Raw genomic sequence first — 144,179 nt, 5'->3', positions numbered from 1 at the left:
ACATGATGCCCACTTAAAGCCCCTATGTTGAAATCAGGGCTATTGATCACTGGCTATCAAAGCCAATTTTGAATAATGTTACAAATATTCATAATTCCTTATAACTCATGGTTTCAGTTTGTGCATACTCTCAGGGATACCTGCATTGCTGACATGCTTCCATTAATTATTCATGCACTGCCTAATTTATTCATCGATGACCTTATCGAGGTTGGTTGGGAGAAGATGGTGGATTAGCCAATCTCAGGGGACACACATCTGTTCCACCCTTTTTTTTTTTACGTGAAAACAAGGCAGAGAGAAAGCAACAAAGTGAGAGGAATGATGTTAGGGTTTGTCACTGATATAACATATTTATATTGTGTCACTAAGAGCTACCACATCAAACATCCTGAAAGTTAAGCAAAAAAAGGAGCTGGTGAGCAATTATTAAAGTCTGAGGAAGTCAGATTGTGTTCCTTAATATTGTAAGTGATCTTCTTTAATATTTCATTTATGTTATGAAACAGAATAATAGAAACTCTGACAGAATGTCAGGGGAGTGTTGGCCTAGTGGTTAGAGCAGTAAGCTTGGGCTCTGAGAAGGTTGCAAGCACCCGGTTTGATCCCCACAGCCTGCACTTAACCCCTCACTGCTCACTGGGTGCTGCATAGTGGCAGCCTACTGCTCCCCAAGGGGATGGGATAAATGCACAGGTAGATTTCTCCAGTGTGAGATCAATGAAGTTAAATGTATTATTTCTCTAATTCCTAGCAATTATTATTTATATATCCTAGCAAAATTTTTAGATCATTATGTAACTCTTTACCTATTCCCAATCCAAAAGAATGATTGATCACTCTTGGGGTTTTCTATAGGGCCTTTTCTATAATTAATCAATATTATCTTTTTTTGTGCAGATTTAAGTTTGTTAGATGATTAAGCACCATTTGTCAATACAAGTTGAAATTTCATTTAACACTAATATTGATATAGATTAGAGAGCATTGATTTTAAAGCATTCCTTACTTGTGGAATCAAACTCATTTAAAATGTGAAATATATCAAACAGTTCAGGAAACTATATCACCTTAACATTTTGACTTAAATTATTAACTGTTATATCATAATAATATAAGTATGATTTAACTTCTCAACATGATCAACTGAGAGAAAATCCTACACCAATTACTGTATATCCATGTATCTAAAATCCTTACATTTCCACAATTTTTTATTCCCTCATGTTCCAGGGGGAATAAAAACCCTCCGCTTATATATTTGACATTGGTAATATAAACAAGACAGCTGACATAATGACAGTACCGTGTTTCCTATTAGAGTAATAGCATCATTATCCTGCAAGCTAAATGAATAATCTCATTATCTAAAATTGTTTTCATTCTATCCTTTAGTAATTATCAGAAATAATCAAACATATTCTTGCAGAGTGAAAAAAACTGGCAACAAGATGATGTTACTGACATATCAAAGCAATCGTAACCACATAGATTATTATTTTTTTAATCCTTAGAAGAAAACAAAATCTAAGGTAGTAGATGAGCCTACATTTCTGGTTCTCTCCAGAAGAGGGCCCTTTAAAGCCTTTTTACAAAATGTAGTGCTGCAATGCATAGAGTTTGATTCTTGTTTACTGCAAAGGAAGAAATTGTTTTATACACACGCAAAAAACAAACAAAAAAACATGTGATTCATTTCATCAACTGACACATTTCAAGTGGAAATATCCTTTTGGATGGTTCTTGTTTTAATAAGACGCCTGGTTAGTTCGAAGTGCATTTTTAAAATACAAATAAAAACAAACTCAGATATAAAATTGATTCATGGAGAAAATTACAGATTCACCTGCTAAAGGGTCTTTTTTTTTCCTTCTCTGAGTAATTTGAAAAATGATGTTCTCCATTTGTCAGAGCCTGCGGAGCAGAAGAGCTAAAGCACACCCACCGTGCAGAGGATCATTGACATTCAGGAGCTGTAGCCATGTGCCCCACTTTCAAGATAAACCACTGACATGTTAAATGAGTTAGACGTTAAAGTAATGTTTCTCCGTTGTCGCACAGTAAAAAGACATGCTGACTCACATACAGGGAGATTTTAGAGACTGGTGTCTGTATCCAAACCCCTTCCTTGTCCTTTACGAGAGTCTGGGCCATCTATCTAACTTGGCTAAGTAGGTAAATGTGATTGAATATTGATCCGAGCATAGAGGGTTAGTTTCCATCCATTGCTTTACGGAACATGAGAAAAGAAGTCCTTGAGAAGAACCGTCTGTTATTCTGAGGACTACTATTTACTATGTAATCTAAAAATATGGCCTAAGACACACTTTGCATACTCAATTACATTTTTAGAGGGGAAGAGCACAATTTATTGAAAAGAGCAAACTATGACACCGGCCTATTAATCTATTAATACCTCTTAAATATTTCCTAGATTATTTTGTCGGGATTTCATGTGATCAGCCAACACAGAAAACATTATTAATAAAATTTAAAAAGTGTGGCATATATTTATATGCAGCGCCACTTATTCACTTCTTAGCAGAACAATCATATGTAGTAAGTGTCTTGTCTTCATGTGTATTGTCAATTGACTGCTAAATAGAGCATTAATAGAGGTGAAATGCAAATACAGTTATGTTTATTTTGCTTCAGCCATGACTTTTCTACTTTTCCTTCCTCCTTAGTGCCCAGATTTGTTAAGTAAATAAAAAGTCATCTTGCTGATGGATTATCCTACTTAAGTTGTGGATCTAAGCAGCTCCGTCGGAGAAAACTTGGGGTATCTTTGATGTCCCGTGTTTAGCTCAGCCCATCTCCTATTTAACTCATAAGGCTGAAAGAGAACTCAAATGTAAAACATGGTTTATCCAAAAATAATGCTCATTAATGAAAATAATAAATTAATATGAGTAGAAACTATGGGGTAAAAAGAATAAAAGGAAAAGGAAATATAACAGAAAATCTAAACATGACAAAGCATGAGAAGAAACCAAGAAATGAAGCTTAAGCGTAAATTCAATCTAGAAGAAGCTTCACCGGAACCACCTGTGATGTGGCTTGTTCAGCTCAGGCCAATCACCTCGAGGGCCGCACCTTCTCCGAAGCCAGTCATCTTTCAAGAACTCCTTCATTTAGCTACTGACCCAGCTTCTCTCTCCTGCATGCAGGCAAACTTTCACCCACCTCCACCCCATCTCCTCCCTCATTCTCAGTCCCACTCATCCTCTGGCTTATTCCACCACCAGTGTCCGGGCCCTGGGGGAACTACTTTAGTCCTTTTCTAGGTTACTCATCCAAGCGTATGTTGATTCACAACATCTAAGTCTTCTGTCGGGCCAAAGAACTTATTTCGTGTATGTCTTCATATGCTTCTGTCTCCTTGAACCCCAGTCAACCTTGGTAGATAGCCGCTCAAACTGCGCCTGGTTCTGCTGGAGGTTTCTTCCTGTTAAAAGGGAGTTTTCCTCTCCACTGTCGCTATATGTATGCTTGGTGTGAGGGATTGCTGAGAGTCAATGAGTCCTTGCAATGAGTTTGTTTTCCTTAGAAATATTATGAATATGATTGTTCTACCTGTATAAAACATATTTTCTAATTGTAACTTTTCTCTGTGTGAGTCTATCTAGGTTGAAATGAGTAAACAATGGGAGGAACTAAAAGGCAAACTAAAGAAAATTACCAACAAAGAAATAATAGAATAGAAAATCCATTTATTGTCCCACAGTGGGGAAATTGTGGTGTTAAAGCAGCAGAAGGTTATAGTAGAACTGGTCAAAACAGATAGATCTACAGAAGAACACTTAGGAATCCTTAAACTATCACATGGAAAATGTTCCTACCTCTGGTATGGCTCTTTGCATTTCCTTTCGAGTCCTCCAGAGGTGTCAGAGGTACACTGAGTAGGGTAGCTGCCTTGCAATCCAAAAGTTGTGGGTTTTATTGTAGTTTCCTTAAGCCACATGTTGATGTGCACTTTACCTTTAAGCCAGGGTTGCCTCCCAGTCTGCTTATCGCTGTATGATGGTGAGTTTAAGTAGATATAAATTAAGTAGTGTAGCACTGTTTCCCTGGTCAGTATGAATAAATACTTAATACTGTCTCTTTGCAACGATTTCTTACTGGGCACAACAATTTCGGTGGAGGCTTTGCTTTTTTTGGAGCAAATATGGAAAATACTTAATATTATGCTTCTCATTAAACACAAGGGTTCATCATATTTCTTTATTTCTAAAAGCAAATAGCTACTTTTTGGAGTTGTTTTAACAAATCCAACCAAAATTCAGTGAAGTTTGTGTTAAAGTCTGACCAAACTGGAAAAAGTGACAAAGGAAATAAAGATGCCAGGAAGAACCCATGCTCACTATAACACATGCTCATGTTTTTCATTAAAACATTTCAAAAATCACTTAAAGAAACAACAGAGAACAAAGCACTTTTAGACTTTTATTCCTCTCTTTAGAAACAACATTTTTGTTTTCACTCGCTTTCAAAAATAACAAGCATAAATCCTCCTGCTCTAAGCCAAGTCTGGAGCCTCTCAGCAAACAGCAGAGGCCTCAAGTCAGAGTCATTCAGTCCTTACTTACGCACACATGCACACGCGCTGCTGTCACCCAGCAAAAGGCATCTGCTCGAGGATTATGGCGGCACTGTGGAGATAATATTATATCATAGCAACACCATGGCAATGCTGCCTACAGCGGAAACAAACATAAAAGCCAGGGCAGTACCACAGTGGAGTGTTGTTTCTTTTCATCTGCTATTGCTTCTCTACTGATGGTGTTTGGAATTTTTTTTTTGACATTTCAGCTTATCAATATGATAGGAAGACCCTGAAGAGCTGTGATGGCACAGAGAGCGCTGCAGAGAGTTTACAGTACAGGCTGTACGTGTGTTTGAAATGCAGATACACAGGCACAACCATGCACACACACTAGGTTTCAAACATGCTTCCCAGAAGCAGTGAAATGGTCTCATGTCTTAGACATTGTATAACATGAAAAAGAAAAAAACAACAACTATAATACCAAACACAGAAATACAATGACACCTTCGGATAGGATTAACACTGAAAGTGGGCGACTGAAAGAGGAAACCATCCGGGAATTTGTACAGGAAATATTCAAAGCATATTTATGGACCCTGGTGACTGCGTCCCCTTTGACGTGTTGCTGAATCAATGTGTGGTCCTTCTATATGAGACAAAGTGGACTTTTTACAAGACGCTGCTGACCTGTAGCCGCATTTCGTTGCTTTTTTGAATTTGTTATATTTCTGTGTAATTATCTTTTTTTGATGGGTAAGTGCAAATGGAGCAACGGTAAAAGCTTGAGCTGTTTCTCATTTGTGTCGTTTGTGTAGAATTCACTGGTATAAAGTCCGATTATGGGGTAAAAAAATGGCTTTTGCAGCTAAATATAACAACAAATCTAAAACAACCAGTTCTTATGATGTTTTACAGAGTCGGATAAATTTCAATATAATAAATAACAGTTATCTTGATATATGTGCTTCAATCTTTGACTGGAGAATCAATTCTTATGAAATGAAAATCTTAAAATAGGTTCTACAATAATAGAGTTTAGAGTGATATCTTATCATAGCTCAGTGTTTTGTTTAAGATATTACAATAGATGCTGAGGGCTTGGAAGAACAAACCAAAACAATAAATAGAGAATTGATTTTCTATCTACAAGACATCATCCCATTAATAATGCGCATGGCTATAAGTACTTGCAAAATTATTTGCTTTTCTAACGATTGAATATCTTGTTTCGCATTCAGAACTGGAAATAATAATCTTGAAACTGTGAATCAAAACAGATAAAAAAAAAATGTCATAATTTATTATATAAATTAAAGTATGTTAAAAAAAAAAAACCTCAAATGACAATAAAAAGTCTCTCCTTTTATGTGCCAACTCAGTATAATGTACAGTCTTGGTCAGAGATTTACGTTCACTCAGCATAGACAGGAGTTTAATTCAGGGCTTTTAATGATTTATTTGATTTGCTCTTTGTCCAACAGGGGGCGTTTTTCTTTTATGTGCTTCATTGATAGTTCCTATAGTGTCAATGCGCAAGTCGCAATTTCTTGTTGATTTGCTGCGACCAACACAGGGTCCAAATTATACATACAATCTCTAACATATATACTGATGTTTAAATAAATCGGGGAAATTGGTCAAGCTTTTTAAAGGGATTTATTTCCTAAAGATAAATGTTAGCTTTTTCAATTAAAAAATATTTTTTTTATGTTTTTGGAACTTTTAGAAACGCCAGTTAACCATCTGAAAAAATGACTCGTATAAGAATGGACTGGAAGGGTGTTAAAAGCACTCATTTATAGCTGCCCATTTGGACAAGGCTTCTAGATAAAAGTGCTATACTTGGATAAGAAAAGTTTCAAGCCTAAGAATCCTGGACCGACTGTTTAGCATGATGGTACCGGTATTGAGGGTTTGTGTTGTATTTGTCAGTGGTACTTATAAATTGCACAGAGTGGATAAAATAATAAAGTACTATCTTTCAAACCTCACCTCAATCTAACATCTGGATGGTAGCAATATGGCCATATATGGGTGTTGCAACAGAAAAATTATAATATATTCACATATCCAGACTGGTTTTAGGTTAGATTAGGAGGTTAACATTAAATTCGTGGACTGGCACTGACCACGGTACAATAAAAAACAATTATAGACAAGGCGTAAAAGCAAGGATTAGACTATTTTTTCACTAGAGGACATTTCTGTTTGCCGAATTACGTAAGGAATTGGCACCCAGGCAGGGAAAATGTATTTATTTTATTCAGGGTGTGTGTGTGTGCGCTAGAACCACTATATATTGGACCTTGTTTTCAATACAGAAAATCCATAATAAATTCACACCAAATTCTTCCTTTCACAAATCATTCAAGATTGTTGTTTTATGATTAGTCTATTTAGAAATAAAAGACATATTAAATTAGGAATATAAATCTTTAAAAGCCCCAAATTGCTGGGAGTGTAGCTCTGACCAGAACTGTAGCTCAGCACCAAGAAAAGATTGCCTGAATAATTAAACTGGTTTTCAAGGTAAAGCATCATGTTTTCGACTCAGGACTCTGATCTGCTGGGAGGAACGAAGAGCGGATCCTCTGGGCTTCATTAACACACAAATGGCCAAAGGCTTTGTTGTACCACTCCGGAGATCTTCCCCTACAACAATAGAAACCACATTACACGTTAAATTTTGTGCATTTTGTCAAAACATAACCAAAGGGAAAGTCCGTCAGCACCTGAGATCAACTCTGGTGATGTGTGTTAGCCTGGTCTTCCCCATCCCACATGGCTCAAGGAGGTATTGTGACTCCAACACAACCCCCCGCACAGCTCCAACACACGGGCTGTCGTCGTGCTCGACCGACACGCACACCAGCGCGCAGGATTCTTTACAAAGTTCTGTACGCCACGATCTGAGTGGTGAAAAACAATACACCGGGTTAGATCTTCACTGTAAGGAAAGCAAACATCAAATCGAAGCTTTTACACACCCTTAACCAAATTTAAAATCTTTAAACCACCAGAAAGTCCTGTAAAGTTATAATATAATATTAGCCTTAGAAGCTTTTGTCATATTGTCCTGCTGCTTAACTCATGTGTGTCTAAGCTTAAAGCTGGAAACAGATTGAGAGACATCGTCTTTCAGGATTTACTGATAGAGAACATAATTAATGTTTTCATCAAATAGACTAGACTTAGTCTGGAAGTGGCAAAGCAGTCCAAGACCATTAGATTATCACCATTTTTGTTCTATCATTTTATTTTCTTGAAAATTGTTTTTTCTTCTTCTATGGCTCATTGTTTCTACGCCATTTTTGTATGTTTGCTTCTGTCTCCTTGAACTCCATTCGTCCTCTGCAGATGGCCGCTCACACTGAGCCTGGTTGTGCCCGAGCTTTCTTCCTGTTAAGAGGGAGTTTTTCCTCCCCACCGTCACTACATGCATGCTTGGTGTGAAGGGCTGTTGTTGAGTGAATGACAAAATGAAAGAAAATAACTACTGCAGCCAAAAGCTCATCCATTAGGATAGAATCCTGCAAAGTCAATGACTCAATGCAATCAGCCGGGTTTCCTTTGATACAACACTAAACAAATCTGACTGTATGATCTGATTAAAATGTCTGTAAAGTGTCTTGATGCAGTTGTGTTGTAAATTGATGCTACATAAATTAACTGAACTGAATTGAACAGCAAAGCTCATCTTCCAAAGGTTTACTTTTATCATATCAGTCTAAAGAAAAATTACCTCCAAATGTTGTGACAATGAATTTAATAATACTAAAGTTCATAAATTTCTTAATCCAGTCTAAATTTTGTGTCCACACACACACACGCATTCTGTTCTCCCTCAGTTTTGTTCTTTTTAAGTATGCTGTATTGTGTCAAAAAAATTTGTCAAGTCACAGTAAATTTTAATTAAATAAATGTTAATTTTAAGTTGATTCTGACTAAAGGGTTTAGGCCTGATAGGTTTTTCTAAACTTCTTCCAAAAGTCCTTTTCAAACTATAAGGTTTTCTATTTTTTTTATTTTAGTTCAAAATAAAGAAAAAGATCTAAATATACGTATGGTCCACAAATGCAAATCATTTTTACAGTGTTCTCCATGCAGTTATTAATCGTACCTCAGTACCACGTAGTCACAGCTGGGCTGAGGTGCCATATTGCAGCAGGAGTAATGATACACATCTGTCTGTTTGTCCAGTGTCTCCAGAACCTTCTCCTGCTGGAGCTCCGTTTGCCACAGTGAACGCTCCTTCAGGAGGCGCTGCAGCACCTCGTGGGGAGCTGCTGAAACCTCCAGACAAACTCGCCACCGCCTCAGAGGGTTCCCATCGCCAACCTTAAACATCAATATTAAATATGCAAAGTAGAATTAAAATATAAGGTCTGTGGGTTTCTGCTTTCGCTTTCTTGATTTAAGTTAACATTTTCTGCTTTGGCTGTACTGACGATGAATGCTTTAGACATGTAATGACGTTGGATTCTTTTTAAAGATCCTAATAATCCCTTCCTCCTGCTGCCCGTCTCCTAATCCCACCATATTTGATTTGAGTGACCTCCCACCTTTTTAAATGCCAGCTCCGTATTGTCAGACGACGAGCGGGACACCCAGCCTTTGCTCTTATCCTTGGCCTCTTTTAGCAGGTTCTGGATCAGCCTTTCTATATGTGCATTATAGGATGCTTCCTCATCCTCCTCCTCTTCCTCCACCTCCTCATCTACGTCTTCCTCCTCCTGGACCTTGCACAGCTCCTCCAGAGGAGGAACCATTAGAGCAGCTTCCATGTAGGAGTTGCGAGACTGGGTCACCATTTCCTCTGGGATCTGAGCAACAATCAGCAGAAGGTTTGAAATGAGCTCAGACAGGAGTAGCTATCATATTTAACAGAGCCAACATTGTCTGAAGAACAGCAGTAAGAAAAGGTAACAGTTTGAAGAGTAATGGAGACACCAGCTTGTAGCAGTGATGGAAGATATTCTATGATTTCAGACAGACTATATTTTATTTAATATGTTTTAAATGCTTCAATGCTGTTATTCCCATAAATTTTTTTTTTCTAATTTATACTGAGAAACTGCATTTTTCGACAAATAAGTGTTTAAATCATTATTATTTACATTAATCCAAAGTTATTTGAGGATAGTCTAAGTCTAAGTGGGTGTTGGAATGTGTTTATTCTAATAATAAACACATTCCAATATAAAATATTGGTAAGTTTGATGCAAACCTGAAAGAGGTGTTGGCACTCTGAGATCATGTGTGCCAGGCCTTGGCTGGCGGCGAGGTTCTCACTCAGGTCTTTCTGATCAGGACGGCCTGTAGCGTACTTCCTCTGGATTGACCTAAAGAAAACCAGAACCACAGAGGACATGCTGAGTCACCAGCTGGGTTCCTGTTTCCAGGGAGGAAGGGCGGGTTGAGTTCACGCACACCTTGGTGAAAGCGTCTCGTTCTTCAGTATGCTGAGGTGGAACAGTGAGGGCCCCAGACAAACAGCCAGGTTCATCGGCGTCATTTGGTTCTCTTCTACCAAGGAGGCAACGTCACGCAGGAGGTAGAGCAATGTCTGCAGAACCTCCCTGTTCTCATCGGGCATCAACAAAATGGCTGCCCTGACGGCCTGCAACCGCTGTTCTTTTGGAACATCTAGTCAAAAAACAAAATACAACAATAAGATTCTACAGAAAAGTCCTTAAAACAGTGGGCAGCAATAACCTGCATTTTAGAGCAACGATGTTCCTCTTACTGATCCAACTATGGATTGTTAGGAAATGGGACTAAAAAGTTTTAAAATGCATGAAAAAAATAGTTTAAATATAATTTTTTTTTACAGAACAGAATATGTATTTTATACATTTATGAGGTGAGGAAAGAAAATCCCCCATTTCTATTTATTTAGCCAGTAGGACAGCTCTTTAATAACATCTTTACAGGATCTCTCTACCCTGTCCAGGTTTTCTGGTTTCCTGGTGGCCAGATTTTTATCTAAAATATCCTGTCATCTCAGAGATGTCAAGATTTAGTGCACTCTGACTACACTCCTTCTGTTTCTAGAAGAGAAACATTCCCGCAATGTAAAAGTCCTCCATCAAACTTGGACTAGCAATGGGCATGAGTTGGAAGAGACGTGTTTAATAGGAGTGGGTACAGGGTTGTGTATGTGCATTTTATTTTTGAAAAATGGAGAGGGCGGGTCTTTCAAAAAATTTGCTAATTACCTTCAAATTACTTTTAAGAAAAAGTAAAAAGTACAGTGCTATAAACATACTATATATAAATATTTTTTTTTCTCAAAATGTTACTCAAGCAAATGTAACTATTTACTACACTGCTAACGATTTTAATAAAACAACATTTCTCAACATAAACTGATTTTAATTTTTTTGTGATGTTGGGTTGCTTTTAGCAGGGACCAATAAAGAATTTTGTATATACAGTAATCTGTCATTTTGAGATTAATACTTGGTGAAAAAAAACATTTCCTTTTCTTGTAAACCTAAGAATACAAAAAGAGAAAAAAGTATTTAGCTTAACTTTCATTGGGGCAACTTACACTGATAAATATGCAGAAAGGTTTCCCCCAGTTTGCTTGTGAGCAGAGGTTCAGGTAAGTCCCTGAAGAACTGTTTGACCATGTCGGCTACATCGTACGCAGATTGGTCCTCGTAGTTCACACAGTCAGGGGACAACTCACACTGCTGCCTCAAAGCCTGAATCCGGGACTTGACACCAGACTTCCGGAATAATCCCACCTGGAAGGGAGAAAGCAGGAGAGAGTCCGGCCGGATCAGAGGGGGAACGGCGCCTCATGTCTGTCAGTTTAAGTAAGCAGAGAATGAGAAGCATACAACCAGTCCAGTAAAAGTTGTTTACTAACCTGGTCCAGACAGTAAGTCCTGAGGTGGCTGAGGGCCTGCTGTAAACACATAGGAAGTGGAAACCCACAGCGCTGTACATGAACAATGAGAGGAACACCAAACACACTCTTCTCTTTGTAGTCTGGCACCTTCATACGCTTCATAAACTTCGGTACGGACCTGCCAGCGACAGACAGAAAACAATTAGGGAAGTGTGTGGGAAGACAGCCTACTATGCTTTCATTATCATCCTATGCATGTACACTCTGGTCAACAGGACTTCCCTGTAGGGCACTATAAAAATGAACAGGACTGGCTGTTAACGACACAGGGATGCGTTTGTGAGTCGTGAGGAATGGTGGGCTCTGTCCCTGACAAATGCTTGCACATGGACAAACTCATTGATGTTAAGTCATGTTTTCGAGTTGAAGGTGTTAATTGTCTGTATGGTCCAGCAGCTTAGGCTGTACTGTGGGGTTGAAGAGCACAGTAAAAATACCTAGTAAAGCACAGAAGGAACATACGGCACAGTGCCCAAGAAAAGTATTTACACACCTTTAACTTTTTCTCTCTCGCTCAGATTAAAACCACGTTTCCATTTATTTTGGGGGGGATTTTACGTGATATATGAACATATAGCAGAGCATAATTGTACAATAGTGTACAGTTTTTTTCTATTTCTTACAAATAAAAGTCTTAAAATTGTAGAGTCCATTTATATTCTAAGCACCTGTCTCCATATTCCCTCTTTAAAGATAACTAAAGCAGATTTTCCAGGTGTGCAAGAATTCTTTGGAATCGGAAAGAGTTTCAACCTCCTCATGCGTCCTCCATCGTGTAATATTCAGGGGGTAATGAGGGCGATCAGCCTCTTGCGATCACCTCCTGATCTGGAATCTTAAGGTCGGGAGAAAATCAAACATGTTTGAAATTCTTTCAGCCCTTGTAAGGTGTTTGTGGGCAAATCCTGCTGTTGAAGCAGAGCTGCGAGCCGATTTGCCAGAACCTCGAGCAGTGCGCATGTGCAAACAACTGAGTTGTTCGTCTTCTTCTTCTTCCAGATTGATAAGTCCAACCAGTGCTATCTCTCTGCGCTCAGCCCAATGTGTAGTTTTTGGACGTGCAGTGTGAGCAGTAAGCATCAGAGCTTTGGGCCTTACAGTGTAAGAACATACATCATGAGCTGTGAACCTTTAAACCCTGCGGTTTCATCGTACAGTTTGAGCTTGATTGAAAATATCGTACAGTGTTTGCCCGGCTTAACATGACCTACAAAAGTAAAAACCGTTGAAATACTTTTGGCTGTTTTATTAACTTTGACTTAAGAAAAGAAGGAAGCAGACCCAGATTAATTTTGCTGTGGGCTGTTGAGCGACTGGCTACTAAAGTACTACTCAAGTGTCAAGTCTTTTGCAGCTTCAAAAATGTTTTTACTTTTCTTTAAAACCTCTAAATTTGGTACCATTTCTCTCACCTCTAACTCTGATCAGCTTAAATGTTTCTACCTAAAAAAAGAAAATTCCCAGAGCATGATGCCGTCACCACCGGGTATTAGAGTGGAAGTGGTGTTTAGGGTCACGATGTTTTCGATTTTATCCAAGCAATGCGACCAGATCCCTGTCGTCTGTATATTTACAAGTCCTCTTCCCTGTGTTCCCTTTGCATGACTCCTTATGAGTTCCTTTTAACATTATCTTTACTCTTGTCTTTTTTTCTCGTATCTGACTAGCAAATTACTGCAATTCCTCCTGACTTAAATTTAAATCTTCTTTGATAAAAGTAATCCTTTATCCCAAACCAATCTGCTGTGCTCTTAATTCTTAATTAATCTTTGTTTACCAATTATCTCACACAGAGATGTGTACCTGAGTTTACATTATATTTTTGTAATCTGCAACGCTACAGACAAATGATTTTTTTATGTAATCCGGTTGTATTTATACATACCAGGTCCAGCCATGTTTGTTGGACATGGAGTATTTCTCCATGATGGCGGTGAGGCGGAGCAGAGAAAACTTCTGGAGCAGGCTCAGCTGGCCCGCTGACTGGCTGCTGATCTGCAGCGATGATGCCGGCTGGTTGAGATGATCAGACGTTCTGAAACTGGGCCAACGCAGACTGGGATGGATTAGAGTATAAAGATAATTTGACTCAGACAGCACAATCATTTGGGTCTAAATATCATTTTAATTTCATTGTGGATTACAGGCATACAGTATTTGTGCTGGTATTTTAAACCATTCACGTTTAGTAAATAGTAAAACTTAAACGGACAGGATTCCCTCTAGAAAATGGACTGTCAATTTTATCAACGTGTTATTTAATCACATGTCCTCAATTGCAGACAAAGCATTTTATTAGTGTCTTTTAAGCTGCAATAAAAATACATCTTCACAATACAAGAATAGAATATAATGTATCGAAGCTTTTATTTTCCAAAGTGTAAATTAATCATAAAAATGTTAGGTGTCATTCTGCCAACAGCAGATAATGGATGTTAAACTATGCTGCATTCCTGCTATTTTCTACAGCTGAAAATGTCAAAGCTTGTAATTTAATAGGGGTGAGTATTGGCATGGGTGTTACGATGTCACAATACTCCTGTCACAATACAATGTTATCACGATGTTGCAATATATAGGGATTTTTTTCCCAACTAACAAAATTAAATGTATAAATAAAAAAGCAAGTGCTGTAAATGTTCATCAGAATTAATGTTTCTGGTTTGACTCCGACCACGTCTTACTTTTTGTTTTTTTACTGTGACTGCCTTAGCAACAGAAATGGCGCTGAACAGCAAAAGGGCTCCACAGCCCTATCTACCAGAGTGGCGGTGCAGACGTTGTCTATTTTTCCTCATTGTTTAAGGTAAAAATCTTTTTTTCTTTTAAATCGATATATTAGGAATTGAACGATAAATATATAATATTAATCATATCGATATTAAAAAACACACTCATATGTTTCAAAACTGCAATAAAGATCTTAAAAGAACAACGTATTTGAGTATTTTATTTTTTACACTACGACTTGGAATTATGGGTAACCCAGAGCGTTGATTAACCCTAACCGTTACATACAATGTGTTAGCGACGATGGATACCAAAATGAGATACTTAAGCAGATTCCAGAAAAGAAAAAGCAAAGAAGAGCTGCTGGAAGAACTGAAAAAAACTTCCCAAAATAAACACGTTCTTTCAAAGAACCGAAGAGTGAGTAAAGATAGCGACCAGGAGATGAATGAAGATAGCGTGGGTGAGGAGGGGGCTGTTCAGGGAGTCTCCTTGATATAGGTAGTTCACAGATGCCCGCGAGTCGGAGAAATTCTCACGAATTTTCGACTATGCGAGGTGGTGTTTTTTTTAATGCGAGTAAAAGCGTGCAGCAGTACAAAAATTTGTGCATCATGTGCGGATTAGAACTACTTTGATTGCACAGGCACAACAAGAGAGAGAGGGGTGTGTGTATGTATGGGGCACGATTTGGGTCAGTTGTGTACGACTGGGAATTGATAATTGTATCTTCTTGGCTGATTTATGGAACTGTTGCCTGTCCTGAACCTTTATCATGTGCTGTACTTCATATAACGCCCACCCAGATAATGTTGCTTATGGGCCTATTGTTGTGTTGTTATGCCATTGAACACTACATCACCTTCTTTCAACCTTACTAGTGTTACTACTTCTGCTCTACTTCAAGATAACCTTCTCTACTGGTACTACTATTGCTCCTCACCTCTGGAACTCCTTTCCATTCATAATAATAATCTGTCTTTCTTTCCACTTTCAGATCTCGCCTATAAAACATGTTTGTTTTTCTCCAGGTCTGGTTTCTTGCATGTTTTCCTGTTGTTTTATGATTATCTAACTTTTGTATGTAGATCTTTGGTGACTGTACTATTACTATATTACAGCATGTGTAAATGGATTCAAAAATAAACACTGGCTTATTTTTTAACCCTTAGTGCGAGCGTTTATTGTATTTTAAATGTTTAAAAATAACATTCCGGATTATTTACCTGAATAACGGGGTAATATCTCTCATGTTCATTGCATTTTACCCTTATATGGAGTTATTATGTCCCTTATGTCGGTAGGATTAGAAAATGTCAAAAGAGCTTCAGTGGATCGACGGCAATCAATATAAGTTTAGACTGAAACTCGAAAAATAAGACCTCGGTTATAAGAAAGACTTCTAATATCTGTTCAGCTGCTTACCGAGGTCTTGTGAGTGACGCACCGACTCCAGAGTCCCGCCTCTCCCGACTGGTCCCTGTTGAATCTGTGTCATTTAAAGAGACCCCATCCCTCTCGCCTTCACTGGGGGTGGTCCTGCCCTCCCCTTCCTCCTCCCCTGCGTCCCCCTCAGGCAGCACACTGCGGCTCCAGTGGTCCACGATCTGCTGCAGGCCACTGACGTGCTGGAGGATGTCGTCCAGGTGAGGAAATAGGTTGTCCTCCTTCTCAAAGTCCAGGAGGTCCCCGGTGCTGGCATAAAGGTGGGAGCCTGGCACGTTGTCATAAACGCTAACCCTGCTGCCCCTTGGAGCTCCAGGACAGGCAGGTTTAGATAAGGACTCACGCAGGCCGTTCTCAGTCGGGGAGGCTTGGCTATGTGACTGGGGGTTATTGTTCCTGTCGCTCGGGGAGGGTGTTAAACTTTCAATGGACAGAGCTTTGGGGAAAGTGCCTGGCTTGTGATCTTTGGGGATGTGAATGAGGAGGTTTTCATATGAGCGAAACTGGTTTCTGCCAAACTGGCTTTGACCTTCAGTCCTCTTACCCTGAGAAGGTAACTCCATATCCTCCAGGTACATGCTGCTTCTCTTGTTGGAGACTCGTGGCTTTGAACACGCAGGCTCCTGAACATTGAGCACCATAGCTTCTTCGCTTGGACTAACATTCACTGGGATCTGGCTTTCCAATGTTTTGCTATCAGAAACCCCATCTGTTTGGTAGTTGTGTTTTGGGCTGTGTTCTAATTGGCTGATGGGGGTACAATGAAGCATCTGAAGTGCATGAGGCTCCTCCCCCTGTAACACCGGCTCACTGATGACCAGCGGCGGCCTCCGATTTGAGCTTTTCCTCCTTGTCGAAGGCCCCCAGGTTCGCATCACCTCCATTTTGCGAAGGAACTCTTTAGCTTTACTCCTCCCATGGCGGCTGCTTTTGATGGGCAGGGAGTTGTAGTGTGGGAATTCCCTCGGCGGTTGATAGGACGCAGACAGGGACGCCATGGAAATAGAGTCGGGCATGGCAGAGGCTGAGTCCTCGCTGTGGAGCGAGCAGACCTCAGTGATCTCCTGCTCACTCAGGTCCGTCAGTACGCTCTCGCTGCTCACTGTGCTGCGAAGACCCTCTCCTTGACCCGTCGGGCTGCTCTCATTGGTGCTGTCCAAAAGGAAGTCCTGCAGGCGAGACCAGCGTCTGCTGCTCCACTCAAATGTCCACCTTTTACTGATGGCCAGAGGATCATCTTCATCAGAATCATCACTCTACGGAGAGAAAGAGGAAAAAGATCAAAATACACACATCTATATATATATATATATATATATATATATATATATATATATATATATATATATATATATATATATATATATATATTATTATTATTATTTATTTATTTTTATTTATTTTTTTGTCAGCTGCAAAATTTTACTATAAACTTATCATTACAAGTTCATAAAAATATATTTTGCTGTTTACTCTTATTGAAAGCAAACAAATGCAACTTCGGAAATTTTGTGGAAGCTGACCAAACCCACTTCCTTTCAACACTGATACTAAAAATAAAACTTAACTGCAAGGTCATGTCATGTGCTGTTATAGATTACAACAGAAGTGAGCACAAAGCTGTTATTTGGCCCCAATTTTTAATATTACCAGATTTCAGCTTGTGTCACACAAAAAAATATGAAGTTGAAAAAAGTGTGGGAATAAAGACAGTGATACGTGGGTCAGTTTATGTCTGGGTCAAGCATAGAAAACTTGATAACCGATTCCTAACTTGTCATTTTTTCTTAAAGTTGAAAGGAAACGTTAATCTACGCAGTACAAACATTTTTCTTAGCAGAATAGATCAGGCTCAGCCTCTCTGGATGAAGAATTCCCAGAACATAAAGCTTTTGAAGCCTCGACATATATTGTTAATTTCTTGTCACTTCATAATTACAGGCAAGTTTCTATTATTCTAGCAAGTAAAATTCAAAAGAAAATAGCATTTCGAGGTTTTTTGAAGCATAAAAAAAAGAAATAGAGTAAATATTGTAAATGCATTGGCACCCAAAAGTTTAAAGATGGTGTTTCTTTCTATTATAACTGTCATAAAAAGACATAAAGCTAACGGCAGCTTACAAATCAGTCTGTCTGTAAATGACACCATGCTCTTAGGTGTGTCTGTCAGAATTTCCTTGCCACAGTGCATCGAGAAGAATAAGAGGAACTGAAAAGAACTAACAGGGCATGAATATAAATGTATACTTAAGAATCAGCAGCTGACTAAGAATCAAAGGAATAATACTTGTAGCTATAATTGGGAGAAACAGAAGTACCCCCAATCAGACTAGCAGTGGTTATCTCCTCTTGAAATTATGCTTTTGCAATCGAGCTGCGAAAGAAGCCGCATTTTGGTTTAGAAATTAGGAGAAGTGGAGCCTCTGTAACGTCTTAGACAGGATGAAGAGAACGCTCTCTGAGCTCAAATCAGAAATGAGCAATTCCTACTCTCTCTTGCTAATCAATTAATAATTTTCTTCAAAAAAGTTTTATATTTAGATTGTTTTAGACACATTGGAAAAATTAGAATACAAAAAAACTTTGTGAAAGTGAAACATCATATTGATTAATTTTACACTGGCCGATGTTTGTAAGCCTTGATATGTCCGTTGATATGTTTACGTAAGGCCGTCCTACGTGGTCGTCCCCATTTTTACTTACCAGGGGTGAACCTGACATAGTGTAAAAATTGCAAATCATCTTTTGGAACATAAACTTGTATGAGCCATGCAAAGAGCAGCTTTTAAATAGGTGCTCCCTCTCTTGAGTGGGTACAGGGTTGTGCATGTGCATTTTTTTTTTTAAAGTGGAGAGCGCAGGTCTTTTAAAAAAATTCACCAAAATCCTCCACTAAACCTTTAAGTCATAACTTTATGTATTTAAGATAAGAGTATAACAATAGATTAATAAAAAAAAAGCTGCTTTTAATTTGACAAATGAGGCTCATCAGCAAGCTGTTTTTTTTTTTTTTTTTTTTTTTTTGTGAATATGAAAAATGTACATACCCCACAAGAAAAGCTTGACTTACCTTCTTCTTGGGGTGGCTGACATCGAGTTTCATGGATGCACACTTGTTTAGAGTATTTAATCGTCTGCAACAAACACATACACTAAGTCAGTAAAGCAGTCTCATGTTATGTATATTGAACCCTGCTCCTTTACTGTAGCAAGATTCACTTTTACTATATAAATATACCTTTACTTCAACTTCCCTGTTTTTCCACAGAGTCTGGTCCATTACCATCAGACAAGCCTTTTCGGTTTTCTCTTTAATCTGATCCGACCCTGCAGTGATTCTTACTATTTCTTTAACACAAGGGTAGTGCTCTGACTCCCCTGACTTTCCGAGTCTGACGAAAACTAAAAAAGGTCTAATGACACCTCTACCATCTATGCTTACTGCTGCTTTTTATACTAGACTGAAGGTTTCGGAGGTTCATCCTATCTGCTGTTTGCTAAGATTTAAGATTCCTATTACACACTGAGTAATTCTGATTTAGTAACTCTACATTTTATTATTTTAGAAATATCCAAAATAGATTTGACCATTTTTTGTTTACTTGCATAAGTAAACAGTTTATGTACTTTATCTAATTTTGTAGGGCCTCAGTGGTTTGTTAGAGACATTGGTGAACAAACTGCCTCTTGAGGACCAAAAAACACAGCGGACAATTCAGGGATTTAATTTGGATAAGAGCATAAAGCATATTTAGGTTATGGTGTGTAAATTCTAGGGGTAATAAATAAAAAAATAAAGCAGATCTGTAAAAATGGTGAGGCAGCGGTAAAAAAGTATGTTAACATCTTGCAAATATGCAAAGAACTTATCAGGAAGCAGGGTAATGTGACAACGGAAGATCAGAAGGATGTGGAAAATAGCTTAAATCCATTTAAAGAAGCGCTCTGGCATCCCTTCGCTCAGTTCCCCGTCACCATCACCCGCACACACCTCACTACATTTTGCCCCCCCAGGGTCTCTCTCCTCTTTGAATGGGAGATCAGAGCATGGCAGCGAGAAGGGGAGGTGACCAGATCAAAGCCTTGGAGTCTCAGAGGGAGATGTGGATGGGGACTTCATTAAGGGTAGGGGTCAGGCAACTAATGAGTTGCAGTAAGTAGCAGACCCCAAGGAAAAACCAGCACATCAGAAAGGATAACCAGAGGAGGAATGTAAAGAGAAATATCATCCTCACCGACACAGAGGTTCGACGAGGTCCCGGTCCAAAAAGTCATGGTCCCTTTTCACTGCCGAAATATTAACTGGAAATTGGGAATCTGTAAAAAAGAAAAAAAAATCAAAAGAAAAGGAGGAAGCAAACAAAGAAGAAGAGAAAACAGCTGTTAGTTGTAATGATTGACAGACAACAGGAGACAGCAGGGTTCTTTGTGAAGTTTGTAAAGTCAACCACAGCTGCCATCGCAACAACTAAAACTTGTCATTCCCATCAGAACTACAACAGATACTCATATGTTTCCAACCCTGTAAAGCTTTAACTGAACTCAATGCATACTTGATTGAAGGTGAACAATCAGACCTTCATTTCTCAGAGAAGTGGCATGTTTTTGACATGTCTAACAGAAACTGCTGGCTTCTTGTTTGATTTCTAAAGCCATTTCATGTTAGTGTTTCTACCTCATAAGACCTGATGATCATCACATGAACAAATGCCTGCAGGTTTGCAAGATAAGATGAGGAGACACGAGACTGGATGAAAAACAGAAAAGGCTACGCAAATAGAAAAGTAAAAAAATGTCAGGTTTTGTTGGAGTGGGAGGTAAAAAAAATGGTTGGTGAGCTTAAGAACAGGGAGAAAGGAGCTATGAGAGTCCCAGCAGTGATAACAAGGCCTTTCCCATGACCCCTCCCTCTGGAGAGGAACTGAAGACTGGAAATAGAACCCACGGCACACAAGACAGGGATGTGAAGTTTGAGGGATGGCAGGAAGAGAGAAAGAATCACACATGATGTAAAAAACGAGAGGAAAAAACTCTGATGGAGGGGCAGGTTCTGTGCGAAATAAGGCAGTTGGACTTTGGTGACTCGGTGGTGTGTTACCTTGATAGAGCTGGGCATACTGTGGAAACCCCGCTGCTCGAAGCCAATCACAAGCCTCCTTTGCCTCAATCTCTGTAAGACAGAAACAGCGGATATTTGTGAAACTCATTAAGGCACAGAGATACATTTTTTGTTATTGCTCTTAAAGTGTTTGAAAAATTACCACTCCTTAAAAACTAATGCCACTTTCCTACATGAATGTTATGGAGAGGTTATGTCATAAACCAATATAAGAACATATCTAAATAAAAGTAAATAGATTATTTAGGATTTCTTTTCTTTTCTTTTTTGATTTTCTAAAGGGTGACATGAAAAGTTTGTATTCTATTACTATTAAGCACCCTTGGGGCTGAAACTGCTATGATGAAGAGTCTATGAACAAGATAAAACATTGGCTTAAGCCCTTTCTAGGCTCTAAAAGCTTAATTTCCAAGACTGTCAGTGGTAAGCTCCATCAGTCTTTCTATCAAAGCTTACCGGTTTCTGGATTACTGCTGGAGAAAATCATGGTGCTACCACCACCGTGCTTCACAATGTGGCTCATCGGTTCAGACTGATCTACTGTCTAATAGGCCAAACATGCATTTTTTGGTATCATCTGACCTTATCGGTATTTTGGTAGACCGAAACAAAAGTATTAACAGATTAATACTGTTTTTTAATTATGTGACTTTTAAAAGTATTTCAGGTATCAGCGTGAAGAGAAATATATTTTTTTTTAATTTAATTCGAAAAAGTTTTTTTGTTTTGCATTTGTTAGAAAATAACCATCCATCCATTTTCTGACATGCTTATCCCAAGCAGGGTAGCGAGGGGTGCTGTCTACAGACGAGAGGCAGGGTACACCCTGGACATGTTCGTCAGTCCGTCGCAGGGCAACACAGAGACAAACAGAACAAACAACCATTCGTGAGCGTGATACCCATCATTTTACATTTTCACATATGATGTGCTGCTTTGTGTTGGTCTGCCACATTAAATAAAATGTTAAAAATGTGAATTGGATTAGGAATAAATTTAATGGTTGTAACAGGGCAACAGGGTGCATGTAGGAGCAGGGGGTAGCACTGTTGCCTTGTTGCAAGAAGGTTTCTGGTTCGATTCCCCGCCCGGACTCTTGCTGCATGGAGTTTGCATGTTTTCTCTGTGCATGAATGGGTTCTCTCCGGGTACTCCGGCTTGCTCCCACAGTCAAAAAAAACATGACTGTTGGCTTCTCTAAATTGTCCTTAGGGGTGAGTTTGTGTGTGCATGGTTGTATGTCTTTGTTTGTCTCTGTGTTGCCCTGAGACAGACTGGCAACCTGTGCAGGGTGTACCCCGCCTCTCGCCCATAGACTACTGGAGATAGACACACCAGATGGATGGATGGATGGATGGATGGATGGATGGATGGATGGATGGATGGATGGATGGATGGATGGATGGATGGATGGATGGATGGATGGATGGATGGATGGATGGATGGATGGATGGATGGATGGATGGATGGATGGATGACAGGGCAAATGTAAGAAGGTTAAAACATGTGAGTACTTTTACTTTTTTCAAGATAGGTCAAGTCTAAGCATGGCACTTTTCTTATGCTTGATATTACTCTCTGAGATCGTTTTTAATTAAGGAAAAATAATTTCTGAGATGTCTTTTCCCTCTGGGAAATAAACAAAATGATGATACTGAGAAGGTTGAAAATCCGCCAGTAAAGATATTCTCTGAAGTCTCCTAATAACAAGGTTTAAAACATCTTCGCAAAAACCTCTGAAAATGCTTTGCTGTTTTTGGATAAATGTAAGAGTTGTACAGCATCGTACCAAAACATATCAGGCCTTGGCTGCCGAGCAAGCATGAAGCACTTTAACAGGCTTTTGTTTTATAGGTTGTTGTTTTTTTTCCACTGGCATATGTATCACACACGCTGCTTAACTGGCAGTAGGGAAATCTGGGTGTGTTTATATATGTTTTCTTTATAGGGAGCCACTTATTAAAGCGGCTCCTTGTGCTGACAAAAGAAATCCTAAAGAAACTGCTGCCAAGAATTAAATACATCTCCACAGCAGGCCTAGATGGAGAAATAAACATAAAAGAACATTTAAGAAGCAGCTTAATGCATGGAGTATAAATACTAAAACTAATACATTTCACAGAAAACAATGGACAGGCTGTTTTAGGACAAATATGAACCGGAATAAAGTATTTAAATGTGAAATTTGTAACTATAAATAATGTGTTGCTCAGACAAGTTCTCACTCATACATTCTCAGTTTCCTTACTAGTTAAGAGGTGTTGGCAAACTTCAGTGGGGCAATAAAAAGCCTCCGTACTTCACCATCAGAGATGAGAACGGTCAGAGGAAACGACACTGTCACCACAATCCAGCAATTACATCCCTCTTCCAACATTCTTTGAATAACTCTTCTCTCTAAATCACATATGGGCTAAAGGTTGGAGAAAATATACAAACACTTATCCAAGCCTTCTGGAAGTAAAGAGAACGAAGATATCATATGTAACTTAAATGTACAATCAAAACTTACTGGAAGCCCTCATGGTGAGGGGTACGACAGATTTCTATGTTTCCTTTGCTCCGGTTGAAGTTTCCTCTCCATCACAGGGAACATCCATCTGCTGCATTGTGCAGCTTTCCATCAAACAGCAGCAGTAGCTCGGTGCTTTCTTCCTCGCTGGCTCTCCGACCTCATGTGTTTACAGCTCTGCCTCTCTTTTTCCAGCCTGCTCCATGCAGGTTTTCCCTTCCCTCTAATTTTCTACTTAACACCCTCTCTTAAACTTTCATCTCTCAGATTGCACTTACAGTATCTCTCTATTTATGCACTTCTCTGACCTCGTACTTCTTTTTACTTACGTATTAAAAATCATGCAAGTCATCTTGTTCTTGTTTCCTTCCCTTTTATCTTTAGGTTCCTTCACATAACGAAACCCCTGTTTCAAAAATTACTTGAACACTCAAACTATATTTTTCCTTCTTCTGGTCTTAACTTCTCTCCGTTATAATCTTTCTTTTACATAAAAACTCTCGCTCCCACTTCCTTTCATCCTTCGACAGAAACATCCCAATCCCCACTCTTACACTCAAGCGCCTACAACAGAGTCTGCATCTTCTTTGTATCCAGCAGGAAATGACTCATTTCAGCTGACGTTCACATAGGCCAGACCCTTGAGGTTGCAGGACATCAGTTGGTGGATGCTGACTTTATATGTCAGCCAAGCCCACCGGCTAACTGGAAGCCAAGAAGGCTTTGACCTTGGCTTCTTTGTGACGCTTTGGCCACACAGTGTACACTAAAACCCACTTAGACACCAGTACTGGCATGCACATTTAAAACAGCATAGATGTCGCCTACAGTGAGTCAGAGAACACAAGTAAAGGGATGAGACAGACGGCTGGGGTGGGAAGCCGAGATGGACGGACCTTGTGGGAAAACCACAACGAAGACAAAATATCACATAAGTTGTTTATTTACTCTCTGTGAGATTTTGAGGAGGGTTTGATTTCTTTAGTTTGATAATAAAAAAAAAATGTAAATGTGCAGATCCAGATGGAGAAGCAAAACATTTGTTTTCCCCCAGAAAACAAATCAGATCTTGTTTTTTTATTTGTTTTTTCACTTTAACTCGTGGATTCAAATACTAAAAATAGCTAACAGATGCATATGTAATTTTTGCTCGAGGCTTTCCAATACAAGCCACATAAAGGGCACATTCTTTCAGGAAATTGAAAAAATCTCTTCTTTGTAAGTGTTGAGTTTATGACCTGTCATATGCACGCTAAACGAGGACACTGATTCACTGACTTTGGTATTCTCTTAATCTGTTGACAGTTCAAAGAAGTCTACTTTGGCATACTTCATAAATCTTAAAAACAGTTTTTCTAAGAAGCAACAATAAAACAATAAAGGCATCTCTTACAAAAAGAAAAAAAGAAATTCAAACACCGATACACAGTTCGGAAGGTAACTCAGGGTTAGGTGCCTTACGTCCTCTGATGTGGAAGAAGACGAAGATGGAATCAAACCTACAATTTTTAGATTGCAAGCTTTTTTCCCTTCTGCCTCACTGTGGCTTAATAAATGCAGTGAAAATGCAAAGTTTTCACACCATAGTTTCCAAAGTGTTGGTGCTCGTCAGTCAGGGTGTCCAAGAGAAATCAAATTACTAGAATATCATTGTAGTTAACACTAAAGAACCTGTGATGAAATTGCAATCTCACTGCTAAAGATTGGTACCAGCCCATCATTGTCCAACGAAAGCATAAGCATGCATGTGTGGTGCCTGAATATGTTGTAAAAGAAGCAAATATTTAAAATACAGACATCATCAAATAACCATGTCTGCACATCCACAATACCCTACCCTCTCACACCCTAACCCCCCCTCCCAGCCGGAAAACACGAGGTTGGAAAATAAATAGAGGGAATAGAACACTCTTCCCAATAATAAATTTACACCATGGATAGAGTGAGCATTTACTGAAGCAATGGCAACAAAAAAGATGTGTTACACTACAGGCGTAGAGTTAAATCTCCACAGCCTCATGGTGACGGTTTAGCTTGCAAGCAATATGAAATGTTGCAAGATATCTGAATTAACCTTGAATACAGATGTGCTTCGAATCAATGAAATGCAGTGATAGTATGACATCAACCAGAAGCAGCACATGGCTGTCTGTAGACTCTACTATCTAGTCTATATCAGCTGAAATACCTCTTATTTCTTCTTGAAAATCAAGCAAAAGGGACGGCAAAGATGCTTGCACATTCCTCCCAACTGGTAGAGTTTGATTCATCAGTTAACTGCTAAAGTTATACCCCTACTACACATAACTCTGAATCATGAAGCAGATTTAACAATTAGCAAGTCTAGATTTGCATCTGAAATAATTAAAAAGCGATGACATGTCATTACCATGGTATTATCAAAATACAAGCAATCAAAGGCTCCATTACGGTGTTTGTTCATGTGTATTTGCCAAATTTGATTTCATGTTTGTACATAAAGACAAAAGACTAGGTTCCCTTTAGTGTGGGAACAAAACACCACTATTCATCTGTGCAGAATTTAATCAAGAGATTAATTAGTAGACAAACATGCCTGGCATAGCTTGCAAAACACAACAATGCACCCAGGCAGACCGAACTAATCTGAGGCACCCGCCGTGCTTCCCTGCCAATCTTTTTTTTTTAATGTCACTGCAGTCCTGCTGAGGGAAATAAGTGACAGCAGGCAGCAAGCCCCCAGATCAACAGCCAACAGAGCTGGTGGATGGTATGTGTACTAGATTTACACAAACTATTGAGTCTCTAAGTCTCAGGGACTCTAAAGGGACTTGGATGACATCATTTCCTGCTGATAATTTCCCATGAATCCAGAGGGGCATGTGAACCATGAAAAGCAGCTGTAGCAGGAAGTTCCTAAGCAGAAGAGATTTTCAGACTACTGTGAAGTGCAAAAAAAAAAAACATTTTATCGCTATGCACAAACAGATATATAAAATGTTTAATGTGTTTATTAGGATACATCCTCTCTCTAAACCTTTACACCAGTAAAATCAAAGACTACAAACAGACGGCCTGGAGAGAAGCCATATTCCCACATACGCTAAAGCACTTAGTCCTTCATGTCTAAAGGTTAAAAAAAAAGACTCGGGAAGACAGTGGAGGACTGATGAGATATGACGAGAGGGATGGGGGAGGGATCAAGTAGAACATGTCTGTCTTCTCTCATGAGCTACATCTGCTATGATGTTGGAACCTCTGGAATGCACTGTAAAACCGAATCAATATTAGCATGAATTATTGCTATTTTAAAAATAGAGGCTCCTCCAACATAATGATGGGAGACCACAGACAAACACAGGGGCACATGCAATGTTTGAGAAACTGCACTTATGACCGACCAGAGTAATAAAAGGGACCAGAGCTATAGCTGTTTGCTGCCTGCATTTAAATGAGATCAGAAAAGGAGACTGAAGGTCATCAAGCTCTGTGTTTGGGAATGCAACCTTTTGTCCAGCAGAGGGTGTACAAGAAAAACCTTCCAGCATTGTTTTCATATTCATTCTGATCATGAATGCCTTCATGATCAGGTTGCATGAGAGGCTTTTTTTCTACCCGTCACATTTTAATCATTTATTCATTGGGAGACTGGCCTCTTACTGCACAACAACATGCCATGAAAATGCCACCTAGAAAGGCTCTTACATAGTAAGGACATATTGAAGACAAGAAAACATGTATAAATCTGTAAAATAGTTTAAATTAAATACATACAATTGGGCTACTCAAAATGCAATTTACCTGAAGGAAGATGAGTAAAAACATCAATAAGATCATCTGCTCTTAAACTCTGTTGGACTATTATTGTCTACTGTCAGTAAAAGGGCCAATTAAATTATTAAAGACACAGAACACCCACAGAATGGAGCATCTAAGTTCTTCAAAAACTTATTTTCATAACATTTGACTCTCGGACAAAACAATAATTTTTCCTCACCATTCAGCCAAACAGTATTGCACCAAAGTATAGTGCAGTTCAGAATAACACATCGATACTTCTTTCTACCTTCCTTATACTTCCAATTTAAAAAAAAAAAGAAAAGAAAAAAAAGTATTTTATTCAATTGTGGGGTTTTAACAACATTTTAAGTACCGTCTCATGGAGAATTACAATCTAACAAGCTTCTCATTTAATGACTTTTAGCTTGTTTTTACATTAATAGTGATTTTTAAATGACACTTGTTTCATACAAATATTTGATTATATTGTTTGAAATATGCAAATAAAGAGTTAAGTCAATTTTTTGGAGATTTGCTGTGCTTAATAAAAATGAAAAGGGGATTTCAGTGCATTAAAAAAACAGCTTCTTCCCTTGAATACTGTATGACAATAAATCTCTCAACTGTCATTTTAAGCTTTGATGCTTGACATAGATCTTTAAGGCACTGAGATCCAACACAGAACAGAACCACAGTCAAACCATTTTCTCCGCTAATCTCTAGCTCACTTTACAGGTAACATGCTGGAAGAAATATATTATATATATATATATATATATATATATATATATATATATATATATATATATATATATATATATAATTTTTTTTTTTCCATTCACTTTGGTTCTGAATCATATATTGAACAATCAGTTCTTATGCAATGTGAGACACCTTGACCATTATTTTAGATATGATTAATTGCAGTAATAAAATCTAAATTCCCTTGTAGCAGACAGTGAATAAAACATAAAAAACGTGACGATTTTAAAAATGTAAAAATCTTTTTTTCAATTAGAGAGATTATTTTAAAAATTGCAAAAAGAAGGAAAGTATATGTTTTTAAACCATAACTGCGCTCAGAAAATCTTGACTATTTCCAGAAAAATGTGAAAGCATTGAATATTCTCCAAAATATTTAAACAAAGTGAAACCAGTTCATGATTGAATGCATTTCCCAAAACATCCAATCCATGCATTGCTCCTTATCTACTCAATGCACAGATTTAAGCTTTTGTTTTTAAAAATCATAAACCTGACCTTTTTCCACATGTGCAAACTTAAAATATAAAAAGTTAAGAAACACTAAAAATACTATTATTTCAACCAAGTTAACTAATTGGTGAAACCTTCACCAGCTATGTCATGCCTTTAATAAGCCTTTAATAAAAACCTTGGTGCAAACTGATGGCCCACCTGTGGTAACATTTCAAGGGAAACTCTGGACACACAGCTTTCTCATGTGACGTCTAAAAAAGGAAAATTAGAAAAAAAATAAGCAAAGCTAAAAGGAAGAGCTCTGTGGATCTCTAATCTGGTTTATCCATGGCTATAATTTCCAGAAGCCTGAATGTGCCACAATCATGTGTTTATTATATGCAAGTACAGACACCTAAGGAATGTTCTTTTATCACACTGCTCAAGCTCTGTGTCCTGCTTTCATTGCTGCATATGTCTGTAGAAAGCCCAGAGCAAAAGCAAAACACCTTGTAAAGATGCTGTTTGAAGCTGGTATTACAGTATTTCTCCCTATAGTGAAACCAGCCCTGGTTCGGCTTGGGCTAAAAAGCCAATCAGAGGAAGAAGCCATTTTCCAATATTGAAAGTTAGATTGTTTCAAGGAAATAGGAAATATAGGTAGTCTAAGAACAAAATTTTGACTTGAAAGTCTGGCAGCATTATTTTTCCAGAGTGTTTTGCTTTAGGAAGGACTGTCTGTGCTTCACAACAGTCATCTAAAAAGATTTTAAGTAGGGCAATTATTTTGCTAATCGATTAATCTGTCAATCATTTTTTTTTGAATAACCGTTATTAATCAGATAAAAAAAGGTTCCTTAAAGATTTTTTTAAAAATTAAACAGGTGAAAGTAAAGCTTTACTTCTAGAGGAGATATGGATAGAGCATATTGTCAGACAATTTTTTTTAACCTTATATTTATACTTATATATATTTTCTCATAGTTTGGTATAAATAGTGCTCCAGGTGGATTGCTCTGTCGGATAAAGAAATTTTAGTCTCTATGCTCTAACGATTAATCGATTAATAAAATACTTGTAATTATTTCTATAATCAATTAATTTTAATTTATTTGTTTGCATCAGCTCTAATTTTAAGAGACATTTATTGCATCATTTATTGCTATCATGATAAGTTTGTAGTCATGATAAAAATTTAGATTTATTATCTTAACGTCTAAACAATGATTAGTAAAAAGAATGTGCATTTCTTTATTATTTTTTTTTTTTTTCCACCGCGGCATTGACAAATTTGAAGAATATGATTCAATTCTGTTACTTCAAAATGCACAGTGGTAATAAATCATCCTTTTTGCAACTGGTGTCTTCAAGTAGCCAAATGTACATGTATTTATTCTTTAGAGTATTATGTGTGATTGTGGGGCTATGATTGCTATGGTAGGCTGTCACTGCCATACAGTTATTTAAGAAAGACTGCAAAGAAGTAATGTTTCCATTTTTAAACTGTTACTTTTATCATTATCATAAAAATATAACCTAATATTGTGATAAAATTTTAGGTGCAAAATGCCCAGCCCTAACTCTTCCAATGACCAAACCAATAAATCAGTCAGATTAGCTCAAGCACAACAAAGAAAATACTCAAGTAATTTATCAAAAGCCTTTCATCTCAATCCCACTGAATATTTCAGGGCAAAGCTCAAATATCCTGTTTGTAAGACAGCCCTAAAAACATAATCTAGATACGTATGTTCTGTCAGGAGGATTGGTTAAAAATTAGAAAAAAAATATTGTGATAAGATTGTAAATTAAAACAGACAAAGACAATTATATTTAATACTAAAGGCAAAATTATGAGAAAGTTTAAAAATGTGTTCTCTTGTTTTCCTATAATTTGGGTGATCCCATCTGACTTTACTCTAATTCAATGTAAACTATTAAAGAAAAGTACATTTATTTTTTATATTGGATATGCAAACATGTTTTCACATGTTAAAAGCACTTTTAGGTCATTAAAGATTATCCTCTTTAATTTAAGCGTGTCCCAGTTTTATATATACTCCATTAGGGGGATCATTTATTCATCCATGTTGGGAAGGTTAAGGTTAAAAAGGGTGTATTAGAGCAAGAAGTAGGGAGTGCAAGCCAGCAAAGTCATACCACCACTCTGCACAAGCAGAAACATGCTGTTCTATGTACATTCTTGGCATGTTTCTCCTTTGGACATTTGTCTCATACATCATCAGAAGGGAGTGGATTAAAAAAAATTAAAATTTTAAAAAACAAACAATAATGTCTTCTAAAAAAAAAAGCAAAGGCTGAAGAGCCGCCTCAGTTGTTCTGTTGAATATTGGGTTTATTTCTTGGGAAGTGTGAGTCATGTGACAGGAAGTAGAGGAAGTATCCAGTAAGGTAGGTGAAACACAGACAAAAACAATAACACTTGAACCCTTCGTGGTTTGTTTAGACTTGCTTTAGATTTATGAAAACCATATTTGGTCTAAAAGTGGCTGCCTATGTCCAGTTCATTCAGATGTGAGCAGAAAATGCTTCAGGAAAGTTCTTAAACAATAACATTTGAAGCACAAGATGTAAGGGTTGTTGCTATAGTAATAAACTGATGTATTGCAAACTGCTTTGCCATAAGTAAAATATTGGAGAAAAATCAAGGAGAACACAATCAGACATAAAGAGGCTGCAATCAGAAGCTTCCTTCCCATGTTTCAACACAGATCAAAGCTTACATTGTTCAAACTGCATCTGTCTCCATCCTAACTGATTAGAAAACTAACTTTCTCCCTTTGATCCTGGATGGTCAAATTCAAATCAACCATTACGACACTTATTAGGACTTTCTCTCATCTCCCTCTTTGACTACCTTGTGCCAGCTTGCGCAGAAGCTGCTGTCGAGCGATGATGCGTGACAGGCGTAGGGCGGAGCGCCTCCGGGGCGTGTAACCCAGCCTCAGGTAATAGTCCTGACCGTCAGGAGTCATTGCCTCCAGACAGGTTTCCTCGCTGGTGTTGTCGCTGTCACTCTCGCAGTTGTTGCTGCCGCCCTCTGCACTCTGATCTTTCTCATCCAAAGTATTTTCTAGCTCTCCACTCCTGTGATACAGAAGATCAGCGCTGTCTTTGCTGTCCTCACTGCAGAGAGGGTCAGCACTCTCTGCATCGTCCCTCATGCTGTCCACTCTGTCAGCAAAGGTTAAACCTACTGTCTGTGCAGCAGCCTCCTCGCCTTTGGTACTTTCTGCTGCGTTTGCACTGTTTGTATGATCCATGCTGTTCCCTGGTGATTCTACCCTTTCTTTACCTTTACTTAATCCAGATGGATCCATCATTACAGCAGCATCCACATTATCTCTATTCGTACAAGCCTTCCTTACTCCGGTGCTGATGACTTATTATATGAGGATTCCAGATGAATTGCTGCCTCTAACATGTCTTCACTGGAAGCCACACTCCCTCCTCTTCCTCCTCCCTCTTCCACAAACTTCATGCTACCACCTGACTCAGGCTGCTGCCCTTGTTCTCCCCGCCCGCACGCAACTTCTTGGCTGAGAGGGGAGGAGGATATAGTCACAAACTGTTACTTCCACAAGCTCCCTCCTTTAGCCACGTGACCAGCAGCCGGTGAAGGAACTCTTCCTTGCTTCCTGAAGGTTTGCCAGGGAAGCGGTTTGGTACCTGCCCCAGACATATGTGCTTGTCTGTGATCGGCGGGATGTAGGCCTGGAAAAAAATATGATCCCAACATCCCGATGTGAAACAAGGAAGGAGCAGAACAATAGAGAGTATGTGGGTGTGAGAAGGAGGGGTCTGAGGAATGCAAGTATGGAAGGAGTGAGGCTATTGTTTCTGCAGCTGTGTGGGACTTTTAATGCCATTCAGCTATGTTCTCCGTCAAGTTCATACCACATTAAGGTGAACCCATCTTTAAGCTGTGTTACTATGCTACTCCTAAATGTTACAGCAACAAACATCACAAAACAGCTCATTGTGTCAAGAATATCTCCAAAAATGTATATTCTGTCTCACTAAATTAGACAAGATGGAAATAGCTAAATTCAAGACTGGATTTGATCACACTGCCCTCTTCAGGAAATACAGGATAATTCTGATTTACATTGCAAAGTAGAAAACACTGTTACTGTAAATAAAATTTTCTTAATGAACATATAAATACATTTAGAGAAAACTTCAGAAAACGCTCAAAGAAACTGTAACATAGAATAACTGCTATATTACACTATACAACATTAAGCTAAATAGCTGCATGTAACTGGAGCAGTAAATGGAAAAAAGCTGTAGAAAGTGTGATATTAGATCTGCCATGTTAAATTTAAACAAGCCAAAAGGAATAAAGAAATAATAAGCTACAGCCAAAGTAAACTTTGACTATCATGTAGGATTAGCAATCAAGCGAAATCACCAAAAAACCCAATTAAAGGTCTAACTTCTGATTTATTTATTTATTTCTTTTTTTTGTTAAAATCATTGAGTTTGAACTGATTGCAATTTTTTTAGTAATGAATTAAAAGCAACACCATATCAAAAACACTGGAGTGAAAAGGATACAAATATAGAATAAATATAAATAATAAATATAAATATATGGTAGATACAAATATATATTAAAAAATTTATCTTAAAGCTACAGTGTGTAATAATTACAGGGATATACAGTCAGAAATGTAATATATTATACATTACTATGTTATTTATCATCATCTACGAGCTCAGCCTCTTAACCTTAATATTTGCGTTGCCTTAGAATTCGTTATTTATAATTACATAGGAGCGGGTCTCGCAGCCATGGAGGCAGACATCTTTGCGCTACGGCAGCGCAGAGCCAACAAACTAGCGATTGCGAGATCGCCAAAACGTCACAACGATGTAGAAAAAATAACGGGTATATTTATTATCTTAAGTCTACCTGAAATCTATACCCTACACAGACTAATGAAATACTATCTGTAAAATTATCTATGTAAACAAACCTCATCACTTGAGAAGGTAGGTGATGCGGACGTTGTGGAAGACATTTTGTCCCGTAACGCTCGCCATACTGTTGGGGGGGAGAAGCAGTTGGGGGGAGATGTTCATGTTGCTGCAGTCTGCAGTCTGACCGCTAGATGTCGCTAAAAGTTACACACTGTAGCTTTAAAGTCTTCATTTAAAGAGAAAATATATTAACAATAAACACTCAGCTTTTTCTAGAAAGTTCGGATTACCATCTTGAGCTCTTCTTGAACTCCGGAAAGTCAAATTGCAACAAAAATGACCCAAAATACTGCAATTATATGCACATTTGTGTTTAATCACTGGGTTTTACATGCAGATGACATCTATTCAGTGTCAATGAAGGAAACTTCCAGAGGAGCCATGGCTCAGCTTGGGGTGAGAGAGATGATTAATGATTAAGCTGTTTGTCTGTTTCAATCCCTTTGGGTTCATCTGTGCTTTCTAATAACCTAACACAAACCAAAGACATTCACATAAATATCCAGTAAAGTGGAATTAAACCCCCAAATCCCACATGGAGAGAGAGTGACCCCCACCTCACCTAATCCAGCAGATCTGTAGAATTACAACTAAATCCCACTGCGCACTCAAATCCTCATTTTGGGATTTTTTTTTCTTTTTTCTGTCTGGGTCTCGGTTTACTTTTTACTTTCTATTGCGACTCCACAGTCAGTTTTTAGTAGCACCATTTTTAAGGTACATGTCCTGTCACCATGTAACTGACCTGGATACCTCACCGGCCCCTGACGGCCAATAGCAAAGTGGAAATGCTTGGTCAAATACCAGTGTAGATGTGGAGCCAGATGCGTGCATTTTAAGGAATCTCCATCTTCAAATCTGATCCAGACAGATGTGGAGCTCTGTGCCTCTGAGCTGATGGATTAAACAGCAGTGAGAGGGAAGAGCAGGAGAGTTTTGAGAGCTGGCTTGGATGTAAAGATGAAGCAATGAAAAGAAGTGGATTGCAGGTATCATCAGCTGCTCTTTTTTTAACAGATTGGTCTCCTACACAGCAAAAAGTTACTTAAGAATGTATAAAATATTATTGTATTTTTTTTTTTCACTTACACAAATCCTACCTTAACTTTGCTATTTTTATTCACCATTTGTGGAAAAGGCTGCAGGTCAATGGGTTATACTGTATACAACTAAATCAAGTTAGGTTTGAAACCAATGAAGACATTCAATAGAGAAAGTTGGAAAAACTTGTTTCTGTATCCAGCTATTTTAGCACTAAAGCTAAACCCTGAAGCAGTTTGTGCTAATGAAGGACACATCCTAGCTGCGGTTGTTGGGGAAGTCTTGTGTGTTATCCTGTTAATACAGTTTACTAGTTCAGGTAATGTTTGACACTTTCATTGCCAAGCAATTCTAAATGTTTGTTTCTTCTGAAGTGAATGATAAATGACATTCTTGATGAAAATTGGTTGTGTCAGATAAATCATATCTAGCAGTAGTAGTAGTTATTTTGATCATAGTTTATATGAGTCTAAAACCACAAATGGGGATCAAAGCCAAAAGAAATGGAAATAAAGATGAACACAGAGCTTTATCCAGAACTGGGTCACGATGGCAGCAGTCTTAACAGAAAGACACCATACTTCAATCTCCTCAGCTAACTCCTCTGGGTCCTCCACGGGAGACACAAGATGCTCAAAGTCCAGCCAAGAGACATAGTCCCTCCAGCATGTCCTGGGCCTCCTCTGAGTGGGATCTACCTGGAAAACCTCCAGAGGGAAGCATCCAGGGAAACCATTCCCCAAGCCTCCACAGCTGACTCCTCTCAATCTCCCTGACTGTAAGCTTAGAGCACTAAACAGAACATTAATTGCCAAATACATATATATAGCTATACATATTTATCTATATCTATATATATCTCTATATCTATATCTATATCTATATCTATATCTCTCTCTCTATATATATATATATATATATATATATATATATATATATATATATATATATATATATATATATATATATATATATATATATATATATATATATATATATATATATATATCTCCGGTTCCAAAATAAGGGCTCTGATGTCACTGTCTGAGAGGGTCTGATGTCCTGAATGTGGGAATATTCTTACTTCAATCAGTTTAAGTGGCGCACATCTCCCTAATTACATTATATCTAGCAGACAGCTGCAGCTCTCTCTTCCAGTCTGCTCCCCTTTTTTTTTCTCCTCCTCCTTCCAGCCTCTCTGACGCACAGCTTATATCCAGAATGTGCGCTTGTGGCAGGCTACTGTAAACACAGAGGAAACCGGCTGACTGACCCTCCTGAAGTTGGCGCATTAGTGTTCATGTTACAGTCCTCTCTGCTGGCTTTAAAGCCCCAAATAATAACTAGACTAATAAATGGGCCAGTATGTATATATTTAGGTTATACATAAATCCAAACATGAAATGACCAGCATCTCAAAGCTCCACTCGTTTTCACGGCACATGCCTGCGCTGTTTTCAGCACTAAATTTGACAATGACCTTCCCAAAATAATCAGGGCGCGCGCTCTGTGCGCATGACGCCACCAGACTGCATGCAGCCTGGGCTGGAAATAAACTTTCACCCTTTCTATTAATGTTTCTACATATTGCGATGGATTTAGTAGGGTTAAATAAAACGTGTCTGGAAATGAGCGACATGTGAATGAATTAGGCTATCTGATAGGATCAGCATTTTCTGTGAAGCGGCTGCTCCTCAATTAATTCAAAAATAAGATTATATTAAAGAGGCTACACCGTTTCCTATGTGATTGTGCACCAGTTTTATTTATCTATAAGTGAAATGTGAGTAATTTAATGTTTGGGGGTCTGACCTGCTAGTCTCCGCTCCCGGACATTCCTCCACAGCAGGTCCCAAGCTTTGGACGTGGAGTCCCGCAGCTGCTCACTGATCGACCGCCGCAGCTGTAGCTTACTGCCACACTTTCTCTGAGTTGTCATTGCGGTGCCTCACAACGCATTATTAAAGCTGTTGTGGGATCTAAACTCGGGGTTATTCGGTGTAAAATGAGCTTCTTCCTCAGATCCTGCTGTAGATCCAGCGCGCCCGGGCTGCTCCTGCCGCAGTGGCCGTCACCGCTTCACCTGATCCGGGCTACAGCTCCGCGCTGCGTCACCTTCATCCACCCGCAGAAAACCTCCCTTTAGCCACAACCAATACAAATAAATAAATAGCTATAACTTCACCGATCCCACATCCTTTCATCCAGTCGCTAAGTTGTTGTACTTTTTCAACATAACTTCTGCTGTTGAGCTACAGAGCCAGATGTGAGAGGCGGATTCCCCCCCCTCCCCATGAGCAAAGACTCTCTCTCTCTCTCTAACACACACCAAACCTACAGGATCTGCAGAAAAAAACCCACCCACTCACCCAAACAAGGATCCCTTTCAATCTCCTTGATGCGTAGTAATAACACTCAGTCATTCCACAAATTTAATGCACACAAGTTGCAACTGTGCTGCTTGTCGCCAGAACAAGTCTAAGTTTATCTGTCCATTCAGGCTGGATGAAGTCAAACTTCTGACTGCATTCAGGCTGTCTTAGCAGAGATGGTAGATGTTCATTAACGAATATCCTGAAATCTATGGGGTGAGACGACTGTCCAAAAAAATGCATGCCTGTTTGTGTCTGAATTTGTAGATGCAAGTCATTAAACATGAAAAAAGACAGATTAAAAAAGTATGATTAGGATTTCGATATTAACAGGTACTAATCAGAAATCTATGATCAAGAATCTGCGATCTATGAGTACGCATCAGATATTTAAGAGTAGAAATCAGAATTTCAGAAGTATAGAAATTTAAGAATGTGAAGTTAGAATCCTTGAATTTGGGATTTGCATTAATACATTTTAGATTAATACTTGCAGATGTATGATTTATACTTCTATCTTATAGGAGTATAAAAATACAACTATCAAAGTTGTTTGTTACATTCATAACTTCTATACCCATATTCTCACAGATGAAACATCACATGTAGATAGGAGACGACAGGAATGAACAAATATAAAACCTAATTTTCTTATATACTTAACTTAAAGGAATTAATTTACAAATTCAGACACATACACATTTTTATTCACAGATATCTTACCCCGTAGAAAACCTCTGTAAAAAATGTAAACTGAACATCTTAATAAAATGCTGTGCTTTGCATCAAGGAATTTAAAAAAAAGATAAGCTGATGTGCCTATTGGGAGGTTTTGCAGCTAACAAGGTAGCTGAGGATTTATTATAACAAGAACAGACTATACCACCAAGCTCTTAAAGGTAATAAAGAAAGTGGGGAAATAAAGTTAAAATAAACAGAATTTAGCCGCAATCAATAGTTGTGATATTCTATTGCAGTAAGACCTTGTAAAGAAATACTATAACTGACTATTAAAAAAGATGTGAGGAAATTATGACTATTTTTACAAATTGTCTGGAACATCTGCTTGGATTCAGGTACAATGGCGACTACTTGTCAATAAAAACCGAGATAATGTTAAAATATATTATGATACCAGCTAATTATTGTCTTTATCAGTTTTCACAACCTCAATGTATGGAAACATATTCCAAAATAGTATTATCAGTGCTGTTTTAAAATTAATGCAGATTTTGAGGATATGCTGAGTTCATCCATCCATCCATCCATCCATCCATCCATCCATCCATCCATCCATCCATCCATCCATCCATCCATCTGAGGCCATCTGCATATCCGATTTTACCCAACATAACTGAGACAGGGTTTCTCTGTAAACACCAATCATTTTCAGCCGATCAACCCAAAGTGAAAGTCCTTAAGCTGTTTCTCTTTGTGAGGCACTTTCACCCCTCTGACAGGTTGAGAGTTTTGGGAATTTCATTCTAAGTCCTAAGGTCTTCCCGTGTTATCCCAGGAATGCAAGACAGAGCCTTCACAGCAGCCCAGCCTGGACGCTTCTCAGCTGCTGTCTGCCTGACACCGTCGGATGTCCTATTTGCGGTGTTGAGTTGCAGGTCAAAGTGGACCCTCTGAGGAGGGACCTGAGTCGGCGCTTCAGCCTGTCGAAACACGTTTGACATCTCATGCATCAGCAGAAATCTTTAGGTCATGTAGACACCAAACACCGCTTTACTTGTCGACCTGGCTGCCAGACGTTGGGATCTGAATATTCACATTAGCTATTTTTATGATTATCATCAGTATGAGTGATGTGATTGTATTTTATCTTGGCTGCTGAAAAGCATGACGCGTGCATGTCTGATGACAGTCCAGTTGAGTGATCTGGTCATTTATCTTCTTATACGTTGTTCTTCATAGAGCTAAGAACAGTCTGCCACTGGTACTCAGGAATGATGAGAAGGTTAGGGTCTTTAGAAGAAAGAAGAAATAGAAACAGCTAGTTCAATAGAGTGGCATTGAAAGACGATGACTGAGTGAGCAAAGGGTCGGAGAACCATGAAGATCAGGGGAGACAAAGGGCAGAGTCATCTGACAAGACCACCAAGGGATAGCAGTTCAGGAGCAGGAGGAGAGAAGTTACACAATCATTTTTCAAAAGATGTAACAAAACCTTAAAGCTTCTCTTTTTCTATTATGTTTTACTATGCATAGTCAGACTGCTTTTTTTATTTAATTGTAAAAATTATTGTGGTCATTAAAAAATAAAATAAATCATGTCAATTCCCTCACTCTACTTTAACAAGTCTAAACAAAAGAAAATATACAACCAAGCCTCAGCTACTGTGAAGGTTAAAGCCATTATTGATCTTTATGTTTTTTGCTTTTTGTCCAACACATTTCATATAATCAAACAGATATGAACAGCAGACAAAGATGGGTGTAAATATAAAACCTATTATTTCTCAAAATGTATTTATTTTTATATATATTTTTTATTTAGTTATTTGGAGGAGGGAACTACCATCAGGCATATGAGACAATAATAAGCCTCAGATTACTGTATATCACAGCATCTCAATAAGACATTAGTCTGGACTAGGGCTGCAGCTGTTTATTCTTTTTTAGCTATTATTTAAATTATCAATTAATATTTTATTTGTTTTCTTTAAGTATTTAATAAAAAAAAGAATCACTTTTACTAAATAAAAATTTCTAACCAGGAAAATGTTGGCAATAAAAAAAATAGATATTGCACATTTTAAATGAATTGTAAATAAAGAAAATAAGTAAAGACACTTTGAAACCTTAAAGTGTTTCATGTACTTGCTGGTGTGCTGCAGATGATTGGTATAAGCAAAGTGGCTTCACACCATCATACTACCACCACCATGGACAGAGGTTGGTATTGCGTTGCTTTTAGCATTACATCAGACATCATCACCCATAAAACCTTTGAAATAGTTTCATTTTTTATTTTTTTTGTCTCAGTCCAGTTGAAAATCTAACAAAACATGGTCGTCCATCTTAACCAGAGAGACCGGCTAGCAGAAGAGTAATCAGAAAACAGCCAAGCAGTAACTCTGAAGGAGATGCAGAAATAAATGAAGCCATGCACCCCACAAATCAGGTGATATGAGGGAAGGTTTACAACCCATGTGGGGGACAAAGCAAAAACGAGCAAGGTGAAACGATAACATGAGACCAAAGTGCAATTTATGACCAATATGTAATTCAACAAGCCTGACTGAAAACTAACACAGCAGCTCCAAAGTACCAACCCTGATTTCAAACATGGTATTGGCAGCATATGTAAGAAATCTGATAGAGGCTGTAAAAGACCTGGAGCTGAAGTAGTTTCATTCAAATGACCCTAAGTAAGAGTTGCAATAGACTGGTCCATATCCATATTTATTAATATATTAGCAAAGCTCCAAGTCCAGATCTGAAAGTTGCCGTTCCATCCAGAAGTATAGACTTAAGAGAGGACGGATAAAAATATATATCCCATCTTTTAAAGTTTTATCTGTTAATATGTTTTGTGTTTTCTGTGTCATAACTGTGGATTTCTTGGTATTGTTCTATCCCATAAAATCCCAGAATACTCTAAAATCTGTGGTCCTTATGTGAATAAATAAAGGTTCAATATTAATAAAATGTAGCGAATGCTTTAGTGTAATTGGTTAATAAACAATATTTGCTGGGTTGTTAAAACAAGGGCCACGTTTGATGTCACTACTTTTGTTACATTAGTTGAAACCTATAGACAGGACTTTACAAAGGGACCCGTGAGGTAAAACAGAGAGAATCTAAACTTGTCTGTGGGAAACTGCTGGACTTCCATTAAGAATAAGCAGATAGAAAGCTGGTCCTTGGGGTCAACTTTAGTCTGGACAGGGAGAAGGAGCCCTGCAGGAAGTCTGTCTAAGAGCAGAAGCCAATCTAAACACCCATCCAACACATTCCAGTGGTCAAGCAGCCAATCAAAACAGCACGACTGACAGAGATGGGATCTGATTTTCTGAAAAAATACACAGAGGAGCTTGGGCTTTTGCTGCTGGGAGAGCAATCAGATCCTGCTAAAGCTAAAGAAATGGACACAGTTGCTGTGGAGAGCCCTGTTGTCATGTTAGGGCTGAAGAAAGAGGAAGAGGTAGACGAGAAGCAAGAAGGTGGAGCAAAAAGGGAGCAAAGAGTTTCTGCCCCTTACTTCTAGTTGGGTCATTTGAGGCAAAGAAAGCTTGGTCAGTATTCATGCTGCGTAACAAACTACAGCAAAGAACAACATGATCAGAGTCTCAGAGGATCTCTGCAGCATTTTTACCAAGTTATTTTTTTAGACCTGGTGAAACTCTCAAACACAGCATTTACAAAGTTCATTCTATGATTGAACCTAACGACTCATTAATCAATAATTTTATAGAAATTGCAATTTGCAGATATTTTTCTATCTTCCAATCCCATCAAATCTATTCAGGAAAAGAAGGGATGTTCAGCAGAACCTTTAGAGCTAGTTTAAATTTGCAATAATTCAATAATATCAACCTCTGGGTTTTTACTCAGGCTTTTCAGTTCCTAGTTTCTGGAATGTCCTTAGTGGTTCTAGCGGTATATTTTGGGTCATGGGCTCTGTCCAAATATCCGCCCTGAGCACTATATAGGCCACTATATAGTGGTTACATTATTTTAGATGAGTGTTTGAATGTCTTGCGGAGAGAAAAAGTAGTGGACTCAAATTTTCCCACAATGCACATTGAAAAGTAGTGATCATCCATGGTCACTAGACAAGCAGATATATCCCAGGATGCTTTGCAAGGAGAGCTCTCCTTGCAAAGCATCCTGGCAGAGGACCAACAGGTTAAAGTTGATGCTAAAGTATTCCTGTCTTTCAGATATTTATCAGGTTCCAGTTGTGTCCTGATTGCATTCAATGGCTTTGATATGGGAATGGAGGTGAAGCAATAGATTACAGCGAAGGAACGATAGCTTCATCTAATGTCGGTCTCAATGCCGGACTATTGCGGAGTTTTGTATGTGGTGTGGAGTCTTTCCACCCAATAGTGTCAAAATCTTTGCAAGATGTTTTGCAATATTTTTGTGCAATTAATGTAATGCTGCTCACAATGGGCCTGAGTGGAACCCTTTCCTTGTGTATTTTCTATTTCAAATGAATATTTATAAGACTGATATTTCCCACATTGAGTGACATGCACAAAAAACTAATTCTTCTTAGACTGGCTTATAATGTAAAACAATCTTTGTGGAGTGTGTGCTCATTAATGTATTTATTTATTTATTTTGTTTAAGTTTTAAGCTGACAATTCTGCAAAAGGAGAGTTCAGGGTTGGATGCAGTTACTCCCTGCTAGGTCCCCTAGACTCCACTGTCTACAACTTGTATTTAGCATAAATACTTTCTTATAATTAGAGAGTTATTGTTTCAATGTTCAGAAATGCATATAAAAATAATCAGTTTGTCTCAACAATCTGACCAATGCCAAGAGCCAGATGCTTCCTGTTATGACATTTTAGGGGTTTGGGGGGATTTTCTTTTTTTTTTAACAGTCTTGGCCTTCGCTTTCAAGGTGAATGCTTGGATGACCAGGTTTGAGTTTGTTGGCAGCTCTTTTGTGACTTCTTTAAAACCAGAATCTTTAGTTGCTACAACCTTCTTTTTGGAGGATATTTCAATAACACTGTAGTTTTCTGTCTTCAACAACCTGAAACGCAACAATCTAAACATCTAAAAAACAAGTAAACAAAATTGGTCAATCACGATCTCTAGTTTAAATCTTTTTAAACTGTGAAGATAGGTGGGGCTGTTGTAATGGATTTCTCCCTAGTGATAGATTTTTATAAAGGATTTTTCTTCCGCTTATATGTTTTAGTTAATTTTAAAGACAATAACATCTGGTACTAACCTAAGCTTTTCATATTACTGTATTTTCTACAACTTTCCATTGTGACTCTTCCTACATTGACAGAAAAAAAGTGAGAAGTCAGTGTCAGCTACTGCATGCAGAAGCCAGGTTAGTGAGTTCAACAGTAATCAATGATTTAACAGTTCACGTGACCAAAGCCTGTGACAAATGCTTCTGCTTCAACCTCACTCTGAAATCTTCCTTAAACATGCATGCCTGCTCTGCCAACATGTCCTCTCTTTGCTCTTAGCTCATTTTTCCCCATTTTCTCCATCCTGACAGTTTTCTGCTCCTCATCTTCTTTTTTTAGCAACTCTTGGCCATTCAGGCCAAGTCACTCACAGCAGTCCAAGACAGAAACACGCATTGTGTCTACATGCTTTTATATCTGATCAAATTCTGCAAATACACAAAAGCAAAAAAAAGAAGCAAAAACATTTCCTTGATAAATCAGAAAATAACAAGGACTTTGAGAGCTACAACTTTACATAAGTACTGAATAATTGTAAACTGAAAGTCAGAGGTGGAAAGTAATGAAATACATTTACTTAAGTTACTGTATTAAGTAGGTTTTTTGTGTATTTTGTATTTTTCAAGTAGTTTTTAAAATCGGTAATTTAAATTTTACTTGATTAGAGATGGAGGTGGATCAGGAGAGCGACGACGGTTCAGAGAACGTTTCACTTGAAATGCTAGCTGAAATATCGAATTCTGCTGCCCAAAACGACGAAAATCCTTGGCCAAATTTGAAAGACTGCTTTTCATTTAAATTCAAGAGGGCCAACAGTATTATCATGCAATGCCAGATGTGTCTGCCAAAGGTGACTGAACTGGCACCAACTAAATAGTTTTGGATTTATGATTTATGACTCCTTGTCCTATTTTCAATTCATGGGAGAGATCCCCTGCCCCACAGTTTTTTTTTTATGTAACTAAGTAACTTTTACTTAAAATACATTTTAAATTAGCATCTTATTACTTTTACTTGAGTAATTTTTCTGATGGGTAATTTTACTTGTACTTGAGTAATATTTCATCGAGGTATTGGTACTTTTACTTGAGTGATATTTTAGTACTTTTTCCACCTCTGCTGAAAGTTACATGTTTCTTAATATATTTCATAAATATGAATATTACAAGTAAGGTATCCATCCCTTTTCAATCCCTATTGCCCAGCATTCCTTAAAAAAAAATCTATCAAATCCACTAATCTGGTCTTTAGAGAACATTTAGAGATTCTGGCTCATCAGATGAGCCCAAAAAGAACTTTTTAGCTTAAAAGAAAAACGCAAATCGACTTTAAACACACCATTTCCAGGCTGAAACACGGCGGTGGCAGCACTTTGTTGTGGGTATGATTCGTCAAAGATGATGCAGAAATTTATGGAGTGTACTCTGCAGCAAACCATGTTACCTGGAGAGCACAGTTTAATTTAGGGACTTTAGAATAAACACAGATTCACACTTCATTTCAGATAGTTATTGCTTTTTGTTTAAACTATGCAGTCTTTTTCTCCTATTTATCAATCATGTACAATTATCTTTACAATGTTTAAAATATACAAAATCTTATTAAATAATTTATAAATGCCATACAAAAAAGTATCTAAACATTTTTACAATTGTCACAATGACATTGTCACAATGTCACATGCAGCACAGAGGAGGCAATAAGAGACTGCATAAAGTGGAAAAATTAATTTTTTTTTTCTTTTAAGAAGACCATCTATGTCATTAACTTACATTCCCCACTAATAATTATATCTGATTGACATGCAAGCAAAAACCCAACCATATAATCATGTTATTGCTCTCACAGTAATTCCATATGATATTAATATAATTATGCAACTTTTAAATAGAAAGCCACAGATCATTCAGTCATGTGTTTAATCATGGCCGTGTTTTATATATTAAAGTGTTTCTAAGCTGCACACTACAAATAAAAAGTATATCTATCATCAAGACAGAATTTCTGCATAACAATGATTCACATAAACGTGCAGATTTTACACTAAACATGAACACAAGACATTGTTCCATTCTTGTTTCAGACACCATATTAGTGCTCCAAGCTTCTCATCAAGATGGCAGGACCATTATAGCCGTGTGATAAAGGAAAAGTCCATCATATTCAGAATTCAAACTTCTGAAATTACTTTAAATATTAAATTATTGCAAACTGTTCAATAAATTATAAGAGTTTTTGATTAAGAGTAATTTAATTTGAATGTGCTTTACCAGAGGCATCCATGTTTGTCAAAGAACACAACTGTCACCTACCGGTTTGTGATGTCACGGTGAGGTATTGGCTGTTGAACAAGTCCCAGTGCTGTTTCTGGTGTTTGTCACAACGCGCTTTTATCGAAGTCATCTTGAAAATATTCTTCCTCGAAATGTTGGCTACATATTACGTGATTTTTCTCTGGCCAGAAGTTTGTTGGCAAATCCTCCCTATTCAAGTTGGCAATCCAACGATGAACCCGTCAGTGGTGGATCATGAATAGGAAAGGTGAAATAACTAGGGTTTTTTTTTTCACTTTTACCTGATGTATTACAACATCCAACTGCCATACACGTAGGCATTCTCAGTTTAACTATAGCTCTTGCTAATTTCAAAGTGAAGTCCTCTCGAAATCTTAAATCAACGTACCGTGACGTCACTGCCGGCATATGCCAGGAGTGAGTTTTTACTATACTTGGGTAAAAATGGTCAGTCTTTGCGAAGAAAGTTAATAATATTTTTTTATTGATTAACGCTAAATTCATTAAATCACTGCGAACGTTTTAGTTTTAGGTATAAATAATGACCAATTGGTTATTCTTGCTGACCAGACTTTTCCTTTAAAAGGTAAAGATGGTTAACATTGGATTGAAGAAGACAAGATATTCTGCAGAAACATACAGCTAAATATCAGACAATGTTTTAGCAACTGTACAGCTTAGACTATTCTTCTAGAAAACTTGAACTCAAGTTCCTTTTTAGTTATATATCTATTCATAAATAAATCAACTTCAAGAAGCAGAATACACGCCATTTTAAAGTTAATTCCCACTCCTTATTTGAAGATGATATTATTGACCAGAGTCTTAACTTTCATGTCTTTGACTCTCTCTTACTTGACAACAGCAAAACCTCGGCAAGCAAAAAAGTGGAGGGGGGAGTTGATAGAATAAAAATAACTCAAACCAGGTCAAATGTAAAGCACAGATCAAATTTACTTAGAACTTAAAGACACAGATTTTTCCAACAAGGGAAAGAAAATATTTTTTTTTTTTTTTGTGGATCTGACTAGACTAAATAATACCATCTAAACAGGTTTAACAGTGCAGATTGACAGCATATTCACAGCATCTCTTCACTGAAATGAATCAACAATTCAAACCCGACTGTGTGTCGATATTTCTGCACCTAGAAGTGAAGCTTGTATTTTTGGTTTCTGTAGAGAAAGAGGCCAAAGAGAAAGTGGGTCAGGTACAAATTTAGTCCATTTCTAATTGGTTGCACAGATAGAAAACGTTAAACTCTCAATAATTAGTGACAACAGAGGAAGCTTATCAACATGAACATTTTGTTGTCCTTTGGATGTTTTCCTGATGTAAACTCAAGTGTGCCTCAGACTAAAGTCACCAACTTATGTCCAAGGATTTTCTTTTAGAGCAAAATTTCCTGGTTCTATCAATTACAACAAGTCCTCTGGGTCAGGGCAATCACTAATAGAAGGCTCACGGCTCACCCAGGGTTTTTTTTTTGCTTTTTACAATCCCTGTTGTTCACTGAAGTCATAATAATATTAATAATTTAACCTTATTACACACATTGGAGAATTTTACCTCTAAATTTAACCCATCCCCTTGGGGAGCAATGGGCTGCACACCGTGGGGTGCCTGGGGAGCAGTGTGGGGTTAAGGGTCTTGCTCAGACAGCCAGAGTGGCAGTTTGTTGGAGTGGGGCTCGAAACCCAGAACCTCAGGATTCCAAGCTTTATGCCCTATCCACTAGGCCGCCACTAAAGCATTAAAAATGACTGTGAAACCCTTTCTTGTGTAGATATCAGACCCGCCTGTGACATTACACTCTATGACTGGCTGAACGTTACTGCAATAAAACATTGTAGATGGTCTGGACCAACGGCTGCGCTCCAGCCTGATAAGAACATAATACAGCGTCTATGTGCCGAGTCGAGTGCACCTATAGTATAAGTGTGTCTAATGATTGATGAAGTTTTACCCGATGGATAAAAAAACTTTAAAAAATCTGTTTTTGTTGAACTAAGTAACTGCAAGAACATGGCACAAAGGGCAGACCTAGGGAAGCGCTCTGGCTAGCTTAACTATATAGGTCAGTTACTCAAATTAAGCTACATGACTTAACTTCTTGTCAAAAAGAAATGTCCATTTTTGCAAGCAAAATCTCCAGGAATGTCATATGTGTAATATTCCCTCCCCTGCTTTTTGCGTCACTTTGTTAAACTGCAGAGTCTATTTTAAGCCTCTGTCACACCTTGATGAGTTAGGCGGCGTATGCATGATGTATGAGAAATCTGGCATACATTGAATAAGTTATGGATACATTTTGTAAGTTATGAGCACACTGAAGTACGTTGAAACACACTGGCAAACATCGACATTCGGCAAGTAAATAGAGAAATATGCTCAAAATTTCCCAACGTATGCCAGCGTATGCCATACATGGGCCATAGGTTATAGGTAAGTTATCTGATCATTGACATATGTTAAGTGTAAGTTACTCATAAGTCGTGGCGTCTAGCTTATCCAAAACCTATGAATAAATTGTGCATAACTTATGATAAAACTTATAAAGAACGTATCTGCAACAGATAAAATAATAATAATAATAATAATAATAATAACAATAATAATAATAATAATAATAATAATAATAATAATAATAATAATAATAATAATAATAATAATAATAATAATAATAATAATAATAATGATAATTTAACTTTATTGATCTCACATTGGAGAAATTTACCTGTGCATTTAAACCATCCCCTTGGGGAGCAGTGGGCTGCCATCAGTGTGTTTGAAGTGTTCCAGACGCTGAACGTGTTTCTAAAGCTACTGTATAATGGGGTATTGGCAGATATGAAACCGAGTTCAAAGGAGGAAACCATCAGTACTCCTGCTTTCTACTTTTGGCTACTTTCGGAAATGTAAAATAATAAATAAAGGTAATGCTAAATTGAGACCCCAGGAAAGATTTCATTCTTATGAAATGGGTGCAACATGGTTTGTCTGAGTGGTGTTGCCATATTGTGATGTCATCAACAGGAACTGGGCCCCCAAGCAAATCTGGTACATTTACCAGATTTTTAGATGTTGCAGAATTTCTTTATCTTTTCTTTAAAATGTTTTTAAATATGGGCATGACATAATTTTGTATATATATTTCCGCATATTTATTGTCTGAAAGGTTCTGTTTAAGTGATTTAATTATAGAGGTTGGCAGTAAGAGGTCTGAGTGGTGCCGCAAAATTCAGCTGGTCCTGGTGGATTCACCTATAGTTATGTGGCATTTTAAAATATTTAATAATAGCTGTTTTTTCCCCCTCAATGCATTAAACCATTATCGAAATACACTTTTTTATCTACTTATGATGATTTGAGATAACAGAAACCAGAGGAAAAATACTTTTTAACAGTATTTCAAATGTAAGAAGGTTCACAGTATGTTTAGAGACAAACAATTTCTAAAATGCATCGGACTGCGGGTTGCAGACTCTGGTATGGAAAGAGGAGGGACAAGAAGAGTAAACAATGGCTAATGGACGTAAAGGAAACCCTGTGGGCCGTGGGAGTGCAGATTCCATGCTGATAGGGTGGCCTTATTGCTAAGAGACTCATTTGTTATATAGCTCTCTGTTGCAGACATATAATGAAGTTCTTGTCAGTATTTTTGCCAGGGTGCTTCTAAATAGTCAGCTCTGAGACGCAGCCTTATGGATGTGTAGCCTACTAAAAGAGGAAGTAATAACAGCCCGGGGCACGACTACCTACTCTGAAAGGTATGATGTCCTATTAAAAGATCTAAAACATGAACATAAGGAGCTTCACTGATAAACTTTTCGATCACAATAATATTCTTCTGCACTAACAGACAAAAAGGAGGGACAAAAATATAACAGCATCAAACCACAAGTGATGATAAAAATTAATAATAAACTGAATAAATGTGTGCATTACCTTACAATACATGCATAGTGATGCATAATGCAGTTCCAACCTTACAAAGACCTGTTAGAAGGCCAACAACACATATAAACATAAGAGACAAATGGTATCAAAACTAACTACAATGCAAACAACTGACAAAAAACAGAATTTTACAGTCTGACAGAGCTCTAATGTAGGATTGGAAAACTTGATAATGATTACTAAGATCATTAAAATATTTTTCGTCCAAATCTCTGACATTTAGAATCAGTTTCGCTTTGTTTAAATGCTAAAAACTTGACATTATTTCACATTAAATGCTGAAAAATTTAGCTTTAGCAGTTGATTCAGTTTAGTTTATCTATGGTTTACTGAATCCAAACCGGTCCTATGCCTATGTTGTTGTAAACTGTAGAATTAATCAATTTAATTATGTATGGAAATAAATGTGGTGTGAAAGTAGTGGTTAGATATGAGCTCAGTATGAATTACAATACAGAATACATGCAATCAAATTTTACTTTTGCAACTGCCTGTTTGTTTGTTGCTTTGAAATAAAAGCAGTAAGATACACAATAACTGCAAATATGTAACAAAAATATTTTTGTGGTGTTTAAATGATCTAAACAGCAGAGGGCAGAAAGGCTGTGGAGAAAGTAAAAGGCAAAGATGAAAGCAAAAAGCACAAGACTTTCAAATCCATAACTCAACAATTTTCCACAATTACCAGTATTGTAGCATATTGTAGTTTTTTTTATTACTCAAAGCCCTCTCAGTACCTTCCAATATGTTTAAAAATGGAGGGATTACACTAATTTTTTTTATTTTTCTAATCACCGGAAATGTGGAATATGTCTCTGTTTGTCTTTTTCAGCCCAAGGTCAGAAAAGGTTATCAGTGGCACAAAAACAGCAGCGGTTTTATGATATAATGAGATACATGATGATACATTCTGAAATTCTGAACACATGTGGATTTTGTGCACCTCAAGACTAGAAATACAACAATCAGACCAAATTGATATTCATCCATGCATCTTCTCCAACCTATTATGTCGGGGTCATTGTGGACTGGTGTCTATCTCCAGCAGTCTATGGGCAAGAGGCGGGGTACAGTACATCCTGGAAAGGTCGCCTGTCTGTCACAAGGAAACACAGTGACATACAATCATGCACACACACACTCACACCTAAGGACAATTTAGAGAAGCCAATGAACCTACTGTAACAGTCATGTTTTTGGACTAAGGGAGAAAGTCGGAGTAGCATGAGAAAACCCATGCATGCACAGGGAGAACATGCAAACTCCATACAGAGAGATCCCGGGTCGAGAATCAAACTCTGAACCTTCTTGCTGCAAGGCAGCAGTGCTACAAACTGCCCCACTATGCAGTCCATTAACCAAATTGATATTTAGTAAAAAATATAAATACTTCAATTAAAGAAATACCATTAAATGTCTAGCAAAACATCTTATTGAAACATTATTTTAATATGATACAGCTTAGTGTGCTCATCTGTTGCACTAGATTCAAATTAAAAAAGCAATATTTTTTTGATCGCTTTCCTGCAGGCAGGTGAACGCCTCAAGCAGCCTCTGATACACCAGACCTGGACAGACCTTCTAGTAAAGCCCTATATTTACCTCCATCCATCTTCCAATCACCTCAAGCATTCCCACAGTATCATGCAATCACCGCCATGTGTCACCATGAGGATCAGTGTGTCTAAGATGATGTAAGAACTTAGTTTTCCTCAACACGTTACGCAAATAAATTCAACTTTAGTTTTTTATGACAACACCTCCTTTTTCTACCGAGTAAAAATATATTCCACACCTTATACATGTAGATTGTAATTTGTAAAAGACAACACAAAAAACAAATCAGCTTTCAACTTCCTTGTTTTGATCAATTATCTGGGACTCTTGGAATCTAAGAATATTAACAATTTAAGGGCATCAATACCTTTGCAAGGCACTGGATAAAATGTTTAAGGTCAGATTTCGAGTTTAATATTCCTCATCTGCAAAAACATGCTTGTGTCAGCTTAAATATTCAAAGCAGTCATTTAAAGGTATAGAGGATGATCTTTTATTTCTGGGAGGATCATCTAAATAAGTGGTCCTGCTAATTGTAATCATTCTGGTGGTATGTTTACATAAGGCCTTTTTCTGCGCATGCGCACTTTCAGGCGTATGTGTTCAGCTACGGTTTCAGACAGTCATTGAAGCTCACCTCTCTCACTGCGGTTCTTTAAAAATGGCAGAGGATCGTACGAGAAAAAGTGTCTACGAAGTGTGTGAGAAGAAAACAAAAAGCCTCAGAAGAGGCAGATATATTCCAGAATGATTTGCACAGAGATCTCGCCTCGCAAAGCATTATGGAATTTGTTGACACATCGGCCCACTGTCACAATACTGTAGGCTGTCATTACGCAAAAAAACAAAGAATTTCCGTTTCTTTGTATAAATAAAGGTTTTATGACTGAAAAACTATAAGTCGTTATATTGATCTTCCCACATCCTGAAGCAAGAACAGTTTTGCCGGTATATTCCTTCCTAGGATACTTTAATGATCTAGTTTGGTAGTTGGGGCAAGAACAAAAATGTCCCCACCATGAAATCCCTCTTCATTTCTAATGTTTATACTTCCACCAGCAATAGTCATGGTCACAGTACGACAGCCTTTGGCTGCTGATTGGAACTGAAACCTGAAACTTTTCTACATTCTTTAAACAGTTTTTGGCAGTGTGGTAGGGTTACACTGTCCTGCTGGGAGAGGCCACTGCCTTCAGGGAGAACCATCATCATGGAGGCATGTGCTTCGTCTGCAGTAATGTTTAGGTGGGTGGTACACGAAACAACAAAAGTCAACAGGCAGGCCACCCAAAGTCCTGTAAAAGATGAAAGTATGGATTTTGTGGTATTGTTCTTGTGCAGTTGGCAGCACAACTGTAGAACATTTTTAAAGCATCAGAATGAGTAATCATTACTGAGTATTTTGCATCAATCATGCTAACGGTACACGGAGATGTAAATAGTTCTGTTAAACGCAAGGAATACGGTTGCTGATGTTGTAACAGTAAAGTTGAGCATCTTTTGTATTTGTCTGGTTACATGACTGGGATCATGGGATGAAATTCTTATGACAAGTGGATTTTTCAGCAATTTCTCTTGAAGCAAAACAACAAAATAGATCAGATAATCTTTCTCACCTAATACAGCAATAAATATGTCTACTGTTAAAATGCTGAATGTTACAGATAAACCACTAATTGTCATATGAAATGTATACATAGATTTGATCAGAGGTTCATGTTTGATTTTCAGGATGTATAGGAAATTGATATGAGATATTATAGAAGCCCTATAGTTATAGTTCAAATCTTAAAAGTGACAAAGTTACATCAGATGCTTTTTTCAAGTTAAGAATGTCTAAAATGTCAGAATAAAATAAAAAATAAGACAATGCTTACATAATGAAAATTTAAGGCATTTACTAAGAAAATCTACAGATGCACCAACATATTTTTAAGGAAATTAGATGTGAGCTTGGTTAGAGGATGAAGGCAGGTATAACATGACCAACATGGCATTGCAATTCATATGTTCTTCTAGACATGGCCACAAATATCTAATAAAATTGTCAAGGTAAACAAATACATCAAATAAGCATGCTGGGGCTAATTTCAATAACCGGCAGCCATCCACCCAGCAGAGGTCACAGTGTGAACGCCAGTAGCTCTAATAAAATTCCCTGGAGGAATTCCTTGTTTATCCGACTCCGAGCGGAGTGAATGTCAGCTATGTGAGGCGAGATACGACCATATCATATCCCAGCCGCTCAGCAACAAAGAGGCAGACCACACAGGCCGACAAACATTGATTGATTAGACGGGATTTCTGTCAGAGCGTTCAAGTGCTTCCTGACATCAGAGGAGAAAATAAACTCTCTTGAAGAGAGAAAACAAGTCTGAAACCTGAAAGTCCAAAACGGTGGCTCTAATCTACACTCCACTCTCTGCACTGCTGTGTTTGTATGAAATGTTACTCTTACAACCACATAAACACATAACATGCTAACCCCTGCCCGCCCTATACCCCATACAGCATCACCTCTGACCTTCCCGATGCCTCCTGGGCCTAATTACCCAATATGCACCTCTTCTCAGTGAACTATAATTTCTGTAAGTGGCATCTGAGAGAAGTCAAATATATATGCTCATGCAGAACAATGCAGCAAAGTAAACAAACATCAAATGCAGTAAGCGTGAAGCAAAGCTCAAGGATCTGCTTAGCCCCTTGAACCCTACGGACCCACCGGCGGGTCCAGCTGCTACGTGACCTCGTAATTTTACCAAACCCCCAGTATTGATGTAAAAAACACATTTGGCACAGTTTGGTGACATTTATGGATAAATGTGCCAAAATGGCCTCTCCGCCTAAGAAATTTCTCACTAATACCATTCTAAAATAAATATGATTCATCTGATTGAGTCCAAATTTGGTATACTTTTACACAACATTTAGATTTGAAAGTCTGTACTACTTTTTTGTGCTATAAATAATATTTTGGTAGTGTTTTGCAATGTTTATTTCAAAGAAAATTTTGGCGAGGTTCAAAAAATGCAAAATATTTTGTATTTTGTCCCTAATATTTCAGGCAGGGTCAAAGCTACAATGGTGCTGACACCAGAAAACCATTCTATGACATCTTACCTTTACAGACGTACCAAAAGTTTCTTATTAAATCTAATAGCTTTGAGGCTATAAGTTATTTACTTTTGTGTGTTTTTGTCAGGCAGAAATTTATTTATACCCCCTTAGGGTGTAAGAGGTTAAGTCACAGTGCATTCAGTCATGTGGTTACATGTAAAAAAAAATTTTTTTTAAAGTAAAATAGTGCAAGGGCTTTGAAGACTTTTACAAAGGATTATTCCTGGTTCAGCAGTTATTTCTGCTCCAAGATTATTTATTTCTGTTTATAAAATAGAGTACATAAACATAAAGATTCTTACTCTCACTTTAAAGATCATCCTACCTGCTGATCCACTGGTCATCTTTGCAGCAACCTATCATGACAAAGGAGAAAGGAGGAGTGAGAAATGTAGAGAAGCACAAAAACAGAAGCAATAAAATATACAAATGGAGGGTGAATTTACTCCAAAGCTTTTAGGAATGTAAACTCAGTTTCCCCAAAGATGGAGCCCCACTTCCATCACTCTGCTGAAATTGCAGCAGAAAAACTGGGAAAAGGAGCTAAACTTTGATTTCTTCCTCAACTAATTTCCTGTGTGGAGAAACATGCAGCTTAGACGTTTCACTCAATTCATTAAAGGGACTAAATTCCTGGGAAAAGCTGCTTAAATCATAAAAATATGATTCTATTTGATTCCAGGAAAGGACAGAGGATTGTTGCAGGTGAAAGACTGTATGCATTTCCTCTATCATAAACAAAAAAATATATAATATTACAGAATGAGGAGGAGAGGAAATATATGATCAAATTTAAACTGAAGTGACTGTAAATTCGGCTATCAACGCATTCATTTTACACATTATAAAAACATTCAAAGTAGCCCTAATATCTATCAGAAAATATTCAGTTTAAAACACGGCTTACATATACTGTAGAAACCAGATATATACTGGGGGGGCAAAGACAAATAACCCTATTTTCTTTATATCTGACATTTAATCAGGCTGAAATTAGTCAGTTAGGATTAAAACAATTCTATTTATCAAGCTTTTTAATGAGGTGACAGAGAACAGTTTAGAGGATATTCTCACAATAATTTTATGTCTTTTGGAGCATGAGTAAGGGTTGTTAGACAACTTTGCTCTCACACAGAACACCAATACCTGCAGCCCCAAAACAGCACCTCAACATTAGGCTGCCACCACCGTGCTATATAGCTTGAATGGTATTTTAAAGCTTACAGCCCTCCCTCATTGCTCCTCCAAATGTAACGCTGCTCCTTATGCCCAAATACTGTCGCTGAATGCATTTCCAAGCCATATTTTGAGTGCTATTCCAGCTCATTTTGGTAAAAAAAAAAAAAATTAACTGTAAATAAAGACAAAAACATTTCCTTGCTTGCTTTTACTAGTGCAAAGTAACCACCTAAGCAATCTTATTTTGGCCAAAATGTAACCAGAGCAGTAAAGCTGCCATATGAATGGCATTTTTAAATAATTCTTTTGATGGGGATTTGTTTTCCTTTGTTTTTTGTTGTTTTTTTTAGAGCAGCGCCCAGATAAAATCCATATATTTTCTTCTCTTTAGTTAAAACATTCTGTTCAAAGTTAGTTTTAACAACACTACTGAAAGTCAGGATTGTTTTGCCAATTTTAAAGGCCTAACAGACATCTATCCACTATTAGACATAAAATTGCATCTGTTGTGATACACATTTAAATATATAATTTACATCTTAGTGTAATTAGCAGTTAACAAAGGTTTTGCTTTGGGAGGCTTTCTTCGTGAACTTTGTTGTTCTAGAGCAGCGGTCCCCAACCACCGAGCCGCGGACCGGTACCGATCCGTTGGTCATTTGGCACAGAAAAAAAAAAAAAATAAATATATATATATATATATATATATATATATATATATATATATATATTATCGATGATCAGAGTCTGAGTGATGTTTTATTTTGAAAAATATTTAAAAAAAATGGGGTATTCTCTCCCAATTACCTGAATTAACCTGTGCCTCTTGACACAGGTTTTTATGCTGTTTATATTTGATTTTATGCCAGTCGTATCATTTTATTTGATCGTATTTCCCCCCCACACTTTAAATGCTGGTCTGTGAAAACATTGTCTGACATATAACCGCGCAAAAAAGGTTGGGGACCGCTGTTCTAGAGGATTCACCTCAGGATTCTAAGTGAGTGAAAACCAAACCTTTTGGTTTGTTCATCATTAAGCGGTTTTTGCAGATCAGTCCTGTTCTTTGTATGTTCTATTGGCATGGGACCAATTCTCAATCAATATTCATTAACGGTGAAATATGGCACCACCAGCTGGTCTGAATGGTCTGAAAATGATGAATTTGGTGGCTCTGTACTTGTTTAAGTTCATTTTAATTTTCATCAATGTCTTTTGTGTATCCAGTCCAGGATTTTCCACATTAACTTGTTAAAAAAGGCTACACAAATAGGTTCTCCTTTTGTGGAAAACTGTTGACATGATAAAATTGATATAGTCTAACATATACAGTACAAGTATTTTCCCAGCAGCTTTCTGATTTGTCCATATAATTTCTAGTAGTCTGCTCTTGTTGCACACCATCATGTTTTTGTTGGCCGACTACTGCTAAAGTGGATTGAAATTTTCATCGTCTGTCCTGTTTTTCTCTAGCTGTGAAGTAGAAGAAAAAATCATCTGTTTGAGACGCATTAATCAGCATCAATGACTGCTGCTAATAAATCTATTGGTCCCATTTAAAAAATTTGTTTTTAGGATTACTGTTCTAAAAACAGCCACACAAAAAGCGACTCATGTCGTATTTTACCGATTTAAAGTTTCCCCTTTACCTACTGCATATGTTTCTTTGCAGACCTAGTGAATGTGTGCCCCTTTAAATCGTTTTAGAATCAATTTTCCTCTTATTGTCCGTTAACTGAATTTACCTGAAGGATACTCCAACTCGTACTGGTTCAGAAATAGTTGTAGTGTAAAAGCTTAAACTTTACATTTATTTACATGTGTACTTGTGTGTATGTCTGTGTGTTTGAGAGGGAGGGAAAGTCTGTTTGCACAGCTGTGCTTTATCAGTCACAGTTAGGGGGAATATAAACCCAACCCTGCATCAGTTTCCCCCCCAGCCTCTCCCTCTGTCTGCCTACATGCTCCATAACCCAGGAGCTAAACCCTCAGCCATTACTACTGTATTCCGCTACAAGCCACACTAAGATAAAATATAAATGACTTTCAGGTCTGAGACATTATTTCATGAGACTTTACACAAAGGATAGAACAGCTGGAGGGAAACTAAACTTGAAAGGAATAGGCATAAATATTGTGTTTGTTTATACATGTTTTTACTGCTTTGACAATCAAAAGTAATAAGTAGAAATCAAACTATAGAATCAGATAATTTATGCACCTTTGATGAAGAATGAGATATCAGCTTTGTGATATATTTATGCAGACTACCTGGAATGAAGCATATGTTAAGCTTTAAAGGACTGAAACACTTTCAGATGGATACCACTGTGGTATAACTGGCATGGTTTGGAAAAAGCATTAAATCACTGTATAAAAACAGCTGAAAGCAGGCATGCCCTGCTGTTGGGCAATGTTTTAGATTAAGTGTGACAGAGTGCAGCATCAAGCATTTAGGCATGCTTCAACCAAAGTATGATTCATTTCCTAAGAGAATTAAGAAATTTCTCTTTATTGTTCTAAAAAAAAAAAAGAAAAACACATGCTTTGATTTATTTTTTGTTCATTTCTACTTTCATTTCACAGCCACAAGAAAACTGATTTTACTCACACACTCAACTGTTGTGTTTCTGTTTATTTCTCTCTATAGTTCAATGGTTTTAAGAAAGAAAGAAAGAAAGAAAGAAAGAAAGAAAGAAAGAAAGAAAGAAAGAAAGAAAGAAAGAAAGAAAGAAAGAAAGAAAGAAGGAATTTGAATTATGATACACTAAGACCAATAATCCAAAACATGTCCTTTCACTTCATTTCATGTTTATGTGGCCCTTTAAACCAGACAGCCAAAGTGCTATACAATGAAATCATACAAAATACACAGAACAGATTTTAAAAAAAGATAAAAAGAACAAATATTTCTCCCATTTGTCTTCTTTTAACATTTTTTCCTCCTCAATATAATTTTAATTACTTGTGTCTTAGCTCAGGAATCGTGCCGACCACTTTCAATTATGCTATTTTAGGGCCCATTGTTATAAAAACAAACAAAAGGAAGTTTCTGCTGTATTTCAGAGCAGACTATGACTATAAACTACAGACACTTTCTTTAAATCATTTGTTGGGTACAAAACGAATAAAAGTAAAAAAGGTCTGAAAATAATGAAGAGGGAAAAAGATCCACATCCTCTTCTTCATATTTATATATTTGCATTTATTTAGTTGATTAAACCTTTAATTAAAAACAAATTGATCACTTTCATTGTATAGAGGAATCATCTCTAACCATGAATTATGTCTCAAATTCACTATTCATCAAAAAGGTTTCAGTCCAAACAGCTCTGCAGTGACCAAGTATTCAAAATCATATGAGAAGTATCTACTTTTTTCAAATAAAGAAAAGAAATCTAAGCTTAAAGAATTCGCTCTTTTTATCATCTCTTATCTGCCTGACGATTGTTGTTTATATTTGCTTTTTTAGTACTGTTGTGACTGTGCTGACTGAGCAGAAAGTGACCTTGTAAATTCTGCTGTGTGAAGCAGATCCATCTCACTGTTTTCTCTCATCATTTATGAAACAGCAGGGGACATGAAGACCGGACAGCTCCAGACAGAGGGAGGAAAATGACGCATGACGTTCAATTTGAGGCAACAAGGTGACTCAAAGATGATATGTCAGTGTTCAAAAACACAGACCAGCTTCATAGATGTTAAACTCTCTATTTGTTTGTTAAGCAGCTGAACTTTATTGATCATATTCAACCAAAATAGGTAAAACTTTTAACTTAGAACTCATGGGAATCTCTGCTCCAGGCGGTAAACTAGTCCTATTAGAAACTCCTTTTAAGGACAGTGAATTAGGGCTGTTTTGTCTCTAGAGTTCCCACAGATGCAACCAAAGAGCCTCACCCGTGTACGACGAGCTTGGAGATGCGTGGCAGACGTTAAGGAAGAGCGGGTCAGTGGCCTGCTGCGGGTCAAAGGTCGGGAGCGACGTCTGTTCAGTGGGTCTGTTTTATCTAGAAATTTGTGAGCTCCTTGATCCGGACCTGATCTGACGGTCATCCTGACCACAGCCTGAGCACTCTGAAAGGAAGAGGAGAAAATGAAATACAAATGTTACTCAGAGTCAAAGTTAGCTAATGAACTTTGGAGGGAGGGGTGGCCTAGTGGTTTGGGCATAGAACTTGGAATCCTGAGGTTGTGAGTTCGAGATCCATTGCCATTCTGGCTCCCTGAGCAAAAGACCCTTAGCCCCATACTGCTCCCTGGCGCCCCATGCTCCCCAAGGGGATGAGTTAAATGCAGAGAGACAAATTTGTTGCACTGTACTTGTGACAGTGTAATGACAATAGAGCGCTGAAGAAAAAAAAAAGAAATCTTTAGGAGAAAAGGAAAATCTAAATTCGGCCTTTAAAACAATCTCCCATCGAATCACATCCTGTAGGTATCAGCTGCATCTTAGTTGTCTGGTGTATCTTGAAAATCAGTTGCTGATTGTTTTCTAAAAAGAAATAGGCTCACAGTTTTCCATAGCCGTCAGGTGTTCCTCCGGTATAGTAGCAGCATAGCGTATCTGTGCCCCTCAGGGCTTTTATTTTAACCCCCTCAACTTTATGAACCCTGCCATCTCATAGCTGTATAACAGTTTCAGGGTATTCAGCTTCCATATTGCTTCTGTGTTGATGACACCTGACTCCACCTGTCTGAAAACACAAATTCCATGTTTTGTCCAGCTGTTAATTTAATATTTTATGGCATTGTGTCTTAAAACACCAAGTTCTCTGGAACAACAAAAAAAAACACCATTTTGGTAGATAAATGCAGTTAATTTTATCCATGATCCTGTACTATCCATCCCTTTTATCCATGATCCCTTATTTCATATCCTTTCAGGATATGAAATAAGGGATCATTTTTAACAGTTTAAAAATATATTTGCTTTGGTTATGTTTTGATTAATAGATTTGAACTGTTTTAAATTATGTAAATTTAATTTCTTAATCTGAATTTCTTTTATCCATCATGTCACTTTATTCATTCAGCAATTTTATGGTTTTAAGACCATGCTATAAAATCTAACCTGCATTGCCTTCTACCTTTATTTATTGCAAATTAGCAGCACATCATCACTCCTTATCCTGTTTTTTACGTCCTGATCTATTTGTCTCATCAAACATGCTCCATAAACCACATTGGCTCTCCGAACCCATGCTACTTTATATCTGCATCTATGAAACAGTCACAATGTGGATTCTCTCCTGCCCTTTAAAGTCATTTTTTGAAAAACAGGTTCATCAAGATTATATCTGACTTTTGCTGCTCAAATTACAATTTCTTTACAAAGGCAAGATTTTTGTTTTATGTTTCTTTCTTTCTAACCTTCATTTAGTTGTGTTCAGTGTTCATTTAATAATATGCAATTAAATTCTCAATAATTTTTCATTGCACATAGATTCTGCTTGTATTCAAACTAAGAGCAAAAGGTGGAATCATGGAAAAGATTAACAACAGGTACATGATGAAGAATTTAAATACATCAATTCAATAATCCTACAATTTACTAATAAAGAATGAGAGACACAGGTTATACCCTGGAAAGGTAACCAGTCAATCACAGAGAAACAGACACATACTGAGCAATATTACATAAAGTACTGATAGTAGAATCCACTCATGCATTGATATATAAATCCAGGACCTTCTGGCTGAGAGGAAAACATTCTTCAAACTGACATTTAACTCTACTTTAGAGGACCAGACAAGTAAATCTTCTACGACAAACTTTTAAATGTTTATCAGACAAAAGGCTAAATTCTGACAAACCCAGCAAATCTCCTACAACCGCAGCATCTATGCAGTAAGCATCAAAATAACTAAATTTCATTTTAAGCTAGTACTTCCATGTCTTAATGTAAAAAAAAAAAGTTTTTCAGACATAGTTCTTCCCATTCGGCAGAAGAAAAAGCATCTGTCTATTTCAGCCTCTTACCACTCCCTCTGTCTTCACGCTGTCTGTCTCATCAGCAGCTGTGTTTCCCTTGTTTTATATCCTGTAATTTATAAGGTAGGAGATGAGGTGAAGTGATTCGAGACGTTTTATCTGCTCTTCTCACATTCTGGAAATAAAAAAAAAGTTTCCACCCTGTCCACATCTCTCATTCAACTTCTGATCTCAGCTGAGTGACAAGAATGGAAAGTCCATCCCGGCTTGACCCTGCGACTTCGCTACTGTACGCTCTACAGTGGGAATACCCAGTGCTGTGCTTCCCACTTCCCTCCTATAATCAGACGCTGAGCTGATAAGATGTGTGAGTATCTGACAGGGAGGGAGGAATGACTTTCATTTCTGTAAAAGAGGATCTATTCCACAAATACTCTGAAAGACATCTCTTTTTTTTCCTGGTCATTTCAACACACAGTGCTTCTCTTTTCAGAAAATTCCCTTTCTTATCTTACAAAGGATTCCCATCATGGTGATGAATGACTGTTGCTAACTTGCTAACTTTCCCGCTGTGTAGTTGGAGATGTGTCAAGGACACCGAGTTCCACTATACCATAAATAATACAGAGCTCAGAGTTTCTCATTCATAGCTCCATTTAGGGATTTATTTATTTTTTTATCTTTTTCATTAATGCCTACTTTCAAAGTGTATTTGGAAGGCCCATAAAACAAAATTAGGAGCTATTTTACTTACTGGTCCTTCCAGGACAAATGAGCTGAAAATACTTTATGAAGAATAGTGGTTTAGATATATGATGGAAAGCTTTTTTCAAAATGATATTTTTTTTTGCAATCAGAAACCAGATGCATTAAGCATTAAAAGCCATTGCTACAATGCCAATATGTTTTATGATCACTTCTTTCTGCAATAATCACATTATGAATTGTTTTTCCTTTATGGATTCTAGAAGTGGTTCATGTCTGAACTCTGGCTATGTCTACACTGTCTTTAACATTTATTTACCACCTGACCCTCACAGTAAATGTTCATCATCTCTGAGGGTCCACAGCTACCTCAGGCCAGGTTCTTTTCTGCAAAGCATGTTTTCTAAAATAATTTCAATAGGATCCATTTTCTTGTGGTTGCACGGAAACCTGAAGCCTGAACCTTTGCTTTTATCGCCTAAAGAACATCCGCAGGATTAAAGGACTAATGTCTAATCTAATCTATGCGTGCATGTTTATCAGAATTAATATGTGTGTCTTTACAATTCTGCTTAAAACTCAAACAGCTGCAGTTGATTCGGAAACCTATGCTCCAAGTCCTTACAAAATAAAAGTGGAGCGCATCAGCCCTGTTCTAAAGTCCTTTCACTGGATCCACATATATCAGAGATCAGACAGTCTAAATACACTAAATATTAACTAAGCAGACATCTTCTGGCTCATGTCTACTCTGCTTACCCAGAACCAAACATAGAGAAGCAGCATTTAGTTCTTATGCTGAAATGATTTGGAATAAAGTCCCAGGAAACTGCAGAAAACTGTAGCCCTAAAAGTCTCTGTTGCTTTTAAAGGAGAATAAAAACCTATTTGTTTAGAGTGGCCTTTGATTGTGCTATGTCAACATTACTAGTCTGCAGTCCAATATTCCCTTTTATTTTCATGTCATTCATGTTATTCATTTTTTATAATTATTTATTTGTTCTTATTCTCTTTAATTATTCATCTTCATTAATTATTTCATGACCTTTAAGCCACTGAAATGTACTTTTCTCTGTTTTCCTTTTTTTCATGTACAGCACTTTACATTTTCTTACTGCTGAAATGTGCTTTACAAATAAACACACCATGTCTTTGAAACTTCGAAACCATTACATTCCTGTCACCTGCTGTCGATTACTTCTCCTCTGACATTGTCAGTGTTCCTCCTATCTGAAAACTGAAATGTGTGAATATGAAGCTTTCTTTCAGAACCGGCTTTCTTCTTGACAGGTCCATAAATAACAGATTTTTGATGTGCGCAGCTTATTGTTATTCTGTCAACAGATTCTTCTACCTAAGCTGTGGATTACTCCAAACTGTTACCAAGGGGCTCTTGGATGTTTCTCTGATTAATGCTCTCCATCCAAGTTTAAATGTCACATTATTCAGATTTATTTGAACAAGCTGATTAAAATCTTATAAAATTTTCTTCCCACTTCACAACTATGCACCACAAAATGTCATTCTAAATACATTAAAGCCGATTAGTGATCATGGCTATGTTCTCCAACAGCTACAATGGCTTCTTGACACCACACAAGACACTTTCATGAACTAGTATTATTGTTTCTTTGTCTAATGGTTCCAGATGTCTTTGTTATTGGTAAACCATCAATCAAATACAGCTTGTCAGTATATAAAAATATATTTCTATATAATTTTTCAGCTAAAGATTTTGCAAGCTCCACTTTGCTGATGTTGATATATTAATAGGTAGGAGATGAGGTGAAGTGATTTGAGACATTTTATCCCTATAGGGATAAAAGTGTGAAAAATACAATTATCCTTATTATCCCAATAGGGATAATCAACTTTGTCTTTGCAAATGTACATTACAGCAAAGACTGGGGGGTAGGTTTTTGGTTTGCTTGGTTGTTTTTATCCTTAAATGTACTGAAGTGAGTAACACACCTCTAAGGATGATCACCCACTTGATGCTCAGCTTATGGCTTCGTTACAAGAAAGTGATTTTTAGTTATTCTAGTGAACAGCTTGTAAAGATCTCTTATATGGATCTGGCTGAATAATTGGGGTCTCTGTGCTGCAGAAAAAAAAAAGAGATGAATGCTAAAAGGACATTTTAGCTGCATTTAAATCTGATATGCAGCATTGTGAAATGTATTAATACATGGAGAAGCTTATTATCTACTTTTTAAAGCAATATTTCATTTTATATGCTAAGGCTTTTGTTGAAAAAAAAAGTCCTCTTGCTGCTGTTTTTGAAAACAGGCTGTTCGAATAAATTTTATTGTGTTCCACTTTGATACAAGTCATGATATTCATTAGCATTTCAGCTCTGTGTTGCATTCAAAGACAATGAAAAACCTACTAAATGGGTCAATACATTTTTTTCTTTTTGCACTGCAGCTTCTCTGACATGTAAAAGTGTTGGAATGGGATATTTGTGGTTAAATACAGGAATTTTACAAGCATTCCTAAAATTCTGCAAGGTTTCAAAGCTATTTGAGGACTATTTATTTACGCTGTAAGCATAATAAAGGTGGAATGTCATGTCAGAAAAGCACAGCAGAAAGGCCATCTACACGATGTAATATTTGATTAATTAAAGTAGCAAATCTATAGCATGATGTCAGATCTCTCATTTCTGGTACAGCCACAAGGACAGCCTTCAAACCAGATTATGATTTAAAGTTATAGCAAAAAAAAAATAACTCATGAACACGGATTTCATTTTGTTTTGTTTTTTCCTTTCCAGGGTGAGATAAATATGAAATATAAAACATGATTAAATCCACACAAATGGACTCTAAATGAGTATAAAAATGCAAATCAAGAATTGAAAAAAATAGGAATTAAAAGAGATGAGAACTTGCTTTAAAACCGATTTGATTGTGGAAACATTTCACTGACATATCAACCAAAAATTAGTTTTCTGGGCACAAACCAGGAATTTATCCAGAGGAATCAAAGTGAGGCTTTATATTCAAAGAACATGGTCCCAGCTTTTACGTGGTTCCATTTTAAGGCAGAAAATAGTTCATCCATCCATCCATCCATCCATCCATCCATCCATCCATCCATCCATCCATCTTCCATCACTCTTATCCCAAGTGGGGTCGGGAGGGGTGCTGGTACCTATCTCCAGGTGTCTAAGGGCGAGAGGCGGAGTACACCCTGGATAGGAAGCCAGTCCATCGCAGTGCAACACAGAGAGAAACAGGACAAACAACCATTCACCCAAACACTCACACCTAAGGAAACTTTAGAGAAGCCAATCAACCTAACAGTCATGTTTTTGGACCATGGGAGGAAGCCGGAGTACCCTGAGAGAACCCACACATGCTGAGGGAGAACATGCAAACTCCATGCAGAAAGACAAATTCCCGGGCTGGAAATAGAACTTGAAACCTTATTTCTGCAAGGCGGCAGTGCTGCCCACTCATTCTATATGCATCGGCAAAAACTATAATGAATAAAAATGAGAACTACCCATCACTTCTTCTTCTTTACCTTAAATCAACAGGTAGATGATTAACACCTGGGCACAGTTGGGTGTTGCTGCAGCACAAATATGTAAATGGCTAAAAAGAAGATTTTCTGTCCCTGGTTTCTCTGCAGATTCTTATGGACAGTTAATTAAACATTGACAATGTGTTAATCATATGTTTTAGACAGTATACATATCTTATAATTAGGGGTGTAAATAATAATCGATCATCCGATGCATCGACACGTCCGCAAGAGTATCCATTCATGTTTTGTTTTTTTTCCTCAAGTCTATTTTTATCTATTTGCTCCTGGACATAATTCTGACTCTCGTGGTGTATTCTTGATTATCGAAAATAATAACATTTTTGGGTCAGGAAATTGATACTGAATCAAATCACCATGATGGATGTGATTTACACCCCTACTTATAATTTGTATAGATAAGAGAAAATACACAATACATTCAAACTTTTACACAATACTAAGGTTATGTGTGCCATTATTAGCCTACCCTGGTTAAAAAAAAAAAAAAAACTTTAACTGTGCTACTAAAAGCATATAAAAAAAAATAGAGAAATATCCTAATTAACTGTTTATTTATCTTGGTATAAACAAATGGCTTTAATTAATAAAGCATTACCATAAAATACAAAAGAAAAGGAAACGCTTACATTGATTGATGAACTGCTTATTTGCTCTGATGAGCCCTAGAAAACACCATCTGCATCATGAATCTATTCATCAAGCTAAATTTGCAGCAAAGCTTTCATTTAATGCCCAAATTAAACTGTTCTAATCTAAACCAGACTTACTGTAGTATTCTCCTGCTCCTCCCTGTCGTTAGAGGCATATGTGCTGCAGGAGTTAGAGTTTTGGTCCGTTTGCCTCCTCTCATTGAGGCCATCCAATTTTTTCATCAGCAACATCATGGAGTCACATGCCTGGGCACAGAAGACAAAACATGCAAATAAAGTTAGTTTAGCTCAAAGAGAAACTGAGATCATTCCTGCTCTCCCAATTAGCTCAGCTTTGATGAACCAAAAACCAAATTATTCTTTTCCATGTTCATTGATTCCAACCTTCTGCTTCAGTAGGCAATATTGCTTGAAATCCTAATCGCTATTTTTTTTCCCTACAAAATCTTATAAATTTTTCTCTCTTAATTTTCATTATAAAAATTACAAATGACAAATTTCTTTTAAAAACCGTCAACCATCCCCTCTGGGAGGTGACCTTGAATTAATAGGCAACGAAATCAGGCTGTTAAACAGTGAAGCAGGCTTGTAAAGAAATCACAGCTAATGGTGTCACACAGAGAGCTGGTTTATTAGTTATGATTATAAAGTTAAGAAGAAACGATGATGGGATGATGTCACTCTAATCTATGGAAGGACAAGGAGTGCAAAAAAAAAAACTGAAATCCCAAAATGAAATCCTCAAAAATACAATTATTGTCAGGTTTTGTGGAGGTTTTTAGAGGACCCAAATGTAGAGAAGGAAGCTGAGGCGGTTTCTTGCAGATTTAATGCAGGATTTAAGGCAACATAAGCAAAGTAAAAACACAAATGCAGAAAACCAAAAAAAAAACAAGAACCGTTAGGGAAAACACATACCAGGAGCCAAGAAACAATGAGGAACCAGCGAATAGTAACTGAAGAGCAGGAGTATAAATGTGAGACTGAACAAAGACCAGGCTAATCAGCAGATTGGGAGCATGTGTGGATGGCAGAACCTAGATGGGAGCTAGGAGAAAAAGACTGACACAAGAGGGCATCAGAGGGTAAACAAGAAATACAAATGCAACCAAAAACAACTAGGATAATACAAAATGGAAATAACCAACAAATGAAAACTCAAAAAGAAAGCAAAAACAGAGCCAAAACCACTAAAATTATCGATTTATCTCCCAGCCCAAGCTGAAACTTGATACACAACTGCACTATGAAGAGGTTGACAAAAAAAGAAGGCCATTTCCAAGACATGAAAACATAATGTTAGACCTTGTATTTGTCTATGCTGTTATCTAAAAGTCTAAATAAGTCCTACATAATTTCTCTTCAGAAAGTGGTAATAGAGTCTGACTGAGATGCTTGTTCACTGGCCTTCCAGGAAATGAACAAACTACTTTGTTTCTGAGCTCTGATGCCAATCCCAGAGTCCCATAGGCTGATAGCAGCGCATAAAGCCCCTTTGAAGGGCTTGAAGTCCAAAAACAGCCCCCTCACTCACACAGCAACATGCATACACACAAGCATGCCCTCACAACACAACCCACCCACTCATCTACCCACTCGCTCTCACAAACACACCCTTTTCTCCAGTCCCAAAACTATCATGTCGACCAGCTTAAAAAATATCTGCAGTAAAATGCTTTGGCAGTAAAACCATTTCCTATGTGTTCCCCCCCCCCCGTGCCCCCCAGTTTCATACGCAGCACAAGAGCACAGAGGGCTGTCTGTGCACAGTAGGGTGCTATTTTTACCCTCACTGTGGGGGACAGATCCAGGGCGAGGTGGGGGAACACAGCCACTGGAGGCTTTTCAGTTATAAGAATGACTGCCAGCATGTACGCATGGTGAAAGTCACTGACACATAAATGTGCGAAAGCGCAACAGCACACAGACACACACACACAGAGCAGCATGCTCTCAAAGTTCATGAAATGTTAATAAGATTCTGTCCAAAGGGTCCAAAGGGGGAAAAGGCTATTAATGCATCCAAACTAAAACACCAAATAATCATTGGTCTCTAAGGAAGGAAACAAATGTTATAAATAATTAATTGTTCTTTTTTTGAATTAAAATTGCAGTCTGTGATCGGTCTAAGGTTTGAAAATTCACCTTTGCAAACGTTAACCTAATTGTAAACATTTATATTGGACTCCGGGATTGAAACCAAGCTTTTTTTTTTTTACTGCTTTCCATACTTGTCAGCTCTGCAGATACAAATCTGTCATCGCTGTCAATCAAAAATCTACCATTGCCCACAAACAATGGCAAGTTGACAGTTTAGTTTTTTTATGCTCACCATTAAACATTACAGTTGACACCATGGGGCCTCAACGATAAATAGCAAGATGGTTGTGTTATATAGGGTTAAAAAGTAAAGTGTGTCTTTACCAATTTCATATCAGATTATATGATCAGCAATCATCTGGAAACCAAATCATTAATACACTGTTTGTCATTTTAAAGCAAGATGGACCAAACACTTAACCTGTTACATACTTGCTACATTTTTTATTTTTTCTATATAAAAAAGATTTGGCATCCAATCAAATACCTAATCTATATCTGATTATTCTTGAATATATATATAATATATGATTATTTGATCCACATACTTTTCCCAGGATGAGAGCCAAATTTTCAGTTCTACAAGAGCACTAGAGAATTATTATTTTTAAATGATAATAATTAATATTTGTAACAGATTACTAATAACCATCTCCAAACCCTATAAAAATGTAAATTATAGAATATTGATTGTTTACAAGCTAATCTTCTAGATTTTTTTAAGGAACAAACACATTAAAATGTCTGGGTTCTGCCCTTTTTTAGGTTTATTCTTAGTTTCTCTGTAATATTGTGTCTTTGTAGTTATTTTCTGGCAGTGTTGTGTTATTTTAGCTACTCTCTGTTGCCCCCTTGTGCCAATTTCCTTTCCCTTGTCTCCCTTCTAGTTACTTCTATCCATACCTGCTCCATATCAGTTCATTAGCGCGTTCTTTGTTCTGTTCCCCATATGTACACCACCTCTGCCGTTCCTCATTGTTGGACTCTCTTCAATCCTAAGTATGTTCCTCCCCAGTGCCTCATTGGTTTGGTTCCTAATTTCCCAGTCTGGATTTATGCTTCTTTTGCCATTAATTCCATTAAATCTGCAAACTCATCTCTGCCTCCCCATCTCTGCATTTGGGTCCTTAAAAAATCTACACCAAACCTTGACATAAAAAGAGAATTATACATTTCCTCATTGTCTTTTTATATATATATATATTATTTGAATGTCACCACAGAAAAAAGTGTCTCAATCAAAAAAGGATATTTTGACTAACTATTTGCTCATTTATAAATTACCTAATTCTCTTTCTTGAACAGATCATTTGTGATGCAAGGCTAGAAAAGTACTGCTGCTGTTCAAAATCATAAGAATCTGTCAGGGTTGTTTTTTTTCCCCTCTAACCCGCACAATATTCATAACAGCCTGAAACAAAAGTCTGCAAGTGACTTAAAAAATGAATATCTATATATTATAACTCCAGGAGAGTCAAAATGTCTCTGTAACTCAGACAACAGCTCAGAATCTTAAACTAGCGGGTATTTAAATAGATTTTTCTGTAAGTCTGCCAATAAGTTATTCTTTAGCCTAACCTTTCAAAGATCACATCAGACATCATCCTTTCATTTCTGGAGGAGTGGAGGGAGAAAAGTGCCAGAGATTGGAGGGGGGGTGGGGGGGGGTTACTCTGACAGGTGGGAGGACAAAGTTAGGGATATGTTCGCTCTAAAGAATGACTGCTGGTGCTCTGCATGAAGGGTATAACAGATGCCAGGCTGTGCAGGAGGAAAATATGAAAAGAATTTATTACAGGCGGTAAGATTTCTGATTAGGCCACTTAAGGACACTAACTACACTAAGCTAAATAAAGGGGAAAACCTGTCATTTTTTTGTCAAAAATAACTTAAAATCTGAAATATGGGGGAAAAAAACATGTAATTAAAGTTTATGCAATTTCTAAAATCCAACATTATTGACATTTTCCTCTGTTAATTTATGTTCTTACAATATGTTATTTAAGGTCATGGTTCACTTAGAGCTGATATTATGTAGAACAAACTCTTGACCCTCTGCAGATAAATTGGGTCATTTTGAAGGATTTAGAAAAATTAAACTATGCTGCCCTCTAGTGGCTAACAATTTATCACAGTTAAAAACTGTTAAAATTGCCCATATGCTAAAAAATAATTTGAGAGAGGGCTGGGTTTTATGCCTCTATAAAAGCTTTATGTCTCAAACTGTCTTAAACTTTAAGGCCAAAAGCTTCTATTAAATTTCATTGCGACAAACACAGGTTAATGCATAAGTAAAAGCTACACATTCATATCTGTACAATTAAACTCTTATAAATGTGAGTAATATTTGATTCTTATGACAATATTGTGCTTAAAATTCATCGTTTTACTTTGCTTTGAAGCATATTAGAAAGCTCATCTATTATTTACCGGCCATGTATCCTCCTCTTCTGTGCTCCCTGCTGATTCTGGTCTCCTCCTGTTGCTGGAAGTCTTTTGCCAATCAGCTGCCTGGACATGAGACAGGAGCTCGGGCCTCTTCCTTAGACACTTCCTGTTTCTATTCAAGTTCCTACGATGTCGACTGACCAGAAATTTCTTATATTGTAAAGTCTCAGGAAACTCATCAACATCTGCATCATCATCTTCGACCCCTTCTCCTTTAGAAGTGGATGAGGATGAGGAAGGCTCCCTCCCATCAGAGCTCTCATTTACAAGAGTCACATCGTTCTCAGAGCTGCCTTCGTAATCACAGAAAACAATGGCACTCGGTTTGTGTTTCACTATTCGAAGCACATCCAGCGAAGTGTCTTCTGGTGAGTTCATATACTGAGACAGATGGCTGTCACAGGACATATCCAGGATTGGGGAGATGGCAGAAGGGATCTCAGCAGGAAGGGGCATCGCTGTGGGTCGGTCTTCCTGCTGCTCAGCACCTGCAGCTCTGCTCTGTTTTATATTCTGTTCCAAAAATAAAGACTCACACTTAACAGCATATCCACCATGCATATCTGTCACTCGTAAGCCCTGATCAGAGCTCAGAGGGCTTTCTGCACCCCGGCTGTGCTTAGAGTAACCATTCTGTCTGAGGCCAGACTGGTCTGTGTTGCAGGATGACGTGCTGTCGATTTTCTGATCCTTCTGCTGTTTAACGTGGCGGGACGGAGGATCCAGAGGGGCATCAGAGAGAGAAGCAGGTCCAGACATGGCTCTCAGTTGGCTGCTGGAGTTTTGTCCTTGCATTTCAGAAATACATCCACAGCCTGGGGGTAAATATACCTATTAGGCTGCTCTTGAACAGGCAGTGCAATCACTGAGCTTGGAAGCATTACCACTGATCTCCCTCTTAACAAGGCCTGCTATCATGATGTCATCTTATTGAATCAGGAGAAGCTGCTGAGCTTAAATCACAAGTTTAGTCCGGACCTCAGCTTGAAGCCATGAATCCTTTGGATTCCTGCACACAGAAGAATCAAAGACAGAGATTAGTGAAGGCTCACTTGTGCAAACATAAGCAAATATACTGCAAGCACATATCATAAAGCTGCAAGTCCCTGGATTTACAAAGAGATTAAAATGCTTCAGATTCTAAAGAAATGACTCCAAGTCAAACATTTTGTATATTTATGGCTGGAAAATTAGTATAATGATTTATTTATAGATTTAATCTACTCAGAATTCGTGCAACCCACACAATTTAGCAATTAGAAAACAACTTTTGAATGTGTTTTTTTTAATAGCAGCAGCCCTGAATACATTTATTGAGTCTTGAGCCTTGCAAAATTCATTTCACTTTTAGTGGAGCAGCACAATGCTAAACAGAAAACTTTCTGAAAATAAAATCATTTCATTTTTAAACACAATCCCGTTCCAGTGTCAAAATTATTGTTTGGTGAAATCATCTTTGGTCAATAAGAGAACACAACTCATTCTTCTATGACAGAGAAAGATCACTGACAGTTTTTTTTTTTTATCTTTTGATCTAAGTTCCTCTGGCGGTACTTAGTGTGCCTTTAGTGGTACTCGGAATAAATTTTATCTACCAGGTATATAGAACATAACATGATTAATACACTTTTCTACCAATTTCATTAGGGAATGAAATACAGTATATTGTTCCAGTTCGGATCTAATCAATCAATGTTCCATCATCCTGTACAAGCTACGACAGATTTATTTTGTTCCAAATCAATAAAACTCGGTCAAACAATTTTAACTAAAGACATTTTTATGGCGATGTTTGGGTGCAAAGTAGCCATATCGAATCATGAGTTTGATCTTAAAGAAAAATCTCTTATGATGCAACATATTCCAGCGTAGCATCTCTCATAAACTCTAGCAGTATCAGTGATAACCCTTTAATTTACCCATCTTGTTCTAATGCTATTTCCAAATGCCTGTCAGTGTAGAGGTCATTTGAATCATTTCTGATGTACTGAGCCCGTGGTGGTTAAAAATCTGTGATAACCTGATAATCTGTGATATCTGTGGTCTAGATCACTAAGCGCTTTCAGTCCCTCTTTTAAACTATCCTGTATATTTTTCTCTAGGATTTAGGTCTGGAGTTTGAAATGGAGGGTTAGGTGACCCCTAAAGAGGTTTAGATAATTTGACCCTATATTTTTGGATATTTTCCTCCTAGAATATAAATATTATTTATTGTCTCTCAGAAGAAGCATATAGGATGACTACAAATAGGTGATCTTGGTGCATAATAACAGCTTGTCGCTCCAAATAATTCCAGGGAGTTAATCATTTTGTGCACTCCCAAAGGCTTTCAGAGACATTCGGGGGAGAAACAGGCCCACACTCTCACAGACTATAATCAAAGGGAACATGAGGTTCTTATTCTTCATATTGATTCTTTATTTCATGTCTAAACAACTTTGGATGCTTTCATCATAAGGTTCAATTTTGGTATCATTTGACCAAAGAGCAGTTTAATCTAAAATCCCATAGAATTTAAGTTAAATCTATAAGAGGCGGTTAGTAGGTATATTGGATGGGACGTTATGATGGCTTGTTGACTTGTAGGATTACGCTCCTAGCTGTAGTTCCCTAACATGAAGCTATCTAGAGGTAAAAATTTTATTTCAGATTTTATGACATTACATGTTTTTTTAAGATGTCAATTAAGAATGTACTCAAAATACATGTTTTTGTTTTGTTTTTTCAGGATGAGATAATAGTAATGCACTAAAAGATGACTGAATATGCCTTCAACACCTTCACCCTAATTATAAAGTTAAGATAAGATAAGATAAGATAATCCTTTATTTGTCCCACAGTGGGGAAATTGCAGCGTTGCATCACAGTGAACAGTACAGTAGGAAAAAAAGAAAGAATACAAAATATAAAAAAAAATTAAAAATATATCAAAAATATACATTAAGTATATACAGTTGAAACTTAGATCTTATTTTAACAAACTACTTTCTTTGTTAGGCAAAGTTCTTGCCTTATAGATTTATTCTGTTTTTGGTTTGTTCAAGCAAACGTAATTTTCTCTTTTCAAAGAAAAATGCCATCCAAGCCTTCTTGGCCCCATGTGAAAGAAGAATAACACCTAAACTGAAAAACAGCCTCCTGCTCCTTTGAAAGCAACAACTCCCATCAGGCATCTATCATAGTTTTCAAATTAAATAGTTTTAAAACCTACCTTTGGTTGGTTTTAAAGGATGAAACAGAATGTATGGGATCATGGGAAATGGTGCTGGGCATGATGAGTCCAAAACCTTCATTTGGTAAAACAATTTCTGTCACAATTAGATGGTAAAGAGCAAAACTCCCACTATCATCAGCACCATTTTAGGCAGCAGGTTTTCAACTTGCAGCTCTACCATTGCAGCAATATTACCCAAGTCTTTTCTTGTTGTTGTATCCTGAGCATTGAGGAAAGTGAGTCCTGCAGACCGCAAATTATTTTCTGTTTTCATTTTTTTAACCCCCTGGGAGAGTTTCTGATGTGGTCTTTAGTTTTTCTGGCAGCCAAGCGAAGGTTCCCCACTATTCCATCTTCTCTCCATTAGTAGTTAATGGATCCCACTGCATGGAGTCCCAAACTTAGAAATGGCTTTGTAACTCTTTCCACAGTGATAGATTTGTTTCATGATTTCTCCGTTTTTGAGATCTTTTGCCCTACTTCTTGTTGTGAGACAGGTTCTTAGAGATGTCCTGGTAAGTAATTTACTGTGGATCTGTTGAACTTCAACAAAAAATGCTTTATTTGTTCTGGTTTTTTTTAAGAAGAGAAGAAGTTATAATTTCAAATTTGTTTTTTGTTTTGTTTTTTATAAATTGTATCTATGCTGAATGTTATTGCCTGATATTGAAATATGTTTGTTGATTCGAAAATAAAGTGACAATACGCAAAAGAAATCTATGAGAAATACGTACTAATAAAGTCTTCATTCCTTACCTGTTTCTTATGTTACATCTGATCTATTGGATTCAAGGCAAATTGGCAGAAACATTTATCTTTACAGCCCAGGCTGTCAGATATTTTTCTTCCATTTTCTTCACAAAGGCCTTTTTTTTAAACACATTGTTTTTTCCTGGTGGATTGCTATTCTTGGCTGCAGCCATCACACCCTTTCCTCGCCTGCGTCTGGGGGTTCTTTTTCCTTTCCCAGCAAGAAGCCTTAAAATTGGGGTCAAAATCGTTTAAAAAAAAAACAACAGCAACCAAACACTTAGATTATATTGCAGCACACGTAGGCGAAGCAGCAGGAAACCTTTTGCAGAGACACGTCATAATAATGCTTCAGTCAGAAAGTTGAAACAATCTCACATTGAGATAACTGCTGTGCACAACAGCTCTATGGGTGCAAACTTCTACTTAAAAACATTTGGAAGATCTGTGTGTTTTTTTAAGGTAAATATTACATTCAGATTTAAACATACCAGACTTTTTCACAGAAGCTGAAGCCCTCTTCCATTACAACACAGGCAGAAAACAGATGTATCCTGCAGAGCAGACTCAGCACTGACAGCAACGATTCAGAGAGGGAGTTTATTTGGTGTAAAGATGTAAAATAGTGAGAGGGGAGGGGGAAAAAAGGCAGAGGAATGTGTTTCCCTCCTACATTACCTCAGCAAGAAGAGAGGCAGGTGTTTGGACTGTGCACGTGAAGGAAGTCTATTGTTTAACATGTGACATACAAACATGCAAACAAAAAATGACCCAGCTTACACTGATGCATATAAACAGATCAGCAGACTCCTGCTCCTTCACCTTCCGCGTTACGCTTTTTTTCCATCTTTGCCAAGCGGCATGGCTTAGGGCGACGGATTTTTCACCTCACATGCACATTCCTCAAAAAAGCATGAGGTCATTCTTTAAAATGTTAGTAACCCCTGTTGGTATATTCCATATCTCATGCTTTCAGAGCCACAGTAGCAACATAAAGGACTGTTTTTGTAGTGCTGTCGACAGGCTGTGGAATTCCTCAGGTTTGCCAGAAGGAAATCAATTTTAACGTTTTGGAGGGAAAATCTCTGGTCAGGAGTGAAGACCTGCAATTTGGACATTAGATGAAAATGAATGTTCTTGAGGCCTGTTTAGTGAGTGAGGCGTGTTGTCAAAGAGGCAGAATGACTTTGACTAAAACAGACATTTATTGTCATTTTGTATATAGAGAATGTATGCAAAGCGAAATTTCATTTTGTACAGCTCTCATGATGTTTCCATGTCTTTAAGTGCAGCAGTGATCAGATGTAAAAATTGTAGGAGAAAAAACACAGTGCAAAAAAAAGAAACCTATTGATATGGTCAGTTTGATGCAGAGTCTGTGACATGATTTAGAGTTTTTGTAATGACAGCTATATCAGAGAATATCTAATATTTATATAAATATCTAAAGTATTTAAAAGGTCCTGTTAAAATATGCAAAATATATAATTACAATCAAAATTTAAAAAACAACTTAACATTAAGAAAGCTAATCACAAAGTACTGTTTAAAATGAGGGGCCACCTACTGCAACGTGATAATCAATTTTTCTGCCTTACAGATAGTTTTAGTTTTCTTTTTTTTATGTCAAACTTGAAATGCTTTAGATCATCAAACAAATTAATTTCCGACAAAAATAACCTAAGTAAATAGAAAAAAGAAAAGAAATATAAAAAAAAGGCAAAGGGATATCCTAACCACCACCATTAACATCAACAGCTATCAACACATTGTGATAATCAGGAATAGAATGAATAAATCACTGTGCAGAAGATTTTGCCTTCTCTTTCATTAACCAGTGTGGAACATGTTAGGACATGAATTGCTTAACTCAGTCTAATTAAAGTTAAGACTGTTATGTCAGGGATGAACTCCATGTTTGCTTTGGATCAACCCAAATGAGATCAATCTTAAGTTCACAAATGGATAGACGGCCCTCCTCCTTCAGGAAGTTAGAGCAGAACTTCTGCTGGTCTCATGATGACAATTCATCAAACTATAGAAGAACCGAAGCGGCTTAAAGCTGCTACTGTACCATATTTCTCTGCTCCTGTTCTCTTTCTAAATTGCTGCATTTGTTTGCAGACATATAACAGGACTAACACCTTCCAGAAAGTTCCACCGAATATTTTCCCAAAAATCTGAGGGATCGTAGTCTGTTATAGTTTTCATCAAGGAGCTCTTAATTACAACTAAGTCCTGATTTTTGAATTTTTGAAAAGCAATATCTGACTTTTGTTACTTTTTTTTAAAGTCAGGTTATTTTTGTGAGTTTTGCAATATACCGGTATATATATATATATATATATATATATATATATATATATATATATATATATATATATATATATATATATATATATATATATATATATATATATATATATATATATATATATATATATATATATATATATATATATATATATATATATATATATATGTGTGTGTGTGTGTGTGTGTATATATAGATTAGTTAAAATAAACTACTATCACAGAGTGTGGAAGGTGTGGAAAGCACTTTACACAACCTGAAGGAAAGAGCCTGTCATATACATCCAAAATTTCAGTTTTTCATCCCAGATGATTCTGCAGCATTAATAGAATTCAAGAATGTGTTTCAGTGCAAGCTACGCTAACCTGCTCAGACATGCTACATGTATAACATTCCAGCCACAGCAGTGCATTTACCTCAGCCAGGTGGAAGAAAGTTAAAGAGGGGAATGGGTTTTTGAGGTGGCATTGGATAAATATTTTTAAAGATTCAAATTTATTTCTAAGAGTCTGTTTAACAATGTGGAGCAGCACCAGATGCAGAAACAAAGCAGATGATAGAGCAAAGTACTGCCAAGCTGTAAAAGCTATGGGCAGATTGTACTCAGAGCTTCTTCTAAATAGAAGTCTGAAACTCATTTTGCTACTACATGTTGATCTGTCACATAACAAAGTAACAACATGCATGCAATATGTTGGTTTAAATCATTAAAGGAAAGTTCCAAGAGGTGCTCCCTTTAAACTATGCAATCTAGAACATGGGTAACATTGACCCTGCCTGAGAAATGGAAGACCTTAAATCAAAGTTTTGACAACAAGCATATCATACAGCTGAAAAGATAAAGGTGGGGAATGTTTGCCTTCCGACATGATAGGAAACAGAATTAACATTCTGCTCTGTCTGGAATGAAGGGAAGCATATGGAGACTCTTTTTTAAATTTCTTTTAAGAACAGCCAGTTAATGTAAAAGAATAACATAAAGAATTTAGTCAAAACTCTTCTTGGACATTCTCACTAGATGAATGTAAGATTAGTTCAGTGCTTCCTTTTATTTCCACTGCAGATTAAAAATATTATATTCCTGTATCTTATCAGACTGATTCATGGAACAGATCTATCCTCTACTGTATTGTCCAAATAAAAGATGGCTGGGAGTTGTTGTGTAAACACAGTTTTGTCTGCTTGCCTGAATGATAGCAGCAGAGGTCAAGTTGAAGCCAAAGAGTTATAATAACCAGTTTTAACTATTTAAAGAATTGGTTTCTCAGCATTTCATGCTTTGAATATAACTTTTTTCACTGTTTTATTATTGGCATGTTGCAAGGGCACAGAATCCAGACGTTTTCTAACTATGGGCCGGCTGTGCTGGGCGATAATGCTGCTTTTGTTGAAGAATTACATAATTCTCTTAGAAAGCAAATTGCAGTGAGCCTGCAGTGATGCATACTCGCTATTTAAGGGCTTAAGGGTCCACTGAAAATACTCGGTTATCGCATGTTTTACATACATGGGTCGACCTGCTAACAATCAGCATTTGGCTCCCTTCCCTTTGGCAAAAAAAGCTGTGTCTAACCCCTAAGCTGACAAGCTATATGGCCCTTGTTCCCCCATGACTGCGTGTCTGATGACACCATCACGCTGGGTTAGCGCTGATGATGTCACAAGTGCGAAAGAAATCAGGAAAGTAAACAATGGAGAGCAATATGTAAGGAAGCCACGGCTTAGTTAATGTGCCTTATTGTTTCTCTCTTGTATCTGTCCAAAACCCCTTACCAGTGCTGCGCCATGTTTATCAAATATAAACAGGGTTGTTTCAGCTTTTTAGATCAGACAGGGCTGGCGCGGATTGTTGACGTTAATCTCAATGGTTTCAATTATGCACAGCAATTTTTTTACACTGAAACAAAACTTAATTGACTATTTACAAAAAATGTGCATTAGGATGGCTTGAGCCCATGTGCTTGGTTCCAGGACAATATGAAACTAGGGGGCGCCACGCTATAATCAGAAGAAATTCATAGAGCGAAAATGCCTAAAGGGCTTTCCAGCAAACTTGGTAGTTATCTTCAGGATGCAATCTCTAACTTATACTATTATTATAGTAATGATTGATCAAAGTGAGCAGGGCTTATGCTTCAAAATGTACAGCTGACCTTTCATTTTCTTTTTTTTAATTGGAGAAGCTAAAGATTCTAAATATGAATATTATGGGATGAATGTAGATAAACAGATTTTAAGGATTTTTTTCATCAGCATTGCTTATATATACAAATAGAGGAATACTATATTTTTTATCACATAATTATGACATTTAGAATAGAAGAGAAGAGAACAGAAAAGAAAAACCCGTTATTGTCCCACAATGGGGAAATTCTTGTGTTACAGCAGCAAAAAGATTATAGAAAAAAATGGTCACTCAAATGTTAACCTTAGAAAAATATATAAGAATAACATAATAGTGAAGAGTTAAAAGATCAACAATAAAAGACTGTACTGTAAGGTGTTTTAACAATACACTAAATAAACGGTGCACCTGGAGAATAAATGACCCACATACAGCTATGGACATTTTTATAGTAATGGATATTTGAAAGTAGCAGCAACATCAGAGATGTGTAAAATTGGCATGGGACTTTACCAATATGACTTTGTTCCTAATATCTAATACATTGGTATGTGAGATTTTTTTTTTTTTTTTTTTTTGATAGACTAAGTATTTATTCTGAACATTACTTAAAACTTCTGATGGTAAACTTTTTTATTGGGAAAGCCTTTTTATCCAGTGACCAGGTAAATAGTTTTGGTAATTTTATGATGAATAATTTATTTTTCACAAGTTTTTGAATATCAACCAGGTATCACTGAAAATATATTCAAGTGTATTTATTCAGAAAAAGTTTATATTCCTGGGACCTGACTAAACACTTATAGTGCTGCTAGTAAAGAGTCCTAGTCCTTCAACTAGTAGTTAGGAAATTATTTGATGAAATATGTATTTTTTAATTAATTTCACTGTTGTGGTCTGGATTCACACCTACTTATTATACTGAGTTTTCTCCTTCTTTTCTAAAGGTTAGGGACATGATTAAAAAATGCATTTTTTTGCAGATATATTGCTGATCAAGAGATAGTATTTCAGGAATGATTTCATAAAGCATGCATTTTTACTTATACTCCTGACATCTCTAAATACACTTATAGTATTTCTTATTTTTTCCTAGTAATCTGAAAACTAATTGGGAGTTTTATCATTAAATACAGATGTTTAATAAATGTCCATATCCCATTCTTTGTTTTTTTGCATTTAGGTAGATGTTTAATAAATTTCCATATCCCATGTTTAGTTATAGGCCAATTCTTCACAAACAATTTTTCAGTTACTAAGAAAATAATACATTTAGGGACATGATGAAATCTTTATATAAATGATTGCAGACATGGTTGTGGTTAACGAAGAATATTTTGAGAGTATTTCGAAAAACTATGTATTTGTAATAATTTCTTAATATTTGCCTGGTACACAACATGGTTTTGGTCAATAAAGAAAATAATGGAAATTTCTTGATACAGTTAATTTATCTATTTTTTTGTTTTTGTTTTGTTTTTTACTGTGTGATATATTAAAAGTGTGTGATATATCGTCATTGTGCGTTAACAATATGAATAATTTATAGTTGAAAGCTTTTTCATATATAGTTTTTAAGAAAATTGCCCATGTAAAGTATTCATTTTGAGGGACTCAAGTTAAAACCAACAAAGATTAATTGCATTCTAGTTTACTCTCGCACCTGCTGCCCGTGGGGCGTTGGGAGGATTTTTGTCCCCTGCGAATATCCGTACCAAGGCACCGGAAGTGAGGCAGTGCGGTTGGTTATGTTTGAGGGAGTATTTCGCGGGAGTTTATCTGCAGACGGCTACTTGTCAACACTGACGTTACATTTCAAAGCACACTTTTTTACACAATGAGTTTGTGGCTTGATAAATACCGACCGACGTCCCTTGGAAAGCTGGACTATCACAAGGAACAAGCGGCTGAGTTAAAAAACCTGGTAAAGCAGCTAACTGTTATCCTGAGGCTAGCTTTAGCATCAAGCTACTATTAAGGCACATCAAATATCCTCTTAGGTTGGTCAGGGTTCACTTTCATCTATGAAATATTGGTGGAATTTAACTTTGTGTCTAATATTCTTATTCCCCCCCGCGATTTGTTCAGGTCTTTAAAGTTTTGAAGCTATTGACCAGATTTCTCAGCTAAATCAGTCAAGCTTACTTTATATCTGTTAGCATTATGTCATGCTCAGTTGCTCAGTTTAATTTGTTTATTTTAGTTTTCAAATCAAGAATTTTTTTACGTGAAAGGCTTCATTATCATTATTTGCTTCATTATCTATCTGCGTATTTTTTTTGTTGTAAATTATATAGGAAGAGTTCCTTTGCAAAAACAGAAAAAACTGTTCTTTTTGAAAATTTATAAAAACAGAGTTTTCTGTTTTTTGTAAATGGTAAATGAACTCTTCATATGTACAACTGAATAAAATCTCACCACTAGATGGTCTATCCAATGTTTTTAGCATTAATTCTACTTTTTTAATAAAATAAATTTTAGAAATTGCTGTTAATATGTATGTTTAACATGATATGTAATTATTTCTTTAAATACTTTATACAATTATTGTTAAAATAATAAAGTGTAAAAGTCACCTGAAGGTTTAGAAGCTCAGTTTTGATGCCATGGATGTGGTCTCTGTCTGCATCGTTTCTGATTCATTAAAATATAGTTTACCAGCAGAAACAAATTATTCTCTGTTTATTTGTTCCAGGTTCAATGCGGCGACTTTCCTCACTTATTGGTCTACGGACCATCAGGAGCGGGGAAGAAGACCCGCATCATGTGTTTGCTGAGAGAGCTGTACGGACCAGGAGTGGAGAAGCTTCGCATAGAGCATCAAACTGTTGTGGTGAGAGGAGGACGAAGCAAACAAACAAAAACAGAATAACAAAAGCTTATTATCTTTCAAAATATACAGTATATGTTCTAGTCTTAAGAGCATGGAAGTGTTGGTAACATCCAAATGTACTGATCTGGTGCTGTGATCTAATTCTTTTGGTAGTATTTAAGAATATCCAAAATATCCATTATTGGCCATAAAGGCAATATGTTTTAGTATTGATGATGATGAGTCCTTTCAGCTGCTTCCCTATCCTGATGCAACTAGGAATCAAACCAGGGTCCCCAACATCACAGTCGGACTGTACAACATATTAAATGTTAATATCTGCCAAAGTGTTCATATGTTTATCATTAATCCTTAATATATTTAATATAATCCTCTGGTCCTGATCATCTTACATGTTCAACAGCATGCTTCAAAATGATGCGGGGTGAAAAAAATACGTTACAGCTATTAAAACCGAGATAAAGATGTATATTTGTAATGTTTGTGAAGTCCCCACATATGTTACTATTTAAAATGGGTAAAAAAGAGGTCTGATGGATACTGTTAAACAAAATAAGGAAGTCAATGTGCACAGCTATGAAGAAACACTACACTGTTTAGATAACCAGCACTGTAGTTTCTAAGGTTTAATATGGACAAAAATAGTGAGTTTTAACTGGATACTCTTCTCTAACCTCTCTCTGTTTTTTTGCTACAGGCTCCATCAAAGAAGAAGATTGAGATCAACACAATAGCTAGCAACTATCACTTAGAGGTCAACCCGAGGTAACATGAAATTGCATATGGTTTAAGTTTTCTCCAGGTGATATTTCTTTTCAAAGCCTTCCTGCTCCAACTTTATAATTTCCTGTGAATATGAAATAAGCAATTAGAGCAGCCTTAACATTGTGTAAAGCATTTTATCTGCATGTTGTTTAGTGATGCAGGAAACCAGGACCGTGTGGTGATTCAGGAGCTGATTAAAACTATGGCCCAGTCCCAGCAGATCCAGTCTAGCACCCAGAAAGAGTTCAAAGGTAGAGAGAGGACAAACATGGCTTTGCTGGTTTACTCTAAGGAATGCCGTTCATGTTACAGAATAACACAAATGACCAATAATAGAATCTGTTTTTATTGCCTTTGGAAAAGCCTGTCCTAAAGTATGTTTTTTTTTTTTTTTTTCTTCCAGTGGTGCTTCTAACAGAGGTAGACAGACTCACTAAAGATGCCCAGCATGCTTTGCGTCGCACAATGGAAAAGTATATGAGCACTTGCCGCCTCATCCTCTGCTCCACGTCCACCTCTAAAGTCATCGGACCGATCCAGAGCCGATGTCTGGCTATCAGAGTTCCTCTTCCGAGCACAGAGGAGGTAAAAACAAGCTTAGAGGGGAAGAAAAGGTCATTGTAGATAATATCTGCTCTTTACCAGGAGTTGAATATTTAGATTTCACCTGAAACATTGAAACCAAAATGGAGGTTTTGTCTAAAACTATAAGCACATGACAAACAAGAAATATGTATTTTTAAAACATTTTTTTTGTGGAAAAAAAATGCTTCTCTTAACGTGATGTTCCAAAAATATTAGCAACCTGTAATACTGTAATTAGCTGGACTGGAGTAAAAAAAATAGTTCTTTGGCCTGTAAAGGTTGCAGAGTCATTTTAAACTATGTTTGAAAACCGAACATATTTTCTAGAATATTACTTTTACAAACACTTTTTAAAGATGTGATCACTGTTACAACTTGGACTTCTCTTTCCCCTTTAAACCCCATAGAAGCAGTGGGGTATACTTAGTCACAGATTGATAATTTATATTTGATCAATAATCGCATCTGTAATCTGATATGCTTTTGAAATCTTGTGATTAGATATTTGCCGTTAAATGTATTATATTACATTATTTTGCAAGTCCATTCTTTTTTCGAGTAATCGATTAGTAATGGGATAGTTAAAGGTTCCTTAAAGAAGACTTTTTATGAAATTAAATCAGGTGAAACTTTTTCACTTGAGAGGTTCTGGATAGAACATATTGACAGATGGAATCATTGTTTTTATGCAAATCCAAAATGTGTATATAGATATGTATATATATGTATATGTTATTACAATCTTCATATAATAAGTCTAAGTGTGTTGCTCTGTCAGCTTTAGGCATGTTTTAGTCTTTATACACCTGTTAAAAAGTAATCGATTACTAAATTAGTTGCTCTAAAATATATACGTCACTTCAGCTCCAAGGCTGACTGCGATATTTTCCCCTTTCAGGTGTGCAGCGTTCTAACATCAGTCTGTAAGAAGGAAGGACTGCTGCTGCCGCCTGAGCTCGCCAAGAAGATCAGCGACAAGTCGGGTCGCAACCTCCGCAGAGCGCTTTTGATGTGCGAGGCGTGCAGAGTGCAGCAGTGAGTTAGGACCCTGTCCCGATGCTGTGCTCCAATATGTAAACAAACGTATATGCTTACACAGCGTAATCTCCTGCAGGTATCCATTCTCAGCAGATCAGGAAGTACCAGAACCGGACTGGGAGGTCTACCTGAGAGAAACAGCTAATGCGGTCGTCAGCCAGCAGAGTCCTCAGAGGTATGATTTGCAGGTGTAGGTGGATATATAGCTGGGATTAAGAAGACCTGAGTCTGAAAATGAGAGGTTTTAAAGGGCCTCCATCTCTGTTTCAGGTTGCTAGAGGTACGAGCCAGGCTGTATGAGCTACTGACACACTGCATCCCTCCTGATGTCATCATAAAGGTCAAATTATGTTTAATTCCTCTTCCCTTATCACAACATTTCAAAGCAACTTTATATAATTCTCAAATAACTTTTTTTACCCCTTGCTTTCATTGAACAGGGTTTAGTGGAAGAACTGCTGAATAACTGCGATGGGCAGCTGAAAACAGAGGTGGCTCACCTGGCTGCTTATTATGAGCACAGACTCCAACTGGGCAGCAAAGCCATCTACCACCTGGAGGCGTTTATAGCCAAGTTTATGGCCATGTACAAGAAATTCATGGAGGACGGCCTGGATGCGATGATGTTCTGATGTGTTCAAGAGACTTCCTTAGATCAAATGGGACAATTTATAGCAGCTTGGGTTGATTTAGCCACTGAGCTTGTGTTAAAAAAAAACAGTTAATGTAAAAGCAGCAAGAGTAATACATCAGCTTGTTAATAATGTGCAGTCTGCCTTTTTATTAATGTTACAAAAGGTACAGCTTCAATTAACTGTATGGATGTTTAAGCTCTAATAAAAACAAAGACACATTTCTCTGGAAGTAATTTTTGCACCGCAAGTTTTCTTAAAATAGGCTCTTTTTTTCTTGAATTGAGCAGGTAAGAGACATTTTGCCAATGGAATAAGATGATTTACATTAATAATTAGACATTACTCATTTGAAATAAGACACTGCAGTTTTATTTAATGGATAGAAATACTCCATTGGCAAAATGTCTGACTTTCTCAATTAAGAGTGAATACTTATTTAAAGATAATTTTACTCATTTTTAGATCATATTAGGATAAACATCTATAATGATGTGAAAACAATGTTTGATGCCTTCACCCATATGTTGAAAACGGATATAAAACCAGCTAAGAGCAACCCACTGTTTAAGAAAGCTGTAAAAAAAAAAAAAAAATTTAAGACATAAGGGTGCAAGAAGATCAGGGTTCAAACTAAGTTACCATGAAGACAGTGAAAGTGGCAGCTTTATGTTGGGATGCTTTTCCTCAGAGACAGGAAGACTTCAGAGTTAACAGGATGGATTCATCTAACTGCTGGTAGAAAAAGTTAACCTTCCAGCGAACATGTTAGTTTAAAAGCACCTAATTATCCCCCATCTAACAAAAACTACTTTATCATCACTTTCCACATTTTTTCTTTTTTGTTTCTATATCAAAATCCTACTCATGAATAAATATTTGTCAGGGAATAATTGTTGCTTCTCTGCTTCATTTGAAAAACACTACAGATGTTATATAATAACACCATGAAACTGATGTTTTTATTTGGTGATAAAGTGAGGATTATAAGAGGGCCACTGCCCACAAAACAGAACCAAACGCTCTAATTTCACATGTTAGAATGATGTGTACCATCATGTTTCACATACTGATGGTCGTCAGTCATGTTTTTTTGTTTCTAAGAGGTGGAATTAATCTACTTCTCGTAACACTGTTTTAATATAGTTGATTACAAAGCCAATAAATAATAAAGGATGCTCTAACTTAATTGTTTATCACTAGTAGTGACCCTGGACATTCATACGGCCGTTAATGTGCAGCAGCACAGTCTTCATCTTCTCAGTAATACTCCTTTTGTCTCTTGGTGCTATAATAAATGATGAGGCCCAGCATGATCAGCACTCCTGAACCCACTAGAGACATGAAGCCTATGACAGGCCACCTGATGAGGAGGTGGCATCCTGGGCAGGGCTGCGGCAGAGCTGGACACTGCTGTGGAGGAGCTCCTGGGATAGGGAAGCCGTTGTGCTGGATGATGTTCCGATAGTTGGAGAGAGAAGCCTTGACGATGACCTCCTCGTGAACCTGACCGTAGAGGCCAAACCCCAGGTCCCTTTGGTCGTTCAGGGCGTAGGCAAAGTACCCCTTCAGGTTGACACCATCCAGAGTAAACGCTGTTAAGGAGGAGAAAGCTTTCAGTGTATTTTCCCATCAACCTGTCCATCATATTAAATTAGTTCAGGGTGTAGTGTAGAGGGTGCCATCTAGTGGCTCTTTAATTTCAGGATATTTTCTGTACTATATATTGTTTGAAATATTAGATTAATTGATATTTTGTCAAGTTACAAGCACAAATTTTGTGTTTTTGTTGGGATTTTATGTTTTCCTGACTGGAAAAGGGAAGGAAACTGGTTCCCGTGTTGCATAAATGTTTTAACAAATAAAAAGCCTAAAAGTGCATAATAAATAAAACCACTTTAATTAAAATTAGATTAGTTAACGAACTGCTTTTATCAATCATCTGATTTATGAAATTGTGTATGATTTAATCTCTGTACTGTATAAATTCAGCTGTTTCAGGGTTTTGTTGAAAACTGGTCAAGAAACAAGTTTAGGAAGAACCAGTTACAAAATCAAAAAAATCTAAAAATCACTTCATCAGGCCTACCTTTAAGTGCTTCATTAATATAGTTGTACAGATAATAAACTCGCAGGGAGTCTTTAAAACGGGCGGGGTCTTCCTCCACTCCATTAGCCATTATGTAGATGGGGACGTCTCCATAGTGCTGCTTCACCTTCAAACAGGACGAGCAGCTTTAACGATTTGGAACATCAATTGAACATTGTTCTCCTCTGAAGGCACCGCATGAAGAAAGGCCCCACAGTCTTACCCAGTTTAGAGCTTTCCTCAGGCCCCAGGGAACGACGGGCAAAGGTGACATGATCCACGTGGTGTCTATCATGCGCTGGACCTCGAGCATCTCCGTGTAGGTGTATCTGCTCACATGGAGGTCACACAGAGGTGAAACAGGCTTTTGGTTTATTGAAAGCTGAAGGTTTATGATCTGAGTGAATTCTTTGGTCAAAATATTAATAATGGGAGAACAAAAAGGTTTTAACGTACGAGTCTTCCTTAGCGTGAGTCACAAGCTCGGTGCTGAAGTGACTCATTGCAAAAAAGTCATATGTCCCCATGACCAGCTGTCGGTCCTCCTCGTTGAAAACAGGCAATCTGTGGAAATTACAAGGGATGCCATCAAGTTCAAGAAAAGTGAAAACTAATACAGGTTGTTTTTCTTCCTGTACTGTAATGTTGCCTTTAGACCATGCGTCAGTAACCTCAGGGTCATAAATGGCTCTTTAGACACTTAACAATGGCTTTTCATAACTTTAACTAAATATAAAATATAAATATATATCAAATACGTTTTAGCATTTTCTCTGCCGTCCGAATTTGAATTTCAAAAAACAGGAATACATATATATTTTGATCTTTCTAACTTTTTTTTTTTTTAATATGATTTCCCAAAAATGTCAGATATGTGGTAAATATAAGCTATTTTTTGCTTTTCTTTTTTTTAGCTGAACTGATTAAAAAAATAAATATTTTTGTTGTTTTTTTTTAATGCACAAAATAAATTGACTCCAATTATATCTATTATAATTAGATCAGAAAAAATATCTATTTTTTGGGAAAAAAAATGTTTATATATATTTTTCCAAAAACGTCAGCAACACATTAAAAATGTGTTTATTCTCTTTTTATATGTTTTTCCCTTAATTTTAGAACCTAAAATTTTTAAATCAAAGTCAATTCAAGTTTTTAAAAAAGACAAGTTAACTTTTGTTATCTTTTTCTATTATGTAAAATAAGCCATACGATGTTTTGCGGCTCTAATTGAGTTTTATCAGCCTGACTGAGGCAGAGACCTGCTTTTGACAGTAAAACTGTTTTTCTTCATAATTTTTTTCCCTTAATTTATTTTGCTTTAATTTGCTTCATAGCTTTCAGGATATTATATTAGGCAGAATACCCTTTTTCTTCACTAAAATAGTCTTTTCCATCTAGTTAAATTCCGTCACATTTGGTGAAACCTTTGGTTTTGTTTTACTTAATAAATCAATTTTCCAACTAAATAATATTAATTATATGTAGCCTATTCTAAGGCACAAAAAAAACCCATTATGTTAATATTTAACAGTTAAACAAGATAGATCATAAATGCTACTTATTGTCATAGACACTGTAATGCATTAAAATTTATTTACAGTTTCCTTTGTTTTATTTATATTAGGTTCAAGTGTATAACACTAGGATATATTATAATTTTCCATTTTTAAATTCTTCTTCTCTAGAATTGTAACCTTTTGATTCTATTCTTTTTAGAATAACAATAGAAATCAGACGCTGACAGCAGCTGGTTCATTAGTCCGCCTCACTGCTCTGCTTTGCAGCCTGCAGACATATGCACATCGCTTCCAACAGTGATTTCTAAATAGGTGGTACTTATAAACCTGGGAGTGAATTGGCACATTATCATTCTGCAGCTGAAGTAAAAAAAAAAACAAATAGGCGTTCTTTCCTTCTTACTCGAGCGAGTTGAGTTGTCGCAGCCAGCTCCTCATTCCCATCGGATAATCCCCGCTGCCAAAGATGGGCTCGGCCAACCAGCCAACGTTAAAATCTAAAACCCTTTTAGCCGGCTCCACGTCCTCACGGCTGAAGGAAAAGGCCGGCTCCACCCAGTCCATGTGAAGAGCCAGAGACACCTGTGACGAAAGGAGCCATTGTAGCACATTTGTTCCTCTTTACTTTAGAAAAAAAAGATTTTAGGGTTTTTAATTAAAATCAGTTATTCCACAGATGAGTTTTATTGACCTTTCCTCCTTGTGTGCGTCTAAACTCTCGGTCGTACACGTGCCAGGCCAACGCGTGTGCCCGCAGCATCTGGTGGCCCTCCTGATAGTTCACCATCTTATCATTGGGTTCATTCAGGGTGATCCACATCTTAACATGGGTCCCCAGTTCTCTGTAACAAAGCCTGGCATAGTCTGCAAAGGCCTCAGGAGTCTTTCTAAAAAAAAAAACAACGTTAACGAGGTGGATAACACATCTACAGGTGTATTTTAAAATTAGTCTTAACAAATGAAGAGTTTCTAGTTTTATGCAGCACAACAGGAGTCACATAAAGCCTTTTTTATTAGCATATAGTTTAGAAATTTCAGCATCAAATTCCTGTATATTTCTGGTAACATAAGATATCAACCATAACATAAACTATATTTTGATAAAAATCTGATTTTGTGACAAATGCATGCCCATTGCTCACTCTTCAAGGTTAAAGTATAGTTAGATAGATGCGCATGAGACAGTTTTTTAAAAATATCTGCAGGGCATTAAGTGAGAACATGTCTTACCGGTTGAGCCATCTGTTGGCAGTGTCCAGAGGGGGGGGCAGGCTGCTGCGTTCGTGGGTGTGGTGCCAAAGGGTGACGACCGGTGTGACGTTGGCCTGCAGCAGCTGCTGTGTGAAGCAACGGTAATATCCCAGCAGGGTGCTGTTAGGATAAGCCACGTCACCAGTAGGCACCAGAGCAGACCAGTTGAGTGAAAAGTGGAAGTGGTTTACCCCCACCTGCCAGATTTCATCCACCTGGAATAAGGTGAAAGGGAGAAAAAAAAAAGGATGAATGTTTGTGTAGTTATTATGAAGCGATTAGAACTATAAGGCAAACATTTTTCACATGAATGATTAAACTTTTAGATCATGGAAGGGGATAATAACGCTGATATTTATCTAGCTTAAACTATATTTGTTTACCTCCTTATTACTGACTTATTCTTAAGGCTGTCGTTAATGTGAGGAAACATTAATGCTTCAACAACAAATGTTTATTTCCCGCACAGAATAATCACACACTGTTTATAGTTTTTTGGGTTTTTTTAAGTCGGAAAGCGGTTGTATTAAAGGTATTTATTGCAGCTGGTAACTAAAACATATTCAGGATTAAAGGACTAATGTCGCAGCAGGATCTAGAAAAACTCATTCATGCATTTATCTTTAGTGGAATTGATTACTGCAACAGTATGTTTGCCTAAAAAGTCCATCGGAGAGCTTGTGCCCTTGTTCTCACTAGAACTAAGAGGGTAGAACACATCAGCCATGTTCTGATGTCCTTCCACTGGCTCTCTGTAGGAAAAGCAGCATTTAGTTCCTATGCTCCACTTATCTGGAATAAACTCCCAGAAGACTGTAGAATTCTGCAAATCTGAGCTCTTTTATGTCAAAGTTAAAACCCATTTGCTTAGAGCTGCCTTTGACTGTTGAAATTAAAATGCTAACTGAGGTATTATTAGTTTAAGGTTGTGATCCAACTGTTCTATTTTCTTCTCTACCTGCTTTTATCATGTTTTTTTTTTCTGCTATTTTTGTGGTTTAGATTTTTTATTTGTTAAAAAAAAGTTTTTGCTTTTATACTGCTTTTATTTTTCCTGCTATTTTATGATCTAATTCATATAAAGCACTTTGAATGATCCATGTACTGAATTATACTTTACAAATAAAGTTGCATTGCCTAAAAAATATTGATCAGACAAACTGAGAAAGAAAACAAATTAATGTATTAATCTAACATTTCTGACTTTATGCAGTTACTGTAGGACTCAGTCAGAAAGCCTGTCTCAGGCATGCAGGACTCTGAATCCATCACATGTTTGGCAGGCGGACCTGTTGTCGGATGGTGGCGTAATCGGCACAGTGCGTGGCTCGGTGTAAAGGTGGCGCACTGAAGCCCTCCAGTTTGATTAGCTCGCCGTTGTTGGAGATGTTCCACAGGTAAATATTGGGGTCTGCAAACTGGGTGGGAGTGGTCTCCACCTACGGGCACAAAGACAAACAAATACTAGTACAAACACGCACATGCTTACACACGACTGCAGCAAAGAAGCCAAACGAGACCAATCGATGACGGACAGCTGGTCAGGAGCTGCTCAGCTGAATGGCTAAATTGTAACCGGAGGTTTATGATTGAGAGAAGATGTTTTCTCTGCATCTCAGCGAAACTTTAAACCATTAAAACTACATTCTAAAAGTAGGACAGACTGCTGCAGATTTCAATCTCTATTTGTGTAAAAAACTAAATATTTTTTTATGTATTTTGTAGATTAACCTCCTACATAAGAGCATATGACAAGGATTATGTTGATTTAAAGAGTTACAGTCTTGGAGCTTTACAAAATATGCTAACTTTGAACCCAGCTTAGTTAATTTTTATCAAAGTTCTATTTTTGGATACATGTTCTCGTCCTTCTTTATTATTAATGAGATCACTGATTACTGGCCTGATCATTCCCCTAACATCCTAACACAAATAAACATCAGACATTTAAACACACCTGGATGGAATTAGCAGAGACGCCCCATGCAAAATCACATGGGAACACTCCCTGAGCTGGTCTGTTCTCTGGAAGTTCAGGGAATCCGTTCTTATGGATGACATTTCTGTAAACATGGTGACAAAAATCAGAATGGTGAAAATTTGCAAATGAATAATTAGGTTTTTTTCTTTTACGCTGAATTTAAATAAACAGATTTCAACTAGTTTTTAATTAAGTCAGCTATTTAAACCTTTTCTATCAAAGGAAAACCGGCTGACTGCATCGAATCAAAGACTTAGCACGACTCTCCTGGATGAGTATGTAGAGACTTGCATTTTCTCAGAGACTCTACAGCAATCTCTCACCCTAAGCATGCATGCAGCGACAGTAGAAAGGAAAAACTCCCTTTTAGAAACAAAGACAGAAAGAAACCTCCAGCAGCACCAGGCTCAGTGTGAGCGTCCTTCTGCTGAGACTGACTGGGTTGTTTTTGTCTCTGATATGAAAAATGTATACAAAGATCTGAAACATTAAGTTTTAAAAAAAAAGGAAAAAGAGAATAAATCTATAAAGAGACAATTAGGTTGTTTTTGTTTTACCGCACTGCAGGCTAGGCTACCTGTAGAAGGTGGCCGATGTCTTTGGCTCCCTCTTCATGTCAGGAGTGTTGAAGTCCACATAGTACAGTCCACGTCGAATCCCATATTCTCTGTGCCACTCAAAGCCATCAATAAGAGACCAGGCTGTGTATCCAATAAGATTCACTCCATCTAGGATGATTGCTGGGCAACAAACACAGAGTAGGGTTTAGTTTGACCTCAATTATATAAGATTGAGGAAAAATACGTATGTTTTCTCACTCTTATCAGGACACAGAGACTCACATTTTAGAGCCTCTGCGATGAACCTCTTGAGGTAGTACATGTGTTTTGGGTCTTCTGTCTTAGTGTTCCCAAGGACAAACCTGTCTCAATAAAAAGAACATAAACAGAGTGGCCCCAAGGCATTTACAAATTAAGCTGCTGCTTGGGGCCCCTCAACCATGAAGGGCCAAGAAATACTTGAAATATAAGATAAGAATAAAATTATTATCATATTAAAAATGACCGTCTCAGTTTGGTCAAATAAAACTGTTTAAGAATGTTGAATTTGAAGTTTAAGATTTAAAAAGAGTTGAAAGTTTGGTTTGCAAAAAGGCAAATGAGAATCAAGATAGTTTTTTGGTTTTCTTTAACCAAAATAACACAATTTGTTCCTAAAAACATTTACCAAATAACCAACTTTATATATATAATTTTTTTTTAAATTCAATTTAGACCAAAGATTATACCAAATCTGTGCTGAAAGGTGTCAGTGGTGTTGATGGTTTTAAATGCCCTGATTAAGTCCGGACATACCAGCCGCTCTGCACCACAAAGATGGGTGGCTTGTCGTACTCTGCGTTGACCCAGTAGAGCAGCATCCTCAGGTCCAGGTCCTCAAGCTGCCCGAACTTTAGGCTGTCGTTGAGCTGGAAGCTGAGCGTTGCTCCATGAGAGAGGGCAAAGAAGTCAGCAGTTCCTCTCACCTGCTCGCGTTCCTCTTGGGTGAAGGAGGGCAAACGTGAACCGAGCCTCTCCCTCATGCAGGGAGGGTAGTCTCCATCTACGAACAATGGTCGGGCAAACCAACCCAGGACGTGGTCCAGGGAGCACTGGCATTCTCGCAGGCTCTCCAGGCGGGTGCGGCTGGGCTTGATCCAGTGGGAGGCCAGTGCCATGGAGAGCTTTCCCTGCTGCCGGGGCCGATAGTGGCGGTTGTAGAGGTGCCACGCAGCCGCATGTGCCTGGATGACAGGGAGACAGCAACATGAGAAAAGACCATATTCATAGGGGTGGCCATGTGGGGACCAATGTGCACTGAGGGTCAGCTGAAAATACCAAATAAATTCACAATGACAGTCTAGATTTTTTATATAGCTAATATATCTACAAAAATATTTATACATCCACGTCGTCTAAATCTGTTATGGTCATTGGACATTGGATGGGTGGAGACTACTTGATGACTGCAGAGACACTAAATGCTTGCTTCTTCCCCATAAAGCACAAAAACTAGTCCTGAAAAAGCAGAAATTCTGTTAATGTACTATTTAACATTATATGTAAATCTTTAAATTACTACTGTCATTTTGTTTTCAGTTTCTTATTAATATACTAAATGAAAAATCAATTTAGTTAGACCACTCCACCTAAGAGTATCACTGCTGCCACCCTCTGTTTTAGAGGTGAACTGCTTGTTCTGGAGGTTGTAAAGTATGGTGCAGTGGGGAAAAAAAACAATCAACTGGTGGGGGTGGCCCCAAGCCAAGCAGTGGACACCCCTGGCCCCCCTTCTAGAGACGTCACTGATGAAACAACAAACTGGTGTTTTAACCCTGAAATAATTACAATAGTAAATGTCCCTTTGGATGCTGGCAAATTAAAAGGGGAAAAAAAGTTCTGCCTCATAAAAAAAATGACATTCCTTTCCACATTTTGTCATTTTACAGCCAAATGTTGTTCCCCTTAGACATAAAAACATTGTCTCTTATTTCCCTCCTACTGTCCTTCCCTGGTCAATTGGGGTGAAGAGGCTTGTTTTGACAGAATTCCAGCTAAGTTAAAATACTTTTTTTATTTTAAATTGATAAAAAAAATTTGTTCAAGCTTAACAAAACTGCTTTACATTTTACAACTTTGTTTGGATAAAGAGGAGTTAAATACACATTTATGTTTGATGTGTTTTACCCTCTGATTATATGCTCCACATTACAGTTACAAAATATTTGGGAAAATTCAGATGCTGCACATTAAAATTTCAGATTCCGACAAGTGAAAACGTGCAAGAGAATACATTTTAATACACTGCAGCTATGCTGTGTTAGCAGCATATGGATGAATAGAAAACACATAATTGAACAAAAAATTTATAAAGAAAGATGCTTAGTACTTGTGGACATGGATGGTTCTAGACAGGGGACAACAGTAAAACTGGTCCTGAAGTCATACACAATAAAAATTTAAATATATTTTGATTTGTCTTAAATAGTTCTATTTTCCCTTTAACTGAGCAGGCAGGAAAGAAAATTTACTAATGAATAAGACGATTAAAATAAAACAACATCTCCATTATCTAAGTGGATAATATGCGATTGCCTTATTTTAAGGGTAAAAATCCTAATTTCATTGGCAGTTCATACATTTTTAATATTGCTATTTAAATTTGTCTGTTTTTTAGATTAGTTTTTGCAGTTTAATACCAAGATAAGCATACACGCAGATAGCAGAGACTGTCCTGCAAAAAGTGTCCATGTGAGCAAGTTTCCCAATCTTGGATCTAGACAAAAAAATTTTTTTGATGTTGTACTGAGATTGATATGCTTCTTGTTTTGACAATCTATATCATGATTTTAAGCAGTCCTGTGCAATTGTGCAATTGTGTCACTACATCTGCAGATTATTGCACTTATTTTGACTAGAATCTTCTTAAAAGAAGGTTACTAATCTACAGGTGCTGGTCATAAAATTAGAATATCATGAAAAAGTAGATTGATTTCAGTAATTCCATTTAAAAAGTGAAACTTGTATATTATATTCATACATTACATACAAACTCATATATTTCAGATGTTTATTTTGTTTAATTTTGATGATTACAAATGACAACAAATGAAAATCTCAAATTCATCATATCAGAAAATTAGAATATTACTGAAGACCAATAAAAACAAAGGATTTATAGAAATGTTGGCCAACTGAAAAGTATGAACATGAAAAGTATGAGCATGTACAGCACTCAGTATTTAGTTGGGCCTCCTTTGGCCTGTATTACTGCAGCAATGCGGCGTGGCATGGAGTCGATCAGTCTGTGGCACTGCTCAGGTGTTATGATAGCCCAGGTTGCTCTAATAGTGGCTTTTAGCTCTTCTGAATTGTTGGGTCTGGTGTATTGCATCTTCTTCTTCACAATACCCCATAGATTTTCTATGGGGTTAAGGTCAGGAGAGTTTGCTGGCCAATTAAGAACAGGGATACCATGGTCCTTCAACCAGGTACTGGTAGCTTTGGCACTGTGTGCAGGTGCCAAGTCCTGTTGGAAAATGAAATCTGCATCTCCAAAAAGTTGGTCAGCTGCAGGAAGCATGAAGTGCTCTAAAACTTCCTGGTATGTGGCTGCGTTGACCCTGGACCTCAGAAAACACAATGGACCAACACCAGCAGATGACATGGCACCCCAAACCATCACTGACTGTGGAAACTTTACACTGGACTTCAAGCAACGTGGATGAAGTGCCTCTCTTCTTTTCCTCCAGACTCTGGGACCTTGATTTCCAAAGGAAATGCAAAATTTACTTTCATCAGAGAACATGACTTTGGACCACTCACCAGCAGTCCAGTCCTGTTTCTCTTTAGCCCAGGCAAGACGCTTCTGACGCTGTCTGTGGTTCAAGAGTGGCTTGACACAAGGAATGCGACAGCAGAAACCCATGTCTTTCATACGTCTGTGTGTGGTGGTTCTTGAAGCACTCACTCCAGCTGCAGTCCACTCTTTGTGAATCTCCCCCACATTTTTGAATGGGTTTTGTTTCACAATCCTCTCCAGGGTGCGGTTATCTCTCTTGCTTGTACACTTTTTTCGACCACATCTTTTCCTTCCCTTCGCCTCTCTATTAATGTGCTTGGACACTGAGCTCTGTGAACAGCCAGCCTCTTTAGCGATGACCTTTTGTGTCTTGCCCTCCTTGTGCAAGGTGTCGATGGTCGTCTTTTGGACAACTGTCAAGTCAGCAGTCTTCCCCATGATTGTGTAGCCTATAGAACTAGACTGAAAGACCATTTAAAGGCTTTTGCAGGTGGTTTGAGTTAATTAGCTGATTAGAGTGTGGCACCAGGGGCCATCAATTTTGAACCTTTTCACAATATTCTAATTTTCTGATATGATGAATTTGAGATTTTCATTTGTTGTCATTTGTAATCATCAAAATTAAACAAAATAAACATCTGAAATATATGAGTTTGTATGTAATGTATGAATATAATATACAAGTTTCACTTTTTAAATGGAATTACTGAAATCAATCTACTTTTTCATGATATTCTAATTTTATGACCAGCACCTGTAGATGGACAGTTTTTTTGGTAAGTGATTCATCCCTTGGACAAATTTAATCATTCATCTTTGCAAATTATTTGAACAATTATTTACAAATTTAAAAGTAAAAATCCAGCTAGGTATTCCGTAGCGTCGTGAACGTGCATGTGCGCGCTTTCAGGAAATCCTATACACTACTGTTTATGCTCTAAAAACATTCTAAATGACTTCGTTTCGAGTAAATTCTGGATGCTACCCACTCAGGACACTTGGAATACATTGGACGAGCAGTATGGAGGAATATTGAAACGTTTTTTGTGGACTTTTATGGACCTTTCTGCCTCGGGCGCCATAGACCTCCATTATTTGAATGTCAGCAGACAGCAAGAAGCCTCCCAGATCTCCAGATGCATTTGAGATATCAAAAAAGTACTCCAGAGTGTTGTTCAGCATGGGGGTGAGTAGAAAATGAAGGCTAATCATGTTTTGGATGTACTATTCCTTTAAGCTTTAGCCATATTATGATACAACAGTTTTTATCTTTTAGATGAGAAGTCTACAACTGTGGCTTTTAGGTTCACTTAATATACTTTTTTGTTGTGTTCGTTTTGATTTTTATGGTGCGCCCCAAAGAAAAAAAGCCGGCCCCACCCTGAGCCCCCTGGTAAATTTGATCTGGATCCGCCTCTGTGGGGAGGTTTTAAGGTAATTTCTTGAACAGCACCATGATGTGAGAGCAGTTATTATACTGGGTGAATCTTTAACAGCTCACATCTTTACCTTCTTCCGCAGGAAATGTCTGACTAAGCATCAATGTCCCCAGAATAAATAAGCATACATTTCTCAATAAAAAAAAAAATACTTTTTCAGAACTGAACTTTCAAGTTTGAATAAATTACATACAAATAGAAATGTATAGTAAAGTACATTACTTGATATGTACAAGTGTATGAATGTGGATTTTGGCCTGATGTGCTTGTGTAAGTGCGTATATGTTCAGTTAAATACATGTATGTATGTAGATGTATACATTTATATATGTATATAATTGTATATATATGTGTATATTTTTTTTTGTGTGTGAATATTGGATAAAAAATAAGTTTAACAAGGTTACTCTACTTTAAGTTAATTTAATTGCAATTAGAGGGAGAGGGGGTATGAAAAATAAGTTTTACTTCTTCATACCCCTTTTCAGACAATTACCATTAGTCAATGTCACTTCTCTGACTGTATATACCGACAGGTTTATTTGGTGGAGGGTTTTGTTACTATTTATGTTCAGATTAATTTAGGTAGTTTGGAAATTCGTGTTTGGTTTGGTTGATGTTAACTAGTCTCTTTTGTGTGTATTTGGTTAATTCATTTATTGTTGTTTGTCAAATTTTCTTTCTGAAATAAATTCCTATTCATTAATTTGTTCATTAATACAATTTCATACCTATGGTGGTAAGTAGGTTTAAATTAAAATTTGAAGGGGTTTTATTCAAAATCCTAAAATGATTCTTGTAGAGAATCTAAGGAGAGATTAAGATTAGGGTGATGGCAAAGAGGTTCTTCATCCACAAAATATTGGAGCCAAACATGAATCCTTACATGCATGGGCGGTTCTAGACAGGGTCTAACGGGGGCCAGTGTCCCTGTAGATCATTTCCTGGCCCCTGTAATGGACCCTGTACTGAAGACATAATACTCAAAGAAATTCTAAAGATGATATGAGCTGGAAGAGACATGGTTACTGATAGGTGCTTCTTATTAATTTTTTTCTTTACAATTTCCATCTTTTTTTATTTATTTAAAAGCAATAAGGTGATAGCTTCAGTGCTATTGAGATAGGATCCCAGTTTTCATCTACTAATTTTTTTTTTTTTCAAATTAATTGCTCTAATTTTTACAGATGAATTTATCAGTTTTTTTTGTTCTAATTTAGACTTTATAGAAAAATTTTAACTTAAATCATGTCAAGAATATATTAAATTCCTAAATTATGAATGTATATTGACCTAATAAGGCATAGAACTTTAATTTAACCTAATTGAATAGAAATTTCAATTCATGCAGCTCTTTTAATATATTTGAATCCCTTGCCCTGTTTTTTTTTTTTTTTTTTTTCCTATTTCATGCTTTTCTGGGCCCCCATGAAAAGACGCTGGTCCCCTCCTTTCCCCCTGGTACAGTTGGTCTAGAACCGCCACTGCTGACATGGAAACTGCTGGTCAAAAAATAAACGTATTCAGTATATGTTCAAAATTAAAGGGAATAATTTGGGAATCAATTTTCTACAACCAGGCTTTTTGTTTTAGTGTCTTATTATAGAATAGTTAATCAATTTCACTTTAAACATTTCTAAATAAAAGTTTTCATTCCTCCTTTTTATTGTTTTCATACATCTCACCTCACTTCCAACTAGAAATAAACTTCTTGAATAAATTGAAATGTTTTTAAACCTCACAGGGATAAATGTAAAGATGTGACACTAGCACTTTGGTCAAACCTTGAGTAAATTGTGTCCAACCCGAAACGGCAGATCTGGGTCGTTCTTGATGCCGGGAGCGATCACCCCGGTACCGTATCCATGCTGCGCCACCACGAACGGGTTATCGATGCTGATCCAGTATTTCACGTCACCCCCGAACTCCTGGAAGCAGAAATCCGCGTAGTCCTTAAAGATGTGGACCAGCTGCGGGTTGCTCCAGCCGCCCAAGCTCTGCTGCAGGTGTTCGGGCAGGTCCCAGTGGTACAGGGTGACCACCGGCTGGACGCGGATCTCATTCAGCTTCTTGATCAGCGTCCGGTAGTAGTTGGTGCCGATCTCGTTGTAGCTCCCGCGCGTCCCGTTGGGGAATATCCTGGACCAGGACAGAGAGAACCTGTAGTGGCTGACCCCGAGCTGCCGGATGGCCCGGATGTCTGCGTGGATGTTATGGTAGCTGTCGCTGCCCACGTCTCCAGTGGCCATGCGGTTACCGCCGCGCGTAAAAGTGTCCCAGATGGAGAGCCCTTTGCCGTCCTTCTCAAACGCCCCCTCCACCTGGTAGGCAGCGGTGCCCACCGCCCATATGAAGTCCTGGGGGAAGGTTCTGTAGAGGAAAGCCTTGTCACCGGGGTAGGGGAGCTTACTAAAGCGGCCCCATGTTTTTAACCCAGCCTGGGGCTTCGCGGCTGCAGAGCTGAGGGCGAGAAATGTCAAAAGGGCCAAATGCCCCCCCATGATTCCTGATAAAGCTGACCCTCACTCAGCCATGCTGGGGGAGTCAAACTGAACTGCGCACTGAGCAGCCAGTCAGCTGTGAACTCTTGCATGCCTCTCCAAAATCTGTCAATTATTAGCCAGGGCACCTGACGCACGAAGGCTGCTGAGGGCCCAACATGATTAATGCACATCAGCGACCATTAAAGACCTTAATCTGATAGATTTCTTCCGAAAGTATTATCCTAACTCAATTATTTCACACATTAGAATGAAAGACCCCAGGTGGAGATCCTTAGTAAACAGCAGCATCAGGTTACAGCCTCAGCTGGCAGATTATCTCTAACTGTATCCTGATGCAACATAAAGAGGAAAGCTATCTACATTTGGATCACAGGCCCAAGTTCAGCCAGGAAGAGGGGGCAGTTCAGCAAGTGCATCCTGCTGCACCATCCTCACTGCACTGTCTTATCTCTCCCTGATTATCAGCTGGTTGTTTAGAAACCCCAGCCTCTTCATCCATCAACAGCATCTGAGGACGAGTGGCAGGCTGCTGGCGTAGGAATCAGAAAGAAGGTAAGCTTCATGGTGGACAAAAGGCAATAAAAGACAGGGGGAGATGAGTGCAGCCTTTAAGCAATTTAAAATGACTTATGCAGCAGCTTCTACACCAGTTTTTTTTTTTTGGGGGGGGGGGGGGGGGGGGGGGGGGTTCAGGGTTTTTCTTTTTAAATACAGCCACTGGTAAGGGCTGTATATTTTTCTTAGTGTTCAGTGAAAATATCGCAATGCATCGCAATATTTCAAGTATCATGATGCATTGTGATAGAATCGCATCGTGGCATATGAATCGTGATTCGAATCGAATCGTGACTTCTTTGCAGATACCCACCCCTATTTGGAAATAGCATTTTCATTGTACTACTTTAATAAAGCTCTTTGCATACCACAATAATCAGTTTGGGTAGTGCTATGAAAGAGGAAAATACAATAAAAGATGTTTCTGCAGTCTATTTTGCACGATGTATTAGCAGATGTTTAGTGGCAACTGTTCAAATTCTATAAAACGAATGTAAATGCATAAAAAAGGATGTCCATGTAGTAGGATGTGCAGTTTTTTAAGCTGTTCTGTTTTATGACCTGAAATTTACGCTACGTTTTATGGTTTTCCAAAGATTTCCACTGCAGAATATGTTTGGAAATATAACTGCTGTCATTTAGTGCATTAAGTGAAGGGAGAGGAGAGCAGCAAAGGATTACTGACCATGACACGGTAGTTGGGGAGTTTTTTCCCCCTGAGCCGCATTGGAAATTTTACAACTCAAGTAGAATTGCTTGCTTTAAGTAGTGTGCAGAACAGGTAGCTTTACAACACAGGATGGACACCATTGAGAGGTGCCTGGCAGCCTGAGGGCGAGTAGTTAATGAGAAACGGTACATAAAGTACACAGTAATATAATCAGAACTCAGTCAAACGCAGGACTCACAACACACCAGCTGCTTAATGCACCTGCTTATCAGACCTAAAAATGAGCTTAAAAAAAGACCAACCTTTTGAGATTAATTTAGAAACATTTGCTCCAAAAATATGATCATGTAAACAGGGTATTTTACATTTAACAATATTAAGAGTGGTAAATACCCCACCTTAATTCCCAGATAAGTTTCAAGAAAAGATTAGCTGTTGAATAAAAAAAGCACATCTATGATTTTGCCTTTTTTTTTTTTTTACAAATCCATTACTGTAAAATCTGCAGATACAGATCATTTATATTGTAAAAACTGTACTGTTATTTCTTAACTGTTATTTTTATATACTTTCTAAGGTCCACATCGTATGACCACTTGTAATATAACTTTTTGCTGCTGTAACAGTTTCCCCACTGTGGGACAATAAAGGGATTTTCTATTCTTTTCTAAATTAGCAATACTTAATGGATAATTCCACTTTCCTAATCGGGCTAAAGTTAGGATGAAAAAGTTAGTTCAGCCCAATTTCAAAATAAAATACCAACAAAATGTTATGGTAATATTCTAATAATATTCTAATTTTTAAACTAAATGTCAGAATCTAATTCCAATATTGCATGTTTGCTAATGTTGTTTCTAAATAAGCAACTTTATTTAAATGCTTAAGTCGGCTGATGCTTTTTTAGGCCTCTTCTATTATTAATTTAAAATGAAATTAACTAGTACTTACAGTAAAACAGTGTAACCCATACCTGGATCTGGTAAAACTGCAGCACAACATACCTCTGCGCTGTCAACACGCGCATCACCAAGATTGTCAGCAGTGATGGCAGCAGAGCAACTCAGCGCAAGAACTTCCCAATGCTGATCTGATCGATCAGTCAAGCATCAAATCCTTCAGTCCTCTTAACAATGTTGTCTCATGAGCATTGTATTAGGCATATTAGATGTAAATAAGATGAGAAAGTGTAACCATGAGAAAATATTGACAAAGGATAAAACAAGGTGTCCTGCATTTATAAAATCCATGTAATCCATGGCTTCTTACCAACTTGTCACAAGGATCTTTTTCTTTTTTTACTGTTTTGAAAGTTAAGTGTTATAAAATGTAAGTCTGTCTTGTTTGATTGCATCTTTTAAGTTCAACATTTTATGTATATTTTTCTATATTTGCGATCTTTATCTTACATTCCAAAGAAACTTGCAGACTCTTCTCTTTGAGAGCTTTGTGCAATTTTTCCACATTCTGAGGCTATGCATCTTGCTCGACCAAACAGTGGCTGACCATTTCGAACCATGGATATTGCTTCCTCACCAAGATGGAAAGTAAAAAGAAATACAATCCAAACTAAAAAAAAAACAAAGAAGCATTTTAGGTTTTATAGAGAATCATATTGATACAACAGGGGATGTGACTGGGTGGATGTGAAGCCAAGTTAACCAGCAGTGACAAACACGACAACATACGTAGCTGCTCATGACTTCCTTCTAGCTGTGAATACAAATCTAAAAAAAAAAAAAAAAATTAAAACACACTACGATAACATCCAGAAGAAATTCTAACATTTGGATAATTTTGTCCTTTTTTTTAAAGCATTTTTATGCATGGTGAAAAATAAAATAAAAAAAAGAATGAATGTACATAGCTGTAAACAGAAACATTTGAACAGTAAAATGACACAAATACCATCACAAAAAAGTTTAGGGGTAATATCAGATTTTTTTTTTTTCTTAAAATAGCAGGAACATGAGGAAGTCTGATAAGCAATACTGTTTAATGGAACATTTTAATAACAGCAGGAAAAGTCTTGACAGCATCCGCCCAGTCAGCATCAAACACATCAACAGAACATGAAACAGAGAAGACTATTTACAAGTGATTTTTTTTCTTTCCTTTTCCTGTTAAAATGATAACTACCTAACGTGTTAAACATCATCACAATGCGACACGAAGCAACGATCCACAGCTGACGATGCAGATGTTCTGATGTAGTGTGCTCGTGGTATATGCAAGAGAGTACATGGGTGTAACAGTAGGAGCGTCGGCATATGAAAAGTTTAAAAAGTTTAATGTCCACATGTTCTTCCCTCCTTGAATTCAGAGACATGTCACCTTTTTATAACAGCTCATCTTCTTCTTCCTGCTGTCTTCTTACGACCCTGTAGACAGAAAAAAAAAAAAAAAAAAGAATATTATGGTCTGTGTCCATACAACAATACTATATATTTTACTACCAATACAAAATGAAGCATATTTCTTTACTAAGACCTCCTGATGCATGCAAAGCTTTTGGCTATGTCAGAGTTTATGAACATGTTTTGGTACAGCTCCCCGATGGCTGTGTTCATTTTATGAACCAATTACGACTAACCCAGGGGTCAGCAACCTAAACTGCTCAAAGAGCCATATTGGACCAAAAAAAACAGAAACAAAACATAAATCTGTCTGGAGCAGCAAAAATTTAAAAGTCTTATATAAGCCTCGTATGGCAACACAGGCTCTAAGTGTATGAGACCACTATAAAAAAGGTTACTGATACTGATGTTACTGAAAATTGATCCAGAGGGGGTTGATGTCAGGATTTGAAAACGTACCCTTGGTGCTGGCTCATCCTCTTGCTCTTCCTCGTCTTCCTCTTCTTCCTCCTCCTCCTCCGAGTCATCTTTAGCAGCAGCAGCTTTCGATCTTCCGGCACGCCTGAAAAAAACTCACAGTTGTAACACATGATGCACAGATAGTTTAAGGGCGAGTTAGCTAATGCAGAGTGTGTCCAATGTAAGTGCTTAACATTTTCCACATTTCATCATATTAAACAAAATTTTTTTAATATATATATATATATATATATATATATATATATATATATATATATATATATATATATATATATATATATATATATATATATATACTTTATATTTATGAGAAAAAAACACCAGCACCAAGTATCTCAACTGCAAAGAGGAAGGCACATATAATAAGGTCTACTTAACGTTGGTATCTCTCAATAAAATCTAGTATAACCAATTACTTAAAGACGTCTTTTGTATAATTTGATTAGACGTCAGGTTTTAACATGAAAACAAGCTGAATCATGGAAGCCAAGGAGCGCAGCAGACTAGAGAATTTTAAAAGCAGGGTTTGCTTTGAAAACCTCACAACAAAGCTTAGAAAATGTCTGAGCAATGCTCCGTTAATAAATTACAGGCATAGACTGTCAAGGTGGAAGAAGACAGCAATAAGAAAAACATCAGACATTTGTAGCAAGAAAAAAAGGTTCTATTTCCACAGAGGAAACAAGCAGAAGCTTTTGCTTGATTTGTCCTGAAACTGCATGTTAACCAGCTGGAAGCTGGAGCAGAGGTTCAACCTAATAATTGGACTTAGCATTAGCCATTTTGCTAAGAACTTATTTTAGTCACTAGAAATGCAAAACTGAGGAAATATTAAAGGTTTTATTGGCGGATTGACTCCGGGAAGAGTTCATGTAGGATTTTTTATTTTGAAGCATTTCATAATTACACCGTATTAATAAGAAAAGAACGAAAATAAAGTACTTCTTGTAAGGTAGTGAAGGAGGTCTATCAAGATTTGGTGTCACGTACAGACAGGAAAATCTGCCAAAAAGTCAATTTAATCTGTTAACATCTCACCCAGCAGAAGTTAAATAAAGAGTTCAGTCCATAGTTACCCACTGAAACAGACACTGATACATCAGCAGACCTGTCTTTTTCGTGTGACCAATATTGGCGTTTAATTTGACCGCTACATGCACGTGTTTGCTGATTTATTAGTTTTTTCAGCAACATGCCTTGAGATAATGTAAAGAACATTTTCATATATATTTTTTATTAAAACTTTTGTTTTGTTCAAGTGAAAGAAGAATGGTTATGGATCAACCTTTGCTGCAGTGTTTTCTAGTTGTTTAAATATTCAGCTAATAATAATTTTACAATCCATTCATGCAGTACTTCTAATAAATTTTTAAAACATGCTGCAGAGCGTCTCTGTTGGAAATAAAGAGCTGTGGTGAATCCGTCTTACGTTGGTTTCTTTGCTGCTGGCTGAGCTGATTTAGGTGGACGTCCTCTCCTCTTCTGCGGTGTGGTCTCTGCTGACTCTGAGCTGTTGGCCAACAGGAGCAGGATGTTAAACTGCATGTGAAGATGAATAAAAACTCTCTGGATGCAGACTGGAGTCTTACCCTTGGGACCGCCGCGGTGCCCTGGCTTGCCTTCCTCCTCTAGGTTTCACCTCCATGTTTTCACTGCTCTTGTCATCTTCATCATCCTCATCCTCCAGCCGCTCCTCTTCTTCCTCCTCCTCCTCCTCGTTCTCTTCCTCCTCCTCCTCTGGCGGAGGCGCAGCCTTTTTTCGTCCCCTCCTTCCCTTTGCAGGGGTCTCCTGGTTGGCAGCGGCGGACTTTGGGGGTCGGCCCCTGCGTCCTTTCTTCGGCGGGCTGTTCTGTTCGTCTTCTGGCCGGTTGTCCTCATCCCATTGGTCCTCAGACTCTGCTGCAGCAGTGGTGTTGGCAGATGCCCTCTTGCGTCCACGCTTGGGTTTGCTCTCCTGGTCGTCGCTGGACGCCACGCCTCGTTTGCGGCCGCGGGGTTTTTCTATTTCCTATGAGATTTGAACAGGATGAAAAAGAAAGAAAAAAAGAGATTGCTCAGGATTTAAAATTTGCAATTTTTTTTTTTAGCTTAATCTGCCAATTATATTCTCAAAAATTTGGTGTTTTTATCTTAGCAGTACTGGGTTGCCATGACAATAGTCCAAAAATGAGAAAAAAGGCACTGATCTCTTCAGTATCGCAGGATTGTATAAAAGTGAAAGAAGCCATTTAGACATTTCTCTGCTTCATTCAGGTGAGAGTGAGAGTAGCAGATAACAGGAAGGTTAAGATGAAGTAAATAAATTTGCCATTTCTAATTAGCTTTAGCCTGTCTAACATTTTGAACTTAGACATTTTTGCAGCTTTTGGAAAATCTCAGAGATAAAGAAAGGATCTAAACCTTGAGAAAGCTGTATAAAGTTAGTAATGATGACATAAGGAACGGCCTGCAAAGTTCTTCTTCGCTGCATTTCTAATAAAACTGAGGTTTGTCTGTGATGTCATGTGAATAAACATTTTCTTTCACCGTTTGACTTTTTTATGATTCATGTTACTTATAAAGCATCCTATTTGTAAATTCCCCCTTCAGATTTGATCTTTTTTAACATGTATGAAGTATTAGAAATAAAAATAGAACAAAATATTTCATTGATGGTTGAAATCATAAATTCCTGATATCATCCTTTTTCTTTCTTTCCAGTTGGGTTCTAGTCTGCCACCGGCCAGTTTGTATTTGCTCATCTCGTCTTGCCTTTGATCCAGCTGGTGTTTACATAGCAGCTTCAAAAAGCTAAAATAGGGATTTACTGCTGAGATCTCTAGATGGGATCCCAGCAACGTGCCTTTCTACCGAACTACTGTGTAACTTTAGATAAGTGTTTATCCCTGTTGTCCTCCCATCAGACACCCTGAAAGTCTCTCTTTTCGTTTTCCAATTTAAAACATGAAGCTTTACCAAATATTTACATTTTAATTACTTAGACCTAAATACCTTTTATATTTGCATGGAGATTTCATTTTTGTTTAGGCTGCTTTTTATTTCTTTCAGCAAAAATAATAAAAATTCCTACTAACAAGATTCTTTATAATTACTTTCAAATTAAAACTTTTCTGACTGAAAATGTTTAGAAATTTCCAACAGTTTCAAACATTTCTGAGGACCTTACCTTGTCAACACTGTCTGATCTCTTCAGGCTGAAGTCCTCGTTCTCACTGTGATCCATTTCTGTGCTGTCGTGCCTGGGGGGGAAAAAAGCAACTAAAAATGAAAAAAATCTCAAAGAAGGATGGTTGACTTTCCAAAACAAGAAAGGCTTGCACTAAAAAAACAATTTTTTATTTGCTTTACCTGGTTTTGCTGCGCTGCGGTGAGCCGGGATTGGACGAGGAGTCGTTGTTGCTGGTCGTTTCCATACGAGAGGCTTTGCTCTGCAGCTGTTTACCCGCCGATGAGAGCGGCTTGTTCACTGCCCCCAAAACGTTCGCCGACTTAGGCTTAAAATGGAAGGAAGAAACAAAAAAAGGTTTTAGAGAAATTAGAGAAAAAACCGGAGGGCAACAGCAGGCTAATGGCTGGGCAAACCTACTTTTCCTGGTGTGAAGAAAGCTTTCATCTCTGGAGGAAGGTAGTTTTTCGTGTTGCTAAAGTTCTGAAACAGGATGATATACATGTTATTATGAGAGTCTGAACGTGAATAACTTCAACTTGTGCTTATCTCTACAACTCTGTTACAAAAATCCTCTGATCTTCATCAGATGAGATTTGTTTAACTGTTATTTCCTCAAATAAATCATGATTGACCACAACACTGTAGCCGACTTCTGTTTTAACATGAGAAGAGCGGTAAAAACAGCAGAGAGGATCATCGGGGCTCCTCTTTCCTCCATTAAGGACATTTCATTCCAGCGCTGCATGTCCCGAGCCCGTAAGACCCTCAGCGACCCCTCACACCCCCAACTGTTCTCCCTGATGCCCTCGAGGAAGAGGCTTCGCACCATTCAATTCAGGATCAGCAGGTTCTGCAGCAGCTTTTCCCCCACTGTCCGTTCAACAACTGATTGTTGTACGGTTTAACTCTAAACTGGACTCTGCATCACACAACATAATTTTGCACCACCAACATGGCTGAACTTTTTATAATCCTTCTAAAATAAGTCACAACCCAATGTTATAATGCATTTATTTTGTACTGCTTAAATCTTTCCATATTATTGCCCCTTTGCACCATTATTTTTTTAACTGGTTTTCCTTTTCATCTACGCTGTTTACATACTGATCATTGCTATACTTTATAAATGGAAATCTTCATTTCACAGTTGTAGGCTGCTTAGTTCACTGGTGTAAGTTTTATGCAACGTAATTATGTTTTGTACACACTCTGTGTATACAAGATAACAATGTTTGTCCAAGTCTAAGTTTAACAGCGATACAAGTCTATTTGACTTAATGTATCTGGAGGAAACCATAAATAGACATTCAAAATTAAAGCAGGATAATACCTACTTATTTTAAGTTTGGCATATAAACAGGGTTTCTTGATTCAAAAAGCCTTTGATAAAAAAAAAAACAAAAAAAAAAAAAAAAAAACAGTAAAATTAATAAACAAACAAGAAACCCTGAAATTGTAAAACTTTTTTTCAAAAACTATTAGTATTCAACTTAAAAAGACTAAAACTTAGAAACAGTTTTGTGGCACAAAGCATGTGATGTTTTAATTAAACAAATAAACTTAGATAAACTTTATTGTCATTTTGTAAACACAGAGTGTACACAAAATGAAATTTCGTTACATAAAGCTTTTTGACAGTGAATGAGTATAAACTTAGCAGTGGAATGAACATTTCCATTTATAAAGTGAAGCAGTGATTAAAAAGTAAAAGTGTAGGAGAGATATGGTGCAAAAGGCATTGATGTGGAAGGTTCGGAGCTGTGCAAAAATAAATAAACAGATATGGTGCAAAATGAAGTAGAAACAAATTGATTGAAATAGTGTGAAATAATATAAAAAGCCCCTGTTATTAAATGACAAATTATATTTGCTGTAACTACATTTTTTCATTCTAAGAGCATTTTAATATGCTGTTGATAATTTAATACAAAGCCCTCGGCTTCATCGAGTACTGATGGCATTTTGGTGTTATTCTTCCGAACACATGGGTCCAGGGGCCACAGTGTTTACATCCTGGAGTCACTGACCTTGTCTGGTTTGGTGAAGAAGCGTGAAGGCAGCACAGGGTCTTTGGGAGACTCCAGGCTGTAGGTGGTGCTCTTTGACATGATAATGTTCATGGCTACGTCACACACTGTGTAAAGTTTCTAAAACAACAAAGCAGACATTTGGTTTTACAAATTAGCCCATAAAGCAAATAACTCAACAATATCTGAAAATATTTGATGAGAAAAACTAATTTCACCTCATTAGTTTTAGGATCAGTCTGGGCCTGGGCATCCTTTGTTTGCTTGATGTTTTCCACCATTTTTCGGATGAATGCGTGGCTGTTGTTCTCATTCTTGGCCATAATAATTTCAAGGACAAACCACAAAGCTCTGAAGAAGAAAGCAAACAAGACATAAATACACAGACACTGTGGTCTAAGGTAATCTTTTCTACATATCATTTTGAGACAACCGATGATGCTATACTGATGTAATAGATTAGTTACACTAAATGCATCCTTCTGGCAGAGAGTACACATAATTTAGAGCTTTGAAGTTTTATGGTCAACAAATTAATTCTTTAAAGTTAGAATTAGAATCAAGCTGATAGAGCAAAATGCCCTGATATCAACAAAGCAGAGCCTTGACCAGTAGTTCAATGTTTACAGATTTATGGTTGGAGCATCACTATAGATGCTTATTTAACATCCAGAAAACCAGAGTTAGCAGTGATAAAAATGCATGGATTTCAGAGCTTCAAGCTAGCAATTTATGATACAGCTTTTAGAGGAACCAACCTTTTCTATCCCCTAAGCAGCAGATGTGGCAAGAAGCAGCATTTTCAATAAAGCACGTTTAGATTGATATAAAGAACCTCAGCAATTACGCAAGAAAAAAAAAAAACTACTCACTTCCCAAGTTTTAACATCAAAACCATCTAGTTTATGATTTGTTATTATCATTATTTGTTTATTTTTGTCAGTGACAAGTGTTTTTGATCCTTCCCTTAAAACTAGTAGCTTTGGCATCTCAGCTACTAAAATATACACCAGGTATGAGCATCAAAACAGTTGTCATCCCTCCATCCATCCATCCATCCATCCATCCACCCATTCATCCAAATGGTTGAATATACTGATAGATTGAGATTGCACTGAACTGGAAATGGAACAACCCATCAAATATTATATGCATGTAGTTTTGCACACAACTATATTGCAATGACTGGGATTTCGTAGCTTGTAGCTGTACTTGTATTAAATATGGAAACCTGGAGGCTTTAGGAGGACCTCCTATAGACCCTCCTCATTGTGTGGTACCATCATACACCAGGGTCAAAGTTAAGTCTTGTTTGTCACAGTTCTTGTTTTGCTTTATAACTATTATTTTACTGAGCGTCGCTAAAGTTGTCTAGAATATGTTAAATAAATTGTACAATGACTATTAGTTTTTTTTACAAATCCAACTTACTCTTTGATTTCTTTCAGCTGCTCGATGTCCTGGACTTTGACATAATCTGGGTCGTGAGCCAGAAGGTGGATGGTGTAGGGCACCACGTACTCCGGTAGAAGAGACAACAACTTGTCTGTTTAAATACAAAGTCAAGATTAAACCAACTTAGCCCATAACAAACTGATCGTTTTTATTTTCAGTAATGTAGACATTTATTAAAATGCTAGATTTTAAACATTAAAAGATCACTGTAGAGTACAATCATCAAATAACAAAGATCTGCTGTAAATGAGAGCGTGTCGTTTCTGTACCGCTGATGGCCGCGTGCTGTTTCAGATACTCTCGCCTTATGTTGACATTTTTCACCAGGCACTGACGCGCATGAGCTCTCCTCTCCTTGACGGGGTCCTTGGCACACAGGGCGAACACTGCCATGTATTCCAGGGGCAGGCGGAGGCGGCAGAGGCCTCGATGAAGCTTCTGGGCGAAACACTGCCGCACCTGGTAGCACTCATCCTGGACAGGACAGGTCAGGACAAAGAGAAAACAGAGGAAGAGGAATCAGGTGAGAATATGAAGCAGGAACAAATAAAAAGGCTGATGAGAAATGGATCTGAGCGAGGGAAACAAATTAAAACATATAATTCATGATTATCCTATAGAGCTTAAAATCTCCCAAATTCTCCTTATTTATTCATTGTTTGAAATTGAAAGGCCTCTACAGAGGTCATGCTTCACATGGAGCCTTAAAAAAATACATAAAATTGTAATGATGGATGGATTGTTGCGGAGACAGATGATGATATTATCCTTTTAATTCAATAAAATACTGAATAAACAACAGGAACATCAACGGTTTTCCATTCCCTACTAATCAGACCTGGAAATCAAAATTAAATTACAGAATTTTCCACTCATATCCAACCAGGCACTTTCATTACTCAAAAAACATGTTTTCCAAATTTTCGACCATAAAAATCTTTATATTTTATAATGATCAGGAAGGCTCTTACATTGATAACGAGAGCGCACAGCTGATACTGCTCCAGGGTGATAATTTCATGATAGCAGGGCTCCTGTGCCAGTTTAAGCAGAGCGCACGCTGCTGCCAGCCGCAGCCTCGACATGTCTGGTTTACTAGGGAACATTAAAAGAGATGTCAGGATACAGGGGTTGTGATAACTTCTTTATTCATACAAAAAAATAAAGTCTAATCAAACGCTGTGTGCAAAACATTGTATTAAGATTCCAACAATTACTGTTAAAAACAGATTAAAATTCCTCTCTCCCTTTAGAGAGCTGAACGGGCCCACCAAAGGGAGGGAACTTACCCCATCCGGCCCTGCTCCGTTAGATCTCCGTCGCTGTGCAGAATAGCTGTCAGCATCCTCAGGGTGGAGTTGCCTGATTTGCTCTGGTTGTTCTTCACCCCCAGCAACCATCTCACCATAAGCTTAATGCCCTGGATCTAAACAGTTTATAAAAGGGTTTAAAGTAGGTCAGAAACATGGCAGGACATCCTTTAACTCTTTAGCAGACCACAAACTGAGGTTCACCACAAACCTTGGCAATCGTCTCTGGGGACACTTCATCATCAGGAACCCAAAGCTTGGTTGTTTTCTTGCCTGGGATCTGAAAATAAAATTCATAAGCTATTCAACTCTGCTTTTGAGAAAGATTAAACATAACAAAAGAGGTCTCATATCTAAATATATACCCTGTCGTTCATGAGCAGATCCTTCACGATGAAGTTGGCGACTAGAGATTTTAGAGGTGCAGCGAACTGTTCTGGGGCAAGCTGGGCCAGATGACCCAGGGTGGTCAAAGGAGTGATCAGCTGCTCCAGGTTAGCAGGATCCAGACTCTTGTGCAGAGGCTGGAAAATGCAAAACAATATTAGATGTATTAATGAAAAATATTTCTGCTGTTGGTATTTACAATCAATCAAGCGAAAGAGTAAAAACAAAGTAGTTCCAGTTTGCTTTGATGAAGTACCAACTGACCTCAAAGATTTGGGCAAAGTGTGTATCCCTATTGCTGAACATTGCATTGATGCAGTGGATGGCGTACTTGGCCTGACGAGGGGGGCCTCTCTTAGCTTTGGCCTGCAGTACCGGCAGCAGAACACTAGGAGGAGCAGCAAAAGAATGTCATTACAAACTGGTATGTATATATATTTTGAATTATAATCTTTGATTTATTTCACTGTAGTAAGCAGTTAAACATGTTATAAAAATAAACTAGTAGGACTGAAAATATGAATGTGATGTTCAAACAAAAAACGTACGACTTGATGTGAGGGAAACTCTCTTCCATTTTATTGCCCGTGTTCTTGAAGATCTGCAGCGCAGCTTCGGCCACTTTTTCATCGTCCATTTTCAGACAACCCAGCAAAGACTCGAATGTCTCTGCAGAGTGGAATGAAACGGGGTGTGTGAAGGACAGCACCTGTACAGGAAACAAAACAAAACGTTTAAGGAAAGTTACAGCAGAAGTATTTCCCTTTTTAAATGAGACGTTTGAGGTTCTACCTTCAGCAGCTCCAGTCCTGCTCTGATGGCCTCTTCAGTAGGAACGCCCTCCTCTTCATCATCCGCTGTCCCATCAATAGATTTGTTCACCTGCTTTATCAAAGCGCTGGATGATGAAGGTAGAGATGAGTTAGACATGAATTAATTCTAGCTAATCGATGTAATGCTGTGTTTTCTTCCCCAGCTCTGTACCTGATAGACTCTGTGTCGATGTGAACAGGAGCAATCCTCTCCAGAAGGAATTTGACCATTTCTAGGAATGGATTACTGGGCTGCTTTGGGCTACCAAGCTTCTTAGTGATGTCTCGCTGATGAAGATAAACAGCCACAATTAAACTGAGAAAACCTAAAACCATCTGTCAGGAATGCAGTTCTAAACATTTTTGGGTTCTATTTTAATTCTAATGAGATATGCCAAACAGGTGCAGTGATTTCACCTGAACGTCAGATACTCACCACACAGACTTCAGCCTGCTTACAGGAGCAGGAGGGGCTGACCAAGGTTTCCAACTGATCCCGTATCCGCTCATCATCCTCCAGGACCTGAGCCAGCTTCTTCACAAAGTCCTGAGCTTTTCCAGGGTCTGGGAGGTTTCCTTTACACACACGCATAAAAACAAAGGCTGTTTTAAAGCAAGACATAGGTCTGAAATAAAAGCAGTAACTAACTAAACATCCTGAAGACACAAATCAAATACATTGTTTCCATTTTTTGACTTTTTTGTCATATTTTTGTTGGATTTTTTTTACAACATACCAATTATGAGGTGGAAGAATAAAAACACATGGTTACCAAAATCACATACAAATAGAAATTCGTCTTTGCTTTCTTAGGACAAGGGGCTGACATTTTTGCTAAATCTTGTTTGGAAACAAGTTTAGCAAGGAGAGCATTAGAGAAAAATATTTCTTAAGACTTAAAGATTGCTAATTGAATCTAATCTAGTTGGATTCAGGAAGGGTCTTTGACTAGACCATTTAATTTAGCAGCAAATATATACACAAGCCTGAAGTCTTTTGTGATACTAGTCCTGTTTTCTTTAGGGCTACAAACTCTTCTTACTCTGACATGAAAGCCAAATTAATTCCATTCAGTTTATTTCTATAGCGCCAATTCACAACACAAGTCATCTCAAGGCACTTTACAGTTTAACCAGATCATAGAGTCAAATTGATTCAAAGTTTTCTATCTAAGGAAAACCAGTTGATTGCATCGACTCATTGACTCAAATACAATCCCTCACACTAAGCATGCTTGTAGCGACAGTGGAGAGGAAAAACTCCTTTTAGCAGCACATTTATTCTGCAGAGATTTTCCTCCCTGAGCAGTGGAAGTTTTAGATAGAATCTGTCTCATTCTCTTTCTATAACTAACAGAGAATGGATTTTTGAGTGATCTGAAAAATAATTAAAGCTTAGGAAAAATGTTTTTGTACTACCTGCTGTGTCTCTTCATTTTAATATCAACTTCTTAAGTCTTCGCTGAACAGCTGACGTTCAATTATACAGAGACTATTAATTAGTTAAGTAGCTCATAAAACAGGGATGGGGTCCATCCAATCCAGCATAATTTACCAATACCAACATATTTTACTGATCTGAATATTCTGATGCAACCCGCGGACATTTCCGATCCATAAGCTGTGCTTGAATATTTTCAGCCAGAATGTCTCCAGTCAGTCAGCTGCTTTGCTAGCTGGCTGCTAACTGCGAAAAGGACAGATAATGATAAAATATATATATATTTTTTTATAATCAAAAAGGAGCTCTGGTATCAGTAAAGTATCACCAGATATCCAAATTCTAAAGATGTAATTTTTACAAATGTGGATCGGTGCATCCCTATCATCAAGCTTACTGGTCGCACTGACTAACCACATCCAGACATGTTCCATATCGATGTGGGGACTTTTACCTTGATTACAATGCAACTTTTATTTGAAAACTACAGAGCCTTCCTTTAATTGTTTTTTAATACTTTGCTTCTTCTATATCCTTCATGCATCACCATGGCAACCCATATTATTTGTTCTCCCAGATGGCCAGTGGGTAGCTTTTGTGACATCACTGCAAACAGCCTAGTGTTGTAACCCAGAAAAGGATGACTTACTTGTGATCACCATGACTTTGGCAAACACAGCCTTACTGGATGCTTCCGACTGCAAACCATGAAAGAACAGGAAGAAAAACACATCTCAGTGACACAGACAGAGAAAGTAGAGCTACAGATAGGATTCTATTGCGCTGATCAGCGGTACCTTAGGTTTTTTAATCAGGTCAAGCAGGTCTTTGACGTGGTTCCTTAACATGTTCTGGCACTTCCACATCTCGTTTAGCGCTCTGTAGGCGACACAGGGAGCCATGTGGAAGTTTAAAAAGAGTTTAAAGCTGTTGCAAACACGTTTTATCTCATCTAATAAATATCTAAACATTTACACTTCCACAGCAGAAGTTTCAAACACTTACTTGACAGCATTTGTGTCTAACGTAGCATAAAGGTAGTAGAGACACTTCATTCTCTCAGTAGTTTCCAGGTTAAAAGGAACCATGTACTGGGCGAAAACCCGCTCCACCAGCAACCTGACAACACAAGAAATCGGCTCTAAGATTTAGACTTTAAAGAAATAAAATGTGTCATTAAAAGGGAAATAAAACTAAAATATATTGATGAAAAATATAATTTGTTGCAAAGAAATCCTAAAAAACGGAACTTTCAGTAAAGAGAAGTTTTTTTTATCGGGAAGAATTTCCACTGCTGCTTAACGTTTGTGACCGCACCCCCCCACACACAACCTTTCAGAGTAAAGACTTTTCCTGTTGGCAGCTGATCAACTCTCCTGCTGCAGCGATGGAAATGATAACGAAACAGACATTGCTCTGTGGTCTCATCATGAAGGGTTAGTCTTTCCCTTTCCTTCCTTAATATAACGACTGGTTTAATAACAGATGGTGCAACTTCAACTGGAGCTAGAGACGTTATTAGAAATTGCTGAACAGCCAATAGAGAGGCATGAGCTCTGTGCCGAGTGTGAGGAGGTGGATCAAGAATAATGCTCCATTTAAAGTAGATAAAGCTACATTTCTGCCTCCTGGCTGTTCAAACGATAATACGTAGAAATAAACAAGCTTACCTAAAATATCTGTTGAACTGCAAACTTTAGGATGTCTACAGGCTACCCTGGTGTATATATATATATATATATATATATATATATATATATATATATATTAGGGCTGGGTTAAAAAATCTATTTAATCGATTTGAATCGATTTCCCTTTCAATAGCCCGATATCGATTCATAAAAACCATAAATCGATCCATTATAATACGTCTTTCCATACATTCATGACTTCTCGCGTCCCGCGAGATCTCGTCACTGCGCGAGAGGAGCGCACCAAAACAATATGGCGGATGCTCTGAAATCACCGCCAAGAAGTTTGAAGGCAGATGTCTGGAAATATTTTGGATTTAAAAAACAAAATGACAGCAGTGAACTGGATAAGAGCAAAACGGTTTGCAAGATTTGGTACGCAGAAGTGAGGTAATATGGAAACACAACTAATCTTCGAAACCATTTAACGAGACACCTCTCAGCACAAACGAAATCTGATTCAGCCCTGAGGCAAGTGCAGCTCGAGAAGGCATTTGATATCAAGTTACCAGCAAACTCCCTGCGTGCCCAGAAAATAACTAAGGCTATCGCTACATACATCTGCAAAGACTTACAACCATACTGCGCGGTTTCCGTGGCCTTATGAAGACACTGGAGCCAGCTACGTTATACCCTCACGCAAACAGTTTAGTGAGGTAATAATCCCAAACATGTGTGCACTATTCAATGTGTTTGTTGCCACTTTATTTACACAGCCTGCTCTGTGGTTTGAGTTGATTTGGTCAGGTCATGTTAAATAAATCATACATGATTAATGTAACTGCGTTGGGTTTAATTCCTAATGTAAATATGTAAATTTTTTAGTAATGCTCCAAGTTTGAGCTAGAAGTTTCTACTATTTGCAGCATTGGTTCTTCTGAGAATGTCTTCCATATCAAGCAAACGAAACAATAATTGTGAATCGAATCGAATCGGGCCCTTGTGAATCGAATCAAATCAATTTGGAAAATCTGAATCGATACCCAGCCCTAATATATATATATATATATATACACATATATAAAAAAAACACGCTCATTTCCTCTCAGCGATGAAATGCAGTTTGCAAAAAAGGTTTGAAGTACAAACAGACTAGAGATTTTAATCTGAATAATTTCTTGTTTTCCACCAAACCCCCAACACTCATTTTTTGGCATCTCAAAAAACAAAACAAAGCAATATAGGTCTGCTTTCTCTCCCTCTGATCTGTGCGTCTGTGTTCTGTGACCTTTAGCATTTTAACCAATGTCATCTGTGGACAGTTTGAGCATCTGATGCCAGGAGTCTGTCCAACAGCTAAATGTTGCATTAGCATTTAAAATGCGTGTTTACAACCCCTGGAAAATGTAAGTCAATCATTATTTCATCTAAAAACAAATCTCCTATGTTATGGCTATAGCGCCTCTCCTGTAACAATAATCCATTAGGGATTTATTTTAACTTTAAACTAACATGCCGTCTAAACCTAAACATTGCACAGAGACTGTGACTGCTGTAGACCAAGAACAATTTAACATTCTGTTCTAACCAACCGTATGATGATTATCAAACTGGGGTTCAGTATTTTCTTTTCAACTTTGAGGATTCCTGCATGTTTTTTTTTTGTCAGAGAATCAAATATGAAAATACTGCTTTTAGGCAGATTTTTAAAGTATCACATCATTTACAATTCATAGCAAATATTTCCACAATAAAGATTTTCAAAGTAGACACTGCAAAAACAGGCCGGCATGGAGGAAAAGTGCAGGAATGGACGCTCGAACACAAAGGAACAGACAGAAATACCTGAGAGGAAAGACAGAAGAACAGTTGGAAAAGCACAAAGCCAAACTGACAGATTGATGGACAGATTGACGAACGATGGACATGGACAGATAGATGAACGGTAGAACAGAGAAGTGGACAGACGAAGGATTGGATGGACAAAAGGAAAGATAAAAAAAAGATGGCTGGAGCTTTCATAAAAACATTTTTTTTTCTCATATCCTATTTATCAGCCTATTTATCCAGCTCAGAACTCCCGCCCACACACAAAAATCCATTATTTGCCATATGAGGAAGGAGCTCCTCACTTTTCACATCAACACACTGAAATGAAGGCACCTGTCATCAATGCTGTTCTGGTAGTAGATATGAAGCAGTTTGTCTTTAATCCAGGATATCTGCTTGGAGGCTTCCCGCCCACCCTCTCCTTGTAGGGAATATTTTCTGTAGATAGACGCTAGACCCATCATGGCTTCCTTACGAACGCGCCACTGAAGAAAGCAGAACAAAAATAAGGAAAAGTGTGTATTTTCCTAGCAAATTACGAAAATATGACAGTTTTTTAAGATGAGCAAAGCGATCACTGTAAGCTATTTTATATATTTTTAAACTTACTCTCTTGTCCAAAGTTCTCTCCTTCACTATATTTAATAATGAATCGTTGACAAGGGACAAGTCTTTCTTAGCAGCAGTTACTATAGAGACAATGACGTCATGGCGGATGGCTTCCTCGGGGTCATGTGATCTGACCCTCAAATATTCTGGAGAACAATAAGTGAAAAAGATCAAAACAGCAAATATTTAGCAATCTAATTCTTTCTACCATTTTTAAATTACCCCCCCCCCCCCTTTTTTTTTTATATATTTTAAAAGTTGCTGAAATGGCGCTACCTCTAAGCAGGTATAAAATAAGTAATAATAATTAACTCTTAAAATCCCGCTTTTATTTAAGATCTAACTTTCTGAACAGGTGTAAAAGTCACCAGGTATACCTGTGAGGTCTTTGGCCAAGTCAGGGTGATTCATGAGACAATGGCTGGCAAACTTCACACACTCCAGCCTGATAGGCACATGGATGTCATTAAACCTTTAGGAGAAAAACTGATTCCTGTTAAAATCTCCCCCATGTAGAGTTTGATTAGACAACAAAAGACAAACAGTTCAGAAAAGTGCACATTAAAAATAATAAGACTGAACATGCGTTTTTACATTCTGTTTATTCACGCTGTTAAGCTGGACCAAAAGGGCAGGTAGAATTGGGTCAACCTCATTCCCCTGAATGGGAACCTTTATTATGGCTGGAGTTAGAATAAACTGAACATTATTAGTAAGAAACCAGCTCCAGAGACAGTTGGCTCCACAGATTGTTCTACATTCTAGAAAATGAAGATGAATATAAAAGTAAACTTAAGACACAAGAGTAGAATACTCTCACTAAGCCCCTCCAAACTCAATGTTTTTTTTTTTTTGTGTGTAAACATCTGACGTCCAGACTTTGACCCGGACATTTTTAGACATAATTATGCTTTAATATAAACCACTGTAGCTTTAGTTTTGTCTTCAATCCTGAAAGGAGGAGATATTCTTCCCTAGTCTCAGCTTTTCTAACCTGACTCCGCCAGATGGATTTGCTCCGCATATCCATCTGGAAACCTTCGGTTGAAGTAATTTTGGGAAGGGGTGAAAATACTGGTTAGCTGATTGGCCTATGTTGGTGATAAGACGGGCCAAATAAACCAATCAGATCAACGAAGCATATGACGTACTAACAGCCAGGCTACTCTTGCCGAAACCAGTCGGGAGAAGAGCAAAAACATATTTTCCTCTGAAAAAAGCCTCCAGAGCAGTGTTTTGCTCTTCTTTCAGTGAAGAAATACTGTAATTCCGATAAAACTTGCTCGATAGCCACGCTAACGCTAGTTTCATCGGCTGAAGCCGCCATGTTCTGTAGACTGAACTGTCGTGCTTCTCGTTGCCTCACACCTCAACCCGCCTCAAAGCCAACGCTGATTGGACGTTCGTTTGGTGAACGGCTCCAAATTTTCTTCAACGGAGAGTCTCCAGACTGATTAGCGAGTGAAATCCTGAAAGCTCGCGAGATCAGGATGGTCTCACGAGGCTACAGCTTTTCTGCCGGGGTGGACAAATTTATTGGAGGATTGCCAATCTGTTCATTAAATCACCATCTTCCTTATACCTGTTGAATAAAGCATGATTCTTTCACCACTGTGTTATGTCCAAGATGATGTGCATTGCCAATAGCCTACTGTAGTTGTTTGCCTGATTTAAACTGCAACACATCTTTTATCTACGATAGCCTGGTGAGTTCATGATTTTTAATTAGTTAAATCCTGTTTAAATACATCAAATGTTGCTGTTCAAATCGTGGAAAAACTTAAGAGCTACAGTGTTGAAATCCATCTGCCCTGTGGTGTATTCCTCAGGAATTGATTGCATATTTTTCAGACTCAGTGGAACCATAGCAACTAGCTGAGTTGATTTTGAGCAGGTGTTTGTATGTTAATATAAATGGCAATACAGTAAACAGATGCAATTTTTACCTGCCCAGGTAACACTGCCAGAGCGGTTTGTTCTGTGCTGCCAACTCAGAGTCCTTGGCTCCAAACATCTTTGCAAGCAGCTTCACCACCTGCAGCCTTTCATCATTATCATTACTCTGCAGAGACGGGAAGAAGGGAGAGAAATGATGCGCAAAAATTGGTAATGCTGATTGGATAGACTTGCAGTGTCATTAGGAGCCTTATTAGAAACAAACTGTTTTCATAAAGCAGAAAGGCCACCGTTTCATTTCTATAAAGGTTGATTTCAGGGAGAAAATGGAACAAATGATTGAATTGAATCAGAAGCAGGGATGGAAAGAGAAAAGCACCAAGGGGAGAAATAAGTGAAAAGAAACGACGGTGATGAAAATGTGACGGAGAGAATAGGAGTGGGAGCAGAGTCTGCAGAGGAGAGATTTTATCATTGCTACTATTTGGAAGAAACAGCAGTGATCTTCACTCCCTCGGAACAGTTAATGAGCGTTATCCATCAGCACGACGCCTTTATGAGATACTGGGGAGGCAACATAATGCCGAATGGATCAGCTTTATCATAGTAATGTGCATCGACAACCCTGCAAAGAAAATGCTAAATATCTGCAGGTGTTTGTGCTTGCATTTTAGACAAGCTTCAAGCAGAGTGCAATGACTTTACATTCACAGAAGCTGGGCTTTAATAGAGAGTACATGAATGGAAGACCTCAATGTAAATCAGACTTTCTATACCAACAGGTTTGGACTACGCCAACAGTCGTAGGGAAGTGTTGGCGTAGTCCAAGCAGTGATTTTCAGCAGTGCGCTTGTAATCTGAGAAGGTTGCAGGTACCCGGTTCAATTCCCCCAGCCTGCACTCTGGGTCCCTAAGCAAGACCCTGAACCCCACACTACTCCGCCGGTGCCGCACAATGGCATGGAAAAAACAGAGCAGAAAAATTAAAACCTGCTGTGAATTTCAACGCTAACTGATAATTAACCAACATATATAGACAGGTTGCAGGTTTCAATACCTCTTTTGGAAGCGAGCCTTTTTGTTAAACAATTTCTTTTAATGTTAAAACAGATTAAAAACATATAAAAACCCACATTATGGTGCAAAAAGTGTTTTTTTAGTACCTTGAGCTTAAACTCCAGCTGGGGCAACACAGAGAGCAGCAGATGGCTGTCTATGTTGTAAAGTTCCAAGATGAGATCAAACACGTGTTCAGACAGATCACTGACTGAGGTCTTTCCCAGCATCAGCACCTGGTTGAAGAACTGTAGAAGAAGATGGTAAGAGATGAATGAATGTTGGGAGTGTTAATGGGGGTTCAGGAACACAGCTATTCAACAGGAACTGGGCAGAATTACTAAATATGAGTACATTTAACTCCAAACTACTAGTGTTTAAAAATGGGTCAAAATATTACCACTCTAAATATGTCTTATATATATCTCACAAAGAATTGTAATGACCTATATAAAATGACATTTCTTTAATTCTACTAATAAATTTGGTCCACTGTGGAAAGTAAATAAACATAGCATCGTACATTGGTGATGTATGGTTCAATAGCTTGGGCGGTCCTCTTCAGCAGAGCTTTGGCCAAATCGTAGGCCTGTTTGTTCAGATTCTAAACAAAGAACAAAAACACAGATTAATAAAAATATCCAGAAAGATAATAGTAAAAAATGCACAACATAGATAAACACTTTTCCATGAAAACAATAGCTGCTTTACTTCTTATCGCCTGCAGGGGTCTCACTGAACTGCATGGTATGGACAAACACCATATCTCAGTGTGTTAAGTTTAACTGTGAGTGTTTATAACAGTAATTTTTTTTTATGAATTACCCAAAAACGTCTTTATTCTAACATAGCTTTAGAATTACACTTAATTTCAAGATTGTCCCTTTTTTAAAACTAGTTTCAAATCTCCTCATATACATGAATTGAAGGTTGAATTAACTGAATGATTTTCCTTTAAGGATTTGAGAAGGTGGTCAAAGTGCTCATAGGATGTAGAAAACTGTAGCAATGCAGGAGCTTGATTGGAGCAAGACTTAAGAGAAACATTAATAAACTGCACATATTTTTAATTTATAGAGGTGAGGATATGATAAAAAATAAAAAAAGTAACTTTTTGAAACAAAATTATTCATCAAAAAGAAAGCTGTTATACTTAAAAGAATACTGTGTAAATCTTTGTGACCCTATGCTGGTTTAATCGCTGACTATATTAGAGGGGGTTGAGTTTCACATATTATCTATTGACAGAGGAGTTTATTTCAATCTCCTGCAGCTGAGAAGGTTCCGTTTCCTTTTAAGATAATATGGTAGAGTATTAATCCTCTATTGTGATTCTGCAAATTAAACCGGGAAGAAAAGTATTTTGCCTCCACATTTGTTTATCTGTTTTTTAAATTCCATGACAGAAACCATTAAATGGGATGGACTATATTCAACAGTGAATGGAAATACATGTGGCATGAACCTATATCTGCTGCAGTATATCATAAATGACCCCCCACCCCCCCTTTGATGGACACATGCAAGTTACCTTATGAGCCGGCACCAGGTTGACTAAAACCGTGTCCAAAAGCTCCTGCGACACTGTGTCTCCCTCACAGATGATGGAGCTCATCAGGTCCACCATATGCATGTGTACTTTCTGGTTGTGGCCGTTGCTTTGAAGATAAGGCACAAAACATCAGACACAGAAAGACTTTGCAGAAGTTTAGACCAAACATAAAAAAAAAAAAAAAAGTTTAAATGCACTTCATACAAAGCACCTTTTTTCCCTTTTAACGCTCACAAGGAAGGGCAAACCCAAGCTGACTTGGCATTGCTGAGAAATTTGAAATGTTTCGAGATCATGCTGCTTCCATCCTTATCAGAATAAAAGCATACAACAACCTATTCATGGCTGCCTCGTCTAGTCATTTTTGTATAACTGGATTTAATTCAAGCTGTGACCCCCTTTTCGCATGTTCAATCTGTAACTTCTTTGAAGCATAACAAAGATTTACTGACCAAAAGTGTTCTAAAAAAAAAACTGACACAAAAAGAGTCCATACAACTGAAAAAGCTCTGTTCACACAGAGGGGTGGGGGGACATGCTTTGATTTTCAGCAGGAGGCAAAGCTTGTTCCTTTGATTAGTAGATCAGTGACTGGATTTCTCTGACCAATTTATATCATCCAGCAGGTATCAGTTTCAAGCATAGAAACACACTAATGTTACAGTGTTGTACCTACTTCTCACGACTTCTGATATTCTAAATGACATACTGTCTTTACATTTTTTTTCCCTAAGTAAGAAAAAAATGTTAATATTGGCCCAACCTTGACATTGAAAAACACCTTTTTCCCTCTATTGGCAAAAGACCAGATTCTGTGCTGCAGAATTGAGCCCTCAAGGTTGTGTTCAGCAGATTGAAATTGAGAGGAGTGTTTGGGTGGGTGGAGAGGGGAAGGGGAGGGGCACCAGAGAGACATGACTCGACTGCTACAGCGCTGCTTAGAAATGGGGCAGCAGGACAAACAGCGTACCATCCCAAAAGCTGTCCACGATGATGGAGAGGACTTTAAAGGACTTACTTTATGACTTGGAAGAGAGTTCTGTAGAGCTGGGTGAATATTTCATTGCTGTCCTCAAGCTCGAAGCAAATGTTGTATGATTTGACCCAAGCTATGTTCTGGACAAAGAAAAAAAAGGGAGAAGATGTTAGTTACAAAGTTTGTGTAGAGGAAAATCTTTCTAAATACAAACCCTGCAAAAATCTAAGGTTGAATAATAGCTAGTTCAATTTATAGATGTATCCCTGGGATGGGTGGTTTGTTTAAAAGAGGATCACAAAATAAATGGATTTATTGTTTTAGACATAAAATAAATTTTGATGCAACAATCATTTTCAAGACTATATAAAAAAAAAAAAACATATTAGCAGTTGGAAACATTACCCTATTTAAGCACTCTGCTTCATTAGCTTTATCATTATATAAATATGCGGCCTAAAGGCCATTATCTTTGTTACTTTAACAGTTTGAAGTAAAAGTAAAGAGACAAACCAGCAAAATAAAAAAAGCAGATTTAATCGAAGATTTTTTAAATGAATTTGATCAGCTACTACTGCAAAGAAACATACCTCCAGCAAGTAGAAATATCTGTTGAACTGAGCGCTTTTCGTGTCCTCCAGTCCTTTCAGTTGTCGTGTTATGAACATAAATATGTCCTAAAACACAGGAAAAAAAATATTTAAGAAAGGCAGCTGAACAGAGCTATGAAGAAAAAAAAAGGTCATAACTGTGGAGGCACATGAAAAGAAATGATGAAATATCTGAGAGAAAACCCCAAAACCAGAGCAAATAAAAGCTATTTTAAGTCAAATTAGCCTGTAATAAGTCATCCTCACACCTTGAGCTTATCTGGAGAGGTATAAGGCGCCTCTGGAGCATAAATCCTAAATATATCTGCTAGACAGCAGGCCACCAGCAGCCGCACATCTTTGTCTGGATGTTTGAGAAAGAAGTCTGAGGCCAGGTGGAGGGCCAAGTTCAGATAGAGCTCCTTCTCCTCCTCAGAGTCTTGGTCCATGTCCATGAAGGTCTTCACCACCATCTGGGTAGCAGGTCAAAGATCATGCAGAGAGAAAGTGCCAGAAAACATCATAATTAGGTTTATTGAACAGATAAAAACAAGAATTAGATAACTTATTTTTTGTGGAGGTTTACAAATGTGACATTTAATATATTCTATATTGATAGATTAGCTTTCATTAATGTAAGAACCTCAGAGGAACCATGAACCCTGTGGAAACAGAGCAAACGATGCAGCACTGACCTTGAGCCTGCGGACCATTTCTTCTTTGGAGATTTTGTCAGAAATCTCCTTGACCCCCGGAGGGTAGGTCACCTTCCCATCTGTGGCTCGAGCTTTAGAGTGAGCCATCCTCTTTAGCTCTTCACTGCCTGGAGATGGAGAGAGATGTGATTTTAATAAACCAGGAAAAGAGAGTAAGGAGGTGCGAAACCTGAAACATCTTTTAAATACTTTCAAAGAAAACAGCAATGAAGCACTGAACTATTCACTGGGCTATTAAAGAGGGTGGTAAAGGCTTTCCTACAGGCTTTCAGTGCCCAGTATGAAAAGGCTGGACTCTGGTAACCACCAGAGGAATTAAAACATGTTTGGAAGGTGATTTATTTTTCAAATCAACGAAAACGTCCTTTAAATTTAATTTTTCTTTTTTTGTATTTTAATGTTTAGTATTGCAGCTGAAAGAAAATATAATCTAATGATTTTTCAGTAATCATTAATTAAGATAATTCCACAATAGATCTAAATATCATTATTAACCAGCTGAGTCGTATCATGCATTGGTCGCCACGTCACAGACCATCTTTAACAATAAAAAATTACCATCACTGAACAGCTGGTTCGAACCAAGTATCTAAAAGAGCGGGAGCATTTGGTGCTTCCCAAAACTAAAAATTAGCAATATGCAAGCTTTAAAGGTGATTTGACATGACCAGAGAACAACCTAATGATAGAGCACCTGAGACAGAAGTTAAGGTGGAGGGAGCACAAACGGCAGAGTAGGTCACTACAGTGTCCTAGGTTTGTTTGTTTGGCTTATGTGCCGTCAGTGGAGTCCTGCAGGAACTAAACTCAAACCACGACTATAAAATACCTTTAACGTTAGCTTGTCTGATAGCTAACCTTATGCATCTGTTTACATGTGAAAATCATGTGATCAAATTAAAATGTGTTAAGGTTTAAAGAAAAACAGTCACCTGAACGCACTGTTTATATTGCCTCAACTTCAAATAGTCTTATCATGACGTGTTTACTTGCACAAGCAGTTTTTTCCAGAGCAGAATTTTCTGCATTCAGAATGGATGTGCTGGGTTCTGATGAAGATTAAGTTTGTTTTTTGTTTTTCCCATAGTTAAAACTCCAAGCGTAATTGTTGACGAAATTATTTCGTTGATGCTCCTTTTTTTTCATGATGCTAACGAAAGCTGACGAGCTAAACATGGATCTTTGATGACTAAAATATGACTTGTCATAGGTTTGAGTATTCATCAAGGAGACGAGACTAAATGAAAATTAGGGGGTGGTCGGTCAGATGTTTAAAATGCATCATTGTGCTGTAATCTGTTAAGCAGTATCAGAAATAAAGTCAAAATTGCCACAGTAGAAAGAAGAATGTTTTTGTCCTTTGCTTTTTTGGAACAATGAGGATTTTATTGATGTGTGTGTAATGCATAATTCATAGTAGATCAGGAAGTATTTGCTTTTGAATGGAACCCTTGAATGTCTAAAACCATTCCTTTATTGTATATTCTGTTAACTTGTCTGTCTGCTATATTAACCAATATGATGTGTAGAACTAGAGCTGCTATTTCCACAGCTTTTGTGTGACACTTTTGTATAAAGTAGGGGATTCATTCATAAAAAGGTTGGTTTGAATTCCATAAATCAAAGTTTCTGCCCAACAGCAATCGTGAACTGCATGGCAGCATTCTATACCAAGCAATTGTAGTATCTAGACAAGAGCTGTAAGTCTGGTAAAGAATCTGGTTGTTATTCAAAATTGTAAAGGTTAACCTTTTTTGCAACATAAAACTGACTAAAACTAGACTAAAACCTTTTTAAGTTTTAGTCGACTAAACCGATCACATATCTTAATGAGTAAAATGCGACTAAGACTAATAATAGTTTTCATCCTGAAGACTAAGACTAAATCCAAGATGGCTGTCAAAAAACAGCACCGACTGCAAGCTCAGTCACTAGTGTTTCAAAATGAGAGACCAGAAGGAAATAAACATCCCTCAAAGATCTGTGCTACTGCCTCATCCTTCACATTCACGTGGAGTAAGGTCAGTCTGCCCCAAACTGAATAACATTATCAGAACGGGTGTTTAGATGATCAATTTCTGGATATAAATAAACTTTTAATCAGAATACAGTATTATTCCGACCGATTGATGGCAATAATTGGATGATCAAGTTTCAAGACTTGATCTGCTGACAAAGTCTGAGTGAGGAAACTGTACTGTAGGGGAGGAAACATCAGGGGTCTGAACTTAATGTTTTAATAATCGTGACATTTTGGTCAGACACCTGTTTAGACAGCACATATAATACTTACACTGCAATTAAAAACAAATTAAAACGACTCATAAGCTCCCTTAGAGAAGCTCCTTAAATATAAAATACAATCAGGTGAAAAACAGTATTAAATATAGAGGATCCTTTTTAACTCTTTTAATAATATAAACACTTTGAAAGAAACGTATGTACAAGTAAATGTAGCAAGCATTATTTATAACATTCTATGAAAGGGGATGGTGCTTTAGTTGACTATGAACTGTGCTCTGCACCTAAACCCTCCAGTGACCTGAATAAACAGAACCCATTGGTCTAAGCTTAACAGAGCCGCTTCTGGAGAAGTTTTTGGGCTTCTACACTGAAGAAGCACCGTTACTAACCAAAAGAGCCAAATTATTCAATTCAAAATCATTTGCTTAAGCCTGCTGTAAACGACAAACTGCTTGGATTCACCCTCTGATCAGTTAACAAATCTGATGACAGAATCTGTTTTATAGTTCCAGCTCAGTAGAGCTTAAACTTTGCTCCAGTAATTGTGGAAAAAAGTCAAGGGTATAATTAATAGTTTTCTTTTTTTTAAGGACATCAAACAAAGTGCATATTTCTCAGCCTTATATCCTCATCCCCCAGAGGGAAACACAGATCAAGTGCAAAGCATGCAGGAGAAAACTTATCTTTAAAATGTTTATCAACATTTCCCAGAAATACAATCACACATTAAAGGAAAAGAAATAAGCCTTAAACCACAGGACGGATGATCAAGTTTAGAGATCAAGTTTTAATTCAATCAAATTTATTTGGAAACTAATGTCTTTAATTTCAAATTTTAAAAAATGCTTGTTCTGTGCTGATCGATGAGCCACCAATCATAATCGTGTGATTTTCCTATAACAATTATAGTGATTGTTGATCACGGATGCCCTGTAGCAGCCTATAGCCTCCATGTGCAGCCTGTCTCCAAACTGCATGACCCTAATTGTCATTTGGTACTGTTGAATCTTTGGATGAAAAGATACCTCAAAGTGAAACATTTTAAAATGCAAAAGCACAACGTATAAAGTATGACATTTAAAAACAAGCACTTGATGGACTATGATGAGTTACAGAGGCACACAGCAAAGGGGGAAAAACAAAAAGGATCGGACAGCAGGAAAGATGATGGACAAATGCCTGCCTTTGCCTTGTTGAGAAAAATTGAAACAAATAACGGACTGCTCCCACTGTTGGACCATGCAACTGGTATAAATATTGGGCTGGATGATATATCGGATTTTTTTAAAATACCTTGCTTTTAATAATGAGAAATAAAAAAGAATAAAAAAAAAACGTGTTTAAAATCAGCTAAAATTAAAGCAGATTTCAAAGACAACATAAAATAAAATGCTACCACCTTTTATTGCGAGGCAATCAACAGGGCAAAATGTAAATCTAAACACTTCCAAGTATAACAGGGGAATGTCAGTATCAAATAAAAATGCTAAGAAAAAAAAAAGATTCCCGCTCTCTCATATAGTTTCTTTTAAATAGTAAAAAAGGTACGACATAAAACCGGAGAAAGTTGAATCTATGGACAGTTGCTGCTATGCAGGCTTTCCCCTGGTTGTCCCTGGTGTAGAATGAGCCCTCGTTTCAGTTCGCCATTGTGGTGCTCTAAAGGGTGGAACTGCTTCAGGTGGTAAAAAGGTTGATAGTATTTCCAGACAGAATATGCCTCCTGCGCAATCTACAGTGCACAATACTCTGTTTTATGACTGATTTTAAACACTCGAAATACCTCCACACTGCCAAACTTTTTGGGCCCTTTCTTTCAACAATCTCCTTTTCCATGATGTTACCCAAGTTCTCTGTTGGTTTTTCTCAAGAAGGAACGCTCTTTTTTTTCTTCTTCTTTGAGTTAGCTGCTGCAACCCAAACATACACAAGTGTGCCACTTTGCTACTGTTGTGGAGTAGGTAAAAAAGTCAACCGAATGTCTGTTCCTATTGGTTCTTCACGGCACTACTTAATTAGGATTGGCTACTATCCAAAAATATTCTATCGCGGTAGTCTCATACTTCGATTGAGAAAAGGTTATTTCATGATAAATACTGTTATAATTTTATCGCCCAGCAGAGGGAGGGAGGGATTTAACGGTATAAAGTTTATCGCCCAGGCCTAGTCTCAACATGACACAGATAATCTGGGAAATAAAAAACATGGAGCTCTTAGTGTTCTAAATTATTACAGATTTATTAATTTAAGAGATTATTTACAAAAATTGAGCCTGTGTTTGACTTGGAATGTTTTCCTTTTACTTGACATTTTTTATAAGGGCAAAGTTTTGATTAAGGAATTCCCAATCTGATATAAATATTGAATATAGGCTCAAATATTAGCCAAAAACAGATATTGTATTTTAAAATGTAGCATCTAAACACTCAGCTTTTTTTTCATTCCAATGGAAACACTGTGTTTCTGTTGAAGTTTCTGTAACTTACTGGTCAATTTCAGGATTAGGATTTGATCAAAACTTTTCCAACATTTGACGGTATGAAATTAGTAATAAAAGCTGGTATGGTAAATACTTATAATGCATTGGGTCAATATCAGTATTAGGCAATTCTCAAAGCTGCAATATCTGTAGCATTTTGGAAATTAAAAAGTATTATCGGCGCGCCCCTAGTTGTGATACTTGACTCTCTGTATAGAGGTTTAACAGTTTTTTTTAATCTGTTAAATTTTGTAATTAGCAGGTTTTTCATTTGTCCTTTTGACTAAAAGTTCTTAGTATTTTTGTCTAAATTAGTAGGCCTTTCACAATAAACAATAAAAGGCATTACAAAATGAATAGCATAAATTTAAATAGGCTCAATAATTTCCATCTGCATGCTTGTTCCTTTTCCTTGTCTCTTCCTCCATTTCCACTTGAGACTCTGGAGGACAAAAGGTTTCACTCTGGTAAATCTGCCTCTGCTCAGCCCTCCCCCATCCTTTCCTTAGCATAGCAGTTGTACCATAAATGCCTTTATGACAGAGGAGCAGCAAGTCAAAGAAATGAATAAAATTTTGAAAAACTTAGGTGAAAATGCTTCCAAAGCCCAATGTGAGAGCAGCCATGTGGAAGTACTTTAGATTTAACCCAATGTCATTTACCACAAGAATTTCTGGAGCAATTTATAATCCAGCAAAATTACTTATCTTGACAGAAGCCATGTACCAGTCAGGATTTTGGAGCCAAGCACAGATCACTGATCACAAAAATCTGTATTTGCTAATTGCCAATACACTTACTACAAATCTGTAACGCACTAAGGTGCTGATCCCTTCAGTGATTTATACACAGACAGAAGGATTTTAAAGTATTTCCTCTGAGCTACAGGAGGTCCAGTGGAAGGACTTCATAACTGAGCTCATGTGTTCTACCTTCTTAGTTCTAGTGAGAACACAGGCAGCAGAGTTTTGGATCAGCTGCAGCTGTCTGATGGACTCATTAGCTATTAAAGTACTCTGGACTCTGAATAAAACAAACATGGCCCAATATGCACGTCCACTCAGAAAAGAAACTCATTAACACAGTATTCAGACTAGGGGTGGAACGGTTCACAAATTCCACGGTTCGGTTTGATTCTCGGTTTCTGGTCACGGTTTTCGGTTGGATTCGATACATGTTGATTGTTACACCGAAATCCCATAAAAAATTATGAAATTAATGAAAAAATCCCCCCAAAAATAATGGATTGTAATTATTTTAAATGATCCGTGGAAACCCTGGATCATTTCCGTATGTTTTGCTGCTTTGAATTTAATCATCTGGCGCATGCTCTCTAACCAGCCAGATGCATGTCTCGCTCCGCTGGCTGTTGTCAGGTTACATGCTCTCTACCATCTCCAAGGAACTCAGAGGGGAGCAGACGAAGCCACAGTGGGGGCTGTAGGCTTTGCTTTGAGCAGCCGGTCTGGAGCGCAGCGGGGCGGAGCGGGGGTTGCTGACGGAGTATGAGGGATTTCGGGGTTAGCATGACATGTTGCTGTTAGCATAAACAAAACGTGTTGCACAATGCTTGCACGCTGTTGCACTTCTATCCACAACTTTCTTTCCGCTGTCATCGGAGGTCACTCTAAATGCAAAGCGCTCCCATACAGCAGACCTATAAAGTGCTGCTGGCGCGTCTTCCAACTCCTGTTCTTTCCCACTCGCCAGTCCGACACAATTCTCCACAACAACTGATTTTTTTCCCTGCTACACCCGGCTACGCAGCTTCGCTTCTTCTTCTTCTTGTTACTACTGGCGGTTGGCTTTGGTCGCAGTACCGCCACCTTCTGCTCTGGAGTGTAATCGCTTCATCTATGAGAAAAAGGAGCAGCGTATGAACCGAACGAAACACACGCAAACCGAACCGAGACAGTCGAACCGAACGATTCTGACGGTTTTCATAAATCGTCCCATCCCTAATTCAGACTGAATCTGAATACAGATTCAATCTGAGCTATGCTAATTCAGTTTTTGATGGCATTTTTTCCGAGTGTATCCTACTAAAGGGTAGGCCTGGGAGATAAACCAAATATTTACCGTTACAGGTGTTAACTAAAATAATGGCACCAATTTTACCAAGTGATAAAAAAAATATATATATATATTTTGCTGTTTTGCCTGTGTGAAGTGTCTAACGCAGTCAGAAACGACATAACATCAGTTAATCCTGTGGTACGTCTACAGAAAAATTCTACATCAGCAATTTGGAAATATTTTGGGTTCCACAAAGAGGACGTTGAGCAAAACAACACGAAATGTAAAGTTTGTTTGAAAACTGTCAGGACTACCTAAAGTAGCACATCCAACCTTTTCCATCACCTACAAAACAATCATGCTGAATACGACTTAAAAACAAAATCGCACATTATTTTTTTTTTTATTCGATTAACTTTTTTTCTTCTTTCAATTTTACTCTCTGCATTGAACCCATCCCCTTGGGGAGCAGTGGGCTGCTATTGTGCAGCGCCCGAGGAGCAGTGTGAGGTTACGGGTCTTGCTCGGGGACTCAGAGTGGCAGTCTGTGGGTGTGGGGCTTGAAACCAGAACCTCTGGGATCCAAACGCAATGCCCCAACCACTAGGCCACGACTCCTCAACAGCTTGTTAGCTATCTGTATTGGGAACCTTTTCTAGCCGTTTTGCATGCATTTCAATACACAACCCCATTTCTTCTAATACAATCGCATCGAAATAGACTTGCCACGACCCTCCCTCGCCAGAAACCTTGCGTGTTGCTTATGTTTACAAGCCGCTATTCACTGTTGTTTCTGCTATCTTGGCTGCAGCTCCTTAATGTAAGTGACCCCCTGCTCCCATCCTTCTACTAAACTTGTGTTTGGGTAGTAAGACCCAAACACAAGTTGCTACGAAACTCAATTTGACAAATTTGTTTTCCCCTCCCGAGTAAAAAAAAAAAAAAAAAAAAAAAAAAAAAAAAAAAAACCACCAGTAGCGGAAATATGCCTTTAAAGGAAAAGGAAAGGAAAGCGCGCGCATGCGAGTTCACGAGTCTACGGAAACCAAACCAGATGAAAGTGCGCATTCAGCGTCTGCTCTGCCGATAATGCAAGCGTAGAAGAAGAAATGTGCTGTTTACCTGTGCAAAGAAAGAAACAACGAAAGAAAAATGTCTGAGGACTTCAGTGTTGAGGAAGAGCATGAGTTCTTTGCCGAGCTGAATGCGCACTTTCATCTGGTTTGGTCTGCCGCAGTTTCCGTAGACTCGTGAACGCGCTTTTAGGAAATCCTATACACTACTGTTTATTCTCTAAAAACATTCTAAATGACTTTGTTTCGAGTAAATTATGGACGCTACCCACTCAGGACACTTGGAATACATTGGATGAGCAGTATGGAGGAATATTGACACGTTTTTTGTGGACTTTTATGGACCTTTCTGCCTCGGGCACCATGGACCTCCATTATTTGAATGTCAGCAGACAGCAAGAAGCCTCCCAGATCTCCAGATGCATTTGAGATATCAAAAAAGTACTCCAGAGTGTTGTTCAGCATGGGGGTGAGTAGAAAATGAAGGCTAATCATGTTTTGGGTGTACTATTTCTTTAAGCCCTGCAATGTCATACAACAAATGATTTTATTCCTTTTTTTGAGAACAAACTTCTCACTCACCTGTAGTAGTGATAACATTTGCTATTTCTTGTGATGCTGTCATTTGTCAAATTGTAACCTGGGAGTTAAGGGCTGGTTATCCTCCCACAGCAGCGTGTCGCAGGTTTGTCCGACAACGGAGAGACATGAGGGTGAAAAAGAGCGGGGATCCAGGTGGAAAAAGGGTCCCAGCGTTCTCACAAACTTTGCTCTTCTAGCAGGTCCAACTTCACGAGTCGTTTTCCGCAATGTGATTTTTTTTAAAGGGATTTTTAGCCCATGCCTAGATGCAAGGAGAATGTAACTTCTAGATAGAAAACAATATGGGGCGACACCATACGAAACATGCCCAAGAGGTGGATAGAAATAACCAACATGATAGCCTAGTACATAGCTAAGGACCTGGATCCTGTACCTTCAGTGGTGACCGTGGGGTTAGGTCGACTCCTGAAAGTGGCCCGCAAAAGCTACAGCATACCATCGCAAAAATATTTTTCACAAACTGTCCTTCCCAATATATTCAACACAGAGAGGGGGAGGGTTGCTGGCGAGCTTATACACGTCAAGCCTTTTGCAGCCACATCTGACCTGTGGTCAAGTCATGCACAGTTGTTCACAGATCGCTCAGGGCGCGAGACAGGTGATCTATGCGTGAGACCTCGAAGAAGAGAATCTCGCCATCACCACTGACAACGCAGTCAACAGTGTGAAAGCTGCTGAGCTCAACCAGTGGATGCGAGAGAATTGCTTTGGGGACAGACTACAACCGGCAATTGGTGGGTGTGTATATCTAACGGAAATATGTTTTTTTCTGGTGGCTCAACGGACTGTCAATGTAAAATATTAATTAGCCTAATGTGTTACTGCTACATAATAGCTTTAACTGTGTTAAATATTAAGTGATGTTTTAATAGTATAAAGTATAATTTACCACTGTATACTGTGTCTAAAGGATTTACAGATGTCATTTTTGTGTGCTAGATTCTTTGTTTGTGCATTTATTCGTCTGAATGTGTGGGAAGATAACAAGAATTTATGAGCAAAATGTATAATTCAACAGTGTAGTAATAAAATGACAGTTGAACGATGAGTTATTTTTCTGTTTGAGTTATAGCTATTAAATAATATTTATAAAATCACTAGAATGTTTTAAGATGCGTTTATGTTCATGTCCGCTTTAGAAAATGCTGTGAACAATCACCCCACAGTGGATCGAGCCACAAAGATCGGCAAAAATATTGTGAGTTAATTTCCTACAGCTGGAAGAAGAAGGTATGAGATAAGGCGGCCCTTTCAATTGCACCCACTGTGTCAAATCACCCAGCAGTAGAAGCAGAATTGAGCAGCTAATTGGTGTCCCCTGGGCAGGATAGTGAAGGAAATCCAGTTGAATGGTGGAGACAGCATCATGCACACATTCCCACTCTGAGCAGTGGCAAAAAATAACTTTATGTACCAGCTACTAGCTCCACAAATGAGTGGGTTATCAGTTCTGGTGAAAACGTTAACCTGCCACAGTTTCTGCCTGAAATATGGTTAATATGCTGGATTTTTTTTTTTTTTTAGTAGGAACCTGGAATAAACATTGTGCAGAAAGAAAACGCAATACAGTCTGCAGCTCCTTTTAGAAGTGCACAGTTCAAATGTACATGGGTGTTACAACAGGCTTTTAGTTAGCCAAACGTACAGCTGTACTTTGTATGGCTGTTACTAAAAGCAAACTCATTGTACATCATGTTTTTCCTCCGGAAACTTTGCTCCAATGTTCAAAATTTGCTGATCTGTTCTTCACCGGGCCGCCATCTTGAATTGCGCTTCTAGTTTGTGGTAATCTAATGCTAAGCTCACATCTCGCAGGAGTTGCATCCTATTTATCATAAGTCGTGTGACGCAGTGTTGAGGGGCGTTGTTATTGGTGGAATATCTAACATCCCTATGGGAACAGATAAGCTTAAATCTTTGAAAAGTTTACAAAAACTCATCAAATGCATGATAACTACAGAATTATTTTGTTTTTTTTTTCTTTGCGGCAATATGGTCAATTTAGAACTCCATCACAAGTTTCGCAGTAAAATGTCCACTGCCAAAAATCGAAAATGTTCCTTTCAGTGGAAAATTTTTTGGTGCCTGAATTATTGGGATATCCCTATTAATCACTTAAGAAAATCTTATAGAAAATGACCAGAAAGACAAAACGTTAAGGGCTACTTTGCATATACTTGCATTTATCAGATTACTTGTTACATTACTGCAAATATACTTGGTATGAGCAAGATCCATGTTTGTTTTTGTTAATCATAATTTTTTACATTCTCTCAGTTAAAATGCTAGTCCAACATTATGGGGCATGCTTGGAGCAGTCCAGCAGAACATTATTACACCATTTGCATTTTTGTTGTTTCTTTCTTTAGATTATGCATTATATACCATAAATAAAAAAAGGAAATAAATTAAACTGGAAAAGACTATATTTATGCATAAATCCAAAGTCAAAAAGGTAGCACCCGGCAGTAGGATCCCATTTCCGAGACAGATTGGGCAAAGGAGAGTGAAATTATTCTATCAATGTCTAAAAAGCTTCTGTTTTCAGACATTATAAATCAGTTGAATTAATCTATAAAGATCAGAAGCAGTCTGCCAAATGCCGCCGAAAACAAATTGGCATCAAATTTCTTCCTCTGTTTGATATTTTGCGAGTCAGTTCCTGTTTCACTCCTGAGTCACTAAACTCTTTTGCTACGTTCACACCAAACGCGACTGCAGCAGCAGTAAAAAAAAAAAAAAAAAAAACATCTGCTGCTTAATGTTTTAACGCTCCTGAAGCACGTCAAATAAAGTGGGTCCAGACCCATCTGATGCTTCTGCTGTTCCTATGTTCAGTGGCAGAGACTGGTTTAGCTATATTTGCTATGATAAGAGGGTGAAAAGTAGTTTTAATATGTTTAAGTGAGTAGGTCCACCTCATAACATAGTCTGTGCAGTTAGTTCATCGATCGTAATATATCGCATATACGATGCGCTGTCAGCACCAGCTGCCTTAGGCTCGGTCGCCTCTTGGGAGTTTTTCCCCCTACAGTTCGTGGCGGTTGAAAGTAGATATTAGCGTTTTTCATGTATGTGCTGCAAACTGCAAGCACCAGAATAATAAAAGCGAACATATTTTGCCGACAGGTTTCAACATAAGTAAATTTAGGCCTTAGGTTTTAAAAAAACCCACCTTAAACAGAGGGGGTGGACTCAGCTCTCAGAAACCTACAAGGCAGCAATAGAGTTGATTCCTTCTCGCTATCATTTCAACCCCACATGAAGTGGACAAAACATCTAGCCTGGGCAGCCAAGCCAAAAACTGCCCCTATGAACCCCCCCTTTCAGAGGCATAGCCCAGTATTGGGTATTGCAGGCTAACAAAGAAGCCAAAAGACAACCCCCCCCCCCCATTCCTAAGGGACGGAACCGTTCTTCTGGTTCAATATGCATGTTTTCTAAGCCAAAACAAATAAGTCTGACATTTTGAATTTGAAAAGCTTCCCGGATGGAAGCGATACGTCTTCAAACTTGGAAACCAAGTCCAGTGGATTGTTTTTAACTTTTTTGTAGGTAATTTACGTGTTAATAAACAGTTTCAGGGGAGTGATCATAGCGATCTGCATCAGCATTGCTTTGTCTGTCTCCCTGTCAGCTCCCAGATCAGCTACTCTGATTGGTTGTTGTGGTGCATCAAGCAGCAGAAGTTCAGTTTTTTAATTTTTCAAAATCCAGCATCTGCTGCTGGTGAAGCACGTAATGCGCCTCAGATGCTCAGAAGCTCATGAGGCGCTGCTTTAGCTGCTCCGATGCTTCAAGATTGGCTGCTCCTGCTGCTTGAGACTGGCTGCAGGACCTTTTGATGCTCTTTGATGCGAATCAAACATAGGCTTTGCCTGTAAACCCGCTGCTTCTGCTGCTCCAAAAGCGTTCGCTTTGAAGGTAGCCCCACCCAACAGATGAAACCCTGCCCACTCATATAAATATAAGAATATGAAATAAAAGGAGCTTAAAATGATAACAAAAATGTCAATTAATAGGTAAAGTAGCTTTACAAAATAAAAGTGTCACAAAATAGTACCCCATTGTAACATAAATAATTTAAAAAAAATGTAATCATTAAATCCGGGAATAAATAAAAAATCTTGAAATATAATAAAATATAAAAAATATTTTTAAAATTATTTAATCTATTTTGTTTTATTTAATGGAGATAACTCTTTATTTAATGGAATACTCACTTACAATTTATCAATAACAGCATTTATTTATTGGCTCTCCATATACAGCCATCAAATACTGCATTGCAGTGTTTTGTTTTTTTCAGATTTTCAAACATGTGAATAGTTTTTCCGCGGCTTGACAGCAAAAGTAACAAGATATGTTTTGCACGTCGCATGATGCATTGATTTACTGAATTTACTACAGACAAAAGTCTCTCTGCAGCAGGTTTGGGACTGATGTCATTGTATAAGAAGTCAAGTAAGAATAGGAAGCTGCTCATCTTTTCAGCTGTTTGCACGCACTTGCATGTCTTGTAGCTATTGTTTGGGTATAACTTGACTAAACTTACTGCAGCTTTTGGCAAAGGGAAATTGCACTTTCTCAAAAAAATGACACAGCAACGAATGGAACCCCTTTCTTCATTCTTATTTCAGGCAAACTGAAGTATTTTTTTTTTCTCTTTTCCACATTCTTTCCTGCTTAATTAATCAACACAACACCTGAGTCAAAAAACTAACATCTAGCTTAATTGTATGTTGATATATTTATAATCATAACTGAAAATTCACTGTAGTAAAACTGTCTGGTTGAAGAAGATCTAAAACACATTTCTGAAGTTCTGAAAATTCATAGAAGTTGCAGTCAAGCGTATGCAGAGACCAAATGCACACATTGGACACTGGCAGACTGTCAAATTGCTGGATTGTGACCTTCTTTTCCACCCCACAGCTGCTGCCAAATCTGAGCCCATCCTTGCACACGCAAAACGTCCTGGCAGCCAATCAGAGCACATTATTTCTCAACCTAATGTAAATGTGTGGCTACTCTCCATCAGGGAATGTTTCACAAATGCAGCAGTGAATAACCACAGAGGGAATGGCTTTGGCCCTCTCCTAACATACTAAGCACGGCTACTTTCGGCTCATTATTGGTTGATCAGAGTTAAAAATGTATACCACCCCAAACGGGGGGCTTTTTTACCCCTCTGCTATTCTGCTCTGCCACATTTAAACCACCATAATTTTAAGGATGCAGAAATAACACCTCCCCAAATTTGAATCATGTTAGAGAGACTGGTTTAAACCATGTGGGTGGGCTAGGAAAGATTAGGAAAGCCATCAACAAGAGTAAAACCTGGACACCAGCTGGCTGTAAAGGTGAACTCAATGACCTACATGTGGACACAAACTGAGTGAATGGGTAAAGTCTACCAAAGAGTCTTTGCATTTTTCCAATTAAGGAAGCTGGGACAGTATGAGCAGCTGGAAGATTCAAGTATAATCCAATGTAACCATACTTAACTTTTCAAATGGAAAAGTTCTATCTAAAAAGAGTAAGATAATGACTTTATCACACCAGCCCTTTAGGTGAAGGTAAAGTCTGAATCCAGGGTGGAGGCATCTGCTAGAATACCAAAAGTATCCAAGGTATTTTCAGGCAGCCGGTGATAGAGTGGTTTGTACAGTTTTCTAAGTCTTTGTCTGCTTATCACAGGAGCACAACCGCGATGCACAAGCACGTTCGGAAGGAAAACACAAGAGTAATTGAGGATACTTCTGAAAAGGAAAAGAGGACGGAAGTAACACTGACGTTGAACAATGCTATGCTAGTGCATTTATAGTAATTTCTGTGATTTCGAGGCGGCACCAGACATGAGACAGAGGGTTTATCGAATGAGGACATGGATGTAACTTTTTTTTTTTTTACTTGGCGTCACCATCCTACGGCTACTCTGCCAGCCCCCAACTGTGGGGAATTATTTTTAAATTAGTTAAGATTAGATGCCTTATCAAAAAATTTGTCGAAAGATTAGTCGTTAGAAAATATGTTGTTAGTGGCAGCTCTACTGTAAAGTAGAAAGAAAGCTAGCATACAGAACAGTACGTTATTGGACTGTGAAATAGCCAGAATTCAAGGTCAGGAAAACAAAAAGAAAGTCTGGACTGAAATATCAACTTGTTGGTGATTAGTGGAGCGAATAATTGAAATAAAAAATAAATAAATCACAATATCGGTTAAAAAAAACAACAAAAATGTTGCAATTCTAAACACTTGTTTAAAAAAAAAACTAAAAACTAAACCAATGAAGTCTACCATTCTACACTGGAGTGTAGATTATTAATAACTTGGATCATATCTAATGGAAATATAAATTAAAATACGGCTCCATAACAGGCCTTGTAAATCAAATCTATTAAATATGACCTAAGCTTCTTATCCGGGAAAAGGTTTGTCATCTAAACGTCGGGCAAGTGCTTAGCCATTGCAAATAATATAGTACTTGTACTAAATCTTTTGTGTCAAGTTGAGAGCTACATGTTGGAAGAGATGTTTTAATCACAATAAATCCATGTGCTGTGGTGTGCTGCATGTCTGCAGGACATTCAACATAAATTGATCACAGCCGAGTTAAAATAAGAAGCATTAAGAATGTGAAGGTAAACACTTCATGCTTCCATAAACATGGACGGAGGGTTGGAGCAGGGGCATAAATCCAGCCTTGGAATCTCGAACTGTTATAAATATTTAACGACATCAGCAGCTTATAGAGATTAGGGCTGGGTACCGAACTTCGGTACTTTTATGGTACCGACCGAAATGCTTCGGTTCTACAGAGTATCGAAACATGCCTCGTCTTTCGGTACCAAGTTTCGGTGATTGGCTGGAACACTTAAGGTGATTGCGTCATCCAGGAAAAATACACAGGTGGTCACGCCTACAGCCAGGGTTCATGTGTATCTTTTGTGAACTGGTTGCAGCGTCGCGGAACCCCTTTAAAATGCCCCCCAGGTCAAAAGTGCGGCTTCACTTTATTAAGACTGATGCTAATAGTGCGCAATGCAATACATCGAGCACGGAAACAATTTAAGAGCAGAAAGTTGCTCGGTGTTTGACTGCAAGAAGAGCGGACCGCAGCCGGCGCAACCATCCTCCTCTCAGCAGCTCGTGGGCAGAGCAAAGCCAGAGCGGAGTGAATCATGCTGCTTTCAAACTGGACGCAGCAAGAGCAGCAAAATCTCGTCTGCTGCTTCATTTTTGCTGCTTGTACCAGCTTCTGACGCGCTGCTGAAGAAGCTTTGCTGCTCTGGCTGCGCGGTCGCAAAGTGGGTCAGACGCGCGTTGGGCGGAGCTACTCTATCCTTTATTTGCCTTGCAGCTATATTTGCTGTGATCAGTGGGAATAAAGTAGTTTTATTATGTTTTTAAGTGGGAAAATCCACCTGAAAACGTAATCAGTGCAGTCAGTTCATCCTGCCTTCAATATTTCTGTCGGAGCCGCTCAGACCCCCCCCATACCAGCGGTGCGCTGTCAGTAGGATCCCATTCAACGGGCTTGTTTGTCAGACATGGTAATTTTTCTAAAGGAAAACTGCTAAGTAAAAAGGTCCTCACAATGTAACAGTGAATATTAGACACTGAATTATTATTTTTTTATGTAAGAGGAAAAATGTAAATGGAAAAACAGAGCTTAAAATAAAACTCAAGATTTGTACTTTTTTATGTTGTGTAATTTTCTTTTTTTTCGAATTGATATTATAAAACTGGTATCGAAAAAAGTCTCGTTCAGGAACCGGTATCGAAGTGAAGGTATCGGTATTGGTACCGGAACCGAAATTTTTTTAACAATACCCAGCCCTAATAGAGATACATACTAAAGAATGGAGTAATGATAGGCTTTATTTTCTATTAAGGCATCACTCAATGATTGATATTAAAAGTAAAAAAAAAAAAAAGAGAAAGAACGACCAAGGAACCAAATGTATGGATCAGCTTATAACAAAAAATACTTTGGAATATCGCTGATAGAAAATCATTTTTATTTTTACTGTTTGCGTTTTATTGGATTGTCACCAAATAAAAAAATCAGCTGCACAAATCTTGAATTAGTTATACTGATGTCTAAATCATCACAATCCGCATTTAAAAAACAAACTGCATTGGTCAACCTCTACTTCTAACTATAATGGTTATGAATTAATCTTAAACAGAAACATGTCAAATCCAACTGACTAAAATTAGCATCCAATGGCAGGCGCCCTACTTTTTTCATGATGGTTTATAAAACTGTTACTTCTTCACTGAAACTAGCTTGGACAAAGTATCAAATACTAAGTATCCAACCATCATCCAAAATCACTTTTCCATTCGAGGCTGCAGGATGTGCATGGAAAATGTCATTAGTCATCTTTCATTATGTTATTTATTTTCTTCCTTGCTATCTATTTTCTTTATTTGATCATTTAATGGATGTTTTTTTCATTATCAAAATGCAATTTGCTTGCAAGAACATAGGAACTTAAATTTCACAAGCACATTTTAGTTTATCACGTGTAGGGTTGTCAAAAGTATCGATACTCAAAAAAGTATCGATACTGAAACGTTGTATCCGGATACAATACTCATTTTCAAAAGTATCGAGTACCAGTCGCACCTAAGCAGTCATTCATCTAAAGTGCAGAATAGAGGACAATGCACTTTCAGAACACTGTGTGATTGAATAATTCTCTGCACTTTTCAGTTTCAGACTTTTTTTGTAAGAGGTGCAGCTGCTGAGAATTATTTTTGTTTCTTAACCGGTTTGGCTAGTGTCATTGTCATGTGTGCAAAGCACAGCCAAGTAAGGAAAACTTAATTTTAATTTTGGAAGTTTTTTATCAAGCTTGCTAAATACTGTGCACAGAAAAAAAACTCAAAATGTTGTTCTTATTGTTTATTGTAAATATTTATTTATTGTGTTTTAATTATTAATCAAAATATTTCTGTTGAAATTTTATCCTTGTGGTATCAAAAATGGTATCGAGTATCGAATATTTTCCTTAGTATCGGTATCGAGTTGAAAAGTTTAGTATCGTGACAACCCTAATCACGTGTAATATTTATTTTCCATTTACAATGTAGATTCTAATCTGAATTACACTGAAGTTTGTTTCACAGTCATGTTTTATTTTAAATTTGCAAGCATTGTACATGCTCATTTTTATTTTCTTATATATTAAGAGCATTTCATCTTATAATCTTATAAAGATAAAATACTAATAATAGAATGTTATGTTTTTAATTACTTTCTTTAATATTCTATTTTTAAATGTCTGTCATTTTTATTCTAACAAGTTATTTCAGTGATACTTTAATTAATTTTGGCAATTAATATTCAACACGAGCTTACAGTTTAACAATGATCCACTCCTACATAATAAACTATGTTTACAGTTATACTGTAGTTATAGAAGCTAGTTTAGTTTAAAACTGAGAAACAAATGAATCCAGGATGCTGTGACAGGCTTTCTTAAACCCACTTTTCCTCTATCATCCTGGATTACTGTGCTTTATTCAAAAAAGTAATAAATCCTCAGGGGTGCCAACATTTAATGCCCCATTCCTACACGTGTAGTTTTTCATTCTGTTAACGCTGACATCAACCATTCTAATGACCGCAACATACAGCTGCCATTGTGTGCAATAAAAAGAAAACACATCGAACAAGAGACAGATTATATCTAAATCCAAACAGCATAATCACCATGTTAATTTAGTGTGTTTGTAGAGAAAAAGTCTTTTCCACATAGATGTTATCGTTGCTGCATCACAGCAGCATGCATAGGAAGACAGCTTGGCTGCTAAAATGTGGCTAACCAAGTTAGCTGCTTTTAGCTGGACGGTCTGCAAAGCTAGCATGCTGGAGCTAACGTTAGCAGCAGCAATCTCAGTGACAGGGAGCAAACAGACAGTAACAAAACACTCCGGCTAACTACCGTTATGTGGCTATAACTGCCCCTGTTCCTTGCGCGCGACTAACACATCTCATTATGTGTTCAATTCGTCGTGACAGTAAGCTAACCCAGCAAGCTAATATTATTTTGGCTAACCATTTTGCGTTGCTGGAGCATGTCAATTCAACACGGAGAATCGAGACAAGGCAGCCGAGAATACAGGCGGGCAAGGCGGGCTGAACTCTACCTTTAGCCGCCGGAAAACCAGACCACTCCGCAGCTATATACACACTCACAACTATATTTTTTACAAGCCGGGCTAAACACTCTATCAGTTTACAACCCAACAGATTTGCTTTTTTTTTTTTATTTCTTACCTGTTAGGGTGAATTGTGATAAATCGTGTCCTCCTCTGCAGCTCTCTTCCCCCTCCTAGCTCCAAAATGGCGCCAATATGCATAGACTCAGTGCCCATGGGTACAAACTATAGGTGGGGGAGTAGCGCCACCTAAAGGCGAGTCAGAGTAGTGTTGTTAGGACGTTCACGTGACGCGCGTATGTCAGTAAATCTCGCTTTTTGTATTGAAAAGTGTCATTTTCCATTAGTCACTTCGAACTCCGTATACTGTAGGGCTTATATTTTATAGGAATTTTTGTTTAGTAAACAATAAATAGATTTAAGCTGAATACATTGTTTTTTTGTTTTGTTTATTATTGCCATCCAGTTTAATTATAAAAATATTGGCACAATGTGTATGTACATGGTTCATTGGCCGACAATAGGTACATAAGAACATTAATATGAACATTTGAAGATTTTTTTTCTGATCTTCTGGTCCTTTAAACTCATATATGCCAACTCAGAAAATCGAACATGATTATTATTATTTTTTTTTTTTGTGAGC

General features: G+C 37.6%; 4 protein-coding genes across 10 annotated transcripts; 1 reads left to right on the top strand and 3 right to left on the bottom strand.

The window, feature by feature from the left end:
- Window positions 1-4,429: 4,429 nt before the first annotated feature.
- Window positions 4,430-74,540, bottom strand: stard13a (StAR-related lipid transfer (START) domain containing 13a). Of its 7 annotated transcripts, none has more exons than XM_038278775.1 (18): window positions 74,498-74,540; window positions 70,025-71,051; window positions 65,612-65,740; window positions 58,550-58,726; window positions 53,796-53,826; window positions 20,743-20,814; window positions 19,880-19,961; window positions 18,715-18,778; window positions 15,624-16,900; window positions 13,354-13,524; window positions 11,427-11,586; window positions 11,103-11,301; window positions 9,982-10,195; window positions 9,777-9,891; window positions 9,112-9,372; window positions 8,670-8,887; window positions 7,282-7,458; window positions 4,430-7,201 (listed from the first exon to the last, which is right to left on the bottom strand). In XM_038278775.1, exons 2-18 carry the CDS (start codon window positions 70,835-70,837, stop codon window positions 7,087-7,089), a joined length of 4,275 nt encoding a protein of 1,424 aa, XP_038134703.1. In that variant the 5' UTR covers window positions 70,838-71,051; window positions 74,498-74,540; the 3' UTR covers window positions 4,430-7,086. The 7 variants fall into 7 exon arrangements, with proteins under 7 accessions (XP_038134703.1, XP_038134705.1, XP_038134704.1 ...); XM_038278777.1 differs by having other exon boundaries at window positions 13,354-13,509; XM_038278776.1 differs by lacking the exon at window positions 74,498-74,540 and having other exon boundaries at window positions 70,025-70,857; window positions 70,969-71,024.
- A 5,618-nt stretch (window positions 74,541-80,158) lies between these two features.
- On the top strand, window positions 80,159-84,384 carry rfc3 (replication factor C (activator 1) 3). Its single transcript, XM_038278774.1, has 9 exons — window positions 80,159-80,369; window positions 81,141-81,278; window positions 81,976-82,043; window positions 82,197-82,294; window positions 82,447-82,628; window positions 83,527-83,663; window positions 83,743-83,841; window positions 83,937-84,006; window positions 84,107-84,384. The coding sequence occupies exons 1-9, from the start codon at window positions 80,283-80,285 to the stop codon at window positions 84,296-84,298; spliced, it is 1,071 nt and encodes a 356-aa protein (XP_038134702.1). The 5' UTR covers window positions 80,159-80,282; the 3' UTR covers window positions 84,299-84,384.
- A 39-nt stretch (window positions 84,385-84,423) lies between these two features.
- On the bottom strand, window positions 84,424-99,553 carry kl (klotho). Its single transcript, XM_038278773.1, has 13 exons — window positions 98,704-99,553; window positions 92,495-92,922; window positions 91,982-92,061; window positions 91,717-91,879; window positions 91,116-91,221; window positions 90,448-90,597; window positions 89,138-89,373; window positions 88,599-88,794; window positions 88,311-88,489; window positions 86,844-86,951; window positions 86,611-86,716; window positions 86,388-86,514; window positions 84,424-85,893 (listed from the first exon to the last, which is right to left on the bottom strand). The coding sequence occupies exons 1-13, from the start codon at window positions 99,418-99,420 to the stop codon at window positions 85,559-85,561; spliced, it is 2,931 nt and encodes a 976-aa protein (XP_038134701.1). The 5' UTR covers window positions 99,421-99,553; the 3' UTR covers window positions 84,424-85,558.
- A 2,686-nt stretch (window positions 99,554-102,239) lies between these two features.
- Window positions 102,240-143,782, bottom strand: pds5b (PDS5 cohesin associated factor B). The gene is made up of 35 exons (XM_038278771.1): window positions 143,652-143,782; window positions 124,922-125,049; window positions 124,496-124,699; window positions 124,227-124,313; window positions 123,679-123,776; window positions 122,640-122,766; window positions 121,632-121,712; window positions 121,216-121,356; window positions 120,103-120,218; window positions 118,534-118,628; window positions 118,157-118,302; window positions 117,881-118,032; window positions 115,092-115,205; window positions 114,884-114,965; window positions 114,736-114,784; window positions 113,082-113,221; window positions 112,818-112,933; window positions 112,626-112,731; window positions 112,382-112,542; window positions 112,098-112,221; window positions 111,812-111,970; window positions 111,658-111,726; window positions 111,426-111,562; window positions 111,108-111,231; window positions 110,406-110,610; window positions 110,113-110,227; window positions 108,900-109,032; window positions 108,682-108,801; window positions 107,072-107,134; window positions 106,834-106,979; window positions 106,652-106,724; window positions 105,075-105,493; window positions 104,915-104,995; window positions 103,465-103,567; window positions 102,240-103,029 (listed from the first exon to the last, which is right to left on the bottom strand). The coding sequence occupies exons 2-35, from the start codon at window positions 125,027-125,029 to the stop codon at window positions 102,997-102,999; spliced, it is 4,227 nt and encodes a 1,408-aa protein (XP_038134699.1). The 5' UTR covers window positions 125,030-125,049; window positions 143,652-143,782; the 3' UTR covers window positions 102,240-102,996.
- Window positions 143,783-144,179: the final 397 nt, after the last annotated feature.

The sequence above is a fragment of the Cyprinodon tularosa genome, unplaced genomic scaffold, assembly GCF_016077235.1.
Source record: "Cyprinodon tularosa strain WSP-4 unplaced genomic scaffold, ASM1607723v1 ctg144, whole genome shotgun sequence".
In the NCBI taxonomy this organism is placed as follows: domain Eukaryota; kingdom Metazoa; phylum Chordata; class Actinopteri; order Cyprinodontiformes; family Cyprinodontidae; genus Cyprinodon; species Cyprinodon tularosa.
This window is presented reverse-complemented; position numbering and strand designations above follow the sequence as displayed.

Bases quoted from the DNA above. Each gene is read 5' to 3' on its own strand.
- kl (XM_038278773.1), bottom strand. From the start codon at position 99,420: ATGGGGGGGCATTTGGCCCTTTTGACATTTCTCGCCCTCAGCTCTGCA. The intron at 89,374-90,447 runs GTCCGCCTGCCA...ACCTTATTCCAG, and splicing joins ACGCCACCATCCGACAACAG to GTGGATGAAATCTGGCAGGT. The intron at 85,894-86,387 runs GTAGGCCTGATG...CCTCCTTAACAG, and splicing joins TATTAATGAAGCACTTAAAG to CGTTTACTCTGGATGGTGTC.
- pds5b (XM_038278771.1), bottom strand. From the start codon at position 125,029: ATGGCTCACTCTAAAGCTCGAGCCACAGATGGGAAGGTGACCTACCCT. The intron at 124,314-124,495 runs GTGTGAGGATGA...CCTGTGTTTTAG, and splicing joins CCTCTCCAGATAAGCTCAAG to GACATATTTATGTTCATAAC. The intron at 112,732-112,817 runs GTACAGAGCTGG...TTCATCATCCAG, and splicing joins ATCGACACAGAGTCTATCAG to CGCTTTGATAAAGCAGGTGA.
- stard13a (XM_038278775.1), bottom strand. From the start codon at position 70,837: ATGCAAGGACAAAACTCCAGCAGCCAACTGAGAGCCATGTCTGGACCT. The intron at 19,962-20,742 runs GTAACACACCAC...TCTTTTTTACAG, and splicing joins GTATGCCCAGCTCTATCAAG to ATTCCCAATTTCCAGTTAAT. The intron at 7,202-7,281 runs GTGCTGACGGAC...CTATTGTTGTAG, and splicing joins ATCACCAGAGTTGATCTCAG to GGGAAGATCTCCGGAGTGGT.
- rfc3 (XM_038278774.1), top strand. From the start codon at position 80,283: ATGAGTTTGTGGCTTGATAAATACCGACCGACGTCCCTTGGAAAGCTG. The intron at 80,370-81,140 runs GTAAAGCAGCTA...TATTTGTTCCAG, and splicing joins CGGCTGAGTTAAAAAACCTG to GTTCAATGCGGCGACTTTCC. The intron at 84,007-84,106 runs GTCAAATTATGT...TTCATTGAACAG, and splicing joins CTCCTGATGTCATCATAAAG to GGTTTAGTGGAAGAACTGCT.